Genomic DNA, 144,179 nt, shown 5'->3' with positions numbered 1-144,179 from the left:
GCTGAGTTGAGCTGACACACACAAGCATCTCACCGTTCCAGACAGCAGGTCTGTGATGTGCTCATGAAACGCAACCAGACTCTGACGAGAGGTGGGGGGATACACACTGCACTCGCTCACTGAAACACACACACACACACAGCTGACATGACTGAGAGTGAGGGTGAGTGTGACTGTGAGTGTGTGTGTGTGTGTGTGTGTGTGTGGTTACCGTTGGTGCTGCTGTAGGTGATGTTGTGTGAAGTGTGTGATGTGAGAATCACCGGCAGCATCACAAACACAAACATCAGCAGAAACATGATGAAGTTCAGAAGCACCAGAAACCGCAGGAATGAAAAATACGACAGGATTCCTGTTCCAAACATGCCTGAGGGAAACACACAGACACACACACACGCACACACACACACTAATGAAATGAACTGAATTATTGAACAGAACTGAATCAACATTGATCTGAATAATGACACTATTGTCTTTGCAGAGCTGCTTTACAGTCAATTCATTTCACAGCTGTTATTTCCCTGTGTTTTTACTGTAAAGGTTCTGTCTAGAATAAAGCTCAGCAGGTCCACCCCGTCCTGTGTGTGTGTGTGTTTGTGTGTGTGTGTGTGTGTTCTGACCCTCGATGAGATGAGTGTGTGTGTGTGTGTGTGTGTGCGTGTTCTGACCCTCAATGAGATGAGTGTGTGTGTGTGTGTGTGTGTGTGTGTGTGTGTGTGTGTGTGTGCGTGTTCTGACCCTCAATGAGATGAGTGTGTGTGTGTGTGTGTGCGTGTGCGTGTTCTGACCCTCGATGAGATGAATATCGGTCCTCCAGAGCTGAGAGCAGGTCCACCCCGCCCTGTGTGTGTGTGTGTGTGTGTGTTCTGACCCTCGATGAGATGAATATCGGTCCTCCAGAGCTGCAGAGCTGAGAGCAGGTTCACCCCGGCCTGTGTGTGTGTGTGTGTGTGTGTGTGTGTGTGTGTGTGTGTGTGTGTGTGTGTGTGTTTGTTCTGACCCTCGATGAGATGAATATCGGTCCTCCAGAGCTGCAGAGCTGAGAGCAGGTCCACCCCGGCCTGTGTGTGTGTGTGTGTGTGTGTGTGTGTGTGTGTGTGTGTGTGTTCTGACCCTCGATGAGATGAATATCGGTCCTCCAGAGCTGCAGAGCTGAGAGCAGGTCCACCCCGCCCTGTGTGTGTGTGTGTGTGTGTGTGTGTGTTCTGACCCTCGATGAGATGAATATCGGTCCTCCAGAGCTGCAGAGCTGAGAGCAGGTCCACCCCGGCCTGTGTGTGTGTGTGTGTGTGTGTGTGTGTGTGTGTGTGTGTGTGTGTGTGTGTGTGTGTTCTGACCCTCGATGAGATGAATATCGGTCCTCCAGAGCTGCAGAGCTGAGAGCAGGTCCACCCCGTCCTCCTTCAGGCGCTTCAGAGAGCGATGGACATTCAGCCTCCACAAACCCCAGCCTGTGACAGTGCCGCCCTGCTGGAGCCGCTGCTGCCTGCACACACACACACACACACACACACACACACACACACACTGAGTCTGGAGTCTTGCAAATAGGGTTGGGAATCAAATACTTGTTCTAAAATTAAAATTAAAATTCCTCTTATCGATTTCTTTGTGAGCATTTCAATATGACTTTAAACCGTTTGGATCCGTGCAGCTCTTAAAGTGACAGCAGCCTAATATTCCTGCTGTCTCTTTAATAGCACTAATCAAACTACAGAAGACAGAGAAAATTCACTCGTTCTTGACTGAATAACTTCTGTAACTATATTAGTAATGTATATTTTATTTATAAAGTGCAGTGTTATTTTACATTTGATTACAGTTTCTGTTCCTGAAAACACTGTTTATTTCAGTCGTATCTTTGTTCAGTTTTTTCTATTTGTTGCGATTGCTCATTTTTATGTGTTCTTTTTAAATCAAGTGTTTATTTTCTTTAATAATGCTTTACATTTATATTACTTAGGCTAGTAATTTTTCTATGGAGTTTTTAAACCACAGGCAAACGCTCCTCTCGTTTGTTGATTTCTGTCCATGATATTTAGATACAATTAAATGTTTTGTAATAAGACACATTCACATTTAAGTTTTTACCTTATTGGAATCGAAATCAGGAATCAAAAAGAATCGGAATTGATAAGCAGAATTGAAACTGGAATCGTTAACATTCTAACGATACCCGACCCTAGTGAACATTCCCAGAACACTTCACATCATGATCTGGATAAGGAACGCACTTCTCCCGCCGCTTGTCCTGCATGCTCTTGGGAAGCTCCCGCACGGGTCTAAGCTCCTCCCCACTGTGAGTCTGCTCCACCCACTTTCCACTTCTGATGGACAGCTGCCGGCTCCTCCCACTGCCCCGCCTCCTCGTGCTGGACTTCCTGCGGTACAGCAGAGACTGGTAACTGGGCAACTGATCCAACAGGAGATTACCAACCGGAGCGGGCCGATCCCAGAACACTGATGAAGAAAAGCAGAGGAGATGATGATACACACTCACACTCACTCCTCACACTCACTCACTCACACACACTCACTCACACACTCACTCACTCACTCTCTCTCACACACTCACTCACTCTCACACACTCTCACACACTCACTCACTCTCACACACTCACTCACTCTCACACACTCACTCACTCTCACACACTCACACACTCACACACTCACACACTCACACACTCACACACTCACACACTCACACACTCACACACTCACACACTCACTCTCACACACTCACTCTCACACACTCACTCTCACACACTCACTCTCACACACTCACTCTCACACACTCACTCTCACACACTCACTCTCACACACTCACTCTCACACACTCACTCTCACACACTCACTCTCACACACTCACACTCACTCTCACACACTCACTCTCACACACTCACTCTCACACACTCACTCTCACACACTCACTCTCACACACTCACACTCACTCTCACACACTCACTCTCACACACTCACTCTCACACACTCACTCTCACACACTCACTCTCACACACTCACTCTCACACACTCACTCTCACACACTCACTCTCACACACTCACTCTCACACACTCACTCTCACACACTCACTCTCACACACTCACTCTCACACACTCACTCTCACACACTCACTCTCAGACACTCACTCTCAGACACACACTCTCAGACACACACTCTCAGACACACACTCTCAGACACACTCTCAGACACACACACTCTCAGACACACACACTCTCAGACACACACACTCTCAGACACACACACACACTCTCAGACACACACACTCTCAATCTCACACACTCTCAAACACACACTCTCAGACACACACTCTCAATCTCACAACTCTCATCAATCTCACACACTCACACTCTCTCACACACAGACTCACACACTCTAACTCTCTCACACACACACACACACACACACACACACACACACACACACACACACACACACACACACACACACACACACGCACACACGCACACACGCACACACGCACACACACACTCTCACACACACACACTCTCACACACACACACTCTCACACACACACACACACACACACACACACACACTCTCTCACACACACACACACACACACACACACACACACACACACAGCCTTTGCTCTTCAGCGTTTGACAGAAACACAGAACTGACCGACAGCTCACATCCTGTTTCACTTTGACAGTTTTTGCTCTATTCATATTGTAAATCCAGCAGTTTCTCTGTCTCAGTGTGTCGGTTAATGCGGCCATGCATATGCACCGGCTTACCGGGTTCATGATGAGCTGAAAAGGTCATATTGTTTTGTAACTTGTCAGATTTTGTCGCTGTATGTTGCTAGTCTCTATACTGTGTGAAGTCGCTTGTGGGCGTTGGTAGAGCTGTCGCTCTAATGTTATTGGTAGACTACTCGTCTGGCCACATCTATACAAAACACCATCACAAGTGATACAACTATATTATTTTAATTTGACTAGGAATTAGGCTCAAAAGAAACAGTATGCTGTTGGGAGAGTGTTTTTATATTACCACACAGCAGTGTTCAGTGTATTAAATAATTTACTAGAGTAACGATCAATCAATATACAAATTAAACTCACTCATACTGTCATGAATTACTAAAACGTCATCCGAATTTGACAAATAATCAATTTTCTTGTCCCTAATAGTCAACATAATGCAGGGGAAACTGTAAAATGAACTGCAGCAGTGCTAAACTTGCATCATAAAATTACAACACTCGAACTAAATGTGTGAATTAAACTCACTGAGACTGTTGACAGTTTCTTTTCCATGCATCATTTTATTATATCCATGTTTGTGGTTAGTTACAGTCAAACCATATAAAACAGTGAAATCTCCCTCGAACTCTTCTGTCTTGCCTGCACTGCACTCGAGACGGTGACGGGAGCTGAGCTCCACTGAAAGGCTTCTTTCCTATTGGTTGTCGCTCGCGAAAATCACTTCTCATTTGCATAAAGTTGAAACTTAGTTGCTGTGTGTGGTTGTTAAATAAAGTGTCTTGTGTTTATGCTCAAGTGGTCTCAGTGATATGTTAATAACAATATTATGGTGTTTTCTGGCTCAAAGAGGTAAAACTCACTGTTGTAGGTCTCGAAAGAGCCCCGGGGCCTAACATTAACATTAGGTTAAGGCGGCTCGTCATGTTTGTTTTTAATTTCAGCTTTGAGAATGTGTGAAATAGTGTCATGTTTAAAAGCATCTGTGTGTGTGTTTGATGATGCAGATCTGAAGATTCAGCTGGTAAATCTGGCCATAAACACACTTCAGTTCTGAGAAATTAACAGAGGTAAGAAGCATAAATCATAAAAATAAACAGTATTTATGTTTATGATTGACATATAGCCTAACAGCTTATGCCGGTCTAAAACATAATTTTTTACATTAAGCTTTTGACAATGTTGTACTTATGATTTGAGTAAATAAAGATAAATAACTTACATGAGTTAAAAAAGGCTAAAAATAATGTTTGTTGAACAGTGTAAATATTATAAATAAAAGTGTGTGTGTGTGTGTGTGTGTGTGTGTGTGTGTGTGTGTGTGTGTGTGTGTGTGTGTGTGTGGAAACATAATCCCGTCAGGATAAGTTTCAGTAACATGATCTGATCACCGAGGGAGGCGCACAAACACACACACACACACACACACACACACACACACACACACACACACACACACACACACACACACACAGGATATCGGATACAGTATTGTGATCGTCAGTCTCTGCTTCATCAAACACGTCGAGACTCGCAGCGCATATTTTCCATTGATAGAGTTGCGAAAGCAAAAGAAAGAAATATCACTTTAATCTTTCTAGTTGAACCTGTGATGATATATTTCACCCAGAACTGAAAACCAAACACACATATCTCAGTGTGTCGCTGGTTTCTGTTTCACTGATTCACTAACTAACTAACTAACCATCACCTCAGCGAGCGGTGTGTAAACTCGTCGTTTCATCTCAGTGTTCATATTAAAACTCATTTGTGTGAGTAATTACACGCAAAACTCTGACAGTAACACGTATGAAACACAGTATCGTCATCATAAACATTCTAACATTATAAGCTCACCCGCATCGGGCTCGTCCATCATTGGCGGATCCGGATCAAACTGTGATTCTGTTAACGCAGATCAGCGTCAGTGGGAGAGAACTGTGCTCCATGTTGTTGTTGTTATAGCTCTGTGTGTGTGTGTCTGCGCAATGCATGACGGGCTGAAAGAGCCTGAGTGACGTCATGTAAATCGAGAACTGGACCAGTCAATGCTAAAAAGTTTCAAACAAATTTGTCTAGCTCCATATTCTAGCAATATGTCCATTCGTGCTCTCTTTCAGAAAGATATTGTTACCAAATCGTATGCAGGGACGTGCGGTCAGGGTAGGCAGGGTAGGCAGTGCCTCACCAAAGGAAATGTTGACATTACATTTATTAATTCCAAGAGCTTTATTAATTCACCACATTATTAATTGCATTTATTTTATTCCAAATATAAATTTTTGTAACAAAAATTTTCAGGAATACACATATAATATACTAATTTTGCCATTGTTTGCTCCTAAAACCATTGTTTCATGTAGGAAATTCAAGGCCATGGCCATTGAGGCAGAGGTTAGCAGTCTTGGTCCATAGAACGTAGTTTACGTAGATTTGCGCATGCGCAGTCAGTTCTCATGCTGTCTTGAATTATCGAGGCAGAGACCGAGCTTGCTTCATGTCACGTGATCCACTCGCTCTCACTCAATCCGCGCTTCCCGATACTTCTAGCGGCGCCTAGCGTTGGCTGTCAACAGGCCCGGGGTGGGGAATCGGGAGAATCGGGAGAATTCCCAGTGGGCCGCTTCACTTTTGGGCCGGTTGAGGTTTTTTTTCTCTTTTTTTTTTCTTTTTTTTTAAACATTTGTCACGTTTGTAGTTACATTAGGCTACACACGTTCCGTATTCTGACACCGCAGCGCGCAGCCTCTGCATAGATTGTACCATGTGAGGGAGTTCTCCCCTCCCCTCCTATAGAGTTGGTTGGGTCCATAGCCCGTCTTTTCCAAAACGTTTTCTCAGGTAGGCTACCGCGGCACCGCCGGCGCCTACCGATAGCTGGGCCTGGCCGGCCCTACCGTAATGGTAGCTATGCGTCAGGGAGGATGGATGGGAGGAAGAGGCCAGGAGGTAGTGATGGCCAGATCGAGGCCTCGTGAAGCAATGAAACAGTTGAACCAAATGTGCCATATTGTTTCGAGGCTTCGAATCAATCCGACACCCGTCTCAACGGTGACACCTAGTGGTCACTTGCAGGTGTTGATCTGAAACAACCTTGACGAGCCATTAAAAAAATGTGTTGTTTTTTTATTATTATAATTTTCTAATATGTGAAGATTGTAACCTATAGGCTCCTCACTGTGCATAATGTTATTTTGGTCTTGCAAAATGAATATTAATAAAAGAAATCAAGCCACAATGTCTCACTTTTTTAGAGATTTTTATTCAAAAATATTAATTTCTCTGCTGTGGAAGGACTTAGACTACTTCTTTTTTTACAGATAATTTCTCCAGCCTTTGAAAAAATCCTCTCACAAGGGACACTTGTTGCTGGCATGCAAAGATATATATATATATATATATATATATATATATATATATATATATATATATATATATATATTGTTTTGGTGATTTTCCTTTTATTGTGACAGGACAGTAGAGAGATGACAAAAAAACGAGGCGGGAAAGGTCCACGAGCCGGGACTCGAACTCGGGACGCCCGAGTGCAAAGACGCTACATGTCGGCGCACTGACCACGAGGCCATTGACACAGACGACGGAGATATTTTTTTTAGCTAGGAAATACAAATGAGGAAAGATTACTGCTATCTCTTTCCAGTTTCATTTAAATTCCAGTTACATTTAAATGCAAGCCTAAATAGCCTATAACTAATCAAATCGCACTATATCACCAAAAATCCGCTATCTCAAAATCAAACTCCTCTCACAAAAACCCACGAGGTCAATATGCGTTGATTTCACTTTTATACAGATGTGCGACTGTGTGGTCTGTTCCCGACCGTGTCAATCAAACGCTGATTCGGCGGACCACACCTGATGAAACACTTAGTGAAACACTTCAAGGCTTCGTTTGGCCATAGTCACGTGACATAGGTGTTTTGAATCACGCTTCGGATCAGTGTTTCGAAACATCTGCGCTTCGGGATCTCGCAAAGCTTCGGAACGACTGTTTCGCGTCAGCCATCCTTACCAGGAGGTATGGAAGCTTGTTTCCGCCACAGAATAAAACATTTTGCGACTTTTTATCTCACAATTGCGAGTTTACATCTCGCAATTATGTCATTATTTCTCAGAATTGTGAGATATAAAGTCAGAATTGCGTGAAATAAAGTCGCAATTGCGTGAAATAAACTCGCAATTGCATGTTATAAAGTCAGAATTGCTAGATATAAAGTCAGAATTGCTAGATATATAGTCAGAATTGTGTGAAATAAAGTCAGAATTGTGTGAAATAAAGTCGCAATTGCTTCTTATAAAGTCTAAGTGAATTATTATTTAACCTTTACATTATTTGTTGAACCATGGCATTAATACAAACTACACAGTAGTAAGAGCTGAACTGTTGCTTCATTTATCCACTTATCCAAAAAAAGTGCTAATATTTGGAATTCCACCATGGAAAAAGTGATGAACATATATGCCACATTGATAGGTCACAGCCTACCCATGACAAGATTTCACCGCACGTTACTGATCGTATGTAATTACTTATTGGAGCAATGTTGTGGATATTGTGGACTGGAGAAAAGTTTGGTTATTGCCACATAAATACCTTATTGTAAATAAAGTTTAAATGAATTCATAGATTCTATCCAGTGAAAAGTTAAACCTGACATTGCCATAAACTGTGATTTCTGTAATGCCCAAGATGAAACTACTGTACACTTGTCTTGGGACTGTAACTACACCAGACTGTTGTGGAAGAGCTTTTGCAGGTATATTATTATTTTTGTGTACCCTCATTTTTCTTTATTTTGGAAATATTTTATATTTGGTTTTATTAATACGGAGAAAAACTTTGAGAAGGAATTTTACTTTATAAATCTATTACGCCATTATTTAAAGTTTTTCTCAATGATTTTCATCAATACCTTCAGACGCTTTGTTTCAGAGAAGACTAAAGCAAGGAAAACACTTGTTTTGCTCTCTTCAAAATCCCCCTTTACATGTTGTCGCAGTGTCTTATCCTAACATGCTCTAACTGATTGTATCTCCTTTATTTATTTGCTTATCTTTTCTTGTATTATTATTATTATTATTGTACATTTTGTCTGGAATTTTCCCCCCTTTTTTTTCTTTTCTCCTCTGGTGTATGGTCCGGTTCTTGTTTTACATACTGATAATATTTGTTGGCTATTATATGTTTATATCTAATTAAAAAACCAATGCTAAAAAGTTTAATAAAGATCTGGGCTGCGTTTTTAATGATTGCTAATGCTCTCCGATCAGCTCACGATGTGTTCGAGACACTGCCCTGATGTGGAGTCGCACTGAGATACTCTAGTGCAGGGGCCAGTTGTTCAAAGGTAAGCTGATCGGATTTTGGTTATCAGATTGGATCAAATCTTGAAAATGGGTTGTTCAAAAGGGAAAGAAGGAATCTGAAATCAGATTAGATCACGGAATCCAATCCTAGTTTTAATCTGGATCAAACCTTCAGTTTGTGTTGTTCAAAACTTGTCAGTAGGATTTGGATAACTTTGATCCAAAAAAACCCCAGGATCATCCTGATCCCAACCGGGGGTAGGATTTCAAGGTGGATTCCAGGAAGAAAATGTAGTAAAACTTTAAAATTGGTCAAAAATAACACATTTGTATCATGTAATATACACACACACACACACACACTCATATTATTATTTTGCTTATGATTATCTTAACTGTTAAAGTAAAACATTAGGCTACATATTAACCCTTTCGGTAGCCTACTGTAAAGTAAACAAGAGATTGAGGCGCCATTAAATAATCCCCAAACAGCTGTAAAAATCAAACAAAAATATTATATTTAATTCAAAGTGTTTTATCACTGTTTCTTAACTACATTGGCACAATCATAAGAGATGAACCAGTCAAAAGATCTTTGCAAGCGAACACAACGTTTTTTTGGTGAACGCTATACGAAACCTTTCTGAGAGAACGCAAAAGAGTATATTTCTGAGAGAAGTTCAGAAATGAAGTTATCTCATATTTTTTACATGACCATGTCCCTCTGGGGCTTCCGTAGAGCACCAGTAATCCAGATTTGGTAATCGGAAAAAGTTTACATCCAGATCAGGGTGATCCAATCCAATTATGCTTTGAAAAACCGGCACAAAAGTAAGATGGATTACCTGATCCTGGATAGCAAAACATATGGGATTTCCAAATCCAGATCATTCTGATCCAGATTTAACTTTTTGAACAACTGGCCCCAGATGTTTACGGATAGATCAAATTCAGACACCTGATGCATTTATAGTGTGTGTGTGTGTGTGAGAGAGAGAGAGAGAGAGAGAGAGCACAAGCCTGTCCTCTAATGGTCACACTCACACATAACCTCATCCTTCACTGATGACACACGTCCCACAACACCTTAGAACCAGTAAAGACATTATACATGAACATTACCCTTTTTTATTTTTTTTAACAACGTTATCACAGCCTAAGATATGGACTTCGGGTCCATCCCAATGAGTTCCCTTCCCCAGAGAGAGTTTCCCAGACACAGGCCTGTCCTGGGTCTCAGTGATAACCACACAGAACAGGCCCTGGATCAGTGATCTATACACACACACACACCTGTCCTGGGTCTCAGTGATAACCACACAGAACAGGCCCTGGATCAGTGATCTATACACACACACCTGTCCTGGGTCTCAGTGATAACCACACAGAACAGGCCCTGGATCAGTGATCTATACACACACACCTGTCCTGGGTCTCAGTGATAACCACACAGAACAGGCCCTGGATCAGTGATCTATACACACACACCTAACAGCAGAACTCATAGACTGAGAAAATATTCACACGCAAATAATGATCAATAACCCATAAGGCCTATCTGTTTCCATTAATAATATCCACACACAAATAATGATCAATAACCCATAAGGCCTATCTGTTTCCTTTAATAATATCCACACGCAAATAATGATCAATAACCCATAAGGCCTATCTGTTTCCATTAATAATATCCACACACAAATAATGATCAATAACCCATAAGGCCTATCTGTTTCCTTTAATAATATCCACACACAAATAATGATCAATAACCCATAAGGCCTATCTGTTTCCTTTAATAATATCCACACGCAAATAATGATCAATAACCCATAAGGCCTATCTGTTTCCTTTAATAATATCCACACGCAAATAATGATCAATAACCCATAAGGCCTATCTGTTTCCATTAATAATATCCACACGCAAATAATGATCAATAACCCATAAGGCCTATCTGTTTCCATTAATAATATCCACACGCAAATAATGATCAATAACCCATAAGGCCTATCTGTTTCCTTTAATAATATAAAGCAATTCAAGATACTATTTGGTGAGATACTATTCTGGAAAAGATTGATAAAACTTTCTCTGAAATGTATTTTATACTATTTGATTTATTTATTCCAAACAAGGCAAGGATCGGCTACTAAATGTTTGTTTTGTTTTATCAATGTAATGTGATGCACATCCGTATCCCATATAGAGCTGGTAAGTCCCGCCCCTTCCGTAAAACCCCGCTGGACCTCAAAGTGGAAAAACCGTCAATGCAAGTGAATGGGAGAAAATAATTATTTTCTGGTCCCGTTTGAATTGTGCCATGAATGTGAACATATGTTGTCTGTGAATTTTTTATATAATTTTTCATGTAACGAGTTTGACAGTATATTGTTTGATTCTTTGGCTAGCAGTTGTGGAAAAGACATAACGAGAAAGACTACATGTCGCATATGTGACGTCACCCCATAACACATTTTCCCTCCACAAATCACGGTGTGATAATCTATGGAGACAGATCGAGAAGCCTGTGTGTTTTGTACCCAAATGTCACCATTCAAACAAAATGGGCTGTTCTTTCTTCAGATTCCCGTCTGAAGTAAAAACTAGGAATCGCTGGATAAAACGGATCAGGTATGTGAATCTAGCAAACGTTGACTTACCCACTACTCTGTTAGAAGCTCCTGAAATATTAGCAGGTTTGCCTAGTAGCACTAACGTTAGCACAATAAAAAAGGTGCTGCTTGAATTATCATAATTTAAATAAAACCCCTCAGCCAAGTCCTCCTGGCAACAATGATATATGCACAGTATGGTCAATCAGTGCAGCAATTCAAAAAGGTTTTAATAGGTGCACATGATGGCATACATTAACTGTGTAAAGGTGATTTGGTTTCAGAGTTATGAAGTTAGTGAGAAAAGGTAGCACTAGTGAGCAAAAGGTAATGATAAAATGTATATTCTTTGAGGTGAAATGTAACTGGTGATATAATTAAGGAAAGTACCCTCTTGCAATCTTATGTAATCATGCAATCAAAATGAAAAACCAAAATCAGACAGATCAGGGAGAGTCGAAGGGACCATCAGCCATGCATGAAATTGTTCCATTGCTTTGAGGGGTGAGTCAGACCAATCACTGTTACTGTTACCATGCGTGAATCAGTCTTTATAATTATCATTTTTAAAAGTGATTTAAGTATTTCTTTCCTCTGACATTAAATCATGTTCTGTTTTGTCCCCTTTATTTGTTTTGCAGGAACTGCCAAAGACCCCCAAACAGGACTGGTCCACAGTCATTTTCAGGTCATGTGTTTTATTAACTATAGTGCATTACAGTTCGCAGTTAGCAGTGTCATCATACACAGCAGTATTTTAAATTTAACAGTGACAAACTGTGCACTTAACCATGAACATGTCCACATATCTCGTCACATAAAGTATCCACAATACACCACCCCACGTTTATCATATTGCACACAATATGAGGGATGTGGCGTGGTGCCTTGTGCATATATTTTGTTAATTAATTACATCCAGACCTCACAAGAACGTTTACACACCAAAAATGTAACATGTAGCTTGAGATTTAATGTTCATCACATGAGCTTATGTTATGTTATGTTCTTCTATCCTCAGCTCCATATGTTCCTGTGTGTCCTGCTTGCAGTACCCTGGATTTATGTACCATTTCAAATAAATGAGGTTTACTGTACTTATGACCTTATGCTGTGTTTCTTTCCGAATGAAAAAATAATGTTTGTATTTAAAATACAATTAGTCGCATAATCTTACAGAACACAAGCTGACTTTATTTGCTAAGTCAATAAGTAGTATTTATAACATAGAAAAATATACTAAGTGTAATCGCTATAGATTGAGTCACAAAGTTGGACATTAATTGAAACAACTACAAAAACCGTGTCTTATCCTGTAAAATGTATGCTGACATATCATTAAAGAAGAGAAGGAAGGCTGGAATACACTGCACAACGTGATCTCCAGGCACACCACCTGATGGGACAATCTCAAAGGTCACGGTGAGGGTCAGGACTTCACAGTCCTGGCAAGGGCCTAAAGGGAGAAGGAATACACACGTGCACCATAGGACTAACACCACTCACTAGCAATAATAGCTTAAAGTAAACAGCCGCATAGGGCTTCATTTAAGAAACATTAATTCTGTACGAACATTTCCTTTGGTTATCTCTCGTGTCAAAAGTTAGTGCGGATCATGGACCATGTCTTCATTGATCTGCCTAAATCAAAAGAGAAAAAATAAACAGTGACACACACACACACATTAATTCCATAGCACTGCTAATACTTACCGGTAGGGCTGGGCAATATGGGCAAAAAAAAATAATCACGATAATTTTTTTTATATCAGTCGATATCGATAATTATCACGATAAATGTCAAATCTTTATTTCAAATTTAAAGACAAGTGAAAGTTGTAGAAACCAGAGCGTGAATTGTGGTTTTAAACTACTCTTTGTCAGAACAGATCATGACAAACACTTGACAAACAGGAGAACATTTCACAAATCTGAGGTAGAACATTCAAACATTTGTCATTTTTCCTTAACAAAATAAATATCTTAATAGAAAAAAATATTTCTTAGTTTCTGCATGTGCTAATCTTTATTTGGTAAAATGTAATATTCTGACTGTGAGTTTTATTAAAATTAAAACATTGGTCATCCAGTATCATGCATTTAGATCATGAAAACCAGATAAAAACCAGACATAGCACCTCACTATCATGATACACATACAAAATGAGTCTTATGGTTTCTATGGTATTTGTATGAAAAACAGTAGCCTAAATACATTATTAAATACTGTAATTATATTCCATCAGTCCTTTAATACATTGTCTACATTCATAATGTAATACAATTCAATATGTATGTCCCACATTTCATGGTGCAGTTAATATTACTAGTCTAACGTTACAGTAAATCCATGGTAAATGAAGGGAATTTGTAGACGGAAAAGCCTTCTGACTGTATCGTTGCACACAGTGTTTCTCCTGTTTGTCAGCGCTGTTTCATCTGCCTTTAAACTGGTTTAAATCACGGAAACGTGTTTTCTTCGCTGAATTCAAGCGTTTCTCACTGGATCTCGTGACCGAGACCGATCAGAGCAAACGCATCTGACTTTGGTCCGTGTGGCGCGTGGTTCAAATGAGTGTAGTTCCGCTTTTGGCACGTAAACATTATCGAAAAATTATAGAACTCTTGATATCGATTTATCGAGAAAAATTATATCGCGATAATTAACGTTATCGTTTTATCGCCCAGCCCTACTTACCAGTGATAATTTCTTACCATTTGGTTTTGCAGACGAGCTGACAGAGAGCCGGACAAGAACTCGAGGGTGTGTAGCTGCCATTTCCCTCATGGCAAGGAAAAGGGCCCATCCCTATTTCAGTGGTCAAAAGATGCATCTCGAAGTGGCCGCAGCAACCAGATGGCAGAAGAGGTGGCAGCAGCGGAGATGGGAGAAGAGGTGGCAGCAGCGGAGATGGCAGTAGAGGTGGCAGCAGCGGAGATGGCAGTAGAGGTGGCAGCAGCGGAGATGGCAGAAGAGGTGGCAGCAGCGGAGATGGCAGAAGAGGTGGCAGCAGCGGAGATGGGAGAAGAGGTGGCAGCAGCGGAGATGGCAGAAGAGGTGGCAGCAGCGGAGATGGGAGAAGAGGTGGCAGCAGCAGAGATGGGAGAAGAGGTGGCAGCAGCGGAGATGGCAGAAGAGGTGGCAGCAGCGGAGATGGGAGAAGAGGTGGCAGCAGCAGAGATGGGAGAAGAGGTGGCAGCAGCGGAGATGGGAGAAGAGGTGGCAGCAGCGGAGATGGGAGAAGAGGTGGCAGCAGCGGAGATGGGAGAAGAGGTGGCAGCAGCGGAGATGGCAGTAGAGGTGGCAGCAGCAGAGATGGGAGAAGAGGTGGCAGCAGCAGAGATGGGAGAAGAGGTGGCAGCAGCGGAGATGGGAGAAGAGGTGGCAGCAGCAGAGATGGGAGAAGAGGTGGCAGCAGCGGAGATGGGAGAAGAGGTGGCAGCAGCGGAGATGGCAGTAGAGGTGGCAGCAGCGGAGATGGCAGAAGAGGTGGCAGCAGCAGAGATGGGAGAAGAGGTGGCAGCAGCGGAGATGGGAGAAGAGGTGGCAGCAGCGGAGATGGCAGTAGAGGTGGCAGCAGCGGAGATGGCAGAAGAGGTGGCAGCAGCAGAGATGGCAGTAGAGGTGGCAGCAGCAGAGATGGCAGTAGAGGTGGCAGCAGCGGAGATGGGAGAAGAGGTGGCAGCAGCGGAGATGGCAGTAGAGGTGGCAGCAGCGGAGATGGGAGAAGAGGTGGCAGCAGCAGAGATGGGAGAAGAGGTGGCAGCAGCGGAGATGGGAGAAGAGGTGGCAGCAGCGGAGATGGCAGTAGAGGTGGCAGCAGCGGAGATGGCAGAAGAGGTGGCAGCAGCAGAGATGGCAGTAGAGGTGGCAGCAGCGGAGATGGCAGAAGAGGTGGCAGCAGCGGAGATGGCAGTAGAGGTGGCAGCAGCAGAGATGGCAGTAGAGGTGGCAGCAGCAGAGATGGGAGAAGAGGTGGCAGCAGCGGAGATGGCAGTAGAGGTGGCAGCAGCGGAGATGGCAGAAGAGGTGGCAGCAGCAGAGATGGCAGTAGAGGTGGCAGCAGCGGAGATGGCAGAAGAGGTGGCAGCAGCGGAGATGGCAGTAGAGGTGGCAGCAGCAGAGATGGCAGTAGAGGTGGCAGCAGCAGAGATGGGAGAAGAGGTGGCAGCAGCGGAGATGGCAGCAGCGGAGATGGCAGAAGAGGTGGCAGCAGAAGAGGTGGCAGCAGCAGAGAAGGCAGAAGAGGTGGCAGCAGCGGAGATGGGAGAAGATGTGGCAGCAGCGGAGATGGCAGAAGAGGTGGCAGCAGCAGAGATGCTAGAAGAGGTGGCAGAGGATGTGCCAGAGGTTGTGCCAGGGCTCTCCCAGTACCAGGTCCCACACAGTAGCAGGATGCATGCCCTTTATACTCCAGGAGGCCTAAGTGATGCTGAGATGAAAATGGAGACTGGCCTACCTGACATGGCCATGTTCAGAAGGGTGGTGGGGCTGGTCCAGCGGTTCCAGGGCTCCATCATATATGCAGCTGGCTGGAAGGTAGAGGGGATGACTTTGGAGTCCCAGGTTTTTATGACCCTGATGAAGGTGCGTCAAAATTATCCCCATCTGCACCTAGCCAAACTTTTTTCTTGTAGTACTGCAACTGTGTCAAATGTTGTAAGAACACTCATTCATGTGTTACACACATTATTATTCAAGAAAATGATGGCGAATGTGCCCAGTCGGCAAAAAAACCAAAATAGCATGCCCGAGTCATTCCTGCCCTCTGCCAGAAACTGCCGGATAGTTATTGACTGCACCGACATTAAAGTGGCAGCTCCTAAGGACATGGATGTGGCAAAAATGGTGTACTCTGCATACCGTGGAATGTACTCCTTCAAAGTATTGATTGGTGTCGCCCCCAATGGAGTCATCACATTTTGCAGTCAGCTGTTCCCTGGGTCTGTGTCAGACAAGGCCATTACAAAGGACTCCGGCTTGCTGGAGCAGCTTGTACCAGGAGATATGGTCCTGGCTGACAAGGGGTTCCTGATTTCCGACATTGTTCCAGAAGGTGTCAGTGTTAACATACCACCATTTTTGAATAATGGAAAGTTCTCCGAGAGTGAGGTCAGGGCCACAAGGGAAGTGGCAAGAAACCGTATCCATGTGGAGAGGGCCAATGGACGGTTGAAGGACTTCAAAATACTTCAAATAATCCCCTACCAGCTAAGGAGCTTGGCCAATGTGCTAGTACAATAATACCTGAATAATGAATAATACCTGAACTTCGTATTTTGAGCACTTCTTGCGTTGTTGTTGCTTTTGCCTCTTTATGATGACTCGCTGAATTTAGTCCTAATTTGTAAGTCGCTTTGGATAAAGGCGTCTGCTAAATGACTAAATGTAAATGTAAATGTAGTACAGTTGTGCTGCGCATTGGTAAATTTGCAACAGCCGCTAATCAAAGAGGTAGGCAGCACCCTTGCTGCCACCTAATTGTTGACATTCCCTTCTATTTTCTCCCTCTGCTATCTCACCTTTTAATAAATGAGTTCTTTATTTTGAAATTTATGACAAAAAAATGAATCTGGCTGAATCTCTCTAACACACCTCTATGACCAAAAATGTAACTAACTTATGGTAATGTAAGGGTAAATAGTACCCTGTTAACATAATACAACAGATTTTAGTTTACAAGAACTGTAGTAGTACAGTCTGTATCTGGATCATTGGCTTCCCTGATTACAATAATAACTTAAAGTAAACAGCCGCATAGGGCTTCATTTAAGAAACATTAATTCTGTACAGACCGTGAAGGGAACATTTCCTTTGGTTATCTCTTGTGTCAAAAGTCAGTGCGGATCATGGACCATGTCTTGATTGATCTGCCTAAATCAAAAGAGAAAAAATAAACAGTGACACACACACACACACATTACTTTCATAGCACTGCTAATACTTACCGGTGATCATTTCTTTTTTTTTTTTTTTGCAGACAAGCTGACAGAGCGCCAAAAATGTAACTAACTTACGGTAATGTAATGGTAAATATTATCCTGTTAACATAATACAACAGATTTTAGTTTACAAGAACTGTATTAGTACAGTCTGTATCTGGATCATTGGCTTCCCTGATTACAGGTACTGACAGGAGACGCGACGGGAACGCTGATCCACTGTCTCCCAAAATGTTTGGAACATGAACAAAAGAACTGATTGTATAAAAAAAAAAAAACTATTTACATATTATTTACAGATTCAGTCCTCTCTACTGACCAACACTGGGAGAACGTGCTGCCGGTAGAAGTCCTCGAGCACGAGGAGGTGTTGTCCCCACGCAGGGTCTTTGGCGATGGGGATGATGACTGCCTCCTTCGTAGTCCACACCACAAAATAGCATACATCCCGGCCAGCTAGGTAAAGCTGCCCCTGGACCTGGTGCCAGTATGGGTGGGTCTTTTTGAGGGCATACCCCTGCCCCTCCACACACAGGCAAAACGATGGGACCTCTGTGTCAGCCTCTGTGATGGTGTTGTTTCGCTGGCTGTAAGGGCACTTTACCTCCAGCAGGGCAGATGGCCCAACCAGCCCATCAGGTGACGCTCCCAGGATGCCTGATCGGCTCACAAAGAGTCCACTATCAAGCACCTCCACCTGATGAGCCATTTTAAAGGCTTTCACCCCCTCTGGCTCATTCATTACGCCCCAGTTGACAGCGAGGACACCATCCAAATTCTGTCCCCCAAGCAGCCGCTTCATGAGGGATGGACAGGGAGCAGAAGACCGGCGCGAAAGCACAGCGCCAAAATTACTGGCTGTCAACCGGCCCTGCCTGTGCTGCTGCCACTGGGGATTTGCCCGTTGCCCCACGGTGGCTGTTAGGATGGCCAGGCGTTGATCCTCAGAAAGCACCAAGGAGGCAAGGACTGCCTCCAACCCCCGGTCCTTGTGCTTCCTCACCAGCTGAGACACAGTGGGGAGAGCCTGATGCTGGGGCTCTGGCTCTGGTGACAACAGCCACGTCATCCCACATTGAGTCCCATGAAGCGCCGACCTGAACCAGTCCATGTCCTCCTCAGTGACGTCCCTGGCAAGAGCGTTGTATGTCTCCTCTACCTGGGGATACAGCTCAGACACTGGCCTTGTTGCTTTAGCAGCGGCAGGTTTCCTCCAGCGGCACTCCATGTCAGTCACGCTGACCTCCCGCATGCCAAAAATGGCAAGTGCTGCAGCATGACTGCATTTAACGTCCCCCACCGCGCACTCACAGGAGGACTTCAGAATGCTGCCATCATCACGCAAGGAGATCTGTTAAAACAGGAGCTGGGTAGAATATCAATCCCATGGTTAGATCGTAGATGGATACACAGTGGCTTGCGTGTTTTCCAGACATCCCAAGTCTACCGGATGTTCCGGGAGTCTCCCGCATATTGATAGCGGCTCCCTGATGCCCGCAAATGAGTTAAAATCTCCCGGAATCTAGAGCGAGCAAGAGCGCGCATGCGAGACAGAGACTGTGTTTCAAACCGTGTAGCGCGCGCACGGCAGAGAGGGAGCGAGAGCGAAAGCGGGAGACCTTGCGCCATAGATGTGCCATAGATGGTGTGTGCCTCGTGAAGCGCATGTAAGCTAGAGAGCATCCTGATTAGCCTGTTTCGGTAAATCAACCAATCAATTGTCACTGTGGGCGGGCTTTTATCTCTTCTCCCGAACCGCAAATTAATCAGCTCAGTGTATCTAGAAACAGGAGCACCATGGCAGAGAAAGAGTGCCACGAAAAACAAAGTATAAGACACATTTTACGCCAGACTACACGAAAGTGTACCCCTGTCTTATATGAGTAAAACATAATGATAGTCTTGCACGCTGTACAGTTTGTAACAGTGACTTCAGCATTGCCCATGGCGGGTTAAATGATTGTAAAAGACATGTTGAGGTGAGTTCAATAAGTTTCATTTCATGTGCATATTATTCAGGCCGGCTAGTTGCCGAGGTATACATGAAAACAACAAACTCCAAAAAGAAAACCAGACATCCCAACCTGCAAAAAGTCATTTCAGGGAGGTACCCCCCCCCCCCTTTTTTAATCGCGATTAATCTCACCCTTTTTGTGCGATTAACTGCGATTAATCGCACACTTATCGTGAAATTAAACATACACTATTTATTTTGTTTAACATGTTTATTTTTGTCATCATTTAACAAAATTGCTATATCTAGCAAAGAGAACCATCACAACAGTTTCAATCTCAATTCAATTACCTGCTTACCAAACTAAAACAGAACATCTTATTTTTCTAGTCTGCATTTAATCAGCTGCTAAGGCATACAACATGTTTATTTTTGTCATTTCACAAAATTGCCATATCCAGCAAAGAGAACTATACCAGAACAGTTTCAATCTCAATTCAATTTTAAAAGTTTTCAGAAGACATTTAATATTGCAAACTAGACTGCCTAGAGACCAAATTCAGAATTAAAAGTCACTTTAATAAGAACATTTATCATCAAATTAAAAAGCAAATGACCTGAACATACATTTGGACAGGAAACACACTGAGATTTTACAGATCTCATCTCAGTTGATTCTAGACAGGTATGAACTTAACAGAAAAAGACACTGAAACCGCAGTATTTCATCAAATTATTCTAAAATCAAATTATCTGAACTGAAGAACAAAATTCATATCTCTGTAGGACAACCATTTTTATGTCTTTCTTTCAGAAGTATCTCGGGCAAAGTTAATACTTAACTATTCCTGAGCAATGACAGAGAAACATTTGAGCAAATCATATTACTTTTACACATTTGCAATACAATGTCTCTCTGTTTTGAATGTGGTGTTTTTTGTATGTGTGTGTGTTTATTTCATGGATGTAGAATGTTTTTTTAATGCATCTAGCAAGTCTGGTTCCCCCTCTTTTGTTTAAAGATTTTTCTGTTCTTATCTGTGTGCATGTCTTTCTCTCAAATATCTCGCTTTCACTCCATTTAACCCATTATCCAGAAAATCTTTGTCCTAAAGTGGTGCTTATTTTTCTAGTCAGCATTCAACCAACTGCTAAGGCATACAAGTTTGTTAACATTCTCAGGTGCCAGAGCAGCCCTCTTCTTGTGCACTATGTGCCCTGCCAGTGAAAATAGTCTCTCGCACGGCACAGTTGAAGCAGGAGTTGGTAGATATTTCAGTGCAATGGTCGCCAGCTTGTCATGACTTCTGCTGTGTGCAGACCACCATTGCAGAGGGCATTGTTCAAGGCTTATGCTAGGCTCTGCTCTGTATCTAGCAAGAGGACTGGATTCCAGTGATGTTTCATCGTCTGACTCTGTATCAGAGCCCATCAAGAGGAGACCAATTTTCTTCTTTTGCGGCCCTGATCCCGCATCTGAGGAATGTGGAGAAAGTTCCTCCTCTTTTAGCATCTTGTCTAATGTTTCCCAAACTTCAGCTCTTTCTGCTTTAGGAATGCATTTCAGGTTTTTGAATCTGGGATCAAGAGCTGATGCAATTTTGAGCCAAGCAATGTTTGTGTTTTCTTTGCGCTTGGTCAAATCCTCTTTGAATGCATCCTTAAAGCGCACAACATAAGCAGGGTCATCTTCTGTGACAGCCATCTTCAGGGCCAGGTGGCAAAGTGGAGGCAACACAACAGAACAGGAGACATACTTTTCACCCCCAAGAAGTTCCATGACATATCTGAATAATAAACACACATCCAATTAATAGATTGCATTTGCTAACAATGACCTATCATTAGGTCTTAGTTAATTTTAATGTCAGCATTTACTAATATATATTTTTTTAATTTAATGTTACAAGTATTAGTTAAAGGAATACTCCACTTTAAAATGAAAATTCTGTCATCATATACTCACCCTCATGTTGTTTCAATCCTGTATGAATTTCTTTCTTCTGCTGAACAGAAAGGAAGATATTTAGAAGAATGTCAGTAACCAGACCACCATGGGTGGTGGTGGCGCAATGGATAAGACACATGCCTTTGGTGTGAGAGACCCGGGTTCGAATCCACTGTGAGACACCAATGTGTCCCTGAGCAAGACACTTAACCCCTAGTTGCTCCAGAGGCGTGCGACCTCTGACATATATAGCAATTGTAAGTCGCTGTGGATAAAAGCGTCAGCTAAATGAATAAATGTAAATGTAAATGTAACCAGACAGTTTCTGAGTCCCATTGACTTCCATAGTATATTGTTTTCCTACTATGGAAGTCAGTGAGACCAGAAACTGTCTGGTTACTGACATTCTTCTAAATATCTTCCTTTCTGTTCAGCAGAAGAAAGAAATTCATACAGGATTGAAACAACATGAGGGTGAGTATATGATGACAGAATTTTCATTTTAAAGTGGAGTATCCCTTTAACTATAAACAAAGATTAACACTAAACAATAGTTTGTTAGTAATTGATTACTGTAGTTACTTAGTTAACATTACTCACAATAACAACATGACGAGCTATTTTAAATATACAGGACTCATTTTAATCAAATAAAAAAAAAAAATCAATAAATGACTGTCTTAAAATAACATATCAAATAAACTGAAGTACCAACCTGCATGGTTCCAGTAGTTTTTCCAGCCTGGCAAGCTTATCAAACTCTGCAGATGTTAGAAGGGTTAGCTTGTGGTTTTGATGAGCCAAGGTTGCCATCAGGGGGTCTTTGTTCCGTAGTATCCGGCTGACCATCTCGAGGGTGGAATGCCACCTTGTGAGAACATCTTGCACTAGAGACTCTTCGCCCAGGCCATGAGCAATTTGCTGTGCTTTCAGGTCTATCATATTAGACGGGCTATGTTTAAAATGTCCGACTAATTTACGACATTTCACTAAAACGCCATCAAAGCCGCCTTCACGAAGAGCCATGACGATTGCCCTCTGTATAATGTGCGCTATACACGGCATATGCTCGAAAGGAAGCAATCTAGATGCAGCGATCATGTTTCTTGCGCTGTCCGTACCAACAGTAGTGATTTTGCTCTCTATCTCCCACTCCTTCGCTACTTGTATAAACTGTTCGGCGCAGGCCTCAGCAAAATGCCTTTCTTCGCTTTTAAGCACAGTTAGTGCAAATGAATGCATATGCCAGTCTTTATCGATGAGATGCGCAGTTGTACCCAAGTAATTATGCTGGCTTACCGATGTCCAGTGGTCCCCAGTCAAAGCAACACTCTTTGATTGTGATAGCAGCTCTACTTTGCATTTCTTTTCGTTAATGTACAGTTCGTTAATCCTGGGCATGATTGTTGATCTTGACGGTAGCTCGAACGATGGGTCGGAAGTGGCAATCCTGATCACTTCTTTCTCTAGGTATGGTGAAGGCTATGTGATGATGTGGGGCTATTTTAATTCCAAAGGCCAAGGGGACTTTATCAGGATGCATACTATCCTAAAAAAAAATAATATAAAAAAATACTTAAAAATAAAAATCTGCCTGCCTCTATGGGAATTTAACATAGGGGTGTCCAAACTTATGCACCCTGTATTTTAAGGAAGAACATTTATTTATTTACGATACATTATTCATTCACAAAGAAAATTGGTGTCCTTAAAGGTTGGATTTTTCCTAATTTTTTAAATTAAGGCATTAAGTTCAGTTTCCAAAAGATGATTTTTTATTCCTCTTTTTAGTCGACTTTAGCATGGGTGTCTAAACTTATGCATAGCACTGTATATATATATATATATATATATATATATATATATATATATAAATGGGGGGGGGGGGGGGGGGTGGATACCTTTGCAGGTTGGGATGTCTGGTTCTCTACAGGGTACGACAGTAAACGGAGGGATGTTGTGCACAGCAGCTTCACAACGGCACAGATTAGCCACAGCAACACTAGTTACATTCGTGGATTATGCAGAATGGGTGAATAACAATCGAAAATACTCAAGAGAATGGTTAACCCTCGGGAGCTTGCTAACATGCTAGTTAGCTATTAGACTCACCGAAACATTATAACGCTTTTCTCTTCGACTGGCGTGGACAACGCCGACCATCTCACCACTTGCGAACTTAAACCCCTCCACATGACCAGACCTGAAGTGGTTTTCACCACGCTCAATTAGTTTGTCCTCTCCCTGAAAGAATGCGGTGAAGTGCACCAAAGACACAGCCATTTTCAGCGGGATCCGTGTGCTAGTGGTGGTGACGTATATAAAACGCGTCGAAAGCAGCGAAGAGCTGTAGTCCACAAAGTGCTCTCACACAAAATCTAACCGTATCAAAATTCTACCAGCTAAATTGTAGCATTCTTTACTCGAAAAATTATATAAAAAATTCACAGACAACATATGTCACATTCATGGCAAAATTAAAACGGGACCAGAAAATAATTATTTTCTCCCATTCACTTGCATTGACGGTTTTTCAACTTTGAGGTCCAGCGGGGTTAGCGGAGGGGGCGGGACTTACCAGCTCTATTCTCCTATTGTCTTGTACAGTTAAACATGGTGTCACGTGGATGAAAATGCATATGCAGAATATATGCAGATGAGGATCTGTGTACAGGGCCGGCTCTAGGTTATTTGGTGCCCAAGGCGAGAGTGCCCCATCATTTAAAGCGCTAAAACCAGCTGTCAGATGTTTTCGCGCCACTCCCGGTTGCTGAGCAACGCGCGTGAGTTTGACAGCTGCCTGTCAGAGTGACTCAGTCGTTTTTTAGGATTGTATAATCTTGTTAAAGAAATGGACAAATACAAGCAGTGTGTGGACAGTGCACAGTAAAAGTGTACAGCGTGTGGGCAGCTTTCATAATACGATACATACATTTAATTAACTTTTTTTTTTTTTTTTTTTTTGCAATTTTGCGCCCCATCCAGCAGATGGCGCCCCAGGCGGCCGCCTGTGTCGCCTGTCGGCAAAGCCGGCCCTGTCTGTGTAGCAAACGAGGCAGAAGTCGAGTCTCAGGTAGTTTACCACAGTATACAAATATTAATATTATTTCGCCAATAGATGGCGGCAACGGCTGTCTTTATGAGTCAGTCAGTCGGTAGAGAAGACTTCTACATTGAAAGGACTCAAACGTGTGATCACGGAGAAGCAGCTGACAGAGGACTAGGGCAAACCCTTAACTGTTAAAAGGACATCGCTGCGGACATTCAGACAGATGTTATGATGAATATAGGACTGACCTGAAGGAAATGCTATGTCTAGTGTAGATGCAGGTACACTCGCTCACTCGACCTCTCTCAATACTCTACTCTATAAGCTTTAATGAACAATATCATTGAGATCAAACATGTGTTGCGTTGCTAAGAGTGGTTGCTAGGGGTGTTGTGTAGTGATACACAGAACCGTTGGGTGAAGCGGTCGTGTTTTATCGTGAATAACACACAGCTATTGACCAATCAGAATCAAGGAGTGGAACAATCTCAGAGTGTGTATGTGAATTATTAGCTCAAAATACCCCACAGATCTTTTTTATAGCATGTTAAAATTGTCCCTTTTTGAGGGTGAGCAACAGTGCATGGTTAACTGGTTAAATGGCTTTGTTGGTTTTCTCAGACAGATCTGTAGAAGGGCTGGATGCAGGTGGGATAGGGATAGACTACATGTTTCCTATGAGATCGTAAAGGATTCCCTCTCTGCTTTCCAGCGAGCTGCTAATGCTAACAAACGTAAAGACTTCTCTGTCTAACAGCCATAGGCTCAATGCTCTGTTTTCAATAAGTGATTCTGCTCTTAATCCCACTATACTAATCAGTTCCCAGAGATGTCTGACTCTCTTTGTGAAGAATATTTTAATGAGAAGATCTCACTGATTAAATCCCAGATGCCCTTGTCGGCCTATCTGCCACGTGATGTCCCCGTCTGCTCTTCTGTCTGGTCTGTCTTTGAGCCGATCTCTTCGGACTAGATGAGACTGTTGCAACTTTAAAACCCACAGTTTTGCTTGGTCTTAAAAACACTAATCTGGATTCTACACTTCTGAGTAACTTCCGCCCAATTTCAAATTGACCTTTTATCTCGAAAATTCTAGAAAAAGTGGTTTTGAGTCAACTCCAGTCTTTTATGAATGATGACAGTATCCATGAGAAATTTCAGTCTGGTTTTAAAAATCACCATAGCACAGAATCGGCTCTCTCAAGAGTCATGAATGCTATAATGCTCACCACCGATACCGGCCGATCTATGGCTTTGGTCTATAGACCTTCGCTCTGCATTTGACCTGGTCGATAACAGCATTCTCACTTCTCGTCTTGAAGTGTGTGTGGGCTTTCGGGGTACGGCGCTACTATGGTTATGTTCATAGTTAACTAATAGGAGTTGCTCAGTCTGCATCAGGCCACAGTCTTCTTCTGAAATGAAACTGGGCTCTGGCGTTCCTCAAGGGTCTATTTTTGGCCCGGTCCTGTTTAATCTTTATCTGCTCCCTTTGGGTTCTGTTTGATCTAGATTGCTTTAAAGCCAATATTGGACTGTTTGGATGAACTAAAACTGTGGCTCGCTTGTAATTTCTTGAGTCTTAATGAGAGCATTAACTTGTTTGGTTCTAAAGATCACAGCACTCATGATTTTGATCTCCAAACGTTGTTACCTTGCAGTACCACCTGTGTTCAGAATCTGGGGGTTTGGTTTGATAACAGCCTTAATGATAACCTCTACATCTATGTACATTATTACTACTACCTCGTAATAAGGGTTACAAAGACAACCCAGACTCTGTTCAGGGTGATGAAACAGGCTCTAAGCTGGGAAGGAGCAGCGGCGAAGAAGGCACAGACGATTCAAGGCTGGGCAGGACCAGAATGTTGTTGTTAACACAGAAGATACTGGTTGGAGTTGGAGTAGGGTGGGGGTGGGGACCACTAGCTCTGTTTCCCAATCCATAAGCCCTTCCTCCTCAGTTTCCAGCTCCACCAAATCCCCCACTGGTATGCATGTAGCCGGCTCACATACCTGGTCAGACTTTCTTTGGGGTTTAGGCTCCCGGGCAATGGTCTGTGCTGTCCTACTCACAGTCTCCTCCATCACGGCAGGCGTTAACTCCCTGTCTGCTGTGGGCTCTGATGTTGTGTCCGTGGTGTGGGGTGATGCCTGGCTTGGCTCTGGGTTTGATGACGCGAACTGGGGGTAAACACTTTCCAGACACCGGAGGATGGCCTCCCTCCATGTCCAATCCGTTATGTCTGCCCAGCAAACACAGAGCGTTGGCACAACGTAGCCAACCTTCTAACAACGTTTTATCAACATGGCCAAAAGGTTGCTATAAATACGTTGTGTGGTGAAGGTTGTTACAGCGTTGTCACAATGTTGACATTAAACCATCGTTCAGGGCCATTGCTTAAGGTTGTGCCAACGGTGTCTTGACAACCACTGGACTACATATTGTACTCGTCACTGCCCTGAAGCGCGAAAATCAGCCTTTTAAATTCCAACCACCTGTTAGGCTCATTGTGTTCTCATTCATCATCGAGCAAGGATACGTGAGTAGGCCTATTGCGTTTAATTTATCCTACCTCAGCTATCAAACACAACCTATAAATTTAATTTCTAATGTGATTAATGTAGCCTCGCTTGCACTGTTTAGTTTGTCATTTGATTTTTTCGCTATCTCATTCGTTTCTTTGCTCCTCTGGATTTGTGGATGTTTCCCCGGTGACACCTGCTTTCGGCTGTCTGCCATACAGACCAGTTTTGTTCATTAAATGTTCTGATCTGCCTTTGCTTTTTATGTTTTATTTATTATACTTAAAATAAATTTGTATATTCGTTTATTTATTTTTTTTCACAAATGTATTACTTTTGGAAGTGCAATTTGATTACCATATTATGCAGTTTTAATAAAGCTGAATTAACAAAACCTTCTGTCATTTTTACTCTTCAAAGTGTACACTTGCAGGTGTTGGTAGCCCCATTAAATAATAATATAGATAAACAATAAACGATAAAAAGTATATAATTATCTAACAAAATGCTAAATGGGGGATATAGCAGCATATAAAAATATTGTCAGAACGTCATCTCTCAGTTGCTGAATGTCGCGCAACAACGTTGCTACAGCCCTGTCGCGTCTTACAATTCTACATTGTTACAATGTTGCGAGCACGTAGACAGCGACGTTGCCATAGCAGAAATGCAATGTGCCAGAGACGTTGCCACAACGTAAATGTGTTTGCTGGGTGGTAAGTCACGGGATGGTGAGAGTTCAATCGAATAAAATCATATTTAAGGTCCACAGGGTGTCCACAGAAACAAAGATGATTAGATAAACACAGGTGTTGCAAACGAGTGAACTGATGAGTAACCAAAGTGACAAACTAGAACGTAATGTAACCTAGGATACAAACAAGTGGTGGGAAACTGAGAGCAAATTAGACAGGTGACTGAAGATAAATCAACTAAGTCCATGAAATCGAAACTAACTGAACATAATCGTGACAGCGGGAGCCCACAAGTCATTTCTTTCTACCGTTACCTGTGCACATATCAGTATCTTCCCTTCCACATCCGCACTCAGCAATTCAAAACTTGTCCCATAAAGTAGAGGATTGTAGACCTCTACCTTCTTTCTCCTTTTTAGCGCATTCAGTGCTCTTATAATTTACAGTTTGAATTGATTTGTATTTGTATTTTAAATATTTATTTACATCAGTTTATTTTGATGATTGTAACATTCAAGATTAATAAACAAACCATGATCAACTTAATGTTCTTGGATTTTAATGGGTATAACAAAGGAATCAACAAAGAAGTGTCTAAAATGTTGGTGTCTTTAATAGGAACCTATTGAAGCTTATAAAAGTCACTAAAATCACATTTTAATCATAATTTATTTGTTCTCTGATTGATTATTCATTGCTCTTCTTTTAAAAATATGAATATTCAAAATAATAAGATGAGGACCAGCTATTACAACACAAGCTGAAGATCATTAAACTAAACATACTAAACACCCAATGAGCCTCAAGAAAACATTATCATACAACAGAGCATACATCGTTAACAATGAAAGAATCTTCAGCTCCTTCCAAACAAACATCTTTATTTTCAGCACAACAAAAGTAAATGATCAAAAGTAAGAGTTTGGAAGTTCAGGTCTGGGATTCGTCTCTCTCACTCCATTCTCACTGACTCCTCCGTTTCGTTAGCATTCATGCTCATGAGAAGAAAGTGTGTTTTCAACTGCAGTTTATCCTCTTCGAAAAAATCTTTGGGACGCATTCGCTTATAAAACCCGCACTACACACAAACACAGATGAACAGATTGGTTTGAGACTTTAAGAAGTCAATGATGACATCAGGTGTGAGGTGATCTGATTGGTTCTTACCTTCAGCAGCAGGATCAATATGATAATGAGCAGGATGACCCCGCCCCCTACGATAGAGCCGACAATATGCATTTCACTGGGTGAAATGACAAACTGCGCCTTCACTGCAATCTGAGAGGAACAGAGAGAAACTCGGAACAGTGTCTGTATCTGTAATACAGTAAGAGTGATGTCAGTCATGGACTCCTGCAGGTCTGTGGTGTGAGTTCAGACCAACACTGACAATCACGCGCTGATCAGCACAAGCACAACATCAGTTATGGCAAAGGTACAGATTTCTTTCACTCATCACCTTCAGGCCGGTCCACGTCTGGTTGTAGCGGCTTCTGTTGTAGTGGAGCTCGGCGCTGATGTCCAAGACAGAATCCTCTCTGAACTCGTAGAAGGAGTATTTCTACAGCAGAAGAAACAGAGTCTGATTTCAGAGTTATTCCATCTTAAACTGGTGTTTGTCTGTGTTCGTCACTCACGCTCTCGTATTCCTTCACGTTCTGGAGAGCTGCGTCTGCCGTCAGGATGAAGTGAACTACTGAAGCTTCCTGCAGATCAAACTGACCACACTCGAACTTCCCGCAGTGACCGTCCTGAAACATCGACACAACACTGAGAACTGAAACACTGACACCAATAAACCAGAGAATCAACTGAACTAAACAGAGATGAAATCCAGCAGACAGAAGATGTGTTTACTGTGACTGCTTGAGATCGGATCTTAAAGGTGCCCTAGAATGGATTATTTTATTATTTTAGAATGTTTCCTGGGGTGCCCTTATAATGTTAGTATGTTTTTTAGATCAAAAGTTGTTATAATTTAGAAATAAAAGGCATATTTCCTAGCCTGATTTCATCCCCTGATTTGAACGCTCTGTTTGAAGGGGCGTGTCTGCTGTGAGACTTCAATGTAAACGGCCACTGCTGTGATTGGCTGACATGCTTGCATATGAAATCTGGCATTCGAGCTATCTGGAAACCTTTTACTATTACAGCTTTTATACGTTTTTACTATTACAGCTATCGGGATTAACGAATCATGAGAAGTTTTTTAAGTATTTAGATCTATTCCCATCACATAAAAGGTTGCAGTGATGACCATTGAGCAGATGACAGCCTGTTGATCGCGTGAATGAAGATCTTATCACTGCAACGCGATTTACTGATGCATAAACAGTGTTGAACGACTTTGAGAGAAAGATTATCTGTCTGAACTTGAACAATTACACATCAGAAATTCACATAACCCACTGGTTCTCCAGAGGCTCGGATGAAGGAGCTAAACAAATATTTTTGTGTTCATTTGTACATCCAAACACTGAGCAACTGCCATGCTTCGTTCGCTCGTTTGCAAGCCACGATGTCTCTCGAGGAAAAAACAATATCGCGCTGGATCTAGATAACACAGTGTAAATTATCGTTAATAAAATCACTACTTACCGCTTGCGGGAATATAACGTTAGTTGAAATCGCCCCCTTCGTCCGTTTGAAAAACAGTCCGTGGTGAAATGGGCAGAGCAAACTAACAACTTCGAATTAAACTGTAGCGGTATCCGATTATAGATAGATAGATTAGAGATAGATCTGCCATTTTCCCTATGATCCTCCTCCTGCTTGATTCTTCACCTGCAGAACTTCTGATGATTCGGCTGCGCAGTTTCGCCTGGCCTTGAACATGGGCTGGCATATGCAAATTTTTGGAGGCGTACATATTAATGATCCCAACTGTTGCGTCACAGTTGGTGTTATGTGGAGATTCGCCTGTTTTTCAGGGGTGTTTTTCAAAAACGAGATTTAAATAAGAAAGAGAAAACTATGGTGTTTGAGACTCACTTTATGTCATGTCCATGTACTGAACTCTTGTTATTTAACTATGCCAAGATAAATTCAATTTCACATTCTAGGGCACCTTTAAAGGGATCGTTCACCCAAAAATTATCATTCTGTCATCCTTTATTCAGCCTCATGTTGTTCGAAACCTTTCTTTCTTTCTTCAGTGGAACATAGAAGATATTTTAAGAAATGTGTTTTTGGGCTGCACTGTTGTTTAAACACCAGTTCAAAACATCCCTTTTGTGCTCAACAAAAGAAAGAAAGTCATACAGGTTTGAATGACATGAGAGTGAGTAAATGATGACAGAACGATCATGTTTTGGGTGAACGATCACTTCAACAGCAGCTGTAAAAGGGTCTATGATCTCTTACCTGCGGTTTGATGAATCCACACGGCACTGAGTTCTGTAGAGAAGAACAGAAGATGTTTATTCAGCAGAACACATGCTGGTCTGATGGTATGAGCTGATGAACGAGTGACGCACCTCCTGCATTCTGAAGATCTGAGGAGTTAAAATCACACGTGTAGTTTGACAGGGCAGGGTGAGCTTGAGTGAGACCGGCAGACCTTTAAGACCCAGATTCTCCACCTGTGGACACAAACACACACACACACACACACACACACACACACACACACACACACACACACACACACACACACACACACACAGACACACAGCAATCTGATCACGAGAAGCCCAAAAACAACACGATGAAGCTGTAGATGTGTGTTTGACTCTCTGACCTTGTAGATGATGTTGAGATGTTTTGGACCTCTGTCCTCCAGAGAGAACTTCAGATACGTCACAGATTCTTCAGCCACTCTGACAAACACACAATAACTCAATAACTTCTCAGTCAATCATATGATTTTCTTTCATTTTAATTTATTGTTACTGTCTTAGGGCCCTATCTTACACCCGGCGCAATGCAGCGCCAAGCGCGACGCAAGTGTGTTTTGCTAGTTTCAGCCTGACACAGTTTTCATTTTCACGTCCTGCGCTACATTGTTTGAATAGCAAATGCATTTGCGCCGATTTGTGCAACCCCTGACAGGGTGATCAGTCTTGCATCCGCCTGAAGGGGTTTATTCTGCGATAACAACAGGCTGGATGTACATTATCCCACTTATTACACGGCTACTTGCCACATAAGTAAATAATTATACACGAAATATTGATCTGAGTCTAAATATTTTATTAGGTCTTTAAACGCAAAGCTTCTGCGGAGAGAGCAGTTTCAGCAGCAAGTTCAAACTAGACGGACATTTAAGAGATAAGGTATACTGTACAGTCATAACACTTATTACACAGCGTTTGTATGAAACAAGAGAGAGCGAGTCCACGATAAAATATTGATTCGACTGAGTTTTAATATTTTATTAGCTCACCAAAAGCAAAACTTGCGTATAGCACTACTGACTTCAGTGACCCGGATGAGCCTGTGTTTCTGTTTTCAGCGGTTGTTATCGAGGAATAAGATACTGCTGGATGTGTGATTGACCCATCAGAATCAAGTATTCCACGTAATAACTGCTGATAAAACAACCGGTTTCTGGTAATAACATTGTTTGTCTTTCCAATAAAGCCATTAAAACAGAAAACGAGTGAGAGAAAAAATTAACAGACAAAGACATTTAAAAAAAAAAGTTCATTGAATGTCCTTTGTTGAGTTGCCTTTGGCTTGCTCAGTTGGGGATATTTTGGGGATATTTAATTTAATTTTATCAATCAATAAATTCCTCTTGAAACAAACTTTGTTGTATTATTTTAATTTAATACTGTGAAGCTGCTTTGATACAATCTGTATTGTGAAAAGCGCTATACAAATAAACTTGACTTGACTTGACTCCTTTGATGAGTTCTGTGAACAGAAGAAGAGAAAAGTTAAATAAATGGCACTCACAGACTGATCGCCAGATCAACAGCGAACTGAACCGGGACGCTCCTCCTCACCTCCGCATCGCTGATGTTTCCATTATTATCACTGTGAACAAACATACAGGATTTACTCATGATTGAACATTAAGTCATTCTTCATAACCTGGATCGCGAGCGCACATCTCTGCTGAACATTACTGATATGAAACAGCCCTGAAAACAAACAAATCTGTCAAATTCAGCCTCATTCACCTGTTAGCGGTGATCATCATCTCCATCCTGTCGGACCAGTCGTAATCCCATTTCGCCATACGAAAGGTTGCCAGAAACTGAGTCTAGAAGACACAGATGTTGGTAGCATTGGCAAGAGAATGATTGAGAAAATTCATTATATATACACTGAACCAGAGATGTATAGTAACGAAGTAGAACTACTTCACTACTGTACTTAAGTACTAAAATGCTGTATCTGTACTTTACTAGAGTATTATTTTTTTCTCCTACTTCCACTTTTACTTCAGTACATATTTTCGATGAGTTTAATACTTTTACTCCGATACATTTTTTATGTGCTGCATCGTTACTCGTTACAAATTTTTTTTTTTACGAATCATTCCAAACCCACATTATCACTGCCAGAGCGGTAGATGGCTCTGTCACCAGGTTTGATGAAGCTGGCCCAGCGATCAAGACGACAGCGCGCGCTCCCGTTCTGCCTTTCGCTCTGCTGCCTGCCTTCATTGAGAACATTTGAGCTTTAATTTGTTTCGAGATGGAAGAACCAGAAACACCACCAGTGAAAGACAATTCATGAATATAGAATGAAGTGCGTAACTGTTAGCCGTCTGAATCTAAACTGAACTGAATCGTTTTTTGTTTAAATAGTTTAAAGTTACTATTAGATGTAATGTTATTACCTTGACAAACTATACATCATTAAAATGATATAAGACTCAAGTTTCAGTATTTGAGCACTATTTTATTCCGAGAAACTTATAGGGACAGTTATGTCTTAATTTGTGTCATGAGTTATGTAATAGAAAAAATAGTCGATACCTTTAATATGAATTATAAGCGTCAGCCGCTCCCATTCAGAAAAAAAAAAAAAACTCCTGTGCTTTTTAAAAAATTTTGTAAAAAATTTGCAGATTTTGACAAATATTGATAGATTTCTTAGGTTTACGTCAGATTTCTATAGAGAGGAATAATATTTATTGAAATTATAACCAAAATGGACTGATGTAATCATTATGAGCGAAGATCATGAAGAAGAGCCATTCCAGGAACTCCCTGACATAAACAAAGCTTCCAGAGATCACTGTTACATGCTGATAAATACCCAATAAGCTGTGGAGAAAAAAGGCACAAGCAGGGAAGAGAAGAGATGGATGCTTTAAAGGGGGAAGAGACATATTTGATCTGTTTTTGTTTATAAAGAGTTAAGCTCAGTGTTTTAAAGGTGTTCTTGTACATTCCTGTCCTTGTACTGCTGCTTCAGCCAAATTAATTGTGAGTGTCCTAAACATTTGAAATAATATAAACAATATGATGTTCAAACTTTTGACTGTTTTCTTTAATAACTTCATAACACAATACTTGTACTTTTACTTTCAGTACTTGAGTAGTAAATTTTTAAATAAACTACTTGCAATACATAAGTACAAAAAATGTTGAATACTTTAGTACTTCTACTTAAGTGTTGTGCTTAAAGAACACTTCAACTTCTACTCAAGTCACTTTTTTAATAGAGCACTTGTACTTTTACTCAAGTCTGGGTCTCTAGTACTTTATACATCTCTGCACTGAACAAAATGATTTGTTCAATTGCACATTTTAGAGTGGCCTTTTTATAGTGGACAGCCTAAGGCACACCTGTGCAATAATCATGCCGTCTAATCAGCATCTTGATATGTCACACCTGTGAGGTGGATGGATTATCTCGGCAAAGGAGAAGTGCTCACTAACACATATTTAGACTGATTTGTGACCAATATTTCAGAGAAAAGGGCCTTTTGTGTACATAGAAAAAGTCTTAGATCTTTGAATTCAGCTCATGAAAAATGGGAGCAAAAACAAAAGTGTTGCATTTATAATTTTGTTCAGTGTATATGTAAACACTGTATAAAGACATTTGTAGATGTACACATGTTACATTGGCAGTTGGTTGGACATTGTAAACAGACTGGTCACAATTATGAATATGGGACTACTTAAACAAACTTCTGATTTTTTATATGTACAACGAGCGTGTCTGTGTGTCAGTTTGTTTGTCTGTTAGTGTGTCTATCTGTCTTTTCAGTGTGTCTGTCTGACTCTGTGTCTATCTGTCTGTCTGTCTGTCTGTCTGTGTGTCTGTCAGTGTGTGTGTGTGTGTGTGTGTGTGTGTGTGTGTGTGTGTGTGTGTGTGTGTGTGTGTGTTTTACCGTGGTGCCGCTGCGGTACACTGGTAGATTGATACTGCAGGTGGTTCTGTTCATAGCACCGCCGTCACGATCACCACAGCTGCTTCGAGTCCGGCTGGGCTGAACACACACACACATTTATAAAATCCTTAAAACAACATAAGATATTCAGAGAAGTCTCTTTAGAGTCTCTATATTTCATATTTTTATTCTTTGACAAATATCTTAATAATAGATTGGCCTTCCTTTTGGAATTTGAACTGACCACATCTCACAGGAAGTAGAAATGACAGTGTAGTGGGAAAACGGTGCATTGAGCGTGGTGTTTGTGCGTTACTGCCTGTGGACCGCCCATCCCGGTTTTTGCCTCCTATCGTCCTTGCAGGTACAGTATGTGTTGTTTGTTTGGCTTGCTGGTTAACCCTCTGGGGTCTAAGGTGTTTTTGGGGTCCTTGAGATGTTCTGACATGCCCTGACATTTGTGCTTTTTTCAGTTGCTTATAAACATATTAATGGCAAAGGTGTAATTACACTCTATTTAGCACAAACAGGGCTACCATAATATGTGAGCAACATGTATGTACATGTTTGTATTTTTGAGAGAATTTATGCATGGTTATTGAAAAAGCAAAAAAATTAAGTTTCTGAAATAAGGCCAAAAAACACATACTAAATATGTGTCCATAAGACTTCTGACTAATGGATGTTGTCGCCTAGAGTTTTTGCTTCAAAATGATGTAAAAATGATCCTGCCTAATCATTCACATAAAACAATACATTGATTTAAATTGTATAAGACACTTTTTGGCGTGAATGATCATGATTAATGCTGTGATTCACACCTGAAAAGACAATGACCCGCATAATTAGCTGCATAATGAACCTTTCATTCAGGTGTGTCAATGAGCCACAAGAAAGAAAAAATGCGAGGACAAAAAAAAGAAAAAAGAAATAATAATAATAATAATAATAATTATATATATATATATATATATATATATATATATATATATATATATATATATATATATATATATATTCTACAGAATTGATTCAAAGTTAGAGTTGGAAACATCTTGAAAAAAATATATTTTTCCACAAATTTTGTATGCATGCAAATTGTATAATATCCAAGGTAATTGTGCAGTTAATTCCTATACTGTATTTTCAGATTACAGTATGAGAAGTTTTGGAATATGTCCTCTCCCCACATTTGTCACAAATAAAACACAATAAAAATTATTTAATGAGAAGGCTTATATTGACCGATTTAGATTTTGTTTTGTTTAGATTTACCTTGTAAATATATTTTTTGCTATTTTATTAAAAAGGTTACAATTACAACAAAAATTACAATTTTAACAATATTTCTCAAGTGTCTTTCTTTGTAAAAAGTATACATTTTATCATATGTATTTCAAAGTTAAGGATTCATTAATTTGAATATTGGAACAAACACTATAATAACATCTTAGTTGATATTTCAATATACCTACTTTATTTTTGACACAACATCCCATACTATATATTTAACATATGAGCAGAAATTGGCGAACAAAAGCTTATTTGATGTGTCAGTAGTCTATTTTACAGTAAAAACTTTATAATCTATCCAAAACTAATCAACAAAATCTTGTCTAAACATTTATATTTCGTCTGTAACATATCGTTTTTATATATTAGCATTTAAATGTTAATTTGCAGTTTAATATGTTGCTTATATAAAGACATTTTATTTCAACATATTTCAGTCGATTTATACTCATCTCAGTTTATACTGTCTCTCTCCTACCATTCATTGCGAAAACACTTGAACGAGTTGTTTTCAACCAAGTAACATCCTTCCTGTCTCTAAACAACCAGCTGGATGTCAACCAATCCGGCTTCAAGAAAGGGCACTCAACTGAGACTGCACTACTGTCGGTCACTGAAGCCCTACGGATCGCAAAAGCTGCTTTCAAATCTTCAGTTCTCATTCTCCTGGATCTGTCTGCAGCCTTCGACACTGTGAATCATCAGATCCTTATGTCCACTCTCTCATCAATGGGCATCACAGGTACTCCTCTCCACTGGTTTGAGTCCTATCTCACGGGTAGATCCTTCAGGGTCACATGGAGAGGCGAGGTATCAAGAGCACATCAGCTGACCACAGGGGTTCCTCAGGGTTCAGTTCTTGGTCCCCTCCTCTTCTCCAGCTACACCACATCACTGGGACACATCATACAGGCACATGGTTTCTCCTACCACTGCTATGCTGATGACACACAGCTCTTCTTCTCATTTCAACCAGATGATCCCACAGTAGCTGCACGGGTCTCAAGCTGTCTGGCGGACATCTCCACATGGATGAAGGAACACCACCTGCAGCTCAACCTGGCAAAGACTGAGCTTCTCGTCCTCCCTGCCAATCCGTCTCTGCAGCTGATCACAGATCACATCTCAAAGACAGCTCGATCATGCAGGTTTGCCCTGCACAACATCAGGAAGATCAGGCCTTTCCTAACTGAGCATGCAACACAACTTCTCGTCCAGGCCCTGGTCATTACTAGGCTTGACTACTGCAATGCTCTTCTGGCTGGACTTCCATCATGTGCATCTAAACCTCTACAGATGATTCAGAACGCTGCAGCTCGTCTTGTCTTCAACGAGCCCAAGAGGGCCCACGTCACTCCTTTGTTCATCTCACTGCACTGGCTACCTCTCGCTGCTCGCATCAAGTTCAAGGCATTGACGCTTGCTTACAGATCTATCACAGGCTCAGCTCCCTCCTACTTTCACTCACTCCTGCGAGTCTACATCCCTACCAGAAGCCTTCGATCGGTCAACGAGCGACGTCTCGTGGTTCCATCACAGAAAGCCACTAAATCACTTTCAATCACCACGTTCCTGTGTGTCCTTTTTGTAGGCAATTAGCCTATAAGTATTAACCCCTTAAGCCCTGAAGGCATTTTAAGACTTGTTTTGTCTGAGTGACATACACAAAACTAAAGACTCATAACTCCAAAACTATAACAAGGAGAGTCGAAAGGTAGGTATCGTTGATAGAACACTTTTCAAAAAAAAAAATTTTTAAATATAAACTATATTACATTTGGACATTCTCCTACCGAGAAACTGCTGATAAAAGACAACAAATATATATAATTTTTATTATGATTTTGCATATCTTTCTTTCATGCAATAACTCGGGAAGGAAATACAGTTGGGGAAAAAGTTCCCCTGAATGTGAGCTGCATCTGGATCACATTTTGTGGTGATCGCATAAAGGACTAACCAGTCCTTTGTTTAGGCTTGGTTTGTAGGGAATTACAAACCTGCGTACATATATTCAAACGCACATAACTATAGAACCAATTCTAAATGCGCATGTGAACGCCATCAGTGTTTCTCACAGGTTCGCGTTTAAAGTCTATGTAGAGAGAATTGTGTCGTCTTAGCGGCCCCTAATTTAATAACAAATGATTGTTGCGACGGAAGCGAATCAATCATAACTAACCTTAGCTGGAAAATAACTTTAATAAAGAACCGATATAAAGCCAAAACAATCTCTGTTACCATAAATTATACGTTTATCTCTGTAAAGCTGCTTTGAAACAATCTACATTGTTAAAAGCGCTATATAAATGAAGATGACTTGACTTGACTTGACTCAAAAGTTACAGCATTTGGAACCAAGATAGCATTTTTGTTCAGTCCTTGACGCTCCCCTCATGGGCATTTTTAAAATTGTTCCTCCAAGAGGAGTATCTTGTCATCAACACAATAGATTGTTCATTTTGGGCTCATTTTAATTGTAATAATATGCTGTATAAAATGATATGCCATTTTCAACAATCTGTGAATGTTTCATGAGCTGTATGATGTTTTTGACACATTGCAGTACATACTACAAAAAAAAATATTTTAAAGATTATGAAAACAAAATTCTATTTATCAGCAAATAACTCAGCACTACTTAGGAGTTAATCAAATTGGCAACAATCATTGTAAACTTCAGACTCTAAGCTTTCAAATGACACCTATTTTGTGTTAATCAAGGCAGTAGTTTTGAAAAATATGAGTATGATTTTTTTCGCAGCTAGATGGCGCCTGCGGGCAGTACACTCCAGTTTAGAGGGACTACTCAGCAGTCGTTAAAAGTTGATCAAAGTGCTTGGATGTATTAAAAAGCTGAGATTCGAAGCTTTAAAATGATACCAATTTTATATCACAAAGTTGTGAGGAGATGTTGAAGCATCAAGAAAAATTAAGTGAAAATGAAATGAGTCCCTATGGACCTCTATTGGATATATGTGGTCATTGCACTTTCTTTCTTTAACTATAATTCCTAAAGTTTTTCCACAAACCTACAGATGGCAGTATTCTATTCCTAACACATAGAGCAATGTCCAAAAACAATTTAGATTGAATTAAGATCATAATTTAAGTGATTTTTTCATAAAAAAACCAACAAAAAACATGAGCCAATTTATGGCGTAGTTAAGTAAATGTGCAGTAAATAAATAAAAAACTACCAAATATCCACAAAAACTATATTGAACCCCAGGGGACTTAAACGTAAACTCTACTTGAGGACCGATTAAGGGTTAAAGTAAAAAACAAAACAAAAACATTCAAAGTCTGTCTTTGTAATAAAAAAAATTATAATTAACTTTATAATTAATTATTTTTTATTTTTTTCAGTTTTATTTTACTTCCTAACATTAACATTTTTAATATATCATTGTTTCTTCACAAGTAAACTGATCTTGTTTTAAGGATGTTTATATGTTTTTACTTTAAGAGTCCTTAGTTTGATGTGTGGACAGCGGTACCTTAACGGTGTCAAATTTTGAGAGCGAGAGGCCTTCTGGGTAGTGCAGCACTATGCTGGTGTTGAAGGAGTCGTCACCTGGGTTGGCCAGCGATACGAGGACAGTGAAATGAGCTTGATTCACCACCACTAACGTGTCGTTCCTGAAGAACAAACCAAACGTAGAACCTTCATCACATTCTCATGTTTATTTCAAATCAAGAAGAATGGAAATATTCAGAAGCATTTACAGATGTTTAACATTAGTATCATGTCTGATTTATTTATCGGTTGTTACTCACGTAAAACTGAAGTTCAGCTTCAGATCGGCCACACAGCGGTTGTTTGAATCACAGTTCCTTTGAAACGGCACCTAGTCACATACAAAACAGAAACTTTCATAGAGCTTTTGAATGTTGCAGAAACTTTATACAGAAAAGCATCTTATATCATTAACCCTCTGGGGTCTGAGGGGTTTTTGGGGTCCTTGAGATGTTCTGACATGCCCTGACATTTGTGCTTTTTTCAGTTGCTTATAAACATATTAATGGCAAAGGTGTAATTACACTCTATTTAGCACAAACAGGGCTACCATAATATGTGAGCAATATGTATGTACATGTTTGTATTTTTGAGAAAATAATGTTTATGCATGGTTATTGAAAAAACTAAAAACTAAAGTTTCTGAAATAAGGCCACAAAACACATACTAAATATGTGTCCACAAGACTTCTGAATAATGCATTTTGTCGCCTAGAGTTTTTTCTTCAAAATGATCTGAAAATCATCCTGCCTTATCATTCACATAAAACAATACATTGATTTAAATTTTGTAAGACACCATCATGAATATTGAGTAGTTCACACCTGAGAAGTTCACACCCATAATTAGCCTTTCATTCAGGAGTGTCACTGAGCCACAAGAAAGAATACAAGGACAAAATAAATAAATAAATATAAATATAAATATATAAATATAAATATATATATATATATATATATATATATATATATATATATATATATATATATATATATATATATATATATAAAATTGGTTCACAGTTGTTGTTGTTTTTTTTACAAATTGTGCTTGCAAATTGTATCATATCCAAGGTAAACATTTCTAGTAATTGTGCAGTTAATTGTTCTCACTGTATTTTCAGAAAGTTTTGGAATATATTCTCTACCCAAATGTGTCACTAATAAAGCACAATAAAAATAATTTATAGAGAAGGCTTATATTGACCTTTTAAGATTTTGTTTACATCTATCCTTGTATATATATATTTTTACTATTTTATTAAAAAGGTTATACAATTACAACAACAATTAAAATGTTAACAATATTTCCAGTGTAATATTTCTTTGTAAAAACTAAAGTATACATTTTATCATACGTATTTCAAAGTTAAGGATTCATTAGTTTGAATATAGCCTACATTGGAACAAACACTAGGCCTATAATAATCTATAATCTTAGTTGATTACTTTATTTTTGACAAAACATAATATATATATATATATATATATATATATATATATATATATATATATATATTATGTTTTGTCAAAAATAAAGTATATTTAACATATATATTTAACATGAGCAGAAATTGGCAGGGATGGGCAGTATTTCAGATACATGTATTTAAAATACGTATTTGAAATACAAAATACTATTTTGTATTTTGTATTTTAAAGCCTTTGAAAAAATCAAATGTATTTTGTATTTAAATACATTTAAGATGAGTATTTTTGTATTTTCAAAATACATAAAATACTTTTTGCCATTCAACCTCTGTATCAGGGTACTGATTTTGTGCATCAACTAGTTCAGACATTCACAAGCTCAACATTGGATCAGCGATTTTTTTTTTTTTTTTTTTTAATAAGGTGAGAATGTCATGATCAATTCTACTTGTTGATTAAAATTAAAATAGTGCATTATTCACTTCAGTTAACATGAAAGAATAAAAGAGCACAGACAAGTGGGAAAATAGCGTAAGCCAATCAGTCTTGACCGGTTGTTGATTTTGATCAACTAGCTTGTCAAATGTCATAGTGATGATATAAAGTGTGAATTGATGGAACTTTTTCTAAATCGTTTACATAGATGGGCCTATTTGTGGGGTAAGCTAATTTATCCGTGCAGCTTTTAGTGGGCAGGAATAATTGGAACGTTGGATTGGAAAAAACAAACACTGATGAATGATACACCACAAAAATCTCCAGCTTTTACTTTTATTGTACATAAATAGTGTCAAATGAATCTAAATTAATTATAATTTAAAAATGTAGATACACTTTCTAATTTGAATAAACTTATAGAAACAAATAAACAAAAATTATTAAAAAGCATTGGACTACCTGAAAAAAAAAGAAAAAAAAACTCAAGAGTTTGAAATTCAGTTTATGCTGTGGAATCAAAACTGATATTGAGAATTGTGAAACCATGATATTGTTACTGTGACATAAAATTGAGATTTTGGTCATACCGCCCATCCATTTACTTTGCTAGATAGCAGAAAAGGTTCCCACAGTTTTACATACAGTATGAATTTTTTAATTGTGTTCACCACAAGTAATAGACTACATTGGAACCAGAAATAAGTATATAAATGGCTGCTATTTTGCATAAGTTTATTTGTAATTTCCAGAAAGAAAGAAAGAAAGAAAGAAAGAAAGAAAGAGAGGGCAGAGACATGGTTAGGAATGAAAAGTCAGTAGGCCTGTGTAGTTTCTTCATTCACTGTGACCTATCCCTGCACTGGACGGCCAATTTCACATGTATTTTGTGTATTTTCAAAATACAAAATACTGTATTTGTATTTAAATACATTTTTTCACTCAGTATTTTGTATTTGTATTTAAATACATTTTTCCACACAGTATTTTGTATTTGTATTTTAAATACATTTCCATGTATTTATGCCCATCTCTGGAAATTGGCAACATTATTGTGACAGTGTTGGGTTTGTGTTCCCGGGTGTCCACTAGAGGTCCTCCTTCCCCACGGTGTCATTCACATTATGAACTGCATTCCCCACAATCCTTGTCTGTACCCATCACTGTATCATTGCACTCAGCTGTTCCCCATTATCATTTAGGTTCTGAGTATAAATACCCTGTCTGTTTTAGTGTTTGTTACGGAGTCCTTGTCTATTATCACTAGGGTGACCATATTTTAGTTTTCAGAAAACAGGACGGGGGCGTGGTTGATGGGCGGGGCATGACTTTTTGGGGGGCGTGGTTAAGGGGTGGGGCGTGGTTTGGGGGAGAACGCATCAAAAAATACAAATGCATTCACAACCTTGCAACTACTTTAATACATAAAGTAATACATCCTTTCCATTCAATGTTTGGCACGCAACAATAGAATACTATATACAGGTCCTTCTCAATAAATTAGCATATTGTGATAAAGTTCATTATTTTCCCTAATGTAATGATAAAAATTAAACTTTCATATATTTTAGATTCATTGCACACCAACTGAAATATTTCAGGTCTTTTATTGTTTTAATACTGATGATTTTGGCATACAGCTCATGAAAACCCTAAATTTCTGTCTCAATAAATTAGCATATTTCATCCGACCAATAAAAGAAAAGTGTTTTTAATACAAAAAAAGTCAACCTTCAAATAATTATGTTCAGTTATGCACTCAATACTTGGTCGGGAATCCTTTTTGCAGAAATGACTGCTTCAATGCGGCGTGGCATGGCCGTAATCAGCCTGTGGCACTGCTGAGGTGTTATGGAGGCCCAGGATGCTTCGATAGCGGCCTTAAGCTCATCCAGAGTGTTGGGTCTTGCGTCTCTCAACTTTCTCTTCACAATATCCCACAGATTCTCTATGGGGTTCAGGTCAGAAGAGTTGGCAGGCCAATTGAGCACAGTAATACCATGGTCAGTAAACCATTTACCAGTGGTTTTGGCACTGTGAGCAGGTGCCAGGTCATGCTGAAGAATGAAATCTTCATCTCCATAAAGCTTTTCAGCAGATGGAAGCATGAAGTGCTCCAAAATCTCCTGATAGCTAGCTGCATTGACCCTGCCCTTGATAAAACACAGTGGACCAACACCAGCAGCTGACATGGCACCCCAGACCATCACTGACTGTGGGTACTTGACACTGGACTTCAGGCATTTTGGCATTTCCTTCTCCCCAGTCTTCCTCCAGACTCTGGCACCTTGATTTCCGAATGACATGCAAAATTTGAGCAACCACTGAGCAACAGTCCAGTGCTGCTTCTCTGTAGCCCAGGTCAGGCGCTTCTGCCGCTGTTTCTGGTTCAAAAGTGGCTTGACCTTGGGAATGCGGCACCTGTAGCCCATTTCCTGCACACGCCTGTGCACGGTGGCTCTGGATGTTTCTACTCCAGACTCAGTCCACTGCTTCCGCAGGTCCCCCAAGGTCTGGAATCGGTCCTTCTCCACAATCTTCCTCAGGGTCAGGTCACCTCTTCTCGTTGTGCAGCGTTTTTTGCCACACTTGAGGTGCCTTGATACAGCACTCTGGGAACAGCCTATTCATTCAGAAATTTCTTTCTGTGTCTTACCCTCTTGCTTTAGGGTGTCAATGATGGCATTCTGGTCAGCAGTCTTACCCATGATTGCGGTTTTGAGATATGAACCAGGCTGGGAGTTTTTAAAAGCCTCAGGAATCTTTTGCAGGTGTTTAGAGTTAATTAGTTGATTCAGATGATTAGGTTAATAGCTCGTTTAGTGAACCTTTTCATGATATGCTAATTTTTTGAGACAGGAATTTTGGGTTTTCATGAGCTGTATGCCAAAATCATCAGTATTAAAACAATAAAAGACCTGAAATATTTCAGTTGGTGTGCAATGAATCTAAAATATATGAAAGTTTAATTTTTATCATTACATTATGGAAAATAATGAACTTTATCACAATATGCTAATTTATTGAGAAGGACCTGTATATATATATATATATATATATATAAAAGTTTAGCTTTTAACACCTTTTACATGACACTATTAATTTTCATGGCCATAGCAGGTTAAAAATCTACTACAAAAAAAAAAAAAAATGGTTCCAATGAACTGCCGTAGCCAAGGCGACATCTAGCATACAACCGCTCATAGGTGTATCTATGACAACTGCTTACTACTTAAGATCGCTTCCGGGTCACGGAAAAATACCAATGCAGAATTAAGGATTACGACTTTATACATACGTATTTTGATTTCCGATTTCCATCTATAAACACATCAAGGAGAATCGGATAACGAGATGTTTTCGTTTTCCGTTTTTTAATATCAAAACAACAAACGAATAATGGGTTGTTTTCCGTTTTTTGTTTTCCTATTTACTAATGGTAATTGGGAAACCGGCTGTTTTTCGTTTTTGTTTTTTTCCTTTCAAAACGAAAATCCGTTGGCCGCCAAGTACACGGACCATTGTGGAATTACCTGTGGTGTCAACCCCCCTCCTTCCTGCCACCAATCAACGCGCCACTCATTTGCATTATTAAAATGACCGTCCACGACAGCCAAAATATCGCATCAGATCTCGCGAGACAATAATGCCTTCAGAAATAAGGGTCAGAGGAGCTCTGTGTTTATTTTTTTTCAACTTTTCTTTTTTAGAAGGGCCTGAAAGACTATAATAGAGCGTGGGTATCCAAGGTAATACTAGGTTATGACTCCTTTTTAAAGAACACTCTTAATGGCCCAATGAAAAATAATGAAAACCAGGACATTTTCATCACTTTTTAAAAAACAGACAGGACGGCCAGGACAGGACGTGAAAACAGGACATGTCCTGGGAAAACAGGACGTTTGGTCACCCTAATTATCACACCACTTCTGAGTTCTGCTTTGTTGCCTGTTTTGTATTGTTTTATGTTTTGGATTGCTTCTTTGGTTTTGACCCCTGCCTGGACTGGATTTACGATTACGAATTACCCTAATAAATGCACTTGGATCTTACCTGTTTCCCGTGTGTGGATCGTGACAATTATAAGCTAAAAACGTTAGAATCTATCCGATTTTTGTAGTCGATTTTTACTCATCTCTGTATAGCAATAGAGTTTGGTCAAATCTGTTCATTCATTCACACACAGAAACGCGATTCATAGTCTTTTTGCCAGCTGTAGTAGCTACACAACAGCGTGCATCTGTGCATTCATTCATTCACACTCAGAAACGCGATTCATAAAACAGTATTTTTACAGACACTTGCGATTAGAACAAAGCAAATATTGAACTGACCTATTCCTCAGCTGGATCCGTTGCTCCTCGAAATGAAACTTCCAGCACTTCTGAGGTAAATTTTCCAGGATTATTATCAAGATAGTATTATTCCTCACAGCGTCGTAAAGTACATGAGTCTGAAAGTGAACTCGCGGTGTGTGTTATCCAGCTGATGTGGGCGTTTCACAGGTCTGTATGGGATCGCCTCAGATCATTTGCGTTTGAATAGCGCGCGCTCTCCGTGGGCGGGGTCACATTAAAACTTAATGAGATGAGAACGACTGACATCTCTCTCTTTTCATACATATTACATAAACTGAGAATATTTGTTTTTTATAAAAATTATTTCATTTAAAAGAAGAGAATTCAAGCTTCATGCCTGTGTGTCTGTATGCCTGTTTGACTGAGTATTCGCTGAGTTATGGTTCATTTTCGGACGCGTTTCAGAATGGACTTCACTGGCAGAGAGTAGGCAGAACTCGCATCATGTTTATTTTTCTTTATTTGGCAAAAAGCACAACACTTTGTTTTTATTAAATTTTTGTGAGTATACACACAAAAAATGAACACTTAACAGGATCGATTGATGAATGAAACTTGTTTGTAAGTTCAAAGTCAACAGAGTATTTTAAGTCTCTCTTGCACTGATAAGAAAAAAACCGAGCCTATCGCGCCGGCGTGATAGCCGACCTCAGGGGGTTAAAGGCAGTGAACAGTGGAGTTATTTTTTGCTTTTATTTAATAAACCCCAAACAGTAGAAAACTATTCAGTAGTAACTATTAGTCCTCAAATGTGATGACTGTATTGTGTTGAAAGCGCTGGAGAAATCAAAGAACATGATCCTCACAGCACTTCGAGTGTCTTCCAGATGTTAAGGTTAAAGTTAATTTCGACCCCTGATGAGGTAGAGTAATTACTGACAGAATTTTCATTTTTGGGTGAACTAACCTTTGAAGTTTTCCATTTCAGTGATTTATAGTTATAGGCAACCTGGAACCTTAGCCATGAAAATGTTACAAGTAACAGAAATAAGCATAGATGTCAGAGCATGTCAGAACACCTCCAGGGCCCAGAAAACACCTCAGACCCCAGAGGGTTCAAGCATTAATTGTGATGTCAGAAGTTCAGCTCACCTCGACATACTCCTCTGTCCTGCTTTGTATGTCAAGTATAGCCATGGAGTTTCCAGAAAGCATCTCGGTTTGTGAGAAATTCATTCGTATCTTTAGCGGAGACACTGCGTCTCTAATGCAGATCTAAAACAAACACATAATTTCCTGTTAAACCGAAGCTTCTGGGATTGGCTGAAGCTGTGATAGATGAAGCGTACCGGCATGAAGATTGGGAATCCGAAACAGGAGCTCCCAGAATCCAGCAGGACGAACTTCTGCAGAGTCCTGGATGACAGATCACTCTGATGGAAGAATCCTCGATTGATTCTTCTCATCACATCCACATTCAGGTTCAGAGAAACATTCAGGTTCTTCTTGAGAGATCCTAAGAGAGATGAGAGGATAAGACATACGGAGGCCATGCTCTTCATGAGACAGAGACTCTGAGATGTCTTTGACGTTACCAATGCTATAGGTCTGCTCGTTCACTGTGAAACACGAAGTGAGATCAAACGCATGAAACGATTTGTCACTCGGGCATTCAAAGTCGTTCGGACTGATTTCATTGGGACTGAAACTGAGCTGCGCAGATACAGACATCACAGGCCGAGCCCTGAGAAGAGAGAGAAAAGAGTAAATAGCTAATGATACAGTGAGACTAACTGGGCCTAGAACAACTTGACCAACTCAAACTGATAGTTAGTTTCTTCAAATCATTGCATTAATTCTCCAAACTAAAGGTTCAATTACAAACCGGCCACTGAAGTGACTGTACACAAGCAGAGCCAGAGTTCATAACTGAGACCTCGTGTTTAGACTGTAAGATAATCTTTCCATTATTTTGTGAATGTATTGTGAAATGTCCTACTTGAGCAGCACGATCCCTCCTTTAGCTCCGATCACGACATCTGTCAGATTATCATCGCTCACGTCCATCTGACCGGACAGAGACACTCCAAACTGCTGCAGACCGGGCAGAACCGAGCGCCCTGGGATCCGCTAAACACACACACACACACACACACACACACACACACACACACACACACACACACACACACACAGATCTACTGTGCTAAAGCGGTTCATCATTGTACACGTTTATCCTGCCATGTCTGTCTGTTTATCTGAGAACATTGGGCTCATCTGGGATTCTGGGTTAAACTGGGCACAAACACAGTGTTTGGGATTGAGGGAACTAAAGCAGACTCTCACCTGAGGAGCGTGTTCAGTGTTTATTCCATGTGTCCTGTCACCCAGGTAGATGTAGACGACTCCCTCCCCTTCGTTCTCAAGCGGCGCCCCGACTGCCACATCTGACAGGCCGTCCCCATTCAGGTCCTTTAGTGAAGCCAGAGATGCAGCAAATCTGCCGGTGTTTGACTCGTTCAGTGTCTTCTGAAAATACTACAGAGAGAGAAAGAGAACATAATCTTTATTCGTCTGCAGAGGACCAGAGCCAGTGCAATGTATTTCCATGACATTAATGCGATAGTCCATCACCGGGAACCTATTACAATGGCAATCCCCTCAGAGCAGGGTTGGCAACTTCATTCCTGTAGTATAATATCCACACCTGAACCAGATAATCAATGTCTTCAGGATAACTAGACAGCTCAGGGTTGGTTTTATCAGGGTTGGAGCTAAACTCTACAGGACAGTTTCCCTCCAGGACTGAAGTTGTCCATCGCTACACTGGAGTAACTTAATGGTGATGACTAGCAACCTTCCAGTCACAAGCCCTGAACATTAACCACACTGTACTTACTAATGGAGAATGTTGTGAATCTGTCCATACCTCCTCTGATAAAGCGTAGACGTACAGCCTCCCTTCTGCCCTCGGCCGAGACTGGTGAAATAATGGAGCTCCGACCAGAAGGAAATCTGACTCTCCATCCGAGTCCACATCCAACAGACTCAGAGACGCACCAAAATACGAGCCAATCTGATGCCAAAAATGAATCAAAATGAATGTAATTACATTCTAGCATATGATCTTTATAACCTGAAGTTCACAAATTGCAGTTGCTAGTGGGTGGTTACTAGGGTGTTGCTAGGCAGGTACTGAATGGTTGGTAGGTGGCCGGTGAGGTTTTCGAGATGGTTTCAATGGTTTTGCAAGAGTGTTTCTAAGTGGTTGCTTCTTCCGTAGGATTTGGGAAGCCCTGCTCTTGCTGATGGAGAGTGTTAATATCGTGTCAGAGGGTTCTTCTTCACTAACTTGTTCTCCGGTGATGTTCCTCGTCACTGTCCATGTGCTTTCATTCTTGGTGAAGAGGGTCACCAGACCCTTGTGTTCAGCCCGCGGCGCCCCAGAGAACAGAAGAGAGACGCCGCCTCTCATTCCCAGAACAGCAGAGTAACCTGAACATCATCAGCATCATTAAAACATGCACAGACACTTCACATCAGACAAGGAAGGACCAACAGCTTCAACACACCCATGTACGAGTCTTTACTGACAGATGGATCCTTAATCTCTGTCTCTTTAAATCCAGATCCTGATCCCGTCACTTCATACAGAGATCCACTCCAGTCATTAGATCCAACCGAACCCACAATCGCAGAGTCCTGAAACAACGCAGCAGTCAATGTCAATATCAATATCAATTTTATTTATATAGCATCATTAACCACAACCTAGGTTGTCCAATGTGCTGCACAATGAAGACATAACAAGAAAATACAATATAATTAATAAAAAAGGAAAAACAATACAACTTCCTCATTGAAAATATGCCAATTCACAAAAATGAGTTTTTAGCTTTTAAGAAGTTTTTAAGAAGAATTTTTCACTCGATAACGCACGGGCAACCAGTGCAGAGAACGTAAAACCGGTGTAATGTGGTCCCGTTTTTTAGTACTTGTTAAAAGTCTTGCAGCTGCATTTTGAACTATCTGCAACGGGGATAAAGCCCAAAAAAGCCTGACTGGCTAATCCCAAAATAAAGTGAGTTACAGTAATCCAATCTATAAGTAATAAAAGCATGAATTAATTTTTCTACATTTTTTATTGACAGAATAGGTTTTACTTTTGCTAGTAGTCGAACATGAAAGAAGCATGATTTGACAACTGTATTGATGTGGTTGTCAAATTTCAGCCCATCATCAAAGACAACCCCTAGATTTTTAACCCAAGGCTTCACAGACGAGGATAACTTACCAACATTTTTTTTTTGGTGTACTAACAGAATCTGAAGGACCAAACACTATTATTTCAGTTTTACTCTCATTAAAATTAAGAACATTTTAAAACAGCCAGGCCTTCACATCAGACAAACAGGTCATAAGTGCCTCCAGACCATCCAAACTCTGTTTTAATGGCAGATAGATTTGAGTATCGTCTGCATAGCAATGGAACGACAGACCATAATTCCTAAAAATAGAACCCAATGGGAGCATATATAAATAAAAAAGAATAGGAGCTAAGATGGACCCTGAGGAACACCACATGATAGAGGAGCTGCCTCAGATGAATGTTCACCCATGTTAACTTTAAAACTTCTATTAGAAAGATCAGATTTAAACCATTCAAGAGCACTTCCTTTTATGCCAACACAGTGCTCCAAGCGAGCAAGAAGAACAGCATGGTCAACAGTGTCAAACGCAGCACTCAAGTCTAGGAGCACAAGCACAGCATAGTCGCCAGTAAGTAGAATATCATTTAAAACCTTCAAAAGTGCAGTCTCTATCGAGTGGTGTTTTATTAAACCTGATTGAAAGACCTCAAATATCTTATTTTCATCGAAGAAACTCTGCAATTGTTGAAGAACTATTTTCTCTAGGATCTTTGTAATAAAAGACAATTTAGAAATTGGCCTATAATTATCTAAAACAGTAGGGTCTAGATTTGGTCTCTTAAACTAAGGATAAACTGTAGCATGTTTTAACACATCTGGTACAGTACTAGTTTAAAAACATCGGTTTATCATAGTCACAAAGTATGGATCCACTGCATCAAAAACTTGTTTCAGGGAATATGGAGGCATGACATCAATGGAAGAGACTGACGGCTTTAACTGACACACTATTTCTTGCAGTTGTATAAAAGAAATAGGTTCAAACTGACTGAACTCTGCAAAACAAACAGAGGGGATGGACAGATCAGAAGCAGGGGGAGTGATCTCCAATCTGAAATCATTAATCTTATTAACAAAAAATCTAAGAAAATCCTCACACATTGTTTTTGACACAACAGGATACTTGGAGACAGCTGGATTAACAACGGTGTTAAGAACGGTAAAACTGCCTTCTGTTCACTGCCTTCTGGAATTTGGATAATGATCTCTTTATAGTTCAAAAGAAATCTGGAGCCTGTCTTTTTTCCACTTACTAAAGTAAGTGGTAAGTAAGTTTAGTTGAGTCTAAATAGGAGCTCATCTGCACTCAGATCATACTGACTGACATCCACTGATTGAATAGCATCACAAAAACCTAATGAAAAGGATTTGCTAGTAGATGAGGTAATTAATCGAGATTTACGGACATATTTAGTGGCTTTAGAGTAATTTGGTACCCAGGGAACAGAACCCATAACAGATTTATGGTCAGAAAACCCATTATCAGCTACCTCAAGATCATAAAGAGAAAAGCCATATGATAGCACAAGGTCAAGTGTATGTCCCAGCTGATGAGTCGGGACATTCACATGTTGTTCAATATCAAATGCATTTAACAAAGTAGTAAATTAGAGTCTGTTGTGCAACACACATGAATGTTAAAGTCACCAAGAATTAACAGTTTATCATATTTGGGTATAAATTCCCCCAAGAAGTCTGCAAACTCATTTAAAAAGTTTGTATTGTGCTTAGGAGTCTCACATTTTCCAGGAGTTTGTGTGCGCAGGTTTATATTTGTGACGTGGTTAGTGGCATTGAGTCTTTGAAAGATGTCCAGAGTTTTTGTTTGTTATGTTTAGCAGCAAATGAAGCAGATCAGTGGTGCTCTGGTTGTACTTTAGGACCCAGGTTTTACATCAAGTGGCAACCCAGTATTGATTATTGTATTGTACATTTCTCAATCAGCTTGCTATAGTGTATCACCCATTTCTACAGTCGTCGCAGAGTCGTAATTGTTCCATGGCACTTGATGCATTCATGACCTACACATTCCCACACTGCACCAATCAGCAGCATTTTATAAGATTCTATAAACTACTTTTATACAATAACATGAACTATTCCTTATAAGAAATTGTCTTTTTTTAACTTATATATGATATTTCTGACCTTGTGGTAGAGGACACTGAATCCACTCTGCGATAACTCTTTCGGTCTGTGTGTGTCCTTTGACCCTGAAACCACAGAAGAAGAACTCTTAAATCATCAGTGGATTCTTCATTAGCTGCTTTTATTAAACGTTATACAGTATGTCTATTTTCTTTACGCTTGCATTTTACCTTCAATGTTGTAGATCTTTTTTTGCAGGTCGTCCAGAAGTCCTTGGAGTTCATTGTAGTTTTGAATGTAGAAGGTGTTGTTTATTTTTGGTTCTGAAGCCAGTTCATAGAGGTTGGCTAAGCTAACTTTTCCCACCTGACAAACACAACTGTCATTAAGTCTGTCTGTGCAAAAACACTTTTGATAACATATGAATTGAAACAGACCAATATGTAAAACATAATTTATTTATGTTTGTTCTTGAAAAATGGAAACAAACTGATAAATCTGATATAAATTAGTGCTTGCAGCACCTGTCATTTAAAGCTGAAGTGTGTCATTTCTGCACAACTAGAGACACCAAATTACACACATAATGACTGTTTCTAGACAGGTTTCTTGAACACTCTCCTAGTTTGCCATTGGTCAGTCAGTCAATCAGATATTCCCGCCCAAACCTCACGTGTTTGTTTGACAAGTTCACATGTCAGGCAGCTCAAACAAACCACAGAGTCACAGTGTTTCAACCCTTAGGAATGTACCAGTGACTGATTACAGTGACTCTGAACATGAAACTGACACACCACAAACTATAAATGACAAGCTTGAGATTTAAGGAAACTCACCCCAATGACGTAGCGGAGGATATTTTGCTCATCGCATCTGCTGAGGGCATTTTCATCATCAAAATCAGTGGGTTCTCCATCTGTGATGATCACCAGGGCTTTCTGAGCGCTGAGATCGGCTCCAGACGACACGCTATTCAGGAGATTCTTTCTGGTGATGTGATAAATCATAAATAATCACACAAACATCAGTCTCAAACAGGCACAGCGCCAGGATTCCAGTTTTAGGACGGACCTATCCGCGATCGCTCTCCATGGTTCTGACCAGAGAAGAGTGCTTTGGAATCTCCATTACGCATTATCATACGCATCATACCTGGCGTTGCCTCTTAGTGCGCTACGAAGACTCTTAAGGTATAGCTTAACTAAAGGTATACTACCAGTAAAGGTATACCATTGCTAGGCGTCTTCAGGGCTATCATCCACTCGCGAGGTATGTAATCAGTCGATGTAATAAGGCGCCGGCACGATCACTTGCATTGCACGTGAACTGGAGGGCGCCGAAACTCAGCTTGTGCCTCACAGATTTGAGAAATATAGGCTATCTATTATAGAAAGCTTGAAATGTCTACTTTTAAACTAAAATATTCAAAACCAAAAGAAATAGGCTACTCTCTGATTGTGAAATCCATATGAAATGTGCATTTCTCTCTGGCGTTCATGGCGAGTCCGCATTGTCAACTTCGTCTTTGCAGCGACACAGAAAACACCAGTTTATTAATAAACAATTAAATGTCTCCTTGCTATTTTAGACACATTCATAATCATTACTTTTACCAGTTCTTTGTGGCAAGCTTTATGCGTGCGGCCGTGCGCTGGAGTGCGGCTATATTACATAAACGCAGATTATCCTGTAGGCTATATAGCCTATTTAAGTAATTAAAATAATATACAGGGGTGATTTGTCCACGAATGGCTTAAATGAACAACTACTAGTCGACTAGAAAAAAACTTTAGTTGGAGGCAGCCCTTATTCCACATATTTTCGAGCCTGCAGGCCATCTGGGTTGAGCGAGTGACCCTGCGGAATGAGCGAGTGGAGAGGAATATTCAGAAATGCGCTCTCCGCTCACGAGCTCTGATCGGAACAAACCCGAACCTCACTGTCTGCTGAACTTGCGCAGAAACATCAAAATAGACATAACCAGCTTTTTAAAAGTTTTTAAAACTAAACATTTAGACTATTTTAGCACAAATGATGAGCTTATTGACGATGTTTTATAATTCTTGACAAAATTAGAATATATTAAAAGTTTTTTTGTTTTTTTTTTAAGAAAAATTTTGGGTGGGCCTGTTGACAAGTGGGTGGGCCTACATTGCCTACATGCACCCATAACGCCGTGCCTACATGCCTCTTTTGTTTCTACTAGGGCTACAGCTATTGCTTATTCTAGTAATCGAGTATTCTACCGATTATTCCATCGATTAATTGAGTAATCGGATAAAAATTGTGGTAATAAAAATAGCCTTTAAAATGACTTAAAATACAAATATATAATAACAAGCAATAATAATTGGTTAAAATAAAGTATGAAAGTAATCATATGGGTTTTATTGAACAACACTGTTTAAATACACCATGTAAAATAAATGATATAAACTAATATAAACATAACTAACTGTACATTGCGTGTTATAACAAATGCCTGCAGAGGGCGCCAAAGGCCTGGTGTTAGTTGTTGTTACACAACGGCATGATCAAATCCTTGTTTAATATTGGCCAGACAACATTTACTTCAAATGTCCACTTAATCTTTAATATTTGGTCACTTCTGTGCGATAGAAATGAAACAGCCGCTGTAATTTCTTGAAAAAGAACATGTTCATCAAAACATGCAAACTCAGAGCGAGGGTTTAAACTTTTATTTTGAAATCGCGATGAACAAGAATTTGCATATTTAGAAACATATTTATGTATTCTCCTGTGCTGGCATAGATTTACAAATGAGTGACGTTACAAATCTTGTGAAACAGCGCACATTGCGTTCCCAGATGAACGTTATAAACAACACAAACTCACAGCATGCAGAGAAACAAGAGACGCTCCACGCTTATAAATGATAATAACAGTGCAACTAAGAAACACAAACCATGCCCGACTTTTTGCGTTCCCAAATGCATGTTATTGGAACCGTAAACAAACAGCACGTGCAGAGACTGAGTTTGTGTGGGGCAGCGTTTACTGTGAACAGAGCTGAGGTCATTTTAACATGTAATCTGCACACACATCAATAAAGCGTTGTGCTTCTCTGTGGAAAACAACAGTGCATATATTTATTTAACTGAATCGCAGTGATGTAATAATAAGGTTAAAGGATTCTCGTCCGTGGAACGCGCCACTTCCGGTATTTTGCCCGTTACTCAACATGGGTAAATTGCAATCGAGGATATTTTTAGAGTAATCGACTTTAATCGAGGAATGGTTGCAGCCCCAGTTTCTACACCAATGTGTTTTACATTTTTATTTAAAGAATGAGATCAACCAGAAGAAAAACGCAAATCTACAGAAAGAGCCATCTTTGATTTTCATTTATGTGCATTTCAAGACTTTCTCTTAAAGTGTAAATTCAGTGAACATTCATAAGCATATGAAGGTTTCACTCACAAGACATAGTCGATTGCTCCGTGTGTGTGTGTGAGACGGTTCATGTGTGGCTCTTTCATGAGTTTGTCTTCAGCGGAGCCGTCCTTATACGCGTTGAAGTCAAACACAGTCCTGAATGTAGTTCCAAACTGGACAGCAGCAAACTGACACACAGAAGGACAAACAACAAGCACACGTGCCGTTAACATCATTAGCAAACCAGAGACCATTACATGTCCATATTTCCACATTAATAGTGGTGGGTTGATTTACCTTTATGGATGACTTTGAAAGTTTTCTCATAACATCTTTAATTAATTTTTTGTTCATTTCAAACTCTTCTGGTTTCAAACTTTTAGATCCGTCTAAGAGAAACACCAGATTGACTTCTCTCTCTGTGCATTCTGCAGAAATACCACAAGATATGGAAACACATCTGTTACGCCAACTTCTTTTAGCAATCAAACCATAAATTATTGACAAGATGGCCAATAAATCCATATTTTTCCCAAGTATTTAAAGGGGTCATATAATACCATTTTTGTACAAGTTAATATGATTCTTTAGGGTCTAAATTAAAAGTTTGTAATAGACTTTAATAAAAAATTCTCATTAGTATTGTAAGAAAGGGAAGCACGTGACCTGTGAGCATGATGGCAGCATAGTTTCTGACTCCGCCGACCCTACTCATTTTCATTTATATATCCACGTTTTTTTTTTGCCAATTGCTCGACACTTTGTTTTATGTTTTGACTTTGGGCATCGACAGGATGTCTTCTCGTCAAGGAAAAGCGGCCAGTAAAGCGCAGCGTGATCAAGCGCACGAGGCAGAAAAGATGGAGGATTCGCTAGCTGCCATGATCGCCTCAGCTATGGATAAACAGCAACAGTTTATTGAAGCGCAGTTTAAAACGTTGCAAGACAGACTGGATGATATTCAGTCGGAGCTTTCCAACTGCTCTAAGAGGGTTAGAGAACTACGCGATCGATATTCCAGTTTGAACAGCCGAGTCGGCAAAGTGGAGAAAAATCACGACAAATCTGCCGCCTAATTTATGGCTACAGAAACACTTCATATAGTCACCTGGAACGTAAATGGACTGAACGGTCCCATTAAACGTACTGCATGTCTGGATTACTTGCATAGGCAACAGGTTGATTTGGCATTTATCCAGGAATCACATTTAAGAAAGTCAGATGTTCAGAGGTTTTCTAACAAATTTTATTTTGTAGCCGCCTCGTCTTCATTGGATAGTAAATCGAGGGGAACTCTGGTCGTGTTAAAACGAAAGCTTTCTTTTAATATTCTAGAAAGATATAGCTGTGAAGAAGGCAGAGTATCATACATTAAAACAGTTATTGCGGGTAAGAATTTTGCGTTTATTTCAATTTATGCTCCTCCTCATTTTGACCCCAATTTTTTTTCTGCCCTCACTACAACATTACTGCGCATTCAAGTTTTCTTATCATAGGTGCAGATATGAACGCGGTGGTTGATGTCTCTCTTGATCGTTCTTGTGCGCAGAATTATTCAACGTCATCTTTATCATCTATTGAACTATGTAAATTTATGTCTGATCTTAGTCTAATTGATGTATATCGCATTTTTTATCCTACAAAAAGACAGTACACCTTCTACTCGGCCAGACATAAAAGTTATTCTAGATTGGATTATATTCTTATATCTCATGCTGCACACTCAGTAATACACAGTGTCAATATAAAGTCATGCCCTTTATCTGATCATAATGTGGTCTCAGCTAAAATTTCTCTTGTGTCTGCACCTACTAGAGCAGGGGTTCCCAAACTTTTTCGTTCTAGGACCCACCTAGACAAGTATAATCAATCTCAAGACCCACTTGCACTGGTGCTACCAACTTTATCAGTTGGTCGCACCAGCATGATTTGGTCGCACATTTTTTTTTCTACATGCAATGGGATTAATCAATGCATGCTTGATGGTCTTAATCTGCATTCCCTAGTTTTGCACTGATGTAAAAAGACTGACAGTGACAAGCCTTCATGTTAGCAAAATATTTTAAACTTTTAACTCTTAAAAAAACTTTTAAAAACATGTATGTTCTTTAATGTTTGATTATAATTTTACCGTCTTCACATAGGGATGGGAAATGATAAGATTTTATCAATAATAATAATGCCACTGACGATTCTGATTATCGATCCGATTCTTTAACGATTCTCTTATCGATTCTTGATAGCACTGTGTGGAAAAATGTAGTCATATGGTTTTCAAAAAAAAACAAGGGGTTTTATTTATTTTAAAGCTTAAGCTTGAGTAAGCAAACTGTACTTTTTATGTAATTTATGTAATAAATAGAACTTTATTGTAAAGTGTTACTGATTCAGACGTCTCCTGAGTTCACTGTTGGAAAGATCAGTTGTCCATTCATTAAAATGAATCGTTCAAAGGAGTCATTAGTTCGCGAATTGGACATGTCATGCGCGTTGTGTGATTATCCCAGCAGTTAGGACATAGACATCCAAGATTTGTGTCAACACAGAAAACATTTCATCACTGGATAGTTTTTTTTTTTCGTTTAATTAAAGTGTTGTTTTATGTCAGCTGAATGTCTGGGACGCTTTTCAGAGAAGATAAGGCAACAACTTTAGCACAATTCACACCCAGCGTTAATTGAGGAAGAAAAAAAAAACTTTGGTCTTCCGACCTTTTACCACCGTGTCGATTTATTTTGATATGTGCGAGGGAGAGAGAGCAGGACAGCGCTTAGTTTGGAGACGGTGAAGTCTTTTTTACACTTTCGCCTGGCTCCGAAGAGAGAGAGTGCGCGCGCGCGCGACCGAGTACTCTCTCTCTGCTCGTTCTTTCAGTTAAACATGCACTGTGACTCTGTCACAAGCGCAGCAGTTCATCTACATTACTCAGCGATCAAATAACACTTTGGCGGGCGCTAAAACTCATAGTCGTTTGGTCATTAATCGGACTGGTTTTGTTTCACTCATCGTAACGTAAATTTAGCTGCAGCTAAGTGCCTTTGTGCGACCCACCTTTTCTCACTGTGTGACCCACAAGTGGGTCGCGACCCACAGTTTGAAAACCACTGTACTAGAGCATCACGTTGCCGTTTTAATACCACACTACTACAAAATAAAGATTGCTGTGCAATGCTCAAGAAAGAGTTGAGATGTTTTATAGAGATAAATACTGGTTCGGTGGATGATCCCCGCTTTCTCTGGGATGCTATTAAGGGTTGCATCCGGTCGTCTTCTATTTCTTTTGCATCCCAATTAAATAAATCGAGATTGAAGGAAATAAGCACTCTCGAATCAAAACTAAATAGGCTGGAGAATTGTCAGCAAATTTGTCACACTGAGGATGTTCAGAATGAAATAAAAGTGATGCGTACAGAACTTAACTCACGGTTACGGCATAGAGTGGAGTTTATAATGCACAAAGTTAGAAGAACTTATTATTTCAATGGCGCTAAGCCAAGTCACCTTTTAGCTCTTCGATTAAAGAATGGTGAAAAGTATTCAAATATTATGGCAATTCAATCTTCTAATGGTCTGATAAGTGAACCCAAAGGTATAAATCAAGAGTTTAAAGATTTCTATCAGAGTTTATACAGGCCGGATTTGGTTTTCAGTCAGACTTTGTGCGACAACTTTTTTCAAGATTTGACTCTTACATGTCTCTCTGAAGCAGAGGCCGCATCGTTGGACTCTCTTATCTCATTGGATGAGTTAAAATATGCTCTTGTTCATATGAAGAGGGGTAAGTCTCCGGGATGGGATGGTATCCCACCTGAACTATACCTCTCTTTCTGGGATGAGCTGGGACAACCTTTGTTGAATATGATTCTTTATTCTATTCAAGTGGGTTCATTTAATAATAGTGCGAATATGGCCATTATTACTCTTTTACCAAAGCCTAATAAAGATTTGACTCAATGCGGGAATTATAGACCTTTGTCTCTTTTAAATTGTGATGTGAAACTGTTTGCCAAAGTTTTGTCCTCTCGTTTAGATTTGCTCATGACTAAATTGGTGCATAACGATCAGACTGGTTTCATTAAATCTCGCCTTGCAGCCGATAATGTTCGCCGGTTATTGCATATTATACATGTAACCAGTGGTATGGACATACCGTGCGCAACTTTGTCTTTGGATGCTGAGAAAGCCTTTGACCGGCTTGAATGGCGTTACCTCTGGTCAGTTTTGGAGCGCTTTGGTTTAGGCAGAAACTATATTAATATGATTAAAGTACTATATGCCAACCCTTCTGCTGTGGTTATGACAGGGGGCATCACCTCTCCAAAGTTTTCTATATTACGTGGGACTCGTCAGGGATGCCCTCTCTCACCACTCTTGTTTGCACTCTCTCTTGAGCCTCTTGCACAGAAAATTCGTCAGCATTCCTTGGTTAGCCCTATAATTTTTAGTAACACTTCTCATAGAATTTCGTTATATGCAGACGACATTCTTTTATATGTTAGTGATACAGCTGAGTCTATTCATCATATTTTGTCAGTATTGAACAGTTTTAGCCAATTTTCTGGGTATAAGATTAATTGGAACAAATCTTCATTGATGCATTTAAATAATTCATCTTCTAATTCTGTTTTACCATCCTTTATACCAATAGTAACCAACTTTAGATATTTGGGTGTGGACATATGTCCATCTCTGCACACAATAGCTCTAAAAAATTTCCAGGGTATATATAATCATGTAGAGATGGACCTGACTCGTTGGTCATCGCTTCCTCTATCTTTACAAGCTCGGATTTCTATCATCAAAATGGATATTTTGCCTCGCATTAATTTTTTTTCTGCTATGATACCTCTGTCACCACCTTTAGATTTCTGGTCTAAATTGCAAAAATTTGTTTCTAAGTTCATATGGAACGGCAAGGCCCCCCGTATAAAGTATTTAACACTGCAGCGTTGCAAGGATGCCGGTGGACTTGCATTACCTGACTTTAGGCTTTATCATTGGGCTTTTACATTATGCCCTCTTACAGTATGGTTGAATCCTGGCTCTGTTGTATCTTGGCAACCGATTGAATTTAATCTGGCTTTACCTTATAGACTACAGGATTTGATTTATTGTAACATTCCGTTAAAGAGTGCGAAGCAGCATTTTGGCCCAATAATAGCTTATCTTCTTTCTACCTGGCGGGCAGCTTCAAAGTTCACCCGCGATGACCATAAATGGCATTCAAATTCTCCATTATTTCGTAACCATAATCTTTTATCGGGCAATAAACCTTTTGTTTTCTCAGACTGGAGTGATAGAGGGATTAATGTTTTGGCTGATATTTGGGGGGACAATGGTTTACGCATGTTTAATGATCTACGTGCAGAATATAATTTACCAGGCACTTCATTTTTCTTTTATTTGCGCTTGAGATCTGCCATGCGTGCATATGGGGTTCCTTGGGGCTCTAGTATTCACTGTCTTACTTTGCATAAGTTGCTTACATCATATGGTAACACAAGGGGGATGGTTTCGTCATTGTATTTGTTGTTTCTGGAGGCTTCTTATAAAAGGTTACCTGTGGTGGACATTTGGCACAGGGATATTTATGGGACTGATTCAGAGGACAGTATTGACATATGTTGGGACTCAATATGGTCTAACCTCAAACATGTCTCTAAAAATCCTAATCATCAATTGATTCATTTCAAGATGATTCATAGGATGTATCTCACTCACAGGAAACGTCACTTAATGAAGCTTTCCACCTCTCCTAAATGTGACTTGTGCTCTACTGGGTGCATAGGGACATATACTGTATGCACATGTTTTGGGATTGCCCTGAAGTCAATGAGTTTTGGAGACGGGTTACCACCACGCTGAAGGACATTTTGGAGTTGGAGATATCATGCTGTCCGAGACTCTTGCTTCTAAGTGATGATTCCTCTTACACCCTCTCTCTAACTCAGAAAAAGTAATTTTTTTGTGGGCTTACTGCTGCTAAGAAAATGCTTGCCTTGCGCTGGAAACCTCCACACTCTCTTGCGTGGACTCACTGGATGCATTCTTTCTTGGACATTGCAAACATGGAGCTCTCAGTGGCAAGACTACATGGAGCTTCTAAGAGGACCATTTCAGCATGGTTACATGCCATTTCCAAAATTAAGGAGCATCTTTAAGACTTTTATCTCATGTTCTAATTTTTATTTATTGGATTTGGATTTTGATCTGCACTTTTTCTTAGACTATGTATACTCTGAATGTATCTTTGGGAGAGGGGGGTGGGGGATATGGTCGCCGTGGGAATGTGGGAGGGGGAAAAAGAAAAGAGAAGTGTTCAGAATGATGTGCATTTTTACTTTTCGCTTCTGTACAATAATATTCTGTAACTCAATAAAAATTTGATCACAAAAAATTAGTATTGTAAGAAAACACTAATTTTACCTGGTCAAAAACAGCTCTGTTTTCAGCACGCCGTTTAAGTGCATGTGTCTTTAAATGATAATGAGCTTTGCTCACCCCGTCCCTCTGTTCTGTGGGCGTTTTGACACAATACACATGGAGTGTTGCCTTGACAACAGTTGAGGGTATATTTTGGAGAATGGCAGCGGGAGTCTCCGAGGACACTGTGCAACCGTATCAATTTGAACCGGAGTTGGAAAACAGGACATTTCTGGATGGTTGGTTAGTAATGTCACTTTGATCTATCTTTGTGTGTACTGGCAGGGTAGAGTAGTGAGATACGAATGCTATGTGTTTACTGATATATACGTTAGTTCAGGGGTGCCCAATCCTGCTCCTGCCGATCGACTGTCCTGCACAGTTCATCTCCAACCCTAATCAAACACACCTGCCTTTAATTTTCAAGTGATCCTGAAGACCTTAATTGGTTGCTTCAGGTGTGTTTGATTAGGGTTGGAGATGAACTGTGCTGGACAGTCGATCGACAGGAGCAGGATTGGGCACCCCTGCGTTAGTTCATTGACAGATTGATGTTACAGCTAATGGTCATGAAAAAGATTTTTTCCGGTAACTGTAGGCTTGTCCGTGATGCGTAACGTAATCTATGCAGTGTTAGGTACAACTGTCAGGGCTGAAGCACTCACATATTACTGATCTGTTTAAAAAAATAACCAGTCTGTGAGACTATGATAGTCATTAGGCACATAAACACCACACACTCAGACAGGAGCTAATACCTTTTTCAATGTTCTCCTTTATAAAGCAGTCTGGTGAAATGATTCGCGCAAACATGAAAGCATTGCTGTTGCGCGGACTATTATTGACAGCTCGCTCACGAGCTAGAGCGGGTCTGTGTTGAAACGCTGCTGTCAATCAACAATCATGGGAGGGGCATCCGACCGTGTGACGTCACAAAATCAAACGGCTTGATTTGAGACAGGGGAAAACATATAAGAAGATTTAAAAAAAAAAACACTGGCTGGATTTTTATCATTTTATGATGGTTGTGTACAGGCACTGCCAACACACATTTCAGTACAATCAACTTGTAAAAGTGCATGTACCATTATATGACCCCTTTAACATAATGTCTTTAATCATGTCTTTAGTCTTTCATTGAGTTGTCAATAAACACCAACTGGAATGTTACTAAGAACCCAACACATGGTTTACAGTATTAAAGACTGAAATAGTTAAACTGCATTCAGTGCTAAAAGTGTCGTTATCCGCTGGTTTCTGTGTCAGACTCGTCAGACCTTGGTAAGCGGCGGTAAAGTTTGAGACGGCCTGTAAACCGCTGTTGAACTGGACGCAGACGCCGTTCAGATACGAGTTTCCGTCACACTCATGAGGAAGATACGGACTGCAGCTCTGAGAAAGAGACACAATATCTGAGACAACAGGAGGATCAAATCACACAAAAGATGAAACAAAGACTCCAGTGTTAAAATGAGGAAGCAGAGAACATTCCTGCAGTGTTTCCCAAGTACAGAAGAGACAGTGATGAGAAGTCAAACACTGAAGTGACTAATGAAGGAAGCAGTTGAACTTACAGTCAAGCGTCCGACAGCATCAGACGACACAGCAGAAGACATGCCGAAGAACCGAACGCTCTCTGAGCCTGTCAATCATCACCAGAGAGGGGGAGGAGAGAGAGAGAGAGAGAGAGAGAGAAAAGGAGAGAGAGAGAGAGAGAGAGAGAGAGAGAGAGAAAGAGAGAGAGAGAGAGAGAGAGAGAGAGAAAGAGAGAGAGAGAGAGAGAGAGAGAGAGAGGAGGGGGAGGGGGAGGGGTAGATACACAGAGACTTTGACTTTTAAAATACTTTAATTTACAAAACACTAAGAAATCAAAATGGAAAAAAAACAAATAAACAATAAACAATTCTTATTACCAATTAAATACCAGATTCCCTGATTCACTTATAGTCACCAAAACCGCTCCAACACCCCATCTCCATTCAAAATAAGAGACATTATTAGTGTGCCGATAATAGGTATATTCAATGGCCACTCTTGACTTCACCAAAGACTCAAAAAGAGGCACCATGCTTACATCCTCTCCAGCATTTTTACACTGATGTGTCTTAAAAATTGCTAGTTTAGCTTGCCCTTTTAAAAAATATGCAAGTGTACACTGTTGCTGCCAAGACTTCTTATATCGGCAACCCAATATAAATAGACTATTGGTTTACAATGATTTCTCCCAACAATTCAAACAATGAATGAAGACACTCACAAAACATATGGAAAACAGTGTCAATTGCATTACAAAAAGGACATATCGGTAAAACATTAAGCTTTGAAATAAAAGAGTTTGAGGCAATAATACAATGCAATAACCTCCACTGAAGGTCCCCGCATCTCTTAGAGATAGGGGGTTTGTACAGTAATCTCCAGGAGGGATATACCTCATCAGAAATAGAAAGCCAAGTCCTCCATTTAGTGTCCAGTCTTTGTTTCAATTGTCCAAGATGTACAGACTTCACACAAATATGATATAACATTTTTTTCTCAATACAATAAAATACCAAATCCCCATAACCTTTCAGTAAGTTTGTTAGACTTGTATCATCAACTGATTCCCAATCTTTAAGAACCACCTTAAATTCAGGAAATGTCTGAGGAATAAAACCATTCAGAAGAACATTATTTATAAAAGAAGTCAACATTGGAGGAAAAGAGGCCTTAAGATTCCTAACTAATCCCTCCACAATTCTAACCGAAGTTAGCCCAACTTGATTAGCAAGTCCATGTTCAGTTTGCCATTGGCCTTTTGTTAAATCAATCAAGTCCATAACTTTCGTAATGCCTGCATTAAAAAAATGTGGTGATTAAAGATGGGGACACATTAGATGGCATTTTAAAAAGAGGATTAACAAAAGAGGTTCTGCAATACCATAATGCTCATCCTCTTTTCTTAGCGGTTTAAAACAATCCCATGATTTAATCACTGATCCATAAAAACTAAAAGGCAAAAAATGCATCTTCTCCACAAAGGATTTCTGCATTAAGAACAACTGCTTGTCAAGACCAATTCCTCCAAGACTCTTGAGTATATGCAGACCAATAACGACCCAAGGCACTTGATCTGAACAGTACAGGAGTTTTTGCAATGTATGCAATCTCATTGCCATAATCTTAGATTCCAGATGTATTAATCCCTGCCCTCCCTCTGCCACCGGGAGATACAGGACACCTGGAGGAAGCCAATGGCAACCATCCCAAAAATTTTTTACAAATGCTTTTTGAACACCAATAAGTAATTATTTGGGAGAATCCAACGCAGTGCATTTATGCCATAACATTGAAGCTGCCAAATTGTTAATAACCAAACATCTCCCTCTGTAAGAGAGTTTTGGAAGAATCCATCGCAACTTCTGGATTCTAAGAATCACCCGATCAAATAGCCCTTCCCAGTTCTTTTCTGTGTAACTATAAGTCCCAAAATAAAGACCAAGGACTCTAAAGCCATCTCGGGCCCATCTACATTGCTGTGACAGCTGGGGAGGTCCTCCACCCGGCCATTCTCCCAACAGCAAGGATGCACATTTCCCCCAGTTGATACATGCAGATGAAGCTTTTCGAAATCTGTCTAAAGAAGAGATCAATCTTGAAACATCTTCAGAGTCTTTTGTAACTAAGTCAAGTCAAGTCAAGTCAAGTTTATTTGTATAGCGCTTTTCACAATACAGATTGTATCAAAGCAGCTTCACAGTATTAAATTAAAATAATACAACAAAGTTTGTTTCAAGAGGAATTTATTGATTGATAAAATTAAATTAAATATCCCCAAAATATCCCCAACTGAGCAAGCCAAAGGCAACAGTGGCAAGGAACCGAAAAACTCCATCAAGTGACCTAATGGTGTCCTAAAACTCCATCAGGTGACCTAATGGAGAAAAAAAACCTTGGGAGAACCCAGGCTCAGTCGGGGGCCAGTTCTCCTCTGGCATTTATGAGCTAGAGGCCGGATTGTAGTTTGAACTGTAGGATTATATGAATGCCTGGCTGAAGAGATGCGACTTTAATCTAGTTTTAAACTGGGAGAGCGAGTCTGAGCAGCGAACAGTATCAGGAAGACTATTCCAGAGTTTTGGAGCCAAATGTGAAAATGCTCTCCCTCCTTTGGTGGTTCTGGATATCCTAGGTATGACCAAAAGCCTTGAATTTAGTGATCTTAAAGAGCGCGATGGATTATAGGGTGATAGAAGATCCGTTAAATAGACTGGAGCTAAGCCGTTTAGGGCTTTATAAGTCAGTAGCAATATCTTATAATTAATACGGAGCTTTATAGGTAACCAATGCAGTGATGATAAAATCGGTGTTATATGATCATATTTTCTTGATCTTGTAAGAACTCTAGCGGCGGCATTTTGGACTAACTGTAGCTTGTTTATTGAGGATGCAGGACAACCAGCTAATAAAGCATTACAGTAATCCAGTCTCGAGGTCATGAATGCATGAACTAACTTTTCTGCATCAGAAACTGATAGCATATTACGTAGTTTAGCAATGTTTCTAAGGTGGAAAAAGGCTGTTTTTGTAACATATGAAATTGTATTGTGCGAGGTTTTGTGGGCGGTTTTTTGAACCGATAAGTATTACCTCTGTCTTGTCTGGATTTAATAAAAGAAAATTACGCGTCATCCAATCTTTTATATCTTTAACACACTCTGTCAATTTGGAAAATTTTGCGTTTTCATCCGGCCGTGATGAAATATATATTTGAGTGTCATCAGCTTAACAATGGAAACTAATTCCATGTTTCCTTATAATATTTCCAAGTGGCATCATATATATGGAAAATAACAGAGGGCCTAACACAGATCCCTGCGGCACTCCATAGTTTACTGGAGTTATGATCGATTATTCTCCATTTAAATAGACAAAATGGTAGCTGTCAGATAGGTATGATTTGAACCAGCTTAGTGCTTGTCCTTGAACACCAGTATAATTTTGTAGTCAATCTAAGAGTAATATGTGATCTATAGTATCGAACGCAGCACTAAGATCAAGTAAAACTAGTATTGAGATACAGCCTTGGTCAGAAGCTAAAAGTAAATCATTTGTGATTTTAACGAGCGCAGTTTCAGTGCTATGATGCGGTCTGAATCCAGACTGAAACTTTTCATAGATATCATTTTGTTGCAATAAAGAGCCCAGTTGAGCGGACACCACTTTTTCTAATATTTTAGACATAAATGTAAGATTTGAAATGGGTCTATAATTTGCTAGATTATTATGATCTAATTGTGGTTTCTTAATGAGAGGTTTTATAACTGCCAGTTTAAATGTTCTTGGAACATGACCTAAAGATAAAGACGAGTTAATAATATTGAGGAGAGGCTCTTCCACTACAGGTAACACTTCTTTCAGTAGTTTAGTTGGTATAGGATCTAATAAACATGTTGTTGTTTTAGATGAAGTGATAAGTTTATTTAACTCTTTTTGTTCTATAGTTGTAAAGCACTGTAATTGTTCTTTCGGGGTGATAATTGAAGCTGAATTATAAGGCGCGATTGAAGATTGAACGTTTACAATTGTGGTTCTGATGCTTTCTATTTTCTCAGTGAAGAAGTTCATGAAATAATTACTACTGAACTGTAACGGGATATTTTGTTCGGGTGACGTCTGTTTATTTGTTAGTCTAGCCACGGTGTTAAATAAAAACCTTGGATTGTTTTGGTTGTTTTCTATTAGTTTGCGGAGGTGCTCAGCCCTGGCCGCTTTTAGGGCCTTTTTATAACGTGACATACTGTCTTTCCACGCGATTCTAAAGACCTCATAACTACTGAACCAAGTAAAGAGAAATAACCAAATTGCTTACCACAGCTATGCAGACGACACACAGCTGTACTTAGCCCTATCGCCTAACGATTACAGCCCCATTGACTCCCTGTGCCGATGCATTGATGAAGTCAACAGTTGGATGTGCCAAAACTTTCTTCAGTTAAACAAAGATAAAACTGAAGTCATTGCATTTGGAAAATGAAAGCTTTAGCATTAAGTTCTGCCAGGAAGACTTAATTGTTACGTAATTCTACCTTTTCATCTATCCAATCACATTCCAACACTTGTGGTATAAAAGATCGGTACTTCCTCATGTTTGAGTTCGCAGATGCTGACGCTTCAATTCAGTTGCTCGCGTCAGTTGCCGACTAAAATATGTCTAAAGACGCAATTTGTTCGCGACTACTCTGACTCTGACGATGATTTCGTTGCACCATCTCCGCCCGCTGCACGCCGCAGCTCACGCATTCAGAGCCGTATTTCTCCGTGGGCACAATGGTCATCTGAGTATACAATTAAAGCCCTAGAGGAAGCCGGCATACCAACTAGCCAAGGTCTCTCCAAAGAAGATCTACACCTTTTGGCCCAGAACACCTTGGGCACTCCACCTGTCTCTATTTCATCAAAAGCTTCAACTTCGGCAGCTCAACCTAAACTAACCGGCAAGAAAAGATCAGCTAAATCATCCTCACCTCATCCAGCAAAAAGATCAGCAATACCTGCTCGGCTACCATCTTCTCCGCAGATCGTTGAACCTTCAGACACGAATTATCAGCTCATTTCTGCAGTGCAAAGCCTTGCTCAAACGGTCAAAGGATTGGAATCCAAAATGTCATCTCTTGAACATTCTTTCACAAATTCTAACCGCAGCACAAACCCGGCCACGATCCCTTCAGTGATTCCACAGTTCTATCCTCTCTCTTCAGGATTAAGCAACCCCTCGAACGAGCCATCTACATCTTCTACTTTGCCTACTCTTCCACATTCGATTCAGACGCCTTTTCAAGATGTTTCTGCACCAACGGTTTCCTCAAACTTCAACTTATCCACAGCGGCTCCTGCTCAAAATTTTGGTAGGCGTTTTGTTTCACCAGCCGCTGTTACGGTGTCACCTCACCTAAGAAACAACATCATCCAAGGTAAGGATGTTAATTTGGCTACTTTACTGCTTCCTTCACCCGCTGCCGACAGGAAAATGGTTGACTGTGGTGACGTGGCAGTTCTTCTTAAAACCTCTGATCCTCGCCTTCAACGCAATCTCTCATTTGGCGAATTTGTAATCGCTTTCAGCATCTACAGAGACATTTTGTGCCAAAGTTATCCAGAGAGAAGGGAAGAGCTAGATCTATACTTGTCGATGATCGCGGATTTCAGCCAAAGATATGGGGGCACGTTGTTTTACGAATATCACAAGTCCTTTTCTGCTAAATCTGCTTCCTTCATCGCACTCTTCAATTCAAGATTAGACTGGTCAGTTACAGATACTGAACTGCTCGTCCGGCACTTCGGCGGCCAAAAAATCTTGGCTTGCGCTATTTGCAGCACGCACGGTCATTCGGCTTCATTTTGCCCCAAAGCATTTGCAAATAATGATCCGGCTACTGTCCGTGGTGCAGAAAACGTAAGACTCCCTTCAAGCAGCAGAGGTCGCCATATTCCACTTTTCAATGGTGTTCCTGTATGTTCTCGATTTAATGAATCTGTTTGTACATATCCTAATTGTAAATTTGCTCACATTTGTAGTTCTTGCAAGGATCCGCACCCGAAATCTGTCTGTCCACGCCGGTACAGACCTGCATCCAAAGGGAAAGCCCCAATACAGAAAAAATTCTGAATAGTCACCCATCTACTCCTATCAATATCCCGAACCTTTCAAGTTACCTTTCTTCTCACCCTGATCCGGTTTTTGTGGATTATTTAATCACCGGCTTGTCCCAAGGGTTTCGGGTGGGAGTTCTTTCACACTTCTCTGCCTCTTTTGTTGCAAAAAATTTGCAATCAGCCAGAAATGAACCCGACGTGGTTTCAGCACTATTAGAGAAAGAGGTTAATAAAAGATATGTTATTGGCCCTTTCGCTTCTCATCCTTTCTCTCCTTTTCGGATCAATTCTATCGGGATAGCAAAGCGTAAATATTCCGGCAAAAAACGGCTCATATTTGACATGTCTTCTCCTCATTCCTCTAACGTTGCAAGCGTTAATGAATGTATTCCTCTAACTCCTTTCTCTCTACATTATGCCTCGGTTGACAATGCAATTCAGTTAATCAAGTTAGCTGGCCAAGGTGCTTGGTTAGCTAAGGCTAACATTACAGACGCTTTCAAAACCATGCCAATCCACCCTTCTGACTGGCATCTTTTTGGAGTTAAATGGGATTCAAAATTCTATTTCGCTGTAAGGCTTACGTTCGGGTGTAGAAGTAGCCCTCACATATTCAACAGCTTTGTGCTGGATCCTGCTGAATGTCTGTAAACTTCCCTTCGTTCTGCATTTACTGGACGATTTTTTGTTGATCGATTTTCCAAACTCTCAATCTCCCATTCTAGACATACTTAAACAGGTATTTAGTGATGTTGGCGTTCCCCTCTCTGCAGAAAAAACACTGGGCCCCTCTACTTCGCTCGAATTTCTAGGCATTTCTCTCGATACGGTCAAAATGCAAGCTTCTCTTCCTCACGAGAAACTCCTAAGGATCAGATCCTTTCTGGAACTTTTTTCCTCCTTACGTGTCGTTTCGAAACGTGACATACTTTCCCTGCTCGACCACTTAAATTTCGCCATGAGTATAATTCCACAAGGAAGGGCTTTTATTTCTCGCTTGCTAACACTGGCTCATTCTACGCAAAACCTAAGTGATTCGATTCAGTTAGATGAAGGATGTCTGTCTGATATAAAATTTTGGACTCGTTTGATAAATGATTGGAACGGCATTTCTTTTTTTTATAATGATGCTTTCGAATCATCAGCAGATTTACATCTATTTACTGACGCTGCCCCATCCATCGGATTCGGGGGTTTCTTTCAAGGTCAGTGGTTCGCAGAGAAATGGCCAACCGCATTTCCCGCATCTACTTCTGGCTCAGTGTCTTCCGTGCTCTACGAGCTTTATCCACTCGTTATAGCAAGCGTAATTTGGGGTCCAGCGTGGTCAAGGAAACGCATTATGATGTTCTGCGATAACGAAGCCGTCGTTGCCATCATTAATAAAGGCAGATCATCTTGCCAGACGATTATGCCTTTCGTGAGACGCCTTATCTGGCAATCAGTCGTTTTCAATTTCATCATTAAGGCTGTTCATATACCTGGACACTCCAATGTTATTGCTGACGCACTTTCGCGTTTTCGTTTTCAGACTTTCAGACGGCTTTGCCCTTCAGCCAATACGGATCCCACACCTTGCCCTCACCTATCGGCAGCAATGTTAAATTAGATGACTTAGTTACATCAGCAAGACATTATGGGCCCTATTTTAACGATCTGAAACGCAAGTGTCAAAGCGCAAAGCGCAAGTAACTTTGTGGGCGGGTCTCGGCGCTGTTGCTATTTTCCCGGCGGGATAAATGACTCTTGCGCCAGGCGCAAATCTAAAATGGGTTGGTCTGAAGTAGCTTCATTATTCATAGGTGTGGTTTGGGCGTAACGTGAAATAAACCAATCAGAGCGTCATCTCACATTCCCTTTAAGAGCAGATGCGCTTTTTCCATAGCGGATTGCTATTGTAACGGCGGATTTGCCAGGCGCGCGCCAGGAGCGGTTCACAGCCGAGGAGAGCAACGCTCTCGTCACGGCCGTAAAAGAGAGAAGTTACATTGAAATGGAGAAACCCACCCAAATTAACTTCGGTTAAACAGGAGTATGATAATTTGGGTAAATGTGTAAGCTAGATGTATGCTTTTATAATAAATTGTCTATCTATCTATCTATCTATCTATCTATATCTATCGTAATAATGTATGATTTGCAAAAATGAAAACTGCTGCTTCTGTGTAGATGAGAGAATTAAAGTGTATTCGCGTTGTGCACACGCTACATTGATTATGGCCAAGCATGCGCCCTTAAAATAGCATATGAATAACATGCGCAACGCGCCACTGACTTTAAACTATTTTTTCCTGGTTAGTGGCGCAATTGTTTTCTAAACCTGCAAAATAGCAAAAAGGAACGTTTGCGCCGGAACACGCCTCCTCTTTGCGCTGCACCGCCCCCGGGAGCGCAAGTGTATTTCCTAACTTACCGACGTACTTCTGTGGAGGGAAAAGTCCGCTTTGCGCGGGTGCAAAATAGGAATGATACATGCGTCGGTGTACAAAGTCACTTGCGCTGGGTGCAAGATAGGGCCCTATATGTCTAAAGGAGTAGCTCCTTCTACTTTTAAAGCTTATACTTCCGCTTGGTCTTCTTTTTTAATGTTTTGCTTTTCCTTTCAGATTCCTTTATTTCCCATTTTGCTTACAACTGTCTGTTCCTTTCTCGTTTTTAATTTCGAAAAACGCAATCTTAAACCTTCTTCTATTCGCAGATTACTCGCAGGCATCCAATTCTACGCGAAATATTTTAATCCCGATTTTCCAAGTCTTTTCTCTGCTACTTCCATTCGGCTTTTGCTCAAAGGGTTTAAGTAAATCCTCTAGTAATTCCCCAGACAAACGATTGCCAATTACTTTGCCCTTATTGCAAAGATTAATCACTTCAATACGTAACGGACTTTTTTCTACATATACTAATATTCTATTAGAAGCCGTGTTTCTAACTGCTTTTTACGGATTTATGCGTCCGGGGGAATTTACTTCAGCAACCAATCATTTCAATCCTGCCCATGGTCTTTCTTTCTCTGATTTACGCTTCTCACCTAATTTCTTTACACTTTTTCTCAAGCACTCTAAGAGTGATTCTGAAGGTTTTGGTGTTACACTAACAATTTCTAAAATTAACAACAATTTCTGCCCCTTCTCATCTATGCTTAAATTTCTTAAAATTCGCCAGAGATCTTCAGAACTTTCCCCTCTATTTATCCTACTTAACGGAGCACCCCTTTCTAAAGCCTGGTTTAGGAATCACCTAGTTTCCATCCTTAAAAGCTGCAGCCTATCTCCCTCCCAGTATACTGGGCATTCCTTCAGAATCGGGGCAGCCACTACAGCAGCTGAACGTGGCATATCTACTGCAGCCATCAAGATCCTGGGCAGATGGTCTTCCTCTGCATTTGAGTCATATATAAGACCTGATCCAAGAATCATCCTCGAAGCTCAGCAAGCTCTCCAGTAATGGTCCAGGTAAAATCCTACGCAACTACTGGTGGTGGGTTTTATTTTAAAAAAAAAAAGGCCCCGTGGCCTTGTCTCTGTGGTCTAGCAGACCGTGTGGCCCTGCGGCCTTGTCTCTGTGGTCTAAAAGGCCGTGTGGCCCTGCGGCCTTGTCTCTGTGGTCTAGCAGACCGTGTGGCCCTGCGGCCTTGTCTCTGTGGTCTAAAAGGCCGTGTGGCCCTGCGGCCTTGTCTCTGTGGTCTAGCAGACCGTGTGGCCCTGCGGCCTTGTCTCTGTGGTCCAGCAGACCGTGTGGCCCAGCGGCCTTGTCTCTGTGGTCTAGCAGACCGTGTGGCCCTGCGGCCTTGTCTTTGTGGTCTAGCAGACCGTGTGGCCCTGCGGCCTTGTCTCTGTGGTCTAAAAGGCCGTGTGGCCCTGCGGCCTTGTCTCTGTGGTCTAGCAGACCGTGTGGCCCTGCGGCCTTGTCTCTGTGGTCCAGCAGACCGTGTGGCCCTGCGGCCTTGTCTCTGTGGTCTAGCAGACCGTGTGGCCCTGCGGCCTTGTCTCTGTGGTCTAGCAGACCGTGTGGCCCTGCGGCCTTGTCTCTGTGGTCCAGCAGACCGTGTGGCCCAGCGGCCTTGTCTCTGTGGTCTAGCAGACCGTGTGGCCCTGCGGCCTTGTCTTTGTGGTCTAGCAGACCGTGTGGCCCTGCGGCCTTGTCTTTGTGGTCTAAAAGGCCGTGTGGCCCTGCGGCCTTGTCTCTGTGGTCTAATAGGCCGTGTGGCCCTGCGGCCTTGTCTCTGTGGTCTAGCAGACCGTGTGGCCCAGCGGCCTTGTCTCTGTGGTCTAGCAGACCGTGTGGCCCTGCGGCCTTGTCTTTGTGGTCTAAAAGGCCGTGTGGCCCTGCGGCCTTGTCTCTGTGGTCTAATAGGCCGTGTGGCCCTGCGGCTTTGTCTCTGTGGTCTAGCAGACCGTGTGGCCCTGCGGCTTTGTCTCTGTTTAAAAAAAAAAAAAAAAAAAAAGTAAATAAACAAATAAATATATAAATCATTAGCAGTATTATATGCTCAGTGTATTACACATCTACATATTATATCTCCAGGTTCTGTTCTAATCATGAAGTGGCTTTTTTAGCTATCAGCCACGTGGCGTTCCATGTTCACGCTTATCATGTTAACTCTTGTTCTTCTACTTTCTAGGAACTTCAGGACTCAAGACCGGTGGGTATACTTTATTTTCTGTTTTGGGGGTTGGGTAGGCTCCATCCAGGTGGAAGCATTCTTCCACTTATTCTTTGGGGGTCGGCTGCGCCCCTGCCTTGATCTCAGGCAGGATATGCAGAGTCCGGACCCTCAGATTGCGAGCTACGGATGGGGCCTACGCCAAAGAACTTTATTGCTTGCTGGGTTGCTAATAAATGGATAATTGTCACAGTATTTATTCTCCCGAGTCTTTCTGGTAGAAATGAAAGCTTTAGCATTAAGTTCTTCCAGGAAGACTTAATTGTTACGTCATTCTACCTTTTCATCTATCCAATCACATTCCAACACTTGTGGTATAAAAGATCGGTACTTACTCATGTTTGAGTTCGCAGATGCTGACGCTTCAATTCACCACCATCCTCCCCACCTCCTCCAAATTGAATCCTTCCCTCCATCCCCCTCACCACCACCACCAGGATGGTCACTTCCATACCTCACGGGGGTCGGCTGCGCCCCTGCCTTGATCTCAGGCAGGATATGCAGAGTCCGGACCCTCAGATTGCGAGCTACGGATGGGGCCTACGCCAAAGAACTTTATTGCTTGCTGGGTTGCTAATAAATGGATAATTGTCACAGTATTTATTCTCCCGAGTCTTTCTGGTAGAACAAAGATGAAGTTCTCAAGGTGAACACATACCTTCACTCTAGGGGTCAAACAACTAAAAATCAAGTCAGGAATCTTGGTGTGACACTAGAGTCAGACCTTAGTTTCAGTAGTCATGTCAAAGCAATAACTAAATCAGCATACTATCATCTAAAAAATATTGCAAGAATTAGATGCTTTGTTTCCAGACAAGACTTAGAGAAACTTGTGCATGCTTTCATCACCAGCAGGGTGGATTATTGTAATGGACTCCTCACTGGCCTTCCCAAAAAGACCATAAGACAGTTGCAGCTCATACAGAACGCTGCCGCCAGGATTCTGAGCAGAACCAGAAAATATGAACATATCACACCAGTCCTCAGGTCTTTACACTGGCTCCCAGTTAGATTTAGGATTGATTTCAAAGTTTTATTATTGGTATATAAGTCAATCAATGGCCTAGGACCTCAATACATTGCAGACATGCTCAATGAATATAAACCCAACAGATCTCTCACATCATTAGGATCATATCAGCTAGAAATACCAAGGGTTCACTCTAAGCATGGTGAGTCTGCTTTTAGCTATTATGCCAGCCGCAGCTGGAACCAGCTCCCAGAAGAGATCAGATGTGCTCCTACAGTGGTCACATTCAAATCCAGACTCAAAACAGTTCTGTTTAGCTGTGCATTTACTGAATGAGCACTGTGCCGCTGTTCGTCCGACTGTACTGTACTGTATTTCATTTTATTTTTCTAAACTGTTTTAATTATTCTTATTTCTTTTTATTATTTTTATTTCTTCTATGTAAAGCACTTTGAATTGCCATTGTGTATGAAATGTGCTATATAAATAAACTTGCCTTGCCTTGCCTTACTGTTATGTCATCTGCGTAAGCTGTAAGTTTAACTGGATCTACACTGGGGAAAATGGGAATATTAACACCATGTAGTTGCCTCCTAAGCGAAACTAGGAGAGGCTCGATAGATATAGCATACAGGAGACCTGACAGAGGGCACCCTTGCCTTATTCCCCTGGTTACAGAAAAAAGGCCTAGTTAGGGAACCATTAAATCTTAACATGCTGTAAATTTCATTGTATAACATTTTAATGAGAGAAACAAAATAAGGACCAAAACCAAAAGCTTCCAAGGTCTTAAATAAATATTGATGGTCCACCCTGTCAAGGCCTTTTCTTGGTCTAGTGAAAGAAAACCAATGTCCAAGTTGTGCATTTTTGCAACAGTAATAATATCTCTCAACAAAAAGAGATTGTCAAATATCGACCTTTTAGAAACAATTTTTTTTTTTTTTTTTATCTTTGTGAATGACTGATGCCATACATTTTTTAAGTCTATTAGTCAATGCTTATGACAATAGGTCATTGACACCGGACGCCAGTATTTTAGACACCAAGATCACCCTTTTTTGGGATTAGTGTTAAAATTGCCCTTCAACAACTTCAAGGAAGAGTTCCTTGCTCAATACATTCAAGAAAAACACCATATAGGTCTTGTCCAATTAAATTCCAGAAAAACTTGAAAAACTAGGTTAGGGTTAGGCCTACTCTGCTGAAAGTCCATCTAACCCAGGTGATTTCCCAGAACACATCTCCTGAACAGCTTGAGAAAGTTCTCCAAATGATAAAGGACTGTCCAAGTCATCATGCTCCTCTTCAGATAGCTTAGATAAATTATATAAAAATTCATCAGCTACAACTCCATCACATTCCTCGGAACAGTATAAATCCTCATAAAAGGAAAGAGCATATGCCTGAATTTCCTGTTGATCAGTTGTAACTCCACCACATGGCATCTTCAATTGATGAAAGATCTTCTGTTCTCTTGACTTTTTTTCAAGTCCAAAAAAGAAAACTGTTGGAGCATCCATATCATTCAGCTGAGCAAACCTGGTCCTTAGAAGGGCTGTTTTTCCACGTTCCTCCAATAAGTTCTTTAAAAGGATCTTAACTCTTGCAACAGAGTCAATAAAAGATGAATTACTGTGGGTACAGAGGAATCACTGCTTTGCCCAAGAATATCTTTTTCAAGAGACTTCATTTTTTCTTTAAGGGCTCTAGTGCTATGTGCAGTGTACTGTTGGCAAAAAGTCTTAATTTGAACTTTACCGATGTCCCACCATTGACTCAAAGACTGAAAACTGCATCTCTCCTCTCTCCAAGTTTTCCAGAAAAGAATAAAAGAGTGAATAAAGGTGCAGTCCTGCAATAATCTATTATTAAAGTGCCAATGTGATTTAGAGAATCTAGGAAATGAGACAGAAACTTTAATAGATACATAGTGATGATCTGATAAAAAAGATGGCGAAATTGAGCTATCAAAGAACCAATATTTGGAGCATACACATTAAAAAAGGAAAAGTGTGTATCACCCAAGGCAATATCAGCTCTCAGAATCCGACCAGGCACGACCTCAACCATATCTGGCTGACTACTAACAGATGGAGAAAAAAGAATGGCAACACCTGAACTGAGGTTTGTTCCATGACTTCACAAAACATTGCCTTTCCAATCACCAGTCCACTGTGTCTGATTCTGCTGATCTGAATGCGTTTCCTGTAATAAACATCTGCTTTCTTTAAGTGCAAATAATCAAATAAAGCTGCTCTCTTTTCTATACCCCTACAACCGTTAATATTAAAAGTTCCAATGTTTAAGGTTGTCATGAGGAAAGGAAAGAAAAAACAGCCCAAAATATCACCCTGTTAATAAACATGGCTCTATTAGTATTTCTTGTATAGATTTTCAGTCTTTTTTTAACAGCGCTTACATGTTTCTTGAGTCTATATCGTTTTGGCTGATCAAGCTCCACCAATGAAGCTTTTCTCATAGCCATAACACAAGAATCAACAAAAAGTTGCACATCAGAGAAATACTTCTCTTATCTTGGTCTTCGCTGATTGAAAGTGCTATCAAGGAATTAATTAATTTGTTGTACTGTATAATAAGGTGGCTTCATTTGAAGGCTGCATTGTTTTTCTACATAACTTCCTTGTGAACTAACTAATATCAGATTCCTCGCTGTCAGAATCAATATTTACAGACTGAGTCTCACCTCTTCCGGTGAGCTGTTCCTCGTCACTCAGTGACAGGCCAACAGATGCTCGCGAGTCTCGTGACTCTCCGCGATCCGCGAGCTCATCCGGCTCCCGCGGGCGCTCTGGGTCACTGGTTCCCGCAGCGGCGATCTCAGCCCCACTGCTGACATTATCACACTCACTAGTGTTCACTAAACACTTTTCTGCGTCCGCAGCATGACTGTTGGCTGCATGTTCTTTCGGATTTTCTTTGTCTTTAGACAAGGAATCCGATTCAGCCAGATCAGTTTTGTTACCTAACGTTACATCCTGATTAACATTTTCCGAAGTAGAAGCCACTTGCTCCAGAGGTATATTAGGTTCGGTCTCATTTTGTTCAGTCACCTTATTAGATGGGCATTTTTGTCTTGTGTGACCAAAAATCCCTCAAGAGAAACATTTCATTGAATTCGTGCTGATCTTTTTTTTTTTAATCTTTACCTGACAAAGTCAATTTCACAGAAACATCTAAATGTTTAAATTCGGCATTCAAAATCATAAAAGTTTGTCGTCTGAAAGACATTACTGTCACAATTATGTTCTGTCATAACAGAGTATTTATACTCCCTGTTCTGTTCTATCCCTGGTCAGTTATTGTTTGTGTGAACGTGATGTTACTCCTGAGTTTACTATTACCTTGTTTATCCTTAGTCGTGCGCTTTCCACAGCCCAGAAACATAACAGAATAACCGACCCTCATAATGAGCAAATTTAACTTGATGGATTCACCCACGCTGCAGCTTCTCCTCCGCCCGGCAAGCAGGCCCTACTTGAGTTTCCTGACCTGGTTGATCCAGAATGGCGACCTCTCCCTCACAGCCAGCGAGCCCGAGGCGCCCACTGAGGTCGTTCCGGAACCAACCCCGGAGTCGACGCAGGCGGGTCTGTCCATCACAGAGCCAGGAACGGACTACAACCTAATAGACCTGTGGTCCGCGGATCCTATTCTCACCCAATTCCCCACCCTCACATCATCTTCTTCGCCGGTCCCGTCCGGAAGTCTTCCGTCTTCATCCCTGCCTGTCATCCTTATCCCGTCTCCATCGCTGGGCACGACCAGTCCCCTGGATTCGTCGGCACCACTGGTGTCATGTAGCTCCTCTGCTCTGCCACCGCTGCTCACTCCGTGCGGCTCATCCTCCACGCCTCGGGCTCCCCTGCCACCAGCTCGACTAGAGGCTGAGTTCCCGGCTGCACCTCGGGCCTCCAGGCGCACACCACCACCTCGTCCTGTCAGCCAGTCGCCTTCACCTCGACCCACCACTCCTTCATCGCCTCCGCATTCCTTCTGCCCGGAAGCTCCGCTGGGCTCGATCGCCACTCCAGGTCGGCCTTCGGCGGTCGACGTCTAGCTACAGCCACGGACTTCCGGGATTCGGGCTGCACTCTCAACCTGCACCCCTTTGGCACCCCTGGACTCCTCCCTTCCTCTGACCTCCCCGTCGGCCTCCATCACCACATCGTCACCCCGGTCATCCGTCCCCACGTCACCGCCTCAGTCCCGCAGATCAGCGGCTCAGCTCCTGTCTTCTGGGTCTACGGTGTCACCATGGTCTGTCGGTCACTCAGCTCCGCGGGATCCTCAGCCACCCACGGTTCCGCCGCTGTTGATCGGCTTCTGGGTGTCGTCCTGTCTGTCAGCTCAGACACCACCCTGGCTCCTCCCCCCGCCTGCGCCACCATGGTGTCCATGGCCAACGTCCCCATGTTCCAGTCCGTCCCCAGCTCCATGCCCTCCGCCGAAGCCTCCGCCCTTTTTTCTTTTCTTGTTGTTGTCATCACGGCGCGAGGGCATCTTTCCGAGGGGGACGTAATGTCACAATTATGTTCTGTCTTGTCTCCACCTGTTCTCGTTAGTCTCTATGGTTTCCAATCAGTTAAGTCTTGTCAGCTGTTCCTCGTTTAGTCTGCTTGTGTATTTATACTCCCTGTTCTGTTCTATCCCTGGTCGGTTATTATTTGTCTGAACGTGATGTTACTCCTGAGTTTACTATTAAATACCTTATTTTTCTGAATATCGTTCGTCGTGCGCTTTCTACAGCCCAGAAACGTAACAATCACATGTTTCAAATTTGGATTTTTAACACAGAGGGGGATCATTTTAATCGCCATTACTATTTTGGCATAGCGGCCAAGTAAACGCTCAAGTGAATCATTAGAAATAAAAGGCGGCACATTGGAAAGAGTTACCTTTTTAGAAGGGCTCGACAGCGGTAAAACAGGCATAAAAACATCACCAACAGATAAGCCAAATTCTACTAAATGATGAACCATAGACTCTTCTTTCACAAACACAACGACAGCTTTATTCATTCTAGATGCTGACAGAATGTTCCGAGCACCTATTTCACTACCAACAGCTGTCAAGCAGTCTTTGACTGTGATCGAGTCATCTGGTATACATTTACAGCCAATCTGGGCTGTTAAGGTAGCAAACCCGTCAGAGTCTGCCGACATTCCACAACCCCTAACAACTACCTACAAACTAAACTAAACTAAATTATTAAAGATATGGGAAAAAGGGGAAAAAAGGGAAAAAAACTCACTCAAACACGTGACGGTGATCGTGACAGATAGTGTGTGTGACGGTGGTGATCATGTGATCATGACAGATAGTGTGTGTGACGGTGGTGATCATGACAGATAGTGTGTGTGACGGTGGTGATCATGTGATCATGACAGATAGAGTGTGTGACGTGGTGATCATGACAGATAGTGTGTGTGACGGTGGTCGTGACAGATAGTGTGTGTGACGGTGATCGTGACAGATAGTGTGTGTGAAGGTGATCGTGACAGATAGTATGTGTGACGGTGATCATGACAGATAGTGTGCGTGACAGTGATACCTGTCCAGAGCAGTGGTGTGCAGGACTGCAGATCTACTGTGCAACTGTACATTTCACCCGCTGAGTTTCCTTTTAGTGGGGCTCCAACGATGATCCTGCCAAAAACACCCTCACAATCAAGCAGACCCTCAGAAAACACATGTAGAACACCCTAGCAACCATGTAGAACACCCTAGAAACCAGTATGTGTGTGTGTGTGTGTGTGTGTGTGTGTGTGTGTGTGTGTGTGTGTGTTTCACTCACTGTTTCCTGTTTTCAAACTCCGACTGATAAATGCTGTAACCAAAGAAATCTTCTGCCGCGCCGTTAAATCTCAGGGGATGTTCAGTGTCGATATTGAAGGCCTCTGAAAGAGATGCTGGAGAAGCGAGAAAGATTGTTAAGTGCTCTGGGAGACATCAGGAGAGCTTTGTGAAACTTAAGAATCAGTCTTTATTAAGGCAACAAAAAAATTACGATTAAAAAACATAAACCGATATCAGGATATTTTCCCAGTTGATTGATTACATTAAGAATTGCAATGTTTTTGTATTACAAGTTTTCTAAAATGTTATCTAATTAATAATCCCCATCAAACGGATTGGCTTGATCACGCTTTCTCCTCTCCACCTATAGCTGGTGTGTGGTGAGCGAGAGTACTGTGTACGTTGTACTGTGACTGCCGTCACATCATCTAAGTCATCGGTTCCCAACAGGGGGGTCGCGGCCAACAAGGGGGCCTCAGCGAGCTCTGTGGAGGGTCGCGTCATATTTTGAAAAGTTTTGAGCAATTTGCATTAAATAAAAGTCCTTAATTTTTTTCTGTTAAAAATTTATATAATGAGCGAGTTCATCATGAATCCATTTTCCAAACCGTGTTTTTGTCTTATTCTGAATCACTATGGTACACCTATAATAAGTGATTACATTGGGACTATTTTACCCTGGTTCGGATCGCTGCCGCTGCGGAGTAGCCCAGTACCTGCGTGACTCGTCATAGACGCACACAGAGAGAGAAGTAGTTCCGGCTACAATGTTCTTCCGAAAGACGCATTATTCTGTTAATAAACGCATGTTTGTTATCGCTCGCTATAGCGCCAAAAGCCTAAAAAATAAAGCCTCACATTGATAAAGCCTCACAAATAACATGCAAGTATTGAGGCCCCAGACAGAAGTCATTTAGTAATAGCCTATATTCATTCTTTTTTTACCTACACACAAGTGTGAATACTGATATTTTTATTGCATTTAAAATAGGGCAAATGTTATAGGCTACTCCTAGGCTTACATTTTTAAATTACAAAGGGCCTACTAATGTTTTTGTTATTGTATTTTCAATATTATAGGCTATTATTTGTGCATAAACATATCTGTTTATAGTAAACATACCGTTTGTTTGAAAACAACATATTTTGTTATCCTTGCTGCAAGCTTACAAGAGCGAAAATATCATTAAATGTGAAGGGGGGCCCTAAAATATTTTCTTGGGAAAAAGGGGGTCTCAGACAAAAAAAGGTTGGGAACCACTGATCTAAGTGGATGCTGCGCACTTGTAATGATTTGTTTGTGGTGGTAAGACAGCATTCAGCAGAGTAAGAATCCAAACGCAGTTTATTAACAAATATAATCCAAGGTCATAGTCCATACCAGGCAGAGGGTCAAGCACATGTAATCAGTCCGAACACAAATACAATCCACTGAGGCAGACGGGAACAAGGAATCCAAAACTCAGGAACAGATAAATATAAAGAAACCAGACCTACTCAAATTACTGACAGAGAGTGTGAACCAAAACAAACAATCAAACAACAAACAAGACTTCATACTGAATGATAGTGATGTGACATTTGAACCGAGGCGTCGGAGCTTGTGTCGAGAAAAATGGGCGTGCCAGATGAAGCCGCGATTCGAGGCTTGTGTTGTCAACGTGAAAATCACGTGACTAATGACAAACAAGGCCTCGGTTTGTGTGGATACGTCATCGGTTTGGTCTGAGTGTCGCTTCCGGATAAAGGGGGTTTGAAACTCGCGCCACCTTGTGGGTGTTGTCAGCAGTAGTAGAAGCAGTTGTAGTAGTGTCAGAGTCAGAGAGTTAGATAACTCCCATTGTTATTGTCGTTATTGTGTCATATATGTGTTAGGGCTGTATATTATTACATTATATCAGCTTAGAATAGTTATAGTATATTGTTATTATTAAATATAGTAGCCATATTATAGTCTTGTTATATTAATTAGATAAGATTATTTGGATTGCCTAGGATTTTTGATTTGTTTGCTTTTTGTGACCTTTTCCTTTTTCCTGGTAATGGACCAGCAAGAAAGAGGAGATCCTCCCCTGTCTGGGCTCAACAGAAGCATCAGTGTCCTCATTTACACCAGCTGGCACTGGCATTTTTATGTTCCCCTGCATCCTCTGTTCCTTGTGAAAGGATCTTTTTTTTTTCCGAGGCTGGAGAGGTTTAGTCCAAGAAGAGGAATCGTCTAAACCCCAACACACTTGAAAAAAAGTCTGTTTCTCAGCAAAATTCTATTGTAATCCTTCCTTCACCCACCCCAAATTGGGTTGGAAAATATGGACATCATAAGTCTGCTCAGGTCATTGGTTTAGAATTAATTCATTTGTCTGCTAATTCTTTGCACAGTAGCTAGGTGTCACTAGTGAGCAATGCTGAATGGAGCTTCGAGTAATGTACCTTTAGGTGAAGCAATGGGCTGCGAGGTCTCAGTGGCTCAGGAAGCCTCATTTTGCCATCACTACTGAATGAAGGCAAAAGGAATTTAAATAGACGGGGTGATAATCAAATGAAACAAGACACAGCTGAAACAGATAAACTAATAATGAGCAGAGGATTCTGGGAATTAAACAGTCCGGGAATTACCATAGACAGTATATAAACTGGACACAGCGACCCCATAGGTTTCAACGGAGAAAAGTGAAGCAAATTAGAAGCACTCATTTCCTGATTGCCGAGCGAACTGCGCAGACTCAAACTGAGCTTGACGACGTGGATGTGACGTGAGCAGCCTGTCTGACAGTTGTAAGTCTTCTAGGAGCTGTGCCAAGAGAAATCTGAATCATTCCCTTCCGAATCTTGCAGAAACGGAGAGCGTGAGTAGGAGCTGTCCATGAGCTAGGAGCAGGAGCAACTTTATGATTCTCTATGGGCTTCTCCCTTGACTTTATCGGACTTTATGCCTCCACGTCCCCCCGATTGACTGCGAGCTTCTCCTCCTGTCTCTACGGTAATTTCCAGAGAGTCGCGTGGTTATGACGCAATCGTTAGCCTGTTTTTACAAAAACTGCTTCTACGTGGCCATAACGTAAGATACAAGGTAATGGAGCATTTTATACATTGTCGTGTTTCTTTAGAAATAAATAATGGACAAATGGAGTCTTTAAACGCCTCAGATGTAAAGTTATTCGCTGTCAAAGTGACGCCAAAATGAATGGGAGTCAATGGGATGCTAACAGCAGGTGAAGGCTTGTTAGCCAATGGCGGCCGCCGGGGGTGGTACGGAAATCGAGAGCTCGATTACCCCCCTGGGAATTACAGAGTCCATTGAAACAGTGATAGAGTAGGCTGCCATCTGTTGGTACATTATGGCACCTGCAGCTGACCGATGTAACAACACTGGTGGTGGTGGTTGAGGAGAGACCCCTGACAATGATTGTACAGCGCTTTGGGTGTACGACAGTAAATAAGAAGCACGCTATATAAATATCTATTCATTAAAATATGCATTAAAGCGAAGATTCAAATTCTTGTTTGATTTGGTTGACATATTAAAGGTTGGTTTTTGGAGTTCTCTTTTTATCAATACATAAATAAGAAAATCTATACATTTAACAGTATTTTACTGTAAAATTACACGAAATGTCCCATGAGATCTATTAGTTTTTCACCGTATATGATAAGGTTAAATACCGTTAACCAATTAACTTTTTATTGTTAAAATTATTAGTTTTTTTTCCATTACCAAATTACCAAATGTGGTATTACAAACCAGTTTGTCACATTAGTGTACAAAAGTTGTTGTTGAGAATTAACATAGGTTTAGATGATTTATTGAAAATAATAATGTTTGATGCCACCATTATGGTGATCAGTGTTTGCTTTAGTTGGGTTCTTGACCCTTGATTTTCTAACATTATATTTTCTCTGGCTGATTTAACTGTGTGTTTATAAAACCAGGGGGAAGGTTTTCCCTCTTTTCGACCTCGCTTTTAAATCACTTATGAATGCCCATGGGGCCGTGCGCATTTTACTTTTGCTTGCGAAATAGCTTCAATTTGGGGGTGGCAATTGCTGGAATGGTGGGTTCATTATTATTCTTAATGAAAAATACAACAACAAAACAGTACAATGACAAACTCGCTCAAATAAAGACAGCTTTATTAACAAAACAAATAAGCATACACCATGCTATTGTTACGTAACGTGAGCCGGCAGCTCGGGACACCAGGGCGGATCGGCCTTCATGGCCATGCCAATGTGAACAGGCTCAGCCACTATGAGTACACAGGCTATATATACATGAGACAAACAAAGGACCTTGACAAGATAATTAATGACACACAGCTGAACCAAATTAACTAATAAAGACAGTAACCATAGAAACAAACGAGTGGCGGGAAACTGAACAAATTAACCAGGGAAAGACTGTACAAATCCGGGAAATTATAGACCAATAGCTTTGACTTCTAACATATGCAAAATAATGGAGAAAATGATAAATGAAAGGTTAACGTACTATATGGAAAAGAACGGATATATAGCCAAATATCAAAGTGGCTTTAGGAGAGGTAGAAATACAATGGATCCAGCTGTATGTTTAGAGCATGAAATTAGAAGAGCACAAGTAAACAGAGAAAGTGTAGTGGCTGTCTTCTTTGACATTGAGAAGGCCTACGATATGATGTGGAGAGAAGGTTTGTTAATTAGAATGTGTAAATTAGGTATCAAAGGAAGAATATATAGATGGATTAAGGACTTTTTACGAGGAAGATTAATACAAGTTAGAATAGGGGAGAGTTATTCAAGGAAATATATTGTTGAGAACGGAACACCTCAAGGGAGTACAATAAGTCCTTTATTATTCTCCATATTAATAAATGATGTTTATAGAGAAATAGAGAATGGGATGGGATTTTCACTTTTTGCGGATGACGGGGCGATTTGGAAGAGGGGAAGAAATCTGAAATTTATTGTTAAAAGACTACAGGAAGCTATTATGGAAATAGAGGAGTGGTCATATAAATGGGGGTTTAAATTTTCAGTAGATAAGACAAAGATAATGTTGTTTACAAAGAAAAGAATTGGTACTGAGGTAAAATTAAAGTTATATCATCAAGAGTTGGAAAGAGTGAAACACTTTAAGTTTTTGGGGATATGGTTTGATGAGGGAATAACATGGGATGTAGATATCCAGAAAGTAATAGAAAAGTGTAGGAAGGTGTTAAATGTTATGAGGTGTTTGGTGGGAAGTGATTGGGGAGCTGACAGAACAGCACTGAAGGCAATTTATTGTGGATTAATTAGATCAGTACTGGATTATGGTTGTGTGGTGTATGGATCGGCATCAAACATGTCCCTCAAAAAATTAGATAACATTCAGTTTCAGGCTTTGAGATTATGTACAGGGGCATTCAAAACAACTTCAACGGCAGCTCTGTTGGTGGAGATGGGAGAAATGCCACTCGAGTTGAGACGAATTCAGCTATCTCTAAATTATTGGGTCAATTTACAGGGCCATAATGAAGATCATCCAGCACAAAGTACTTTAAAACCTTGTTGGAAAAAGGAGAAGAGGGAGACAAAAAGCTTTGGATGGACAGTTTTAAAAAAGGCAAGAGAGTTAAAATTAACTGAATTAAAAATCAGTCCTACAGTACCATTACCAGTAGTGCCACCTTGGATAATACCTGTAGTGAAAGTAGATTTAGTGCTATTTGAAAAGAAGAACAAAGACGTGTCAATTTTTGACTCACATACTATACAGGAATATATTAATAATTACTACAGTTATATTCAGATTTACACAGATGCATCAAAGAATTTAGTTAATAAGATTATTGTTCCAGAGTTTCATATTTCAATAGCAAAGAGAATAAGTGATAATGTATCAGTATACATTATCTCAGATTAACCTGACATAGCTTCCGTTACTACTAGCACAACACGCTAGTAATTCGCTAGCCTGTTTACGCGCCACCCGTGCGCTCAGCTATTTTTATTTATTTATTTTCTCTCGCGCCTTTGAGTTTATAAAAGCTCAGGTGAGTAAGAAACACTCAACAAACACGGTGAGTAATGTCTTGTCCTGTTATTATCATGCGTCGCGTCTGAATGCGTTGTTGTTTTTGGAGCTCTATCGATTTGATTTATAATTCTTGATTTTTCACTTTAAACTCGCTTACAACGAACATTTTCTACTTTTCCTCACTGAGAAGCACTACTACTCAAACCTCATAGTTACAACGCGGACTGTTGAGCAGACGCGTCTCAAGCCTACTAGTGATCCAACGCTGGATACTCTTAAAGGTTACGTCCGTGGATCACGGCTGAACGCGTCTTCTCCACACTCACTTACAAACAATTTTTTTTTTTTCTCGCCTATCGTGCGTCTACTCTACACCCCTACCACTAAAAAAAAATAAAAATAAAAAATAAACAGATTATATCCAAGACTTCAGTCATAAATTAGTATTAATATTGATAGCATCACTGGTAGCTTCGTTGCTAACTCACTGTCCATCTGTTAAAATGGCGAATATATCAGATGTAAGTAGTCTACCGCTTGGTGCAGGTGAGGACACATTTGAGCTTCACGCACTGCAGTCTGAGCTGGAAGCTGTTGAGAAACAGATCCACGACCTTTTATTGAGACAGGCCGAGCTGAGAGACCGGTGTTTTGCTCTTGAAACATCACGCGCCGATGCACACAAATCAGTGTTTAACGTTACTAACCCGCTGACTCCGACCGCGTCTACTCCGTGCGTTCCTCAGCATCGGTTGCGATCAGCCATGGTCTCGTTCACTCCGGCTCCAACACGCCACCACGAAGCCTGGGTGGTTCCGCAGCGGAAGACGCGAGTCAGGTTTAGACCAAGACTTTCTCCGACCCTCCTGGTTTTCGAGTTATCCACACAAAACCGCTTCTCCCCTCTACGCGAAACAGAACGCGATGCTGTGATCCTCGGCGATTCCATCGTTCGGCACGTACACGCTACGTTAGGTAAAAGTAAGGTGCACAGTCACTGCTTTCCTGGTGCTCGTGTTTCTGAAATCGCTGCTCGCGTTCCCGAGATCCTGAACGGTGACGAGCGCGTCGGAACTGTGGTCCTGCACGCGGGAGTGAACGACATCAGGCTGCGCCAGACGGAGGTTCTGAAGAAAGACTTCAGGAATCTAATCGATACGGTACGCAGCACATCGCCTGAAACAACGATCATTGTGTCAGGACCGCTTCCCACGTACCGACTAGGGCATGAAAAGTTCAGCAGATTATTTGCGCTAAATGAATGGTTAATGTCATGGTGCAATGAGCAGAAACTGCTCTTTGTAAATAATTGGAATCTGTTTTGGGAGCGTCCTAGGCTTTTCCGTGCTGATGGCTTACACCCAAGCAGATTCGGAGCGGATCTTCTGTCAGATAACATCTCCAAAATGTTAAATACCCTTTGACTAGTAACCAAAAGTCCAAATCATAGTCTCTGCTGCACCAATTCAACTGATATAAATACTAGTGTAGAACATTGCATAGAAACCGTGTCTATTCCTCGTTTAGTGAGATCAAATAATAAATCTACTGCAGGATCTATGTTAGGGTTAGGGTTAGGGTTAATCTAATTGTTATTAAAACAGAAAATGTTGCTATTAGTAAACAAAAACTATTTCTAAAGCTAGGTCTTCTAAACATTAGATCACTCACACCTAAGGCAGTTATTGTAAATGAAATAGTCACAGATAATAGCTTCGATGTACTTTGCCTTACTGAAACCTGGCTTAAACCAAATGATTATTTCGGTATTAATGAGTCTACTCCTCCTGGATACTGTTATAAGCATGAGCCCCGTCTGATTGGTCGTGGCGGAGGTGTTGCAACCATTTATAGAGATATACTTAATGTTACGCTCTTAGATGTTAGAAAAACATCCCTATTATCTCTAGCCTTGGCTACCGTATATAGACCGCCAGGGCCTTACGCTGATTTCCTAAAAGAGTTTGCAGATTTTCTCTCAGACCTATTAGTCAATGTCAATAAAGCATTAATTGTTGGAGATTTTAACATACACGTAGATAATCCAAATGATGCGTTAGGAGCTGCGTTTACAGATTTATTAAATTCATTTGGGGTCAAGCAAAACGTCACCGGACCAACACATAGTCTTAATCATACACTCGATTTAATTATATCACATGGAACCGATCCAACCGATATAGATATCATTCCACAAAGTGATGATGTCACTGATCACTACATGGTAACTTGCATATTACGTACTGCTGTAATATGTCATGCGGCGTCGCGTTATCAACCAGGCAGAACAATCCTCCCATCCACCATAGATAATTTCTCAAATTGCTTATCTAATCTGTCTCGGCTGCTGCCTGAACCCAAACAAACAGATGAACTAGAAGAACTAACTAGCACTATGAGCACCATTCTCTCTAGAACATTGGATGTGGTTGCACCTATTAAATTAAAAAAGGTCAGAGAGAAAAATAAAGCACCATGGTATAACAATACTACGCATGTTTTAAAGAGAGAAACCCGTATTTTAGAGCGGAAATGGAAACAAACTAATTTAGAGGTCTTTAGAATCGCGTGGAAAGACAGTATGTCACGTTATAAAAAGGCCCTAAAAGCTGCCAGGGCTGAGCACCTCCGCAAACTAATAGAAAACAACCTAAACAATCCAAGGTTTTTATTTAACACCGTGGCTAGACTAACAAATAAACAGACGTCACCCGAACAAAATATCCCGTTACAGTTCAGTAGTAATGATTTCATGAACTTCTTCACTGAGAAAATAGAAAGCATCAGAACCACAATTGTAAACGTTCAATCTTCAATCGCGCCTTATAATTCAGCTTCAATTATCACCCCGAAAGAACAATTACAGTGCTTTACAACTATAGAACAAAAAGAGTTAAATAAACTTATCACTTCATCTAAAACAACAACATGTTTATTAGATCCTATACCAACTAAACTACTGAAAGAAGTGTTACCTGTAGTGGAAGAGCCTCTCCTCAATATTTAGGTATATTTTAGGTCATGTTCCAAGAACATTTAAACTGGCAGTTATAAAACCTCTCATTAAGAAACCACAATTAGATCATAATAATCTAGCAAATTATAGACCCATTTCAAATCTTCCATTTATGTCTAAAATATTAGAAAAAGTGGTGTCCGCTCAACTGGGCTCTTTCTTGCAACAAAATGATATCTATGAAAAGTTTCAGTCTGGATTCAGACCGCATCATAGCACTGAAACTGCGCTCGTTAAAATCACAAATGATTTACTTTTAGCTTCTGACCAAGGCTGTATCTCAATACTAGTTTTACTTGATCTTAGTGCTGCGTTCGATACTATAGATCATACATTACTCTTAGATCGACTACCGAATTATACTGGTGTTCAAGGACAAGCACTAAGCTGGTTCAAATCATACCTATCTGGCCGCTACCATTTTGTCTATTTAAATGGAGAAAAATCGATCATAACTCCAGTAAACTATGGAGTGCCGCAGGGATCTGTATTAGGCCCTCTGTTATTTTCCATATATATGATGCCACTTGGAAATATTATAAGGAAACATGGAATTAGTTTCCATTGTTATGCTGATGACACTCAAATATATATTTCATCACGGCCGGATGAAAACGCTAAATTTTCCAAATTGACAGAATGTGTTAAAGATATAAAAGATTGGATGATGCGTAATTTTCTTTTATTAAATCCAGACAAGACAGAGGTAATACTTATCGGTTCAAAAAAACGCCCACAAAACCTCGCACAATACAACTTTAACATCATAGGATGTCCTGTTACTTTATCCTCTACAGTAAAAGACCTGGGTGTTATACTCGATTGCAACCTGTCTTTTGAAAATCATATTTCATATGTTACAAAAACAGCCTTTTTCCACCATAGAAACATTGCTAAGCTACGTAATATACTATCAGTTTCTGATGCAGAAAAGTTAGTTCATGCATTCATGACCTCGAGACTGGATTACTGTAATGCTTTATTAGCTGGTTGTCCTGCATCCTCAATAAACAAGCTACAGTTAGTCCAAAATGCCGCCGCTAGAGTTCTTACGAGATCAAGAAAATATGATCATATAACACCGATTTTATCATCACTGCATTGGTTACCTATAAAGCTCCGTATTAATTACAAGGTATTGCTACTGACTTATAAAGCCCTAAACGGCTTAGCTCCAGTCTATTTAACGGATCTTCTATCACCCTATAATCCATCGCGCTCTTTAAGATCACTAAATTCAAGGCTTTTGGTCATACCTAGGATATCCAGAACCACCAAAGGAGGGAGAGCATTTTCACATTTGGCTCCAAAACTCTGGAATAGTCTTCCTGATACTGTTCGTTGCTCAGACTCGCTCTCCCAGTTTAAAACTAGATTAAAGTCGCATCTCTTCAGCCAGGCATTCATATAATCCTACAGTTCAAACTACAATCCGGCCTCTAGCTCATAAATGCCAGAGGAGAACTGGCCCCCGACTGAGCCTGGGTTCTCCCAAGGTTTTTTTTCTCCATTAGGTCACCTGATGGAGTTTTAGGACACCATTAGGACACTTGATGGAGTTTTTCGGTTCCTTGCCACTGTTGCCTTTGGCTTGCTCAGTTGGGGATATTTTGGGGATATTTAATTTAATTTTATCAATCAATAAATTCCTCTTGAAACAAACTTTGTTGTATTATTTTAATTCAATACTGTGAAGCTGCTTTGATACAATCTGTATTGTGAAAAGCGCTATACAAATATACTTGACTTGACTTGACTTGACTTATACACGGGAGAAATGTTAGCAATTCTGTTAGCAGTACAGTGGACAGAGGAAATAAGACCATTTTTTTGTGGGTACCAGCACATATTGGAGTCATAGGAAATGAAATGGCAGACAAAGCTGCAAAGGAGGCCACAAAAAGAGAGTATGTTGAAGTCACAGTTAACATCAGTAAGATGGAAATGAAAAGCATTATTAAACAGAGGTTGAAGGAAAGGTGGCAAAAACAATGGGAGGAAGAGAGGAAAGGACGGTGGTTTTACAAAATTCAGAGGAGAGTGGGAGAAATGAGATGTGCAGGAAGGAGAAGGAGAGAAGAGACACACAGGGTTAAACAGTAATTTATTTAAAATAGGTAAACATAACACCGGCAGATGTGAATATTGTGAGCAACAGGAAACAGTAGAACATGTCATGATACATTGTAAAAAATATGAGGGAAAAAGAAAGGAAATTATCCAAAATCTTAAAAAGGAGAGAATAAGTTTTGATTTAGTAGAAATTCTTAGAAAAAACTCAAAAGATAAATGCTATGGAATTGTTTTTCATTATCTTAGAATAATAGATATGATTGAGAGGATTTGAGACTTAATTTTATTTTGTAGATTTTATTTTATTTACTATTATTATAATTTATTTATTTATTTATTTTTGTTTAGAATAAAGTAAATAATAGACATTCAGATCCACACTCCATACTAGTCGGTGGCAGTAATGCACCATTACGTTGTGTGCCAACCGCCAAAAAACTCAACAAGAAGAAGAAGAAGAACTGAACAAATGAACACAGGAACTGATCAAATGCAAACAGTAAGTCCTAACACAAACTGGAATGTAACAGCTATAGGCCTAATATAAAATAACAAATAATAACTTACACAAAGTTTAAATAAAAAGCTGAAAATTTAGCAAACAACTGTGGAACCAAATAAATACGAAACTAATATAAACTTGCTTATATTAAACATAGAGCGTTTATTAAGGTGTGAAGGTGTGTAAATTAGAGGTGTGTAAATTAGTAGAGTTAGCTCTGCTGCCACCTTCATCAGGAAAAGTTTACAGATTACAGATTAATGTTTGTGGGTTCCCTATTAGCATTGGGTTCAAATCCAAAATATTGCCAAATAGTTGCTTTTACATTTCGCTTTGAAACCAAATGTACCATTATCAGCTCGCCTCACTCTCGTCACGTGATAAATTAAATTAACAGTACATTACAGGCAACCCTGCTGCCAGTAGATTACCGTTATTCTACAGCACAATAGGCTCTATGCACGATCGCTTCCGCGTTTTGTCTCAGCCCGCCCAGTTACATCCGGTGCTGCTTCGGAAGCCGTTTTTGCATTAGGTGGAGTGGAGATAATGGCAAATTACACTCGCTGTTTACAAGAACTTCCAGCAGTTAACGTGAATGATGTTAACAATATTGTGAGGCAGTTAGCTGTCACACATAAGAGTAAGAAAGAGAAGGGCTTTAAATTATAAATTTCGAGCTACATCGACAACTTTGAGGGTGAGTATTCTCTCATATCGCGCGAAATCCGACTAGCGAATCAGTTTCTAAAATCGTTGTCTCCGTTTCTGAGAAAATGAATTTTATTAAAGTTTTGCCGCTATACACTTCGCTATAGAACGCTCTATGCGGAAGTAAAGACGCTGGCTGAGATCCTACCGGAAATACGTCAGCAGCATTCGTGCATAGAGCCTATTTTTTACACTCCCCATCTGTTGTAAGTGTTTTGCGAGACATCACCAGGGTCCAAAGACTGTACTCCCTCGTTTTATGAGTACAGAACCTATTTGTACTACTGTAGAAGTTTGGCACCATTCTGGGCATTATTAGTGGGGTAATTTACCAGATACATCATAGGATCCATTAGCGCCTGCACTAAGCCATCCGGCTGATATCTCTAAATAAGCTCTAACTTTAATAATGTTCAACCAAGTCTGGCTCGAGGTCATGGTGCAAAGGACCCTTGGTTGATTTTACTCCGAACCATCCCTTTAAGCTGGACTGTGACGATATTTTCTTCTGGAAACAAACTTTGTTGCATTATTTCCCTTTATCTCTGTAAAGCTGCTTGAAACACTCTGTTTTGTAAAAAGCGCTATATAAATAAACGTGACTTGACTTGACGGCCTGCCAATGCTTGATTTTGTCTTTGGCTAAAAGAACTGCCTCAGTACGAGCCAGAGACAGATCCATTGAATTGGCTCCATCACTCTCTCTCTTTTTCGGTGTGTGTGTGTGTGTGTGTGTGTGTGGTGAGTGCACTGGCACTGTTGTACTGTGGCTGCCGTCATCCCATCATCCCAGTGGATGCTCACACTGGTGCTGGTTGAGGAGAAACCCCTGATATGAGTGTGAAGCGCTTTGGGTGTACAGTAGTACATATGAAAGCGCTATATAAATGCCTCATTCATTCATTCATGTGCCTGCATCGTAGTCGAGTCCCATTCTACCCTAAGAAAAGTGGTTCTCTGTAATGGAGAAAAAGTACACTATTCTTGGCGTTCTATCTTAATTCCAGGCTCTTCATATGAACGAAGGACAACATCTCGATACCATCCCGGCATCTGCTCTGACTGAGCTAGCATCAACCAATCGACAGTGTAATGGAGTATGTAGATGCAGAGCAGCATCCACACTCTTCATCAATGTGCAGAGTGACAACGCCAGGTCGAAGGTTAACACCCTATTCTGGTGAGCTATAGCCCCAAAAGTGAACCTGAGGAACTTCCTGTAAGTATGCATCTCTGAGATCTATTGTAACAAACCAGTTCTTGGATCTGATTTGAGTCACGATTAACTTCAGATTTAACATGTTTAATCTGTACCTCAGAGAATGATTCAACTTGAAAGAATCAAGTTCCCAGAAAGTCATTTCAGACCCTGCTCGTGTCCTTCACCCTGAGGACCAGCTTCTTCCCTCAGTGCCTCTCAGTCGCTCAGCCACTTTGAGAATGCCTTTGTCCCTCTGTCCTTTAAGGCATTAAATGACAAGGTACCCATTTAGGTAAATTTTTTTTCTTTTTTTCTGTATTATAATGATCATAGGTGAATGATCTGCACGATGGGCAGTGTGTAATTTAGTTGGTTTAGAACTTATTTATGTATTGTATATTGTGATTGTATGTCGTATGTCATTTGTATTTAAAGGTCCCATATTGTCAAAACTGATGACATTTTTCCTGATAGCAGAGGTCTAGGGGCTGTGAAATACCATATAAGTTTCAAAACAGTCGATCCACAGACAAATGCACACAGCCCGCATAGCGGTGCCTTTTCACATGACGCTGTGACTTACGTATAAATGTGATGTCAGAACTATTCAGTCCCAGTCCCACCCCCACCAATGGTGGGTCACTCGGAAAACAACAGGCCAATCAGAAGAGAGGCCCATGAATATTAAGTAGACAGGCCTATTTCCTTTGGGACAATAAAGCCATTCTTATCTTATAGCGTTAGTGCTGCCCTTCACTTGGAGCAGAAGAAACCACAGAGCGTGCCTCCAGATCCCGAGAGATCCCGAGAGAAAGACTTGATCTAGTGGCTGAGAGATCTTTATAAGCTGTTTCATGAGAACCAAAAATGTCCCCACTAGGTCAAAAATTATACTGGTATAATACTGGTATTACTATCTTTGTGGGGACATTAGGTTTTCAGAACGTATGAAGTACCAGGTACACACACACACACACACACACACACACACACACACACACACACACACACACACACTCCATCACCTCAACTTACCAGAAAAGTGAACATAAATGTAAAATGAAAAGAAAACTTGAACACAGCAGATTTGTAATATTTCATGTAATGTTCATTCATAATGATCACTGACTAACGCAAAAACTAAAAGGAAACACAATTATATTTTACTTCTTTTTCTCAGTATTTACTAAATGATAATGCAGTTTCTGAATGTCTGAGACTCTTACCCCACATGAGCAGAATCCAGCTGAGCGTCTTCATCGCTGCTCGTCTGTGACACACATCTTCCTGTTCATTTCTTCATGACAAACTAATTTCCTCATTAACTCAGTGTTTCTCACCCTCGCAGGGCGTGTGTGTGTGTGTGTGTGTGTGTGTATGTGTGTGTGTGTGATTCTCACAGGTCGATCAGCAACACTTTAGATGAAGTCTTGATGTTTGCAATCGTACTCATCACTGAGAAACACACATCTGAACTGAAGATCATGTAGAACAAGTGCACATCACAGGAAGGGTGTAGTTAACACACACTCCCTCTCTCTCTCGCTCTTTAACACACACACACACACACACACACACACACACACACACACACACACACACACACACACACACACACACACACACACACACACACACACACACTCCATCACCTCAACTTATCAGAAAAGTGAACATAAATGTAAAATGAAAAGAAAACTTGAACACAGCAGATTTGTAATATTTCATGTAATGTTCATTCATAATGATCACTGACACTAACGCAAAAACCAGCAGAATCCAGCTGAGCGTCTTCATCGCTGCTCGTCTGTGACACACATCTTCCTGTTCATGTCTTCATGACAAACTCATTTCCTCATTAACTCAGTGTTTCTCGTGTGTGTTTCACACATTTAACAAAAGCTCTGCATTATTAATGGTGTTTGCATTTATACACTTCACTGAGAAACAAGCATCTGAGTCACATCCCAGCTAACAGGGAAACTGTTCGGCTTTAACTTCGGCTAACTTTCTCTCAAAGCTATGAAAACGCATTCTTCCAGTAGAATCTGTTCTTCAATACTGTTCTCAAAATCATAGCAGAAAAACATTATTACAAACATTGTTTGTGGAAGGCTGACGTACATGGAAGATGTACAGAATGGATGAATGGCGCCGCGACGGGACAGCTAACCCTTTGACGGGACACATCCGGGTCACTGAACGGGAACACTGGCAGGAACCGGCCCTCACACATTCCTACTTTATACATGACATTAGAAAATACAACTCACATGAATGTGGATAACCAGACTGTAGAAAACATATTGAAATGAAAATGTTTATTAAAATGGGAATGACCTTCTGATTTCTAGTTTCTTTTTGTATGTATAAATATTAAAGTCCGCGTGAACCGGAAGTTGCAAACGACTTTTCTTCAGTGCTGTGACGTATTTCCCAATAAAGTGGAATATTGAACAGAGGGCAGGGTTTTACTCTAGCGCTCCTCCTCTCCATCTCTCGCTCATTACAGACTAACGATTTGAAGGGAGTGGTTAAGCGTTTCCCAACCCAAGTCCTCAAACCTACGTCATCAGAGAAGGGACGCCATTCCAGACCGGAAGTAACTTTTCAGACTTTGATTAAAGATTACGACGGCAAACAATTTTTTTCTGTGTTTTAACTTGCACGGATTAATTGTTCACCACAAGACTAGTAATATGCGCTAACAAAGTAAATAGGGTCAATTTTGATTTCAGTTGGACTTTAAGCTAACTATTAAATCTACATGCTTTTCCCCATAGGTCTTAGATTTGGTCAAACCAATGGTGACTTTTTGTGAATAAGGGAAATGAAGGGAAATGAAGGGAAATGTCTTATAACCACTTCATGATATGTTGGCATTGTTTGCTGCTAACAGTCTGAAGCACCACTGGTTGTCAGTGACTACATTTACATGCTGTCAAATATCGGGTTATGGTCGGTTTAAGGTCACTATTTGGGTTTCTGAAACATTCAGAATAACCCGTTTACATGTGTGAGCAGAGAGAGTTACTCCAGTATACATGGAATTTGTAATCAATTGGCAATATCCCGGTGTAAACGGCGACGCACGGTTAGCGTCTGGACGTACGGACAACGTTAAGACGCAATGTGCGTCATTTCAGATTCTTCTTCCTGTATCCAAAGACAACAACAGCAGCAGCAGCACGCGGATAATGAATAGTTCGGGGCAGATAGCGATCGCCTTTGTTTGCGCCTTCCTCCTCGCTCCAAAAGTGTGGTGCTGTGCTGCGTCTCGCCATGTTTACCTCTACTTCTTGTTTACTTCCGGTATACTGCACGCGGGTTTCTGTATGCACCGTCTCTACTCAAAAGACCAAGATTCCTTGCGAATAGAACATGCGCAGAACACAAATCAATGTTCCTTTTGATGGGGATATGCCGATATGCGTTTACATGACCAAATATTCGGGTTAGAAAAGGGGTACCCCAGGGATAATATCCGGGTTTTTAAAAACCGGGATATGAGCATATCCGGGTTTTTGCCGGTGTTTACATGGCCGTGCGCGACCGGGTTATTGCTAATATTCCGGTTTTGAACGGGTTATTGGCTGCATGTAAACGTAGTCAGTGACATCATTTTGTGTGATTCAGTTAATTTTACTTGAAGAAATACTTTTTTAGTGGACTCAAATTAGAGCGTTCCGCCAGTGCGCAGAGGATTTTGGATCTGATCCCGCCCTGACGGTTCACGTAGGACACCACTGACATGTTGTCTGTGCGAACTAGTACATGGTGTCCTCGCAGGTATGGGAGAAAATGTTTCAATGCATTCTCGACCGCTAGCATCTCCAGACAGTTTATGTGAAGGCATTTCTCCCGGTCTGACCAGAGACCATAGACAGGTCTGCCCTCGAGAAGCGCTCCCCAACCTGAGACGCAGCCCTGATTCACACTGACTCGTGAGCCGCCGGCAATCCATGCTCTGCGGGGCGCTCTCGCTTTCAGCCAGCGCTGAAGCGGGCGCATGCGCAGTAGGCCCAGCTGAAGCACCGCTGCAGCTGAAGCCATGTGGCCCAACATCCTCTGAAATGCTTTCAGGGGGAAACACCTGCCTTTCTGAAAAGACGCGGCGAGATGTCGAATACGGCGCGCGCGCTGTGTCGACAGTCTGGCCGTCATAGCCACCGAGTCCAGCTCTATTCCCAAAAAAGAGATCGACTGACTGGGTATTAATGAGCTCTTGGTCCAGTTGACCGAGAGACCCAAGCTTTTCAGATGGCTGAGTAGCGCTAGTCTGTGGGATATGAGTTCTTCCTCTGACTGCGCTAGAATCAACCAGTCGTCCAAATAGTTCAGAATTCGCATGCCCTGTGTTCTCAGGGGAGCGAGGGCCGAGTCCATGCACTTCGTGAACGTACGGGGTGCTAAAGACAGGCCAAACGGGATGACGGTGTATTGATATACCTGACCGTCGAAGGCGAATCTCAAGAATGGCCTGTGACGGGGTATAATCTGAATCTGAAAGTATGCGTCTTTCAGATCGAGAGAAATAAACCAGTCCCTCGGGCGGATTTGCGCAAGAATTTGTCTGGTTGTGAGCATTTTGAACGGCCGTCTCATGAGAGCTTTGTTCAAATATCTCAGATCTAATATGGGTCTGAGAGCTCCGTCCTTGGGAACGAGGAAATAGCGGCTGTAAAAGCCCATCTCGGTCAGAGAAGGATGCACTCGTTCTATCGCCCCCTTGCACAATAGTTTCGCTATTTCTGTATGAAGCAGATGGGCTGTGTGATGAAGTTCAGTGTTGTAGGTGAGGGAAGGAAGAAGACAGGGGTCGGCGAATACTGGGACACTCGTTTTTATTAGCAAGTTTCTCAAAGTAAATAAAAGGTTGCGCACAGAGCGCCTTCACCATGCACGCAAGCACAGCACAAAACAAAAATAAACAGTCCAGTTTCTCAAGTTGATTTCTCTTGCAAAGGGGTAGGCAGCACGAGGTCCCAGTCAAGCTCTCTCTCTCTCTCTCTCTCTCATTCTCGCCGGCTTATATCCGGTCTCTCCACGCCAATTACTGCAATCAGACACAGGTGTTTATCATCTGCACTTGACCTACTTACTCACCGCTCTGCTCCGTCCTCTCTCTCCCGCTACAGACTTCGCAAAACCACGCCCCCCTCGCCACAGGCTGCTTCTGTATTCACTCTCGTCTCGGTCCGTGCTCGAAAGCGCGGGGGACGGCGAGCGAACTGCAGCGAATAGCCCCGTTTCAAAGTGTAGGTGTGGGCACTGGCCGGTGGGGGAGAGCGGGGCGTTGAGGAAGACGGACCGCTCAGACTCACCCATGTCAGCGAGCGTTAGCCACAGATGGCACTCGGTGACTGTAAGCGAGGCCATGGATCTCCCGATGGCTTGGGCCGCGGTCTTGGTAGCGCGAAGGGAGAGGTCCGTCGCGCTGTGCAAGTCCGTGAAGGCGGTGTGACTCGGGCCTTTCTCGTCCATTTCGAGGAGGAGATCGGCCTGGAGGATCTGGAGAACCGCCATTGTGTGCAGGGCGGAAGCAGCCTGTCCAGCGGCAGAGAAGGCGCGGCTGACGAGTGCTGACGTAGTCCTGCAGGCTTTCGACGGGAGGGCAGACTTTGAGCGCCATCTCACGGATGGGGGGCAAAGGTGCGCTGCGACCGCCTGTTCCACCGGGGGAATCTGGGTATACCCCTTCTCCGTGGCTCCGTCCACGTGAGAGAGAGTCGAGGAGACTGAGGAGCGGAGTCTCGCGGAGAAAGGAGCGTTCCAGGTTTTGGAAAGCTCAGCGTGGAGCTCGTGCAGGAAGGGTGCTGACCTAGAGGCAGGCGCTTGGCGGCGGCTAGGCAGAAAACACTCGTCGAGCCTGTTAGGCGCGGGCGCCTTCAGTGGTGACCATTCAAGGCCTAAGTGCTCGACAGCCTTAGTGAGGAGGCGGAGAAGCTCGTCTTGCACACTGACGCGAGCCCGGCCAGATTCCTGGGTCGAAGAGGAGGTGGAGCGGTGAGATCCGGACCACTCTTCGCTATCCGAAGCCAGGATAGAGCAGCTGTTGATGATGGCGTCCTCATCCGCTTCATCCCGAGGCGACGGCAGTGCGGGCAGGAGCCGGCAGCTGCGCGTCGGGAAGCGGGGGCGGAGAGGGAGAGAGCGAGGCTCGCGGGAGAGGCTCCGGCGAAAACCTGGCTGGCGCATCAGACTCCGGTGGTCTCTGTGAGCGGCGTTTCTTCTTACGCGGCCCAGGGACAGGCGGAGTGGCAGCATCAGCGTCGAACAAGGCGAGTCGAGCCCGCAGGGTCGACATCGGCAGTTCATCGCAAAGCTCGCAACCGCCCGAAGACAAGGCGGCGGCTGCATGGTCACGTCCCAGGCAGAGAGCGCAGATGAGGTGGTGGTCCCTGTCGCTGAGAGGGGCTCGGCACGAGCCGCAGGAAATACGAGGCATATTGAAACAAACGCCTCGGCTCTTTAGCAGAAGTGTGTCGTGGCGGCGAACACACAGCAGAAGCGCTAGTAAAAAGGATACTTGTCGCCGGATAGCAAAGCAGGCACGGAAGGCTGAAGGCGGCGAAGACGGCCGGCTTCCTCAGACGCTTTCCTCGGCTTGCAGGCGCTGGTTTCGACGGCGGCGGCTTCTCTCAGAGTGCAGCGATGCGGAGAGCTTCGCTGAAGAGACGAAAATCAGGGTATCAGCCTCCGAGCCTTCCTTTTATACGCTAAGCCACTCCCATTCTGGCGGGCTGTGACGCGTGAGGGCGCGTGCACCCTCATTGGGCGTGACGTCACGCCAGGCTCACTGGTAGGCTGCTGCAGTTGCCGCGGAGCAGCCAATGAGCGCGCTAGATAGCCTGCTCTAGGTCTGCTAGCTGCTGCACTGCGTTGACAATGAATAAAAATTAAGGATAATTTTTTGGCTTCATATCTCGAGAAAAGATGACTTTACCCGTAGCGTAAGCTAACTTACGCAATACGAGAGAACCTCTCGTAAGAGAACAGACCGCTGCTTGTGTAATCCGAAATGTGCATTTCTCTCTGGCGCGTTCACTACTGCGAAGATTGCGAGGATAGCATCGTTAACTTCATCTATGCAGGCAGGGCACTGACACAGAAAACACTTGTTTATTAATAAACAATTAAAATGTCTCCTTGCTATTTTTACATATTCCTAATCATTACTTTTGCCGGTTCTTTGTGACAGCTTTTACGTGCTTTATTGGCAGCGCCGCCCTTATGTTACATGAACGCGTCACCACCACATCAGCACCGAAAACAGGACATTTTTTTCAATCCCTGTTTTGGCAGGGGGAAAACTGATCAGAAAATGTAACGAAACGTTGTAGAAAAGTAGTGGAGTAGAAAGTATAATAATGCTGCAAAATGTAACGAAGTAAAAGTCAAAAGTATGCACTATTGATTCTACTTAAGTAAAGTAGGCTATTTGTACTTCATTTCATTCCACCACTGCTGATTAACAGTAATGTAAATGCTAAATGTCCTAATACCTGTTGATACTACAACAATGCAAATATGCTCTTAACCTTGCAGTTTTTCACATATCATGTAAGACTCAATTTCTCCATTTCTTTGCACAAAACTCTCCAGAAAATGGCATTTAATAGTTTATTTTATTTTTTTTAAATCACGGGGGGGCATACCCCCGGACCCCCCCTAGGGAGAGTCCCCCCACATAATAAATCCCAATTTAACCCCTCTGTGTGTGTGTGTGTGTGTGTGTGTGTGTGTGTGTGTGTGTGTGTATTTTAAAAAATCATCATGCTTCCCCCATTATGGTTGAATCACGGAAGCTACACCAGTTACTTTTGCCAAGAGATTTATTATTAATACATGTGTCAGCATTCTTCATTCTAGATTTCTCCGTTCCCCATTTCTGTGTGAGTGAGTGAGTGAGTGAGTGAGTGAGTGAGTGAGTGAGTGAGTGAGTATGTGTGTGTGTGTGTGTGTGTGTGTGTGTGTGTGTGTGTGTGTGTGTGTGTGTGTGTGAGTGTGTTTAGGCTAAAGGGCGTGAATTCATGAGATCAGCTGAGAACATGAAGTCTGGAGATATACAACTGGAGTCACTTTATATATTTCTGATCTTCAAAGCTCCTGTTCATCAGTGAATCCTGAACACTTTCTGTTTCCACAGTCAATATCCACTGTTCCACTTCTTATCCTAGAATTTTGTCATAATTCTGATTGAGTGAAGCATGATTTTTCCTCGTGTGGCAGAAATGTTCTTCCGTGTGAATCAGTGTGTGAGTGAGTGAGTGAGTGAGTGAGTGAGTTGAGTGAGTGAGTGAGTGAGTGAGTGAGTGAGTGAGTGAGTGTGTGTGTGTGTGTGTGTGTGTGTGTGTGAGATCGGGAAGGGAACATCTGCATCCAGCTGTTCATCAGGAATCTCACAGGATTCCAGATATCGGATCGCATCTTGAAAATGGGCGATAGAAGGAAGGAAATGGATTCAATCATACAATCCAACGTTTGCTTTGATCTGGATCAAACCGTCAGTTCGTGTGTTTTTCAAAACTCTTGGGAAAGATTGAGATTCCTTCTGGAATCTGAGCAGAAGGGTGGATTTCAGGAATAAAAATGTAATAAAACTCAAAAACACATTTGTTTCATATTCAAAATATCATGTTCAATTTTTCATCATCAAGTCATTTATCAGTGAACAATCATCAGCAATGAGGCATTTAATAGTAGTTGCTGCATGTATATGTGTGTGTTTGTGTGTGTTTGTTGTGGGTCAGACAAGTGTGTACTGCATAGTGTGCTGTTCTGTGCCTAGTGGAATAAAAACAGGTCCAGTGACTCGATGTTCTACAGCACTGATCTCGTCTGAAAGTGTGTGTGTCTGGATCAGAAGTCAATCCAGTGATGCTTTGGAAAACCCGCACAAAAGATGCATTAGGATAGCAGAACATGGGTGTAGTGAAGTACAAGGTTATCCGGAAGTGTGTGCGTTTCTGAATGAACTGGTGTGGACACATGAAACGAGCATGCAAGCCTCCGTGGGGCGCTCAAGGGACGAAAGGAGAAAAGAAAGAGAAGGGTAGGAGAACTCATCTCGTGTTAGACAGGAGGAGAGTGACGAGAGCGAGGACACCAGTGATATTAACACAATATACAGTGTCTCCCATGTGGCTCCTGTCACACAGAAGGTGAAGGTTAATTGGGAAGTGGAGCTGGAAGTCGACACTGGTCGTGGCGTGACGTCAGAAAAATAGCAATATTGGAAGTTGTGGAAACAAACATAACTAATTGCAAACGAGTGATGCATATCTGAGGGCCACCAGTATATAAAGAGTTACAGTAGTCTAATGGGGAAGTTACAAAAGCATGCATGGCAATCTCAGAGTTCTTAGCAGACAAGAAGGGCTTAACCCTGGCTAAACCCTGGACTTAACCACAGCACTCATCTGTTTATCATACTTAATAAGAATCTGGACCAGAATCAGAAGACGCTATATTGTTAAGAGCCTGAGAATTGAATGCCAATAAAAGAAATGCCACACCAGAATGACAGTTTGCATAACCTGTATTAAATTCACAGGGTGGAACATACATACAAAAAACACATTTATGAAAAATAACAAACTTAAATAATAAAGTGCGCACGTAAACAATACAAAACCCTCTTTTTCAGTATCTTTGAGCACAGTTCGTCCTCAGTTCAACTTGCCTTGGTAGACAAGAGTTCAGTTTCACCGTTGGGGCCCTTTTTTTTTAAAGTTTGATTTAGTGTTTGTCCTACCACAACGAAGATGAAGAGGATGATCCGGGCAGTTCGTCTAAAGCAATTTGATTAGTTGTCAAACACGATTGGCTCGCCACCCAGCCATCCGGACTGGGAATCAATGAATCTCTGGAAGAACGTCTGGAACGTCTGGATCTGTATCACTCCATGCAAAGGATCTCTGCACGATGTTCCCAACTCTTTACCAAATCCTGACCTATAAATAAGGCCAAATCATTTCTTTCAATTACCATTCAGTGAATAAATGGACTGCTACAGGCTTCTACAAAATAAAATGAGATAATATTTCAGTACACCTATAATGCAATAAAAAAATCTTTCTCTCGTTGTACAACAGCTCTTATGTTTCTTCTCAGGTATCAAAACTATATGAATTTCTCTCTAGTATCAAAAGTAAATTTACATAAATTGCATCCTTCATGAAGACATTTCAAATTCAAGTTTTATGAAACCTTATGGTAGTAACATTAACAGTATGAAGAATAAAACTGCATGAATTGCATGTAAACATTAATCAAATTGTATCACTTTAAATTAGAGGCATTAAGGCATTAGTGTGCTTATTTATCCCCCTCTGCACCGCAGATGGGAGTTTTACTTACTCAAACATGTTCTGAGGGCAGAAAGGAAAATGATTGGTTTACAGCTTCAACCAATGAAACTGAAGCAAGGGCGGGGTTTAGACGTTTGAACTTGAGGTGCGGAGGGATTGAGGAATAATCGGAAAACAAGACAGATGTTCGTGGGAGAACGCATTTATTGCAAGCACCGGCGGCGCCAGGGGGGGTCTTGGGGGGTCTCAAGACCCTCCCAAAAAACGCCTTGACCCCCCACCTGACCCCCCACCCCCTTCCTGATTAAAAAAATATATATATCCGGGATGAAGATTTAAAAATGTTTCTCTTCAAACTACGCAGAACAATAATAATTAATAATTTATTCGACATTTAAAAAAATATAAACATAAGAATCACTGCGACGCCCCATGAACGTCACTGCGCCTTGCGTCATTGCATTCAAGGCGCTGCCGCGAGCCCGCAAGAGCTGCTACAGCTTGAAGCTAAAAATGGATCGCTTTTTTTTTGGACAAAAGAGGAGCAGAGAAGATGCCAGGGGGAAACTGGACAGAAGTAGGGAAATCAAAAGGTGGTGAGAGTATGATAATTATGGAAGCTTGTTTCCGCCACAGAATAAAACATTTTAATAGATAATTGCGACTTTTTATCTCACAATTGCGAGTTTACATCTCACAATTCTGTCTTTATTTCTCAGAATTGCGAGATATAAAGTCAGAATTGCATGAAATAAAGTCGCAATTGCGTGTTATAAAGTCAGAATTGCGAGATATAAAGTCAGAATTGCGTGAAATAAAGTCACAATTGCGTCTTATAAAGTCAGAATTCCGTTTTTTCTCGCAATTGTGACTTTATATCACGCAATTCTGACTTTATAACACATAATTGCGAGTTTATGTCTTGCAATTCTGACATCTTTTCTCAGAATTGTGAGATATAGAGTCCAATTCTAAGGGAAAAAAAGACAGATTTTTTTTTTTTTTTTTTCAGAATAGTTTATATCTCACAATTCTGACTTTATAACACGCAATTCTGACTTTATATCTCCCAATTGCGATTTTATTTCTCAGAATTGCGACTTTATATCTCCCAATTGCGATTTTTGTTTAGTAGCAGTAATATGCAGTTAGCCGTGTCCACTGTATTTTCTGTTGGTTTTCATGAGACCCCCCTTGAAATGACCAGGACCCCCCATTGCCCCCCCAATCAAAATTGTCTGGAGCCGCCACTGATTGCAAGGTAAAATAATTTATTACTATATTTTGTTACAATTCAACATCCTCTAACGTTTACTAAGATAATAAGCGAACATTTAAAAATGCACAGAACTAATAATCATCGTCTAAATATCGTATTGTATGCATTTTGATTTGACTGTTTCATCAGTCGACCAAAACAAAGCTGCTTATGGGGTAACTGGTGTAAAACATGCTTTTCCAATGCTACCTCGCTGTCTGTTAAATTGATATGCGAGAACAGAACTCGTTCAAATTTTCCGCGATATTTCAACGGTCAAAATGATACATCTCCCGCCTTAGCGCTGCTCTCAGGGCAGGAGTACTCAATAGATTCAAATCGCTGTTATTATAGTGTATTACGCGCTGCTCTCAGGGCAGGAGTACTCAATAGATTCAAATCGCTGTTATTATAGTGTATTACGCGCTGCTCTCAGGGCAGGAGTACTCAATAGATTCAAATCGCTGTTATTATAGTGTATTACGCGCTGCTCTCAGGGCAGGAGTACTCAATAGATTCAAATCTCTGTTATTTTAGTGTATTACGCGCTGCTCTCAGGGCAGGAGTACTCAATAGATTCAAATCGCTGTTATTTTTAGTGTATTACGCGCTGCTCTCAGGGCAGGAGTACTCAATAGATTCAAATCGCTGTTATTTTAGTGTATTACGCGCTGCTCTCAGGGCAGGAGTATTCAGATTCAAATCTCTGTTATTTTAGTCTATTACGCGCTGCTCTCAGGGCAGGAGTACTCAATAGATTCAAATGTTATTATAGTGTATTAGGGCTGCATCTAACGATTATTTTTGTTGTCGATTAATCTGTCGATTATTTCTTCGATTAGTCGACTAATCTAACGATTATTTTTCCGATTAATCTAATGGTTATTTTTGGGATTAGCTGATTTATCCATTGGCAAACTTTCCAATAAATAATAAGTACAACAATACATCAGCTGTATTTTGAAGAGGGTAGTGCATCTGTATATTATTTTAACATGAAATCTATGAATGATGACAAAAAAAATTTATTTCAGAAAGGGTAATTGTCATTGTATTATGAAATATGCGAACAGGAAGCATTTTAAACTTTATTTTTAACTAATGGAACTATTTCACAAAATGTAAGATGTATACAGTCACAGGCCTATTTAGGAAATCGTTTCTATTTTGTTTTAGTTGTTCTTGTTGCTTTTGTGCAACAGATGAATGACAATTTATTCGTTTTTAGATGTTCAATTTATAGATATTTCTATTTTGCGGGAGTCCCGCGAATCGTTTTATTCTCCCGCAACCAGCACACAGCCACACACACACGAGTGCATTACCGCCCGCGCCCGCACTCGGCCATCAGATCTATATTCCCGCGCCGCACTCTGTTGCATTGGGTCCCGCGGGAGTGCAGGTCTCTAGTCTACATGTGCATACACAACTTTTAAAAACTGGCAAATGCACTGAAAGCTTCGTTGACAGATTTAAGTTGAAGTTATAAATTAAAGTCCATTTTATTGTCGCCGAATGGGGAATAGTTTGCATAGTGAACAAAGCATCTTTCTGTTCGGCCGTAGTTTAAAGTATTCCCATACTTTGGATGATCGTGGTCTGTCATTTTCACCATGAGCGGGAGCAGAAGCCGCCATTACTCGATATTTAAACGTAAATAATGAATGTGACGCGTCGACGCATTTCATGCGTGTCGACGTATTTTCATAGTCGACGTAATCGATGATGTCGACGCGTCGTTGCGGCCCTATAGTGTATTACGCGCTGCTCTCAGGGCAGGAGCACTCAATAGATTCAAATCGCTGTTATTTTAGTGTATTACGCGCTGCTCTCAGGGCAGGAGCACTCAATAGATTCAAATCGCTGTTATTTTAGTGTATAATGCGCTGCTCTCAGGGCAGGAGTACTGAATAGATTCAAATCGCTGTTATTTTAGTTTATTACGCGCTGCTCTCAGGGCAGGAGTACTCAATAGATTCAAATCACTGTTATTTTAGTGTATAATGCGCTGCTCTCAGGGCAGGAGTACTCAATAGATTCAAATCGCTGTTATTTTAGTGTATTACACGCTGCTCTCAGGGCAGTAAAAGGTTCTTTAATGCTTTAATCTCACATGTCTACTGATATAGTTTTAATATCATATATTTAAGGCAACTGTTAGGGTTGTTTGTTATTGTTGTGTTCTGTTTTCTTCATTTTTTATATTTTTTGTACATATTTTGGAACTATTTAGTAACTTATATATATATATATATATATATATACACTCACCTAAAGGATTATTAGGAACACCATACTAATACTGTGTTTGACTCCCTTTCGCCTTCAGAACTGCCTTAATTCTACGTGGCATTGATTCAACAAGGTGCTGAAAGCATTCTTTAGAAATGTTGGCCCATATTGATAGGATAGCATCTTGCAGTTGATGGAGATTTTTGGGATGCACATCCAGGGCACGAAGCTCCCGTTCCACCACATCCCAAAGATGCTCTATTGGGTTGAGATCTGGTGACTGTGGGGGCCATTTTAGTACAGTGAACTCATTGTCATGTTCAAGAAACCAGTTTGAAATGATTCAAGCTTTGTGACATGGTGCATTATCCTGCTGGAAGTAGCCATCAGAGGATGGGTACATGGTGGTCATAAAGGGATGGACATGGTCAGAAACAATGCTCAGGTAGGCCGTGGCATTTAAACGATGCCCAATTGGCACTAAGGGGCCTAAAGTGTGACAAGAAAACATCCCCCACACCATTACACCACCACCACCAGCCTGCACAGGCATGATGGATCCATGTTCTCATTCTGTTTACGCCAAATTCTGACTCTATCATCTGAATGTCTCAACAGAAATCGAGACTCATCAGACCAGGCAACATTTTTCCAGTCTTCAACTGTCCAATTTTGGTGAGCTCGTGCAAATTGTAGCCTCTTTTTCCTATTTGTAGTGGAGATGAGTGGTACCCGGTGGGGTCTTCTGCTGTTGTAGCCCATCCGCCTCAAGGTTGTGCGTGTTGTGGCTTCACAAATGCTTTGCTGCATACCTCGGTTGTAACGAGTGGTTATTTCAGTCAAAGTTGCTCTTCTATCAGCTTGAATCAGTCGGCCCATTCTCCTCTGACCTCTAGCATCAACAAGGCATTTTCACCCACAGGACTGCCGCATATTGGATGTTTTTCCCTTTTCACACCATTCTTTGTAAACCCTAGAAATGGTTGTGCATGAAAATCCCAGTAACTGAGCAGATTGTGAAATACTCAGACCGGCCCGTCTGGAACCAACAACCATGCCACGCTCAAAATTGCTTAAATCACCTTTCTTTCCCATTCTGACATTCAGTTTGGAGTTCAGGAGATTGTCTTGACCAGGACCACACCCCTAAATGCATTGAAGCAACTGCCATGTGATTGGTTGATTAGATAATTGCATTAATGAGAAATTGAACAGGTGTTCCAAATAATCCTTTAGGTGAGTGTATATATATATATATACAGGGTGCGATTTGCCGGGGGGGATGCGTGGGATTTCCCCCTTTCTGGTCAATGTATCCCTGCCTCTGCTTAATTATTTTTATCCCCGGTGGGGATAAATTTATCCCCCCCTCAAAGTGATCAGTGCTACTACACTAGTGGCGAGGCGGATCACAAAACTTATCACGGATCCGTGGTTTGATTAAAATCCTTTTTATTTTAAAATGCGCTACTTTGACTGGCTCCGCAGCCTCTCTGTAACCACCACTCTGCAGACTTGCTCAATGTCCCGCCCACGGCGCTATATGATTGGTTACACCTCACGAGTAATAGCCTATCAACACTTGCGAGACGGTTGCAGGTCTTTTTTTACGCTGCATATGCAGCATATTACTGAAGCGGGAATAAACATCACAATCTGATTATCTGTTTCTATGATGACAAGCAGAGTTAGTGCTGAAGTTGCACATACGGTGTTTTACTCAACTGAGGCTAAGCAAAGGTTTTTTGATTACTCACTCACTCTTGAGTGTCTGGCGTGAGTGATTTCAATGTTAAGTCAATGTAAAGACGCGTTTACGCGCGTCTAGAGGTCCTGCGGCGCGATGCGTGTCGCGCGGCGCGGTAGACGCGAAGCCCGAATGAGGCGAATTGACTTTGTCGGCCCGGCCCGACACATTAACTGTATGTTATGAGCCCGAGCCCAATTTAAACCCAGGGGTGGCGCCAGGGAAGTTGAGATGAAGCAAAGATGAAGTTGACGATCGCCATTTCCGTAGTGAATGCGCATATATGGAGAAATGCATGGATTACATCAGAGTGTTGCCTATTTCTTTTCGTTTTGAATTGTTTCGTTTAAAGACATTTCAAGCGTTCTTTAGATATATTTCTTAATATTCTCTTTGAGGCATACACTTAGTTTCGGTTAATTTATGATGAGATCCGCTCAAGTTATCATGCAGTGCAAGTAACCGCGGCGGCGCCTCTGATTATAGCCTTTGTCTGCTATATTTGCTTCTTATTTATTAAATACACGCAATTCGTTGATGAAAAATGTATTAAAATTAAGATACAATTTATACAGAACGAAATTCACTTTAAAGAAAGGCTTTCTACAAAACAAAACTTAATGAAATAGTCAAAATCATGTCTAACCCACTCCAAGTCTCCCGATATATACTGCACATCCTATCTTACTCGTGCTGCTGTTCACTTTTCATAAATCAACATAGATGGAAAAAAATAACAATAATATTTTAACAAATATTAACACATATAGTAGGCCTATACAGACACTCTATTTGTACAAATTGCTGCACATTCATTTACTGCTTCTGAATTTTGCACACATAAGTTGAAAGGCATTTGTTTGTGCATAGTAAAACATATCTGCAACATTTATCAAGTTCACGGATATTGTGCGTGCATTTATTAATTATTATCATAATGAATAATGCAACAAGGACAAATCATGTAAACTGCCTTGTTTGTTTATTCAGAATGAAATGGATCGCAAATGGATCTGAAAGAAGAAACGTAAAAAATAAATAAAATAAAATAAAAATAAAACGTGAAAAATGATGAACACAGAAAATGAACTTTGGATGAACTTTGGATGGCCTAGGAGGAGTAGCCCTAGTAGGCTACAACTCTAATTTAATTCAACAAGGTTTTAGAATATAGAATATTTTTTAAACAAAATAAATATTTTTAAAGATTATTATCCCGGGCCGGTGTGATGCGTGCGAGTGGAGGAGCATGACACGTGACGTGTTGCATTTTGTAACACAAGTGCTGGATCAAGGGCCCGGGTCGGGTCGGGTCAAATTCGGGCTCGGGCAGAGAATCTAAACTCTGATTTATCTGATCCTGTCCATTAGCTTTGATCCATGTACGGCTTTTCAGAATGTCACCAAGTACAAATATTTGTAATAGTATGTAATTTTTCAGCACGAAAACTCTTGTTAGCTAGCTGGGAACAATGAAAAGGGTCCAGAGCAGCAAATGCAGTGAATGAAGTTCTTGTTCTCATGATTTATTTTTATGAATAAAAATGTTTCAAAACATCCCCCCCTCTGTTTTTTTCACAAATCGCACCCTGTATATATATATATATATATATATATATATATATATATATATATAGATATATATAGATATAGATAGATAGATAGGTAAATGGTTAACATGTTTATTTTTACATTCTCTCTTTTTGCATTTGTAATATTTTTTTTGACCCCTCAACAGATCTTGTATCAATTAAGTAACTTTAGATTTGATAAAAAGGGGCAGTTCTTTTAAAATAACTATTTACATCAACTAAAACAAACTTGTTACTTGAGTGAAGCATGAAGACTTTGGTTTATTCTTGTAATGTTTTGTTACAAAGGGGCAGTTCTTTTAAAATAACTATTTACATCAAGTAAAACAAACTTGTTATTTGAGTGAAGCATGAACTGTAAGAATTGGGTTTATTCTTGTAATGTTTTGTTAAAAAGGGGCAGTTCTTTTAAAATAACTATTTACATCAACTAAAACAAACTTGTTACTTGAGTGAAGCATGAAGACTTTGGTTTATTCTTGTAATGTTTTGTTACAAAGGGGCAGTTCTTTTAAAATAACTATTTACATCAAGTAAAACAAACTTGTTATTTGAGTGAAGCATGAACTGTAAGAATTGGGTTTATTCTTGTAATGTTTTGTTAAAAAGGGGCAGTTCTTTTAAAATAACTATTTACATCAACTAAAACAAACTTGTTACAAACTAAAAATGTTAATTTTATCTGAAATGCTGTTTTTCTTAAGAATTATTCTCACGTCTGTTAATATAGTATAACATTACAGATTTTTGGCCATTGTTATTTTGTACATTTTTATTTATTTATTTATATTTTATTTAAAATCTTATGTAGGCCTATATTTAGCAGAGATGGGGGACTCGAGTCACATGACTTGACTCGAATCAGACTCGAGTCGCAAATTTAAGGACTTGAGACTTGCTTGACTAAATAAAGAAAATTACTCGACTTGACTTTGACTTGAGATCCAATGACTCGAGACTTGACTTGACTTGACCTGTATGACTCGAGAATGACTTGATATACATTTTTATATAAATCATCGCAACATCAATTGATGAACAAAATGAAAGCAACGGAACCATTGACGCCAGTCATCAGATTCTGCGCGATTGCGTGACGCTGCACAAGCACAGGAAAAACATATGCTGAGTCCCAAATCGCATACTATCCGTCCTAAATAGTATGCGAAACTAGAATTAGTACGTCCCAAATCGTAGTATGTTGAAATGAGTATTCCAAAGATTCCCGGATGGTCTACTATTTCCGGTTAGAATTCGAAGTGCAGATCAATGCACACTCTAACGGCTAATATTACCCACAACCCATTGCGTGCGGGAGGGAGGAGCTTGTGGTGATGGTGGTGAGGTAAATGTAAAGGCAGTCGGATGAAGCAGCGGAGATGCGCCCTCAGTTTTTAAGTGTAAGAATTCAAATGTTTAACCCTAATTAAAGTTATATTTTATGGTTTATGTTGTGCCAAAAAAAGTACCGTGTTTATCTTGTAGGGTCCGATGAAGATACTGAGCGCCTCATTGGGGTTATCAGGCTACAAAACAATAAATAAAAAGGCTCTAGTACAGTGTCATGCAAGTGTCTTTTTTATGTATTTCTTTTGATGTTTCTGTCTGACTTATTTGTAGTAATACTGTGGCTGTACAAATGTTAACTTTATCAGTCCAACCAAATAAACATGGTTACTACACTTTTACTATAGTAAAAGCATGGTTCATTTTCATCGGGGTATTTTTAAGTATTATACATAAGTATAAGATTAAGTATAAAATACGTTAAACAATAGTTACACTATAAACTTTAAATATTTTAACTCAGAAAATAAGTAGCTTTCGTTACACACATTTGCACATGAACGTCAGAACCAGCCGCCTCACACACGACCTGCGTTTGGTTGATCTACGACGATGCCCTGCTTCACTCCTACATTTGGTAAAACACATTGTAAATGTATTGTGGAAAAAAAGATGGGAATAGTAAATAAAATTATATTGGATATATAAGAATGAATGAAATGTAAAATGTTTTGTTAACAGTCGAGGTGTGCGCAGTGGCGGCTCCAGACAATTTTGATTGGGGGGGCAATGGGGGGTCCTGGTCATTTCAAGGGGGGTCTCATGAAAACCAACAGAAAATACAGTGGACACGGCTAACTGCATATTACTGCTACTAAACAAAAATCGCAATTGGGAGATATAAAGTCGCAATTCTGAGAAATAAAATCGCAATTGGGAGATATAAAGTCAGAATTGCGTGTTATAAAGTCAGAATTGTGAGATATAAACTATTCTGAAAAAAAAAAAAAAAAATCTGTCTTTTTTTCCCTTAGAATTGGACTCTATATCTCACAATTCTGAGAAAAGATGTCAGAATTGCAAGACATAAACTCGCAATTATGTGTTATAAAGTCAGAATTGCGTGATATAAAGTCGCAATTGCGAGAAAAAACGGAATTCTGACTTTATAAGACGCAATTGTGACTTTATTTCACGCAATTCTGACTTTATATCTCGCAATTCTGACTTTATAACACGCAATTGCGACTTTATTTCATGCAATTCTGACTTTATATCTCGCAATTCTGAGAAATAAAGACAGAATTGTGAGATGTAAACTCGCAATTGTGAGATAAAAAGTCGCAATTATCTATTAAAATGTTTTATTCTGTGGCGGAAACAAGCTTCCATAATTATCATACTCTCACCACCTTTTGATTTCCCTACTTCTGTCCAGTTTCCCCCTGGCATCTTCTCTGCTCCTCTTTTGTCCAAAAAAAAAGCGATCCATTTTTAGCTTCAAGCTGTAGCAGCTCTTGCGGGCTCGCGGCAGCGCCTTGAATGCAATGACGCAAGGCGCAGTGACGTTCATGGGGCGTCGCAGTGATTCTTATGTTTATATTTTTTTAAATGTCGAATAAATTATTAATTATTATTGTTCTGCGTAGTTTGAAGAGAAACATTTTTAAATCTTCATCCCGGATATATATATTTTTTTAATCAGGAAGGGGGTGGGGGGTCAGGTGGGGGGTCAAGGCGTTTTTTGGGAGGGTCTTGAGACCCCCCAAGACCCCCCCTGGCGCCGCCGGTGGGTGTGCGTAACTAGGCAACCACGTTCTCGTTTACGTTGCATGACGTCATCGAAGTATGTCCCAGAACGTGCATACTCTTTTGCTACACACTCAAAAGTATGTACTTTTTCATCACAAAAAAAGTACATACTTTTAGGTCGTAGTATAAGTAGGCGAATTGGGACTCAGCCATACATCGCGGTGAGCGCGCGCTAAATACAATAACATCTCCCAGCATCGTTTCTTTTTGGATATTAAACACTAAAATTGACCATATTCATAAGAAGATTTGCTGTACGCATAATAACTGGAAAGGGATATCGGACGACGGCCATCACAACCTCGAACAGTCGAACTTCATTCACCACGTCTAAAAGTAAGGCTTGTTTAACCTGTTTGTTATAGTTAATTTGACTATCGTTAAATCTAGAGAGAATATTGGTCAAAACAGCATGCCTCTTTATACACAATTATGTTTTCAAATGTAGCTTAATGTTGTCATATGATAATGGCATATGTTTTATATAACATTTGCCACATTTCTTTCAAATCATGCTTTAAAGCCAAATATGTCGTTCTTTCCAATGACGAAAAACAACATAGAAAACTGTTAATGTTTTGTGTGTTTTATGTTTCTCTTAAAGCAGGGTTAGATGTGAAAAGGGGGTTGGGGGCAAAATGCCAGCAGAATTAATATGCACCCAAAATTCAAAATGTGGTGGAAAAATTGCCCTAGTATGAGTTATTTTTATAATTAGCCTATAACATATGATATTAAAAAATATTTCCAGAATATTGGCGCGATTGCAAATGTGATAATGATTTTATAAAACCGTTCAGTAAACAAAGAGTGAACATTGTGATGTGACATTTTAGACATAATATTCCAAATATTATCTGTTTTTGCTCTATTTCTCCAATGACAATAGTTCCAAACAAGCCACAGAAAGAGTTATGCGTATTTGTGATTCAGTGACCTATAGTTGCTTAGTTCCAGAACCAATCTGCCGTTTTGAACAAATCAGTTGAATTAATGCTTCTATGACTCGCACATTAAGACAGTGATTTGGCGCCACCTATTGGCGGTTTTAACTTCATAATTAAAAATATATAACTTATATAAAGGGGATGCCAGTTTGAAGAATGCCATTTGGTGGCATAGGAACCATTATACCTGAATTGTGAATTGTTTAATACCTTTTAATGGTCTTCTGCAATGTTTGAGGCATATTTATTTGTTCATGCTTTAATGTTGGCCTAATTTCAGTTACATTTACATTTTAGGCTATGTAGTTTGAAATTTTATTTATTTTTCATTTTTTAGATTTGTATTGTAGTAACCACTCAGCTGTATGTGGAAATGCATATTTAAAAAAAAATGTTGCAAATAAAACCATAGTCCACAACTTCTGTAGTTTTAACTTATTTTAATATATAAATTCAGTGAAATCATCAAACGTTTGTATGACTTGCCAGTGACTTGTGACCCAAGCTACGACTTGACTTGATTGACATAAAGCAGTGACTTGACTTGACTTGCTTTTCACAAAATTGACTTGGACTTGCTTGAGACTTGAAGGTTAAGACTTGAGACTTGCTTGTGACTTGCACATGTGTGACTTACTACCACCTCTGATATTTAGTTTTTTTTTACCACACAATAGATCTTGAATCAGTTTAGTGACTTTAGATTTGAGGAAAACAGGGCAGGTCTTGAAAAAGATCTACTTCTATCACTCTAATATTTACAGCATTAGCTTTCTACTCATTTTAGAGAATTCTGTTACAAACTCACCCATGTCCAGTTCATGTGTAATTGCTTTTTCATGAGCTAAAAGCACAAGGTTTTTTTTCCTCTCATGAAGCATTGTTCGGCGAAATGGTGTCAAAATTCTTGCCAGAGTAGAGAATGAGCTCTCACATGAAGCAGTAGAGACACCCATGACCATAGCAGATACATACAATTTATGAAGACCTGCAAATGCATCTTTGTATTCCTGCAAGAGTTTGCAAACAGCAGAACATTCAGCATCAGATGGAAGTTTTTTGGACAGCATTGGTCTGGCAACAAGAATTTCATTCTGGAGTTCAGTTTTTGCAACCCCTGCAAGACTACAGAGAGGTTCAAGCAACTGGATGTCAAGAAATTTGTTGGATTTTGGCATTAAACCTGAGAGGACTTGCATCAGCTGTAAATTCTTTGTGGAAAACATGTTTTCTATCTCTGATACAGCTGTATCTAGTATGTTCAACATCTGTCGTCTTAGAGCTGCAGTGGCACATTCAGAACCTGACTGCCCTTCTTGCCCTAAAGGTGAAAAAATGACAGAGTCACCATAGGAGGGATTCACAGTCCTTAGACGTTTTGGTGAGGGCTCAACAGTAGACATGTCAGCGCAGTACTGCTGAAATTCACTGTCATTTTCTCTGAGATTTTTCAGTGCACCAAGACATCCCTGCACAACTTCAGCTGCACTGCACAAATCAACATGCTGAGACTGTAGGATGGCATTAGCTGGTTTTAAAATGGCGAGAAGATGTATCAGAAATTTGCCAATTTTAAAAAAATGGCGTCGCTTCAGCTGAGAGAGAAGCCCGGATGATTCTTTTGCAAGGTCAACTGATGCATTGTCATCATTGGAAACCTTAAAAAGAATGTGGAAAAGAATGACTTCCTCATTATCCACCACACATTTTGTGACTTCATAATGACTTGTCCAGCGGATTTCCAACAGTCTCTTGAGATACGGGCAATTGTATCTCTGAGAGACAAAATGATGCCTGAAAAAAGAGTGCAGGGAGCCTGACAAGTCAAAGAATCTTTTAGCACAAGGTTCACTTTGAATCGCATGTATGACAGTGAGGTGAAGCTGGTGGTTATAGCAGTGGATGTAGGGGATATGCCTGCCCAACCTTTGTTGTAATAAAGCCTGAACACCACCTCGCACCCCACTCATCACTGATGCTCCATCATAACACTGGCTAATTATATTATCAGCACTGTATCCTGTTTCAGACAAGTGTTGTAATATTTCAGTAGTGATGTAATCTGCATCAAGCTGCTGGAGTTCTAACAAGCCAATGAGATGTTCCTCTAGCACACCATTGCACACAAAACTAATTATAACGGACACATTTTCAGTGTTGCACCGATCCCTTGTGCCATCACTTTTCAAACAGAATGCAGCTGAATCAGCAGTGTCGTATTTCTGTTTTATTTTTTTCAGAACCATGGATGCCAAAATTTCAATCACTTCATTCTGGATGGTTTTGGAAGTGTACTTTGCATTTTGTGGGATACCAGATGTAATGTCAGCCAGGTATTTATCTTTTTCCAACGTGTATTTAAACAACTTGGCAAAAAGCCCCGCAGCTATGCAATCTTCCTCACTGTCACATGTTTCACTATCCCCGCGTAGTGGAAGCTCATTGACTGCTAAAAACTTCACAACACCTGCCATGCTTTTTATGTAATAGCGATTATTTTCTATCTGTTGGGGGCCGAGCAAACATGCTACGGTCTCCCCCGACACCGATCGGCGGCAAAACTCTGTCCATGAGGTGGAGGCTTGTAAATGAGCTTTGCTGCACGCATGTTTTTGCTGCACGCATGTTTTTGAAGACCGCGATCACGGTGTCATTTTCAGAGAAGGCAACACCGAACACTCGACACGGAAAACAAAAGCATGCATCGCACCCCCCCCGTGGAGCCGGGCCTGTTCAAATCGCTGTTATTTTAGTGTATTACGCTCTGCTCTCAGGGCAGGAGTACTCAATAGATTCAAATCGCTGTTATTTTAGTGTATTACGCGCTGCTCTCAGGGCAGGAGTACTCAATAGATTCAAATCGCTGTTATTTTAGTGTATTACGCGCTGCTCTCAGGGCAGGAGTACTCAATAGATTCATATCGCTGTTATTTTTAGTGTATTACGCTCTGCTCTCAGGGCAGGAGTACTCAATAGATTCAAATCGCTGTTATTTTAGTGTATTATGCGCTGCTCTCAGGGCAGGAGTACTCAATAGATTCAAATCGCTGTTATTAGTGTATTACGCGCTGCTCTCAGGGCAGGAGTACTCAATAGATTGAAATCGCTGTTATTTTAGTGTATTCCGCGCTGCTCTCAGGGCAGGAGTACTCAATAGATTCAAATCGCTGTTATTATAGTGTATTACGCGCTGCTCTCAGGGCAGGAGTACTCAATAGATTCAAATCGCTGTTATTATAGTGTATTACGCGCTGCTCTCAGGGCAGGAGTACTCAATAGATTCAAATCGCTGTTATTATAGTGTATTACGCGCTGCTCTCAGGGCAGGAGTACTCAATAGATTCAAATCGCTGTTATTTTAGTGTATTACGCGCTGCTCTCAGGGCAGGAGTACTCAATAGATTCAAATCGCTGTTATTATAGTGTATTACGCGCTGCTCTCAGGGCAGGAGTACTCAATAGATTCAAATCGCTGTTATTTTAGTGTATTACGCGCTGCTTTCAGGGCAGGAGTACTCAATAGATTCAAATCGCTGTTATTATAGTGTATTACGCGCTGCTCTCAGGGCAGGAGTACTCAAGAGATTCAAATCGCTGTTATTTTAGTGTATTACGCGCTGCTCTCAGGGCAGGAGTACTCAATAGATTCAAATCGCTGTTATTTTAGTGTATTACTCGCTGCTCTCAGGGCAGGAGTACTCAATAGATTCAAATCGCTGTTATTTTAGTGTATTACGCGCTGCTTTCAGGGCAGGATTACTCAATAGATTCAAATCGCTGTTATTATAGTGTATTACGCGCTGCTCTCAGGGCAGGAGTACTCAAGAGATTCAAATCGCTGTTATTTTAGTGTATTATGCGCTGCTCTCAGGGCAGTACTCAATAGATTCAAATCGCTTTTAGTGTATTACGCGCTGCTCTCAGGGCAGGAGCACTCAATAGATTCAAATCGCTTTTAGTGTATTACGCTCTGCTCTCAGGGCAGGAGTACTCAATAGATTCAAATTGCTGTTATTTTAGTGTATTACGCTCTGCTCTCAGGGCAGGAGTACTCAATAGATTCAAATTGCTGTTATTTTAGTGTATTACGCGCTGCTCTCAGGGCCGGAGTACTCAATAGATTCAAATCGCTGTTATTTTAGTGTCTTACGCTCTGCTCTCAGGGCCGGAGTACTCAATAGATTCAAATTGCTGTTATTTTAGTGTATTACGCGCTGCTCTCAGGGCAGGAGTACTCAATAGATTCAAATTGCTGTTATTTTAGTGTATTACGCGCTGCTCTCAGGGCAGGAGTACTCAATAGATTCAAATCGCTGTTATTTGTAATGTATTACACGCTGCTCTCAGGGCAGGAGCACTCAATAGATTCAAATCGCTGTTATTATAGTGTATTACGCGCTACTCTCAGGGCAGGAGCACTCAATAGATTCAAATCGCTGTTATTTTTAGTGTATTATGCGTTGCTCTCAGGGCAGGAGTATTCAATAGATTCAAATCAGTGTTATTTTAGTGTATTACGCGCTGCTCTCAGGGCAGGAGTATTCAATAGATTCAAATCGCTGTTATTTTAGTGTATTACGCGCTGCTCTCAGGGCAGGAGCACTCAATAGATTCAAATCGCTGTTATTTTAGTGTAATACGCGCTGCTCTCAGGGCAGGAGCACTCAATAGATTCAAATCTCTGTTATTTTAGTGTATTACGAGTTGTTCTCAGGGCAGGAGTAGTCAATAGATTCAAATCACTGTTATTTTAGTGTATTACGCGCTGCTCTCAGGGCAGGAGTACTCAATAGATTCAAATCGCTGTTATTTTTAGTGTATTACGCGCTGCTCTCAGGGCAGGAGTACTCAATAGATCCAAATCGCTGTTATTTTAGTGTATTACGCGCTGCTCTCAGGGCAGGAGTACTCAATAGATTCAAATCGCTTTTAGTGTATTACGCGCTGCTCTCAGGGCAGGAGTACTCAATAGATTCAAATCGCTGTTATTATAGTGTATTACGCGCTGCTCTCAGGGCAGGAGTACTCAATAGATTCAAATCGCTGTTATTTTAGTGTATTACGCGCTGCTTTCAGGGCAGGAGTACTCAATAGATTCAAATCGCTGTTATTATAGTGTATTACGCGCTGCTCTCAGGGCAGGAGTACTCAAGAGATTCAAATCGCTGTTATTTTAGTGTATTACGCGCTGCTCTCAGGGCAGGAGTACTCAATAGATTCAAATCGCTGTTATTTTAGTGTATTACTCGCTGCTCTCAGGGCAGGAGTACTCAATAGATTCAAATCGCTGTTATTTTAGTGTATTACGCGCTGCTTTCAGGGCAGGATTACTCAATAGATTCAAATCGCTGTTATTATAGTGTATTACGCGCTGCTCTCAGGGCAGGAGTACTCAAGAGATTCAAATCGCTGTTATTTTAGTGTATTCTGCGCTGCTCTCAGGGCAGTACTCAATAGATTCAAATCGCTTTTAGTGTATTACGCGCTGCTCTCAGGGCAGGAGCACTCAATAGATTCAAATCGCTTTTAGTGTATTACGCTCTGCTCTCAGGGCAGGAGTACTCAATAGATTCAAATTGCTGTTATTTTAGTGTATTACGCTCTGCTCTCAGGGCAGGAGTACTCAATAGATTCAAATCGCTGTTATTATAGTGTATTACGCGCTGCTCTCAGGGCAGGAGTACTCAATAGATTCAAATCGCTGTTATTATAGTGTATTACGCGCTGCTCTCAGGGCAGGAGTACTCAATAGATTCAAATCGCTGTTATTTTAGTGTATTACGCGCTGCTCTCAGGGCAGGAGTACTCAATAGATTCAAATCGCTGTTATTATAGTGTATTACGCGCTGCTCTCAGGGCAGGAGTACTCAATAGATTCAAATCGCTGTTATTTTAGTGTATTACGCGCTGCTTTCAGGGCAGGAGTACTCAATAGATTCAAATCGCTGTTATTATAGTGTATTACGCGCTGCTCTCAGGGCAGGAGTACTCAAGAGATTCAAATCGCTGTTATTTTAGTGTATTACGCGCTGCTCTCAGGGCAGGAGTACTCAATAGATTCAAATCGCTGTTATTTTAGTGTATTACTCGCTGCTCTCAGGGCAGGAGTACTCAATAGATTCAAATCGCTGTTATTTTAGTGTATTACGCGCTGCTTTCAGGGCAGGATTACTCAATAGATTCAAATCGCTGTTATTATAGTGTATTACGCGCTGCTCTCAGGGCAGGAGTACTCAATAGATTCAAATCGCTGTTATTTTAGTGTATTATGCGCTGCTCTCAGGGCAGTACTCAATAGATTCAAATCGCTTTTAGTGTATTACGCGCTGCTCTCAGGGCAGGAGCACTCAATAGATTCAAATCGCTTTTAGTGTATTACGCTCTGCTCTCAGGGCAGGAGTACTCAATAGATTCAAATTGCTGTTATTTTAGTGTATTACGCTCTGCTCTCAGGGCAGGAGTACTCAATAGATTCAAATTGCTGTTATTTTAGTGTATTACGCGCTGCTCTCAGGGCCGGAGTACTCAATAGATTCAAATCGCTGTTATTTTAGTGTCTTACGCTCTGCTCTCAGGGCCGGAGTACTCAATAGATTCAAATTGCTGTTATTTTAGTGTATTACGCGCTGCTCTCAGTGCAGGAGTACTCAATAGATTCAAATTGCTGTTATTTTAGTGTATTACGCGCTGCTCTCAGGGCAGGAGTACTCAATAGATTCAAATCGCTGTTATTTTTAATGTATTACACGCTGCTCTCAGGGCAGGAGCACTCAATAGATTCAAATCGCTGTTATTATAGTGTATTACGCGCTGCTCTCAGGGCAGGAGCACTCAATAGATTCAAATCGCTGTTATTTTTAGTGTATTATGCGTTGCTCTCAGGGCAGGAGTATTCAATAGATTCAAATCAGTGTTATTTTAGTGTATTACGCGCTGCTCTCAGGGCAGGAGTATTCAATAGATTCAAATCGCTGTTATTTTAGTGTATTACGCGCTGCTCTCAGGGCAGGAGCACTCAATAGATTCAAATCGCTGTTATTTTAGTGTAATACGCGCTGCTCTCAGGGCAGGAGCACTCAATAGATTCAAATCTCTGTTATTTTAGTGTATTACGAGTTGTTCTCAGGGCAGGAGTAGTCAATAGATTCAAATCACTGTTATTTTAGTGTATTACGCGCTGCTCTCAGGGCAGGAGTACTCAATAGATTCAAATCGCTGTTATTTTTAGTGTATTACGCGCTGCTCTCAGGGCAGGAGTACTCAATAGATCCAAATCGCTGTTATTTTAGTGTATTACGCGCTGCTCTCAGGGCAGGAGTACTCAATAGATTCAAATCGCTTTTAGTGTATTACGCGCTGCTCTCAGGGCAGGAGTACTCAATAGATTCAAATCGCTTTTAGTGTACTACGCGCTGCTCTCAGGGCAGGAGCACTCAATAGATTCAAATCGCTTTTAGTGTATTACGCGCTGCTCTCAGGGCAGGAGTACTCAATAGATTCAAATCGCTTTTAGTGTTCTACGCGCTGCTCTCAGGGCAGGAGCACTCAATAGATTCAAATCGCTTTTATTTTTAGTGTATTACGCGCTGCTCTCAGGGCAGGAGTACTCAATAGATTCAAATCGCTTTTAGTGTATTACGCGCTGCTCTCAGGGCAGGAGCACTCAATAGATTCAAATCGCTGTTATTTTAGTGTATTACGCGCTGCTCTCAGGGCAGGAGTACTCAATAGATTCAAATCGCTGTTTTTTTAGTGTATTACGCGCTGCTCTCAGGGCAGGAGTACTCAATAGATTCAAATCTCTTTTAGTGTATTACGCGCTGCTCTCAGGGCAGGAGTACTCAATAGATTCAAATCGCTTTTAATGTATTACACGCTGCTCTCAGGGCAGGAGCACTCAATAGATTCAAATCGCTGTTATTATAGTGTATTACGCGCTGCTCTCAGGGCAGGAGTACTCAATAGATTCAAATCGCTGTTATTATAGTGTATTACGCGCTGCTCTCAGGGCAGGAGTACTCAATAGATTCAAATCGCTGTTATTTTAGTGTATTACGCGCTGCTTTCAGGGCAGGAGTACTCAATAGATTCAAATCGCTGTTATTATAGTGTATTACGCGCTGCTCTCAGGGCAGGAGTACTCAAGAGATTCAAATCGCTGTTATTTTAGTGTATTACGCGCTGCTCTCAGGGCAGGAGTACTCAATAGATTCAAATCGCTGTTATTTTAGTGTATTACTCGCTGCTCTCAGGGCAGGAGTACTCAATAGATTCAAATCGCTGTTATTTTAGTGTATTACGCGCTGCTTTCAGGGCAGGATTACTCAATAGATTCAAATCGCTGTTATTATAGTGTATTACGCGCTGCTCTCAGGGCAGGAGTACTCAAGAGATTCAAATCGCTGTTATTTTAGTGTATTATGCGCTGCTCTCAGGGCAGTACTCAATAGATTCAAATCGCTTTTAGTGTATTACGCGCTGCTCTCAGGGCAGGAGCACTCAATAGATTCAAATCGCTTTTAGTGTATTACGCTCTGCTCTCAGGGCAGGAGTACTCAATAGATTCAAATTGCTGTTATTTTAGTGTATTACGCTCTGCTCTCAGGGCAGGAGTACTCAATAGATTCAAATTGCTGTTATTTTAGTGTATTACGCGCTGCTCTCAGGGCCGGAGTACTCAATAGATTCAAATCGCTGTTATTTTAGTGTCTTACGCTCTGCTCTCAGGGCCGGAGTACTCAATAGATTCAAATTGCTGTTATTTTAGTGTATTACGCGCTGCTCTCAGGGCAGGAGTACTCAATAGATTCAAATTGCTGTTATTTTAGTGTATTACGCGCTGCTCTCAGGGCAGGAGTACTCAATAGATTCAAATCGCTGTTATTTGTAATGTATTACACGCTGCTCTCAGGGCAGGAGCACTCAATAGATTCAAATCGCTGTTATTATAGTGTATTACGCGCTACTCTCAGGGCAGGAGCACTCAATAGATTCAAATCGCTGTTATTTTTAGTGTATTATGCGTTGCTCTCAGGGCAGGAGTATTCAATAGATTCAAATCAGTGTTATTTTAGTGTATTACGCGCTGCTCTCAGGGCAGGAGTATTCAATAGATTCAAATCGCTGTTATTTTAGTGTATTACGCGCTGCTCTCAGGGCAGGAGCACTCAATAGATTCAAATCGCTGTTATTTTAGTGTAATACGCGCTGCTCTCAGGGCAGGAGCACTCAATAGATTCAAATCTCTGTTATTTTAGTGTATTACGAGTTGTTCTCAGGGCAGGAGTAGTCAATAGATTCAAATCACTGTTATTTTAGTGTATTACGCGCTGCTCTCAGGGCAGGAGTACTCAATAGATTCAAATCGCTGTTATTTTTAGTGTATTACGCGCTGCTCTCAGGGCAGGAGTACTCAATAGATCCAAATCGCTGTTATTTTAGTGTATTACGCGCTGCTCTCAGGGCAGGAGTACTCAATAGATTCAAATCGCTTTTAGTGTATTACGCGCTGCTCTCAGGGCAGGAGTACTCAATAGATTCAAATCGCTGTTATTATAGTGTATTACGCGCTGCTCTCAGGGCAGGAGTACTCAATAGATTCAAATCGCTGTTATTTTAGTGTATTACGCGCTGCTTTCAGGGCAGGAGTACTCAATAGATTCAAATCGCTGTTATTATAGTGTATTACGCGCTGCTCTCAGGGCAGGAGTACTCAAGAGATTCAAATCGCTGTTATTTTAGTGTATTACGCGCTGCTCTCAGGGCAGGAGTACTCAATAGATTCAAATCGCTGTTATTTTAGTGTATTACTCGCTGCTCTCAGGGCAGGAGTACTCAATAGATTCAAATCGCTGTTATTTTAGTGTATTACGCGCTGCTTTCAGGGCAGGATTACTCAATAGATTCAAATCGCTGTTATTATAGTGTATTACGCGCTGCTCTCAGGGCAGGAGTACTCAAGAGATTCAAATCGCTGTTATTTTAGTGTATTATGCGCTGCTCTCAGGGCAGTACTCAATAGATTCAAATCGCTTTTAGTGTATTACGCGCTGCTCTCAGGGCAGGAGCACTCAATAGATTCAAATCGCTTTTAGTGTATTACGCTCTGCTCTCAGGGCAGGAGTACTCAATAGATTCAAATTGCTGTTATTTTAGTGTATTACGCTCTGCTCTCAGGGCAGGAGTACTCAATAGATTCAAATCGCTGTTATTATAGTGTATTACGCGCTGCTCTCAGGGCAGGAGTACTCAATAGATTCAAATCGCTGTTATTATAGTGTATTACGCGCTGCTCTCAGGGCAGGAGTACTCAATAGATTCAAATCGCTGTTATTTTAGTGTATTACGCGCTGCTCTCAGGGCAGGAGTACTCAATAGATTCAAATCGCTGTTATTATAGTGTATTACGCGCTGCTCTCAGGGCAGGAGTACTCAATAGATTCAAATCGCTGTTATTTTAGTGTATTACGCGCTGCTTTCAGGGCAGGAGTACTCAATAGATTCAAATCGCTGTTATTATAGTGTATTACGCGCTGCTCTCAGGGCAGGAGTACTCAAGAGATTCAAATCGCTGTTATTTTAGTGTATTACGCGCTGCTCTCAGGGCAGGAGTACTCAATAGATTCAAATCGCTGTTATTTTAGTGTATTACTCGCTGCTCTCAGGGCAGGAGTACTCAATAGATTCAAATCGCTGTTATTTTAGTGTATTACGCGCTGCTTTCAGGGCAGGATTACTCAATAGATTCAAATCGCTGTTATTATAGTGTATTACGCGCTGCTCTCAGGGCAGGAGTACTCAAGAGATTCAAATCGCTGTTATTTTAGTGTATTATGCGCTGCTCTCAGGGCAGTACTCAATAGATTCAAATCGCTTTTAGTGTATTACGCGCTGCTCTCAGGGCAGGAGCACTCAATAGATTCAAATCGCTTTTAGTGTATTACGCTCTGCTCTCAGGGCAGGAGTACTCAATAGATTCAAATTGCTGTTATTTTAGTGTATTACGCTCTGCTCTCAGGGCAGGAGTACTCAATAGATTCAAATTGCTGTTATTTTAGTGTATTACGCGCTGCTCTCAGGGCCGGAGTACTCAATAGATTCAAATCGCTGTTATTTTAGTGTCTTACGCTCTGCTCTCAGGGCCGGAGTACTCAATAGATTCAAATTGCTGTTATTTTAGTGTATTACGCGCTGCTCTCAGGGCAGGAGTACTCAATAGATTCAAATTGCTGTTATTTTAGTGTATTACGCGCTGCTCTCAGGGCAGGAGTACTCAATAGATTCAAATCGCTGTTATTTGTAATGTATTACACGCTGCTCTCAGGGCAGGAGCACTCAATAGATTCAAATCGCTGTTATTATAGTGTATTACGCGCTACTCTCAGGGCAGGAGCACTCAATAGATTCAAATCGCTGTTATTTTTAGTGTATTATGCGTTGCTCTCAGGGCAGGAGTATTCAATAGATTCAAATCAGTGTTATTTTAGTGTATTACGCGCTGCTCTCAGGGCAGGAGTATTCAATAGATTCAAATCGCTGTTATTTTAGTGTATTACGCGCTGCTCTCAGGGCAGGAGCACTCAATAGATTCAAATCGCTGTTATTTTAGTGTAATACGCGCTGCTCTCAGGGCAGGAGCACTCAATAGATTCAAATCTCTGTTATTTTAGTGTATTACGAGTTGTTCTCAGGGCAGGAGTAGTCAATAGATTCAAATCACTGTTATTTTAGTGTATTACGCGCTGCTCTCAGGGCAGGAGTACTCAATAGATTCAAATCGCTGTTATTTTTAGTGTATTACGCGCTGCTCTCAGGGCAGGAGTACTCAATAGATCCAAATCGCTGTTATTTTAGTGTATTACGCGCTGCTCTCAGGGCAGGAGTACTCAATAGATTCAAATCGCTTTTAGTGTATTACGCGCTGCTCTCAGGGCAGGAGTACTCAATAGATTCAAATCGCTGTTATTATAGTGTATTACGCGCTGCTCTCAGGGCAGGAGTACTCAATAGATTCAAATCGCTGTTATTTTAGTGTATTACGCGCTGCTTTCAGGGCAGGAGTACTCAATAGATTCAAATCGCTGTTATTATAGTGTATTACGCGCTGCTCTCAGGGCAGGAGTACTCAAGAGATTCAAATCGCTGTTATTTTAGTGTATTACGCGCTGCTCTCAGGGCAGGAGTACTCAATAGATTCAAATCGCTGTTATTTTAGTGTATTACGCGCTGCTCTCAGGGCAGGAGTACTCAATAGATTCAAATCGCTTTTAGTGTCTTACGCGCTGCTCTCAGGGCAGGAGTACTCAATAGATTCAAATCGCTGTTATTATAGTGTATTACGCGCTGCTCTCAGGGCAGGAGTACTCAATAGATTCAAATCGCTGTTATTTTAGTGTATTACGCGCTGCTTTCAGGGCAGGAGTACTCAATAGATTCAAATCGCTGTTATTATAGTGTATTACGCGCTGCTCTCAGGGCAGGAGTACTCAAGAGATTCAAATCGCTGTTATTTTAGTGTATTACGCGCTGCTCTCAGGGCAGGAGTACTCAATAGATTCAAATCGCTGTTATTTTAGTGTATTACTCGCTGCTCTCAGGGCAGGAGTACTCAATAGATTCAAATCGCTGTTATTTTAGTGTATTACGCGCTGCTTTCAGGGCAGGATTACTCAATAGATTCAAATCGCTGTTATTATAGTGTATTACGCGCTGCTCTCAGGGCAGGAGTACTCAAGAGATTCAAATCGCTGTTATTTTAGTGTATTATGCGCTGCTCTCAGGGCAGTACTCAATAGATTCAAATCGCTTTTAGTGTATTACGCGCTGCTCTCAGGGCAGGAGCACTCAATAGATTCAAATCGCTTTTAGTGTATTACGCTCTGCTCTCAGGGCAGGAGTACTCAATAGATTCAAATTGCTGTTATTTTAGTGTATTACGCTCTGCTCTCAGGGCAGGAGTACTCAATAGATTCAAATCGCTGTTATTATAGTGTATTACGCGCTGCTCTCAGGGCAGGAGTACTCAATAGATTCAAATCGCTGTTATTATAGTGTATTACGCGCTGCTCTCAGGGCAGGAGTACTCAATAGATTCAAATCGCTGTTATTTTAGTGTATTACGCGCTGCTCTCAGGGCAGGAGTACTCAATAGATTCAAATCGCTGTTATTATAGTGTATTACGCGCTGCTCTCAGGGCAGGAGTACTCAATAGATTCAAATCGCTGTTATTTTAGTGTATTACGCGCTGCTTTCAGGGCAGGAGTACTCAATAGATTCAAATCGCTGTTATTATAGTGTATTACGCGCTGCTCTCAGGGCAGGAGTACTCAAGAGATTCAAATCGCTGTTATTTTAGTGTATTACGCGCTGCTCTCAGGGCAGGAGTACTCAATAGATTCAAATCGCTGTTATTTTAGTGTATTACTCGCTGCTCTCAGGGCAGGAGTACTCAATAGATTCAAATCGCTGTTATTTTAGTGTATTACGCGCTGCTTTCAGGGCAGGATTACTCAATAGATTCAAATCGCTGTTATTATAGTGTATTACGCGCTGCTCTCAGGGCAGGAGTACTCAAGAGATTCAAATCGCTGTTATTTTAGTGTATTATGCGCTGCTCTCAGGGCAGTACTCAATAGATTCAAATCGCTTTTAGTGTATTACGCGCTGCTCTCAGGGCAGGAGCACTCAATAGATTCAAATCGCTTTTAGTGTATTACGCTCTGCTCTCAGGGCAGGAGTACTCAATAGATTCAAATTGCTGTTATTTTAGTGTATTACGCTCTGCTCTCAGGGCAGGAGTACTCAATAGATTCAAATTGCTGTTATTTTAGTGTATTACGCGCTGCTCTCAGGGCCGGAGTACTCAATAGATTCAAATCGCTGTTATTTTAGTGTCTTACGCTCTGCTCTCAGGGCCGGAGTACTCAATAGATTCAAATTGCTGTTATTTTAGTGTATTACGCGCTGCTCTCAGTGCAGGAGTACTCAATAGATTCAAATTGCTGTTATTTTAGTGTATTACGCGCTGCTCTCAGGGCAGGAGTACTCAATAGATTCAAATCGCTGTTATTTTTAATGTATTACACGCTGCTCTCAGGGCAGGAGCACTCAATAGATTCAAATCGCTGTTATTATAGTGTATTACGCGCTGCTCTCAGGGCAGGAGCACTCAATAGATTCAAATCGCTGTTATTTTTAGTGTATTATGCGTTGCTCTCAGGGCAGGAGTATTCAATAGATTCAAATCAGTGTTATTTTAGTGTATTACGCGCTGCTCTCAGGGCAGGAGTATTCAATAGATTCAAATCGCTGTTATTTTAGTGTATTACGCGCTGCTCTCAGGGCAGGAGCACTCAATAGATTCAAATCGCTGTTATTTTAGTGTAATACGCGCTGCTCTCAGGGCAGGAGCACTCAATAGATTCAAATCTCTGTTATTTTAGTGTATTACGAGTTGTTCTCAGGGCAGGAGTAGTCAATAGATTCAAATCACTGTTATTTTAGTGTATTACGCGCTGCTCTCAGGGCAGGAGTACTCAATAGATTCAAATCGCTGTTATTTTTAGTGTATTACGCGCTGCTCTCAGGGCAGGAGTACTCAATAGATCCAAATCGCTGTTATTTTAGTGTATTACGCGCTGCTCTCAGGGCAGGAGTACTCAATAGATTCAAATCGCTTTTAGTGTATTACGCGCTGCTCTCAGGGCAGGAGTACTCAATAGATTCAAATCGCTTTTAGTGTACTACGCGCTGCTCTCAGGGCAGGAGCACTCAATAGATTCAAATCGCTTTTAGTGTATTACGCGCTGCTCTCAGGGCAGGAGTACTCAATAGATTCAAATCGCTTTTAGTGTTCTACGCGCTGCTCTCAGGGCAGGAGCACTCAATAGATTCAAATCGCTTTTATTTTTAGTGTATTACGCGCTGCTCTCAGGGCAGGAGTACTCAATAGATTCAAATCGCTTTTAGTGTATTACGCGCTGCTCTCAGGGCAGGAGCACTCAATAGATTCAAATCGCTGTTATTTTAGTGTATTACGCGCTGCTCTCAGGGCAGGAGTACTCAATAGATTCAAATCGCTGTTTTTTTAGTGTATTACGCGCTGCTCTCAGGGCAGGAGTACTCAATAGATTCAAATCTCTTTTAGTGTATTACGCGCTGCTCTCAGGGCAGGAGTACTCAATAGATTCAAATCGCTTTTAATGTATTACACGCTGCTCTCAGGGCAGGAGCACTCAATAGATTCAAATCGCTGTTATTATAGTGTATTACGCGCTGCTCTCAGGGCAGGAGCACTCAATAGATTCAAATCGCTGTTATTTTTAGTGTATTATGCGTTGCTCTCAGGGCAGGAGTATTCAATAGATTCAAATCGCTGTTATTTTAGTGTATTACGCGCTGCTCTCAGGGCAGGAGTATTCAATAGATTCAAATCGCTGTTATTTTAGTGTATTACGCGCTGCTCTCAGGGCAGGAGCACTCAATAGATTCAAATCGCTGTTATTTTAGTGTAATACGCGCTGCTCTCAGGGCAGGAGCACTCAATAGATTCAAATCTCTGTTATTTTAGTGTATTACGAGTTGTTCTCAGGGCAGGAGTAGTCAATAGATTCAAATCACTGTTATTTTAGTGTATTACGCGCTGCTCTCAGGGCAGGAGTACTCAATAGATTCAAATCGCTGTTATTTTTAGTGTATTACGCGCTGCTCTCAGGGCAGGAGTACTCAATAGATCCAAATCGGTGTTATTTTAGTGTATTACGCGCTGCTCTCAGGGCAGGAGTACTCAATAGATTCAAATCGCTTTTAGTGTATTACGCGCTGCTCTCAGGGCAGGAGTACTCAATAGATTCAAATCGCTTTTAGTGTTCTACGCGCTGCTCTCAGGGCAGGAGCACTCAATAGATTCAAATCGCTTTTATTTTTAGTGTATTACGCGCTGCTTTCAGGGCAGGAGTACTCAATAGATTCAAATCGCTGTTATTATAGTGTATTACGTGCTGCTCTCAGGGCAGGAGTACTCAAGAGATTCAAATCGCTGTTATTTTAGTGTATTACGCGCTGCTCTCAGGGAAGGAGTACTCAATAGATTCAAATCGCTGTTATTTTAGTGTATTACTCGCTGCTCTCAGGGCAGGAGTACTCAATAGATTCAAATTGCTGTTATTTTAGTGTATTACGCGCTGCTTTCAGGGCAGGATTACTCAATAGATTCAAATCGCTGTTATTATAGTGTATTACGCGCTGCTCTCAGGGCAGGAGTACTCAAGAGATTCAAATCGCTGTTATTTTAGTGTATTATGCGCTGCTCTCAGGGCAGTACTCAATAGATTCAAATCGCTTTTAGTGTATTACGCGCTGCTCTCAGGGCAGGAGCACTCAATAGATTCAAATCGCTTTTAGTGTATTACGCTCTGCTCTCAGGGCAGGAGTACTCAATAGATTCAAATTGCTGTTATTTTAGTGTATTACGCTCTGCTCTCAGGGCAGGAGTACTCAATAGATTCAAATTGCTGTTATTTTAGTGTATTACGCGCTGCTCTCAGGGCCGGAGTACTCAATAGATTCAAATCGCTGTTATTTTAGTGTCTTACGCTCTGCTCTCAGGGCCGGAGTACTCAATAGATTCAAATTGCTGTTATTTTAGTGTATTACGCGCTGCTCTCAGGGCAGGAGTACTCAATAGATTCAAATCGCTGTTATTTTAGTGTATTACGCGCTGCTCTCAGGGCAGGAGTACTCAATAGATTCAAATCGCTGTTATTTTTAATGTATTACACGCTGCTCTCAGGGCAGGAGCACTCAATAGATTCAAATCGCTGTTATTATAGTGTATTACGCGCTGCTCTCAGGGCAGGAGCACTCAATAGATTCAAATCGCTGTTATTTTTAGTGTATTATGCGTTGCTCTCAGGGCAGGAGTATTCAATAGATTCAAATCAGTGTTATTTTAGTGTATTACGCGCTGCTCTCAGGGCAGGAGTATTCAATAGATTCAAATCGCTGTTATTTTAGTGTATTACGCGCTGCTCTCAGGGCAGGAGCACTCAATAGATTCAAATCGCTGTTATTTTAGTGTAATACGCGCTGCTCTCAGGGCAGGAGCACTCAATAGATTCAAATCTCTGTTATTTTAGTGTATTACAAGTTGTTCTCAGGGCAGGAGTAGTCAATAGATTCAAATCACTGTTATTTTAGTGTATTACGCGCTGCTCTCAGGGCAGGAGTACTCAATAGATTCAAATCGCTGTTATTTTTAGTGTATTACGCGCTGCTCTCAGGGCAGGAGTACTCAATAGATCCAAATCGCTGTTATTTTAGTGTATTACGCGCTGCTCTCAGGGCAGGAGTACTCAATAGATTCAAATCGCTGTTATTATAGTGTATTACGCGCTGCTCTCAGGGCAGGAGTACTCAAGAGATTCAAATCGCTGTTATTTTACTGTATTATGCGCTGCTCTCAGGGCAGTACTCAATAGATTCAAATCGCTTTTAGTGTATTACGCGCTGCTCTCAGGGCAGGAGCACTCAATAGATTCAAATCGCTTTTAGTGTATTACGCTCTGCTCTCAGGGCAGGAGTACTCAATAGATTCAAATTGCTGTTATTTTAGTGTATTACGCTCTGCTCTCAGGGCAGGAGTACTCAATAGATTCAAATTGCTGTTATTTTAGTGTATTACGCGCTGCTCTCAGGGCCGGAGTACTCAATAGATTCAAATCGCTGTTATTTTAGTGTCTTACGCTCTGCTCTCAGGGCCGGAGTACTCAATAGATTCAAATTGCTGTTATTTTAGTGTATTATGCGCTGCTCTCAGGGCAGGAGTACTCAATAGATTCAAATTGCTGTTATTTTAGTGTATTACGCGCTGCTCTCAGGGCAGGAGTACTCAATAGATTCAAATCGCTGTTATTTTTAATGTATTACACGCTGCTCTCAGGGCAGGAGCACTCAATAGATTCAAATCGCTGTTATTATAGTGTATTACGCGCTGCTCTCAGGGCAGGAGCACTCAATAGATTCAAATCGCTGTTATTTTTAGTGTATTATGCGTTGCTCTCAGGGCAGGAGTATTCAATAGATTCAAATCAGTGTTATTTTAGTGTATTACGCGCTGCTCTCAGGGCAGGAGTATTCAATAGATTCAAATCGCTGTTATTTTAGTGTATTACGCGCTGCTCTCAGGGCAGGAGCACTCAATAGATTCAAATCGCTGTTATTTTAGTGTAATACGCGCTGCTCTCAGGGCAGGAGCACTCAATAGATTCAAATCTCTGTTATTTTAGTGTATTACGAGTTGTTCTCAGGGCAGGAGTAGTCAATAGATTCAAATCACTGTTATTTTAGTGTATTACGCGCTGCTCTCAGGGCAGGAGTACTCAATAGATTCAAATCGCTGTTATTTTTAGTGTATTACGCGCTGCTCTCAGGGCAGGAGTACTCAATAGATTCAAATCGCTGTTTTTTTAGTGTATTACGCGCTGCTCTCAGGGCAGGAGTACTCAATAGATTCAAATCGCTTTTAGTGTATTACGCGCTGCTCTCAGGGCAGGAGTAGTCAATAGATTCAAATCACTGTTATTTTAGTGTATTACGCGCTGCTCTCAGGGCAGGAGTACTCAATAGATTCAAATCGCTGTTATTTTTAGTGTATTACGCGCTGCTCTCAGGGCAGGAGTACTCAATAGATCCAAATCGCTGTTATTTTAGTGTATTACGCGCTGCTCTCAGGGCAGGAGTACTCAATAGATTCAAATCGCTTTTAGTGTATTACGCGCTGCTCTCAGGGCAGGAGTACTCAATAGATTCAAATCGCTTTTAGTGTATTACGCGCTGCTCTCAGGGCAGGAGTACTCAATAGATTCAAATCGCTTTTAGTGTTCTACGCGCTGCTCTCAGGGCAGGAGCACTCAATAGATTCAAATCGCTTTTATTTTTAGTGTATTACGCGCTGCTCTCAGGGCAGGAGTACTCAATAGATTCAAATCGCTTTTAGTGTATTACGCGCTGCTCTCAGGGCAGGAGCACTCAATAGATTCAAATCGCAGTTTTTTTAGTGTATTACGCGCTGCTCTCAGGGCAGGAGTACTCAATAGATTCAAATCGCTGTTTTTTTTGTGTATTACGCGCTGCTCTCAGGGCAGGAGTACTCAATAGATTCAAATCGCTTTTAGTGTATTACGCGCTGCTCTCAGGGCAGGAGTACTCAATAGATTCAAATCGCTTTTAATGTATTACACGCTGCTCTCAGGGCAGGAGCACTCAATAGATTCAAATCGCTGTTATTATAGTGTATTACGCGCTGCTCTCAGGGCAGGAGCACTCAATAGATTCAAATCGCTGTTATTTTTAGTGTATTATGCGTTGCTCTCAGGGCAGGAGTATTCAATAGATTCAAATCGCTGTTATTTTAGTGTATTACGCGCTGCTCTCAGGGCAGGAGTATTCAATAGATTCAAATCGCTGTTATTTTAGTGTATTACGCGCTGCTCTCAGGGCAGGAGCACTCAATAGATTCAAATCGCTGTTATTTTAGTGTAATACGCGCTGCTCTCAGGGCAGGAGCACTCAATAGATTCAAATCTCTGTTATTTTAGTGTATTACGAGTTGTTCTCAGGGCAGGAGTAGTCAATAGATTCAAATCACTGTTATTTTAGTGTATTACGCGCTGCTCTCAGGGCAGGAGTACTCAATAGATTCAAATCGCTGTTATTTTTAGTGTATTACGCGCTGCTCTCAGGGCAGGAGTACTCAATAGATTCAAATCGCTGTTTTTTTAGTGTATTACGCGCTGCTCTCAGGGCAGGAGTACTCAATAGATTCAAATCGCTTTTAGTGTATTACGCGCTGCTCTCAGGGCAGGAGTAGTCAATAGATTCAAATCACTGTTATTTTAGTGTATTACGCGCTGCTCTCAGGGCAGGAGTACTCAATAGATCCAAATCGCTGTTATTTTAGTGTATTATGCGCTGCTCTCAGGGCAGGAGTACTCAATAGATTCAAATCGCTTTTAGTGTATTTACGCGCTGCTCTCAGGGCAGGAGTACTCAATAGATTCAAATCGCTTTTAGTGTATTACGCGCTGCTCTCAGGGCAGGAGCACTCAATAGATTCAAATCGCTTTTAGTGTATTACGCGCTGCTCTCAGGGCAGGAGTACTCAATAGATTCAAATCGCTTTTAGTGTTCTACGCGCTGCTCTCAGGGCAGGAGCACTCAATAGATTCAAATCGCTTTTATTTTTAGTGTATTACGCGCTGCTCTCAGGGCAGGAGTACTCAATAGATTCAAATCGCTTTTAGTGTATTACGCGCTGCTCTCAGGGCAGGAGCACTCAATAGATTCAAATCGCAGTTTTTTTAGTGTATTACGCGCTGCTCTCAGGGCAGGAGTACTCAATAGATTCAAATCGCTGTTTTTTTTGTGTATTACGCGCTGCTCTCAGGGCAGGAGTACTCAATAGATTCAAATCGCTTTTAGTGTATTACGCGCTGCTCTCAGGGCAGGAGTACTCAATAGATTCAAATCGCTTTTAATGTATTACACGCTGCTCTCAGGGCAGGAGCACTCAATAGATTCAAATCGCTGTTATTATAGTGTATTACGCGCTGCTCTCAGGGCAGGAGCACTCAATAGATTCAAATCGCTGTTATTTTTAGTGTATTATGCGTTGCTCTCAGGGCAGGAGTATTCAATAGATTCAAATCGCTGTTATTTTAGTGTATTACGCGCTGCTCTCAGGGCAGGAGTATTCAATAGATTCAAATCGCTGTTATTTTAGTGTATTACGCGCTGCTCTCAGGGCAGGAGCACTCAATAGATTCAAATCGCTGTTATTTTAGTGTAATACGCGCTGCTCTCAGGGCAGGAGCACTCAATAGATTCAAATCTCTGTTATTTTTGTGTATTACGAGTTGTTCTCAGGGCAGGAGTAGTCAATAGATTCAAATCACTGTTATTTTAGTGTATTACGCGCTGCTCTCAGGGCAGGAGTACTCAATAGATTCAAATCGCTGTTATTTTTAGTGTATTACGCGCTGCTCTCAGGGCAGGAGTACTCAATAGATCCAAATCGCTGTTATTTTAGTGTATTACGCGCTGCTCTCAGGGCAGGAGTACTCAATAGATTCAAATCGCTTTTAGTGTATTACGCGCTGCTCTCAGGGCAGGAGTACTCAATAGATTCAAATCGCTTTTAGTGTTCTACGCGCTGCTCTCAGGGCAGGAGCACTCAATAGATTCAAATCGCTTTTATTTTTAGTGTATTACGCGCTGCTCTCAGGGCAGGAGTACTCAATAGATTCAAATCGCTTTTAGTGTATTACGCGCTGCTCTCAGGGCAGGAGCACTCAATAGATTCAAATCGCTGTTATTTTAGTGTATTACGCGCTGCTCTCAGGGCAGGAGTACTCAATAGATTCAAATCGCTTTTAGTGTATTACGCGCTGCTCTCAGGGCAGGAGTACTCAATAGATTCAAATCGCTTTTAGTGTATTACGCGCTGCTCTCAGGGCAGGAGTACTCAATGGATTCAAATCGCTTTTATTTTTAGTGTATTACGCGCTGCTCTCAGGGCAGGAGCACTCAATAGATTCAAATCGCTTTTATTTTTAGTGTATTACGCGCTGCTCTCAGGGCAGGAGTACTCAATAGATTCAAATCGCTTTTAGTGTATTACGCGCTGCTCTCAGGGCAGGAGTACTCAATAGATTCAAATCGCTGTTATTTTAGTGTATTACGCGCTGCTCTCAGGGCAGGAGTACTCAATAGATTCATATCGCTGTTATTTTAGTGTATTACGCGCTGCTCTCAGGGCAGGAGTACTCAATAGATTCAAATCGCTTTTAGTGTATTACGCGCTGCTCTCAGGGCAGGAGTACTCAATAGATTCAAATCGCTGTTATTTTAGTGTATTACACCTAAAATAACAGCGATTTGATTCTATTGAGTGCTCCTGCCCTGAGAGCAGAGCGTAATACACTAAAATAACAGCGATTTGATTCTATTGAGTGCTCCTGCCCTGAGAGCAGCGCGTAATACACTAAAATAACAGCGATTTGAATCTATTGAGTACTCCTGCCCTGAGAGCAGCGCGTAATACACTAAAATAACAGCGATTTGAATCTATTGAGTGCTCCTGCCCTGAGAGCAGCGCGTAATACACTAAAATAACAGCGATTTGAATCTATTGAGTACTCCTGCCCTGAGAGCAGCGCGTAATACACTAAAATAACAGCGATTTGAATCTATTGAGTGCTCCTGCCCTGAGAGCAGAGCGTAATACACTAAAATAACAGCGATTTGATTCTATTGAGTGCTCCTGCCCTGAGAGCAGCGCGTAATACACTAAAATTACAGCGATTTGATTCTATTGAGTGCTCCTGACCTGAGAGCAGAGCGTAATATATGGAGCTAATATTATGACAAAATGATTTGAATTTGAATTGTGTAAATTTGAATTATTTACAAGTGTAATCTAACAAAATTGAATTTTAGGTGGTAGTTTAAATAGTTCTGAATTTGAATTTCTTTAAACGAATATTGAACATTTGAAATTTAACAAATTGAAATGTTTTTATGGCCGAATTTTATAGACATGTATTTTCACACAGCTAGTTTTTTTGTTCTGAATTCGTATAGTGCAAATATTCAGTTTAAAAAAATTCAGATTCAAGTTTTCAAGATGAAGAAATTCGGAACTTCAAATTCAGTTTTCTAAAATTCAATGTCAAAAATTCAAGTTCAAAAATTCAGATCTTACAGAAAGTAGGTCACAGGTCATCCACAGGGAAGAGTAGATAATCTCAGAAAAGTCGAACAGAGCATTTTGGCCAATTGGGGACTGCGGAAGTTTTCCAGCGCGAACGTGGTGGTGGTTCAAGAGGTTGCCACTTTCTGACTCTTGTCATGAATCGCCCGGAGGTAAGTGATTCTTAAACATGAATGATTTTGTGTTTATATGTTAGGTTAGCGTTCTCAGCACGTGAGACATTTGTCTAAGCGGTCTCTGGTGTTTGTTTTAAAGTATATTTTGTGTAAAATTGATTAGAACGCCACCGTGTCTACTAGGCCTAAGTTACACAGACAGGACGCGAGCGGCGCGACGCAACACAGTGCTTGAAGCGACTGTTGCAAAGAGCTGGGACTAGGTCAGAAATAGGATGGGGAATCCGTGTGCTGTTGGGGATTTCACGGGTCGCGTCGCACCGCTCGCGCCCTGTCTAGACTGCGTCGTACATGTAAGCATAAGGTACGAGAGGGTGTGCTGTATCGTGAATACGACGCGAACCGGAGTGCTTGCAACCCCTTCAGACGTGACTTATTCACGAGACAGCACTAGCCTTGAGTACCTTATTGCTTTTCTAAAGCGATTACCACTCAATAGTCATATTCAAGTCAAAATAAAATGTATTAGTGCAACTTTCATGAAGTAAAATCACCAAAAGCCAACCTTCCGCTGGAAATAAAATAGTCCCTGGCTGTGAGCAGCAGCAGAAGTTAAAATATTTCGCCTGTAATGTTAGATGGCGGCAAAGACAGTCTTTATTACTGAGTCAGTCATCAGTCAGTAGAGTAGAGAAGACTTTAATATTGAAAGGACAATTGCATTATGTAGGCTTATTGTAAGACATTTAATGGCTAATTCACACGCCGAACTGCAACAAATAGTTGTCACAGACCGTCGTGTTCTAACAATGCGCATCTGTTGTTCTGAATGATACCGTTACTGCCCTTATAAAAATGAGTAATATATTATGTACAACAGGGTTAGCTACCAAGTCTTCCAAATGAAGTCCCTAATCAGCACTAACCATTTTCAAAATTTAATTTATGCACTCCTTTCCCCAAGTGCTGGCACTGTAACTAACTTAAGCCTTTATTGTTACAGGAACAGATACTTCTAGATCATATATGGGAAAGACTTCGCTCACGTTTGGAGCATGCACTTGCCAGGATGCCTGTGGATTTGGACTTCTTAGAATTTATCTGTGTTCAGGAGTTGGTGTTCCTCAGTGCCGTATCCCCCCAGGTCATCATTCCTGTTGATATATGGGAAGGTTTGACTGGTCTGCATCATGCAATTACTTCAGAAAGACAAAGAAATGAGACGCATGTTGTGACAGCGCACTTTGAACAAGGTAGTTGTGGACGACCAAAAGCAGTCATTGGTTGTGAATATCTCACCAGTTTGCTTGAGATGAACTTACCAGTGAGGTGCATTGCCTCTCTTCTGGGGGTATCTGAACGGACTGTACATAGACGACTGGCAGAGTTCAACCTATCAGTTAGATCACTGTATAGTTCACTAACAGACAGTGAACTAGACACATTAGTGTCTTCTATTAAGTCCAGAATGCCAAACTCTGGGTACAGGATGGTGAAGGGAGCTTTGAAAGCTGAAGGGCACAAGGTACAATATGAGCGGGTGAGGTCATCACTTCATCGAGTGGACACACTGGGAGTTTTATCCAGGATGACAGAGCTGGGTTGTGTTGTACGGAGGAGATATTCAGTCCCAGGTCCCAAATCATTGATGCACATTGACACTAATCACAAATTAATAAGGTAAATATTCTGTGTAAGGTTTTATTCTTTTTAACTCTATTGTCTTAAGATGGAAACTTTTGTTTAAAGTCCCCCTGTAATCAATCATTTATTGAAACTCATCCCTTAAAACTATTTTTTGATCACCAAAATTACATATTTAAACATTGTATTTTTCCTGTGAAAAAAAATCTTAAAGAATGAGTTTACTTTTAAAACATTTTTGCTGATAATTTACTCACCCTGATGTCATCCATTTTTTTAGGAAAACATTCCAGGATTTTTCTCAATATAATGGACCTCAATGGCAACCAATGGTTTGAAGGTCCATATCCGTCTCAATGCAGCTTCAAAGTCTCAACACGATCCCAGTCGAGAAATAAGGGTCTTATCTAGCGAAACGATCGGTCATTTTCTAAAAAATAAATAAAAATAATTATATACTTTTTAACCACAAATGCCTGTCTTGTACCATCTCAGATGCACCACGCATTACGTCATCACATTGGACTGGTCATCCAAGACTTGTTTACAAAGCGAACGGGAAAAGACTAATACACGTACTAATAATGATATGCACACGTAAGGACCATTTTAAAACAATAAACTGACACAAATACATATAAATGTGTCATTCAACATACATATATCATATTTGTAAACACTGGGTTGGTACATCTGACTACGTCTTGCGTGACCTTTCCAATGTGATGACGTAATGCATGGCGCATCTCAGAGATAGTACAAGATGGGCATTTGTGGTTAAAAAGTATATATATATTTTTTTTCATTTTTTAGAAAATGACCGATCGTTTCACTAGATAAGACACTTATTTCTCGACTGGGATAGTGTAAAGCCTTTGATTGAGACTGACATTTGGACCTTCAAACCGTTGGTTTCCATTGAAGTCCATTATATTGAGAAAGATCCTGAAATGGTTTCCTAAAAACCTTAATTTCTTTTTGACTGAAGAAAGAAAGACATGGACATCTTGGGTGGTCTTGGTCATGGGGGTGAGTACATTATCAGCACAATTTTTTTTTTTGAAAGTTAACTAATCCTTTAATGCCTTAAAATAGCTCGTATGTAACTTGACACCCTTGGCTCATTTAGTATGCACGGTTCTATGAATATGCAAATGAGCCCCGCCTCCACTCACTCACTCAGTTCAGAGATCCACTGGTTGACGATCACACGTTGACCTGATTGGTTACAAGGTAGTTTGTGACGTCAGAAACACCAGCGATTTCAAAGCGTGTGTTTGAGACTGTCTTTGGTTCACTGCAGTTTTAAGGAGGAAATACTCAGCAATGCTGTCGACTTATGAATTTACACATGGCTTGTCTTAAAGCATATTAAAAACACCACACAAACATTAATAAAAATATAGATTTTCATCACAGGGGGACTTTAATGTAGCGGTTTTCAAATTCTGGCCCTTGAAGTCTATTTTCCTGCAGAGTTTAGCTCCAACCCTAATCAAAAACATTTGCACAAGCTAATCAATATCTTCAGGATTACTAGAAAGTTATAGGCAAGTGAGTTTAATCAAGGCTGGAGCTAAACTCTGCAGGAAGTGGAACTCAAGAGCCAGAGTTGAGAATCCTGGTCTAACGCCTGTGGTTTTAGGTATAACATTGTCTTGTTTGGAGGGGTGGACGGCTTTTCGCGAAAGGTGATTTTGTTTTTCTTCTTTTGTACAGTGTAAAGTAACATTGGAATTATGTACAGGGTACCAGATAAACAGAACTAACAACACTTTCAAATTTTACAGATAATGTACCTTGGTGCTGCCACAAACAATACAGCATTAACTGCACTGACCTTCTTCCAAGAGTCTGTGGAAAGATATGGCTTCCCTCTCAGGTAAGTTGTGGTACAGAGTAATGAAGATTTTTTTTTTATACATATGTTCACTACATTAATCGTGGGGTATTGTGGTTGAAATTTCCCCACTAGTATGCACATGACCTGTATAAATTCCTTTGTTCTGCTGAACACAAAAGAAGATAATTCTAAGAATATTGGTAACCAAACAGTCGTCTGGCACCATTCACTTCCATATTATTTTTGTACTACTATGTACAAAATACTATGAAAGTCAATGGTGCCCCAAAAGTTTTTAGTTACAAACAATCAAAATATCATCTTTTGTGTTCAGCAGAACAAAGGATTTTGTACAGGTTTGGAACAACTCAAGGGTGAGTAAATGATGACAGAATTTTCAGTTTTGGGTGAACTATCCCTTTAAATTAAATGGGGGGTATTTAATAAATAACACTGTTTGTCCTCTAGTGCACGACCAATTGACACTGCAGAGTCAGAAGATGTCTCGCACCTTATGAACACTATTTCCTGGGGTTAAGGTCTTTAGTGTCCCACTAAACTGCTGCGCAGCAGATAACTCAGAGATACTTCAGGCAATGCCTTTGAATATGCTTTATTGCACGGCTGAGAGGATCTCATAACAATTAGTAGTGGGAAGTTCGGATCATTTTACTGACTCGGATCTTTGAAACACGTTCATCAAAAAGAACAAATCTTTTTTTCGAGTAATTTTGTTCATTTCAGCCGAATGTATTTATAATGTTACATGCTAATAGCCAAATTCCCCAAACATATCAAATGTTAATCGCATTTAGAATAATAATCTAAAAAAAAATTACATGGAAAAGGCCCAATTCTGAGAAACCAAACATGTCCCCTCCCCGTCACCATTTAAGTGTTAATGCATTTAAGAAAAAAAAAGAAATTTGAATAAATATAACATTACAATGCTAATTTAGTAATTTGACGGTAACATAATACAAATGTAAATTTCTGCATTTTAACCCTTAATATGCACTATTTGTTTGGGTTGTACACTCAGCATGTCTCGGTAAAATGTGATTTACCATCCAGTAAAATGTGAAGTTGAAGCATGTGATGTTGTTCACATTTGTTGTGATTTAAGTTTTTTTCTGTCAGGACCACTATCATCAAATATGATTGAGAATAAGCATACTGTTTGGATTGGCGGTATGGTTCCGTTCTGGGCAAGAACTCCCTGCACATCCATGCAGCCTAGCATGGATAAGAGCAGGGAGAGCAGCAATAACCCCCCTTAGGGTAAACAGAACAGAACCAACATGAATGTATGCGAATATATTTAATTCAAGATTTTGAAGTACAACATAATTCGAGAATTTATTCTGATTCAAGGGGAATCAGAATGCCAGATCCTGACTGACGAGAGGAGGAGCTGGGGATGGAGGAGGGTAATGATCTCCTGAGAAACACGATAGCTGCTGATAATACTCAAGGAGCTTATATATGTATACAGTGATAGTGTCGTACTCCTACAGGTAGAGGATCAGCTGAGAGTCACTGACTGAGACAGGAGGAGCTGGGGAGGGGGAGGGGGAGTTAGGAGGGTAATGAACTCCTGAGAAACACGATAGCTGCTGATAATACTGAAGGAGCTTTATATTTATATAGTGATCGGTGTCGTATTCCTATAGAGCAGGGATAGGCAACTTCGGTCCTGGAGGGCCACTGTCCAGCAGAGTTTAGCTCCAACCCTAATTAAACACACCTGAACAAGGCAATCAATGTTTTCAGGATTACTAGATAGATACAGGCAGGTAAGTTTTTATGAGGGCTGAAGCTAAACTCTGC

General features: G+C 40.9%; 3 protein-coding genes and 3 long non-coding RNA genes across 13 annotated transcripts in view; 2 read left to right on the top strand and 4 right to left on the bottom strand.

The window, feature by feature from the left end:
- The window catches only part of tmc7 (transmembrane channel like 7), a 19,192-nt gene extending 13,427 nt beyond the window's left edge, over nt 1–5,765 (bottom strand). For 2 of the 6 annotated variants that reach the window (XM_082165492.1, XM_082165493.1), the window contains exons 1-5: nt 5,611–5,765; nt 2,238–2,463; nt 1,341–1,489; nt 212–367; nt 34–119 (exon numbers count right to left, since the gene is read on the bottom strand). In XM_082165492.1, the coding sequence (XP_082021618.1) occupies nt 34–119; nt 212–367; nt 1,341–1,489; nt 2,238–2,463; nt 5,611–5,632 (639 nt within the window). In that variant the 5' untranslated portion in view covers nt 5,633–5,765. The other 4 variants (XM_082165496.1, XM_082165494.1, XM_082165495.1 and 1 more) reach the window with 4 other exon arrangements.
- Nucleotides 5,766–11,459: 5,694 nt separating this feature from the next.
- Nucleotides 11,460–12,793, top strand: LOC309494239. Its single transcript, XR_014204265.1, has 2 exons — nt 11,460–11,715; nt 12,338–12,793. It is a non-coding gene; the product is annotated as an uncharacterized lncRNA (long non-coding RNA).
- Nucleotides 12,794–19,828: 7,035 nt separating this feature from the next.
- LOC309495308 (E3 SUMO-protein ligase ZBED1-like) lies at nt 19,829–23,382 on the bottom strand. The gene is made up of 2 exons (XM_082164984.1): nt 22,257–23,382; nt 19,829–21,380 (listed from the first exon to the last, which is right to left on the bottom strand). Exons 1-2 carry the CDS (start codon nt 22,940–22,942, stop codon nt 20,723–20,725), a joined length of 1,344 nt encoding a protein of 447 aa, XP_082021110.1. The 5' UTR covers nt 22,943–23,382; the 3' UTR covers nt 19,829–20,722.
- A 4,971-nt stretch (nt 23,383–28,353) lies between these two features.
- Nucleotides 28,354–96,257, bottom strand: LOC309495690 (integrin alpha-L-like). 3 transcript variants are annotated; one of them, XM_082165488.1, is made up of 30 exons: nt 96,016–96,257; nt 81,287–81,401; nt 81,044–81,138; nt 63,778–63,845; nt 63,481–63,595; nt 56,078–56,208; nt 55,826–55,968; nt 53,221–53,371; nt 52,615–52,750; nt 52,445–52,509; nt 49,658–49,787; nt 49,438–49,580; nt 49,015–49,161; nt 48,432–48,623; nt 48,085–48,215; nt 47,681–47,829; nt 47,435–47,601; nt 47,238–47,360; nt 40,182–40,252; nt 39,902–40,043; nt 35,109–35,207; nt 32,938–33,020; nt 32,711–32,791; nt 31,551–31,629; nt 31,288–31,392; nt 31,175–31,207; nt 29,449–29,562; nt 29,271–29,372; nt 28,979–29,128; nt 28,354–28,889 (listed from the first exon to the last, which is right to left on the bottom strand). In XM_082165488.1, exons 1-30 carry the CDS (start codon nt 96,047–96,049, stop codon nt 28,764–28,766), a joined length of 3,420 nt encoding a protein of 1,139 aa, XP_082021614.1. In that variant the 5' UTR covers nt 96,050–96,257; the 3' UTR covers nt 28,354–28,763. The 3 variants fall into 3 exon arrangements, 2 of the variants coding, with proteins under 2 accessions (XP_082021614.1, XP_082021615.1); XM_082165489.1 differs by having other exon boundaries at nt 28,979–29,089; nt 96,016–96,256; XR_014204797.1 differs by lacking the exons at nt 28,354–28,889; nt 28,979–29,128; nt 29,271–29,372 and having other exon boundaries at nt 29,457–29,562; nt 31,427–31,629; nt 96,016–96,255.
- LOC309495710 lies at nt 82,296–95,806 on the top strand. Its single transcript, XR_014204802.1, has 2 exons — nt 82,296–85,651; nt 92,826–95,806. It is a non-coding gene; the product is annotated as an uncharacterized lncRNA (long non-coding RNA).
- An 8,069-nt stretch (nt 96,258–104,326) lies between the features above and the next one.
- The window catches only part of LOC309495714, a 76,728-nt gene continuing 36,875 nt past the window's right edge, over nt 104,327–144,179 (bottom strand). Inside the window, exon 3 of the long non-coding RNA XR_014204805.1 lies at nt 104,327–104,745. This is a non-coding gene — a long non-coding RNA (uncharacterized lncRNA). The remainder of the gene's footprint in view (nt 104,746–144,179) is intronic.

This window comes from Leuciscus leuciscus, assembly GCF_965113295.1.
Source record: "Leuciscus leuciscus genome assembly, chromosome: 3".
NCBI lineage: Eukaryota > Metazoa > Chordata > Actinopteri > Cypriniformes > Leuciscidae > Leuciscus > Leuciscus leuciscus.
The sequence above is the reverse complement of the archived record's forward strand: the minus strand, read 5'-3'. Positions and strand labels throughout refer to the sequence as shown.

Coding starts and splice junctions, on each gene's coding strand:
- LOC309495308 (XM_082164984.1), bottom strand. CDS start 22,942: ATGCCCAGGATTAACGAACTGTACATTAACGAAAAGAAATGCAAAGTA. Junction 21,381..22,256: donor AAACTACTGGAACCATGCAG/GTTGGTACTTCA, acceptor TTTATTATTCAG/ATATGTCATGGAACTTCTTG.
- LOC309495690 (XM_082165488.1), bottom strand. CDS start 96,049: ATGAAGACGCTCAGCTGGATTCTGCTCATGTGGG. Junction 48,624..49,014: donor TCTACGCTTTATCAGAGGAG/GTATGGACAGAT, acceptor CTCTCTCTGTAG/TATTTTCAGAAGACACTGAA. Junction 32,792..32,937: donor ATGATGATCACCGCTAACAG/GTGAATGAGGCT, acceptor GTTTGTTCACAG/TGATAATAATGGAAACATCA.